The following is a 144,179-nucleotide window of genomic DNA, read 5'->3' on the forward strand; positions in this document are numbered from 1 at the left end:
CAGGTCCTTAGGATATGACCCCCTCCACCCCCAACTAGTGCTGGTGTCATTAAGTTCTATGCTTTTTTAGTGCATGTAGCGATGAAAGAAGGAACACGAGCTAGAAAGAAAGCTCAGTAGTTCGAAGCACTCGTTGCACTTGCAGAGGACTCCGGTTTGCTTCCTGGCAGCCATTTCTAGTGGCTCACAAGCATTTATAATCCAGCTTCACAGGCCGTCTTCTGGCCGACATGGGCAGTGACATGCACGCGTACAAACAGACAAGCAGGCACACACATAAATAAAAATGATATAGTACAAAGAATAAACAGCTTTTCATTAATGTTGTTTTTAATCAGAAATGCTTTATTCATGGGTTTCGGAGGTTAACCTCGGGTCACCGGTCTCGTGCAGCAAGCACTTTTATCCACAAAGCCATCTTGCCAGCCCTACGTTCACCTCTCCTACCTAGTTAGAAACACTGACAATTTTTATGAACCATGAGATAAAACTTAACTGTAGCTCAATATTCATACAGAAGCAGTCACTAGAGGCAGCAGTGACAGGTCAGCAGGTGAGACACGGGGCAAGGCACTCTAAACTCCAGCTCTCTTTGTAAGATGGAAAAGACAAGGTTGGAGGAGACAGCATCTTCCCTCGCAGTCTTTAGATGGGAACTGGGGAAGGACTTTTTAAGTTACTTTCCCTGCTCTTTAGTGGGCAAAGGAAGTACAATTAACTTTTAAATTCGGGCTTCTAAATTCTTAAACCAACAACCATTTATAAGTGTTGAAACATGCATTCTTGGGTCTCAAGATGGCTCCGTGGGTAAAGGCACTTGCCCCAAGTGTGACTGACCTAAGCTTAATCACTGGGACACATATAGTAGAGAAAAAGAATACACACACACACACACAGGAGCACAGGTATTCACACATAGGCACACACACAGATACTCACACATACTTGTAGGCACACACACAGGTAGGCACAGGCACACATTAAAAACACAGACAGATATAAATGAAAAAATATTCAATAATACAAACATCTATAAGGAAAAATAGCTTTATTTTAAAGCAAAGTGAATTCTCTACTTAAAGCACATAATAGATAGATAAGAGCATTTATTTGGCCCTAGGCTTGATTGCATGCGCTCATTATAATACTCTAATGACATTTTGGATATCAAATATATCTCTGTATATGTATTCTTATTGATCAATATCAAATATACTGATAGTAAAGAAATAAGTTCTGTTTCCTTTTTAATTACCCTGAGAAACACATCTTCATAGTACAGTTAGGATTTATCTGAATATTTGGAAATTTTAAGAAAATAAAATTTTCAGTGCACATGTTAATATGCTAAATTCCAAGACAAAAATAATGATAATATTTTCTAATCCCATCCATTTATGTACAGTGAAGTTAACAGGCAAAAGAGGACCCAGGAACTTATAAAACATCAACTGAATCTGAATATCTTATATATACATGATCTGATGCACATGTTAACTTATCAAAACCACACAGAGCACAACATATCCTAACCTGAAGTGTACCTAAGCAACTGTGTCTTCCAGCTCCCTTTCCAAGGACAAAGCTGAATTTAATAGGTATAAATTTAACTCTTCCTAATGTGAGAAATTAATACTAAGGAACGAGGTAATATTATCTTAACAAATCATGTCTCTTTATGTATTTTGGGGGAAAAAAGAAATAGCAAAAAGCCTAATAGCCTGGAACAATAACCTAGACTTTGGTGTTATCAATTCAGATTACACTTTCAATTAAAAGTATGAATACTCAGAACAGGGTTTACTTACTAGGTCTCAAATCATAATAGAGCATTCGATTTACTGGAAGTTTGCTTAAAAGCCATTGCTGGCCCCACTCCCAAAGTTTCTGATTTCGTAGGTTTGGGAGGAAGCACTCAGATTTGCATTTTCAAGTTCTATGCTGCTCTGCTATTAGACTGTGGACAGGCTTGGAAACTGCTGGACCAGGTAGATGCATGTATTTGTCTATCACCTTGGAAGAATCCTCAAAACGGCCAGCATAGAAAAGATCAGTCATGTTCTCTTTTAGTCTAGGGTACTAAAAATATTAATATAATAAGAACTGTTAAACATTAAAAGGATTTATATAAAATTACTTATATTTTAAAAAGACAGACTGACAAGTGTCCATTTGGTCAATTTTCATTGAAAAATTGTTCTTACAAAACATTTGCATTGTTGTGGAAAACTAACATTTTTTAAACAGTATGTCTACTGAACATAGGTTGGTTCATTTTTCAGTAGATATTATTTTGCTGTCTGTGTCTTGAGAACCCAAGGTATGATGGACCAAGGGATAGTAACCAGCCATTTTTGAATTGTTTGTAGAAAATCTTGTAAATTTGTAGTCCAGGGGTAACTCTGTGAGGACGGGAAGGAGAAAAATGATTTGTTTTATAAGCCCTCAAACTCCTTTCATAAATACAAATAGATTAAAATCCAGTGTTTGATAAGCTGAACAAGGACAACAATAACAGTCACATTAAAGTTTGATGATGAAATGACCATGAAGTTCCCACAACACACAAAAAACTAAAGATAACCAAAGCATGCTGGAAGTGGGAGGAATGGGGAAGAGCACACCACTGGTTATCCAGGACCAAACAGTCAGCCTTGAAAACATGTATATAACAAGTAGCATTATACAGATAGAATGGTTTGTATTTACACACACACACACACACACACACACACACACACACACACACACACACACACACACACATTATATATACATGTAATGGCAATTAATGAAAACAGAGGACATGAATTTGAAAGAGCAACGAGGGACATTTGGGAGGGTTTAGAGGAAGGAAAAGGGGGAAATGGTGTAATTATAATGTTAAAGACAAAACAAAAGAGTAAAATAATTCAGTGTTTCTATTTTTCAGAGTTTCATAATTTTGATACTTGTACTATAGATAGGTTGGCACCAAGGATGCAGAGCGTAAAGTATATAAAATTTGCAGTAAGTATATATGCCAAGATACATTTAGACATACTACATGAAGTGCCCAGAACTCTGGCCTAAATTCTATGTTATATTAGGTGACACTGAGAAGCTTTGAGGCTCAAGCAGTTAATCGTTACCAGAAACAACTACTCCTGAGTAGAAAGAGGGAACACTGCTTTCCCAGTGTCAGAGAAAGCTAGGTTTACTGTGAAGAGGAAATCAGTTAGCATTAGTAAACATCATGTATCCTGGCCCCTGGGTATTTAGTTATGATCAGCATAGCTATGAAACATGCAACAGCAATGCTGCTTATGGTAATTGCAACAATTTCTCTTTTTTTTTTTTTAAGATTTATTTATTTATTATATGTAAGTACACTGTAGCTGTCTTCAGACACTCCAGAAGAGGGTGTCAGATCTTGTTACAGATGGTTGTGAACCACCATGTGGTTGCTGGGATTTGAACTCTGGACCTTTGGAAGAGCAGTCGGGTGCTCTTACCCACTGAGCCATCTCACCAGCCCAACAATTTCTTATTAAGAAATATGAGGGCCTGGTAAGTTGGCTCCACAGTTAAAATCACTTGCCGTTCTTCCTGAGGCTCTAAATGTGGTTCCCAGTATCCACATCAAGTGGTCCATAACCACATATGACTCTAGATTCAGGGCTCTGTTGACTTCTACTTGCACCCCTCCCCCCATCACCTTACAAAGCAGGGGTGGTTAGAGAGATAGCTCAGTGGTTAAGAAAATGTACTGCTCTTACAGAGGGCCCAAGTTCGGTTCCCAGAACCCACATCAAGTGGCTCACAAGTGCTTTTAATTGCAAGGGGGATCTGATACCTCTGTGGACAATGCATTCATGTGCACATAACAACAGAGACACAGATATATACAGGCATACATAATTTAATAATAAAAATAAATATAAAAAAGGAAAGAAACAGAAAAGAAAACCAGGGAGCAGAAGAGATGACTCAGTGGTTAAGAACACTTGCTGTTTCATCAAGAGAACCAGACTTTGAATCCCAGCACAAATATTAGGTAGCTCACAAACTCCCATGCCTCCAGGTCGAAGGAATCTGAAGCCCCTTTGTGGCCTCTACACCCCCCCCACACACACACAGTCACACAGACCTCACATATACATACATTAAAAAAAAAAGTGGGACCTGAGAGATGGCTCAGCAGTTAAGAGCACTGACTGCTCTTCCAGAGGTCCTGAGTTCAATTCCCAGTAACCACATGGTGGCTCACAACCATCTATAATGGGGTCTGATGCACTCTTCTGGTGTGTCTAGGGACAGCTGCAGTGTACTCATATAAATATTAATTTTTTTTTAAAAAAAAAGCAATCTGAAGCTGGAGAGATTGCTCAGTTGGTAAAGTACTTGTTACATCCAGCAGGACCTGCGTTGGATCCCAGAACCCACATTAAAGACCTGTGTGCAGTGGTGCACACTTGTAATCCCCTGTTGGGGAAGTGGACATAGGCAGCTCTCTAGTTTGCTGACCAGCTATCTAGTCTACCTTACCTTGGTTACTTGTTAAGTTACAGACCCATGAAAGATTCCATCTCAAGGGAAAGGTGGATGACTGCCTGAAGAAACACACACACACACACTACACAAGAGCACACACATGCAAACTCAGAAAACAAAAATCACAAGCCTAGTGATTCATGAGATGATGAGTCATCAAGAAAAAACCAGTGCAGTAGGGAAGTCACTGATGACAGTTAACTACTTGGAACAAGAGAAACAAGAACTCCCTCCTCCTGATTTCTACTTAAAGTAGCAGTTTTCTCTTAAATTCTGTCATAAATACACTGTATCAGCCATATTATCCCAACTGTGGAACACTTACATGAAGTGTACAAAAATGAATAGATTCCCACATGGTAAAAAGACACAGAGAAAGGGAGTGACTCTTGGAACTTCAACTGCAGGATCTAAGTCATACAAGATTGTATCGTTCGTATGTGTAAAGCCGTGACCATCACACCTTTGCCTAGAGCTACCATTTTTATTCTGACGTAAGTGACACAGCAGTGCCAACCGCTGAGTCTGACTGATATAATTAAGCTACAGTTCTGTAGGAGATGCAACGTAGTCAAACAATGTGATTAATGTGTTACACTTTGAAGAGGTGTCTCCAGCATCAGAACTAATACTCTCTCCACATTTCCCAGCAAGGGAAGGGTTTGCTTCAGGTTTGTTAGACCTGCTTATTAGCTCCTTTGAGAGAAGCTGGCCTCGTCACGTGCTCTCCTAGGGTTCAGGGAGAGAGCTTTGAGAATATGAGAGTGAGAGGCAGGAGGTGCCTCTTGACTATGGGCACTCACTGCTCTTCCAGAGCACCCTCGCTCAGTTCAAGCATCTACATTGGGTGGCTGTCACAGGTGCCTGCATGTATGTGACAGACACAAATACAATTAAACACATATTTACAAAATGAAGAAAAAGAAAGGTGCATGGATGTGACAACTGAGGGCTCATTTTCTAAATATTTTAGAAGTAGGTTTTAGAATGGAAACTCATTTTTCTTTGACTTTCTTACTATTTACAACCACACTTGATAATTTTTTATATCTATCTGGGTATCTTAGAATAATCCAGTGGCTTCTATTACTAAATCACCTCAATAAAATTCTTAATTATTTTGAAAGAAATTGATTTTGCTAACAGTTTTTCAGATTTTTTTTCTTTTGTAAGAAAGATTATTTTAAGGCTACCTTTAGTTTTATGTGTAAGCATTGAACAACAACAAAAAGGAACACTCGAGAACAAAATACCATTTCAGAACAAGGTTATTTTAGAAGATCAAACCTAACTTAGAGCCACCACCACCGTCCTACTGATAATTCCGGTAAGTACCTTGCTTTTTTCTCTAGTATCCATTCTGTAAGGAAGAAAATGTACTCTGATACCATTGGCTCCAACCTAGGAATGTGAAGCTTAAACACATATCCAGGGTTCTGACTTGGAGGAGAAGGAACTAGATAAACACCAGGGTGACACTCAGGAACACAGATTCCAAGGAAGATCAATGAATGAAGAGGGAAGCCACTTTCTGCCACTGATTTCCTTCATGTGTGTGTGTTCAGGCTGAAGGCTAGGCTAGCTACTGGCAGCAGAAAACCCAGGGACTTTAGGCAATCTTCTAGGACAGCAGAGACAGAAGCAGAAGTGATTAGCTAGGAGCCCAGGGCAAAGGAAGGGCAGAAAACTGGTTTCTGCTCTTTTCTCCTCAAGTCCTTTGCCAAATTCAGAAGCGATTTGGACCCTAGGACTCCACACCAAAAGCACCTCTATACAGCAGGGTGGGCTTCTCAAATAAACGAGGACAGATTGTTTCCATCTGAAGAATGAAGCATCCCAGTGAGTGTCTCAGACTTTAAGTTCCTATGTATGTTCCAGAGAACTTATCATTAAGAAGTCACTTTCATGTTAACAAATGTTTCCCAAAGCATCTGGTTGGTTCCACATGACTTTAGTTACTCTTGGAGCCAAATTACAAAAATCTCCATACTTTTATGCCCCCTTAAGCCTGCTTTCAGAGTCTCCTGTGGTTTTACCTGGTGGAGCTCCATTCTGCACCCACCTTCCTTCCTGCTTGGCTCTCTCCCACAGTGTTGGGGAGTGAACCCAGGCTTTGCACATGCCAGGCAGGCCCTATGACATGGGGCTGCAACTGCCGGCCTCCTTTGAGCTCTTTCCCAGTATAGCAATTCACTTCCATGGTGTTTAATCAGCTCATTACTACCTCCATTTTGATCTTGAAAGATTTAATTAAAAATTTCCATCATCTTAGTGTTTACATCTCTACAAAATGTCCCATTCCTTTGTTTTTTGTAGTTGGGTGTTTTGTTATTTTTGTGATCTCCTAGACTCATATTCCTGGCAATTTTTCATTCTGGGTTGTACATTATATGAATTACTTTTAAGAAGTGTTTGTGTCCTGGAATAATATATTTCTCAAAAGAAAATGGACTTTCATTCTCATCAAGTATATGGAGGCTTTAGCCACTGTTGGGGGGGGGGGACTAATAATTTTTGCTGTTCAGCTGTTCGAAGCCGAGTTTCAGGCCCTGTGGAAATGTGGACTCTGCCTTAACTCTCCCTTACAACAGAGACTTGAAGGAGCTCACCAGGCTCATGTTTTTCTGTTCCCATCCTAGAGGTTACATGAAGTTACTGAAAGGTTCACTCAAACCTCTGTGGGGAAAGCAGCCCCAAAGCCAGGTTCATCGCCCTGGTACTTCTCCCAACCTGTATCCTAATTCTTCAAACAGATTTTTAAAATGTCCACCTTTTGTAGTTGACTCCAGAAAGGTGTGTGTCTCAGGGTGGGGTAGGATAGGAAGTGGGGGGTGGGGGAGATCCTGACCCAGGCTACAGTATCTAGAAGCTCTTTCCCTTAAAGAGCAACTCATATATACTGAGCAAGATATATTTAGGAATACACACACACACACACACACACCCACCCACACCCACACACGTAACCATCAGTGAAGAGAGAGGTCATGAATTTGAATGAGAACAGGAGGGGTATATGAGAGGTGTTGAAAAGGAAGTGAAGAATGATGTAATTAAATCATAACCTCTAAAATATAAAGGAAAAAATTAACTCAGTGTCTTAAGAAGACCGCTCCTTTTGAAGACAACAGCTCTCTCTAATGGTTACTATCGTGGACAGGGAGAGGCGTCACAGCTATTTCCCCCTTACCTGCAATAGATTCAATGTTTGGAATTGCAATCGTACTGTAGGTGCTGATTCTCTTAGAGGACCATGTATAAACCACAGAGTCTTCTGCCCTCCCCCGTCCGGAGACTGAGTCAATAAAGTATGAGCCCCACTTATTAGACAAGGTGTTTAGAGGCTTTACCATTGGTGCCTGGAAGAGGAAGGAACAACTATAATTAGAACGGTATCGTAGTGAAGTGTTCCTGCAAGTGTTTTCTACTCACTAAATGAACAGAAGGAGGAAAAGCTACAGGGACCTAAGGGCAGGGTTTGGAAACCTGTTCCATGTTTGCAAAGAAAATAATATCTCCTTACTATGAGTGCACTTTAACATGACCCAGGATTGGCTCCTTAAAAAGTCAGTTTTCATAATCTAAAAACTATATATTCTCTATGATTAAAATAATTCTAATTTACCTACTATCATCATCATTAGTCTTATTATATTGTAGGATAATTAAAAACCCACTCCATTGGAATTTTTTTGGTAGTTTTTGTCTTTTAGAAGAGTGTGAGATATAAAAACTTATTTATTGCTTTCAGTGTTCCTGAAACATGAAGCCAATACATCAATAAAGGTTTAAAACGACTAGTTTCTATTTTATTTTTATTTATTTAATTTATTGACAGCTATAGAGAAATGGCGTGAGGTGACTGCTCCTAGCTTGCTAGTTGCGCGGCAACATGGGATCTTTGTGACTCTCAGCATACTGAGACACCAAGAAGACATACTCTCTCAAGCAGAGAATCCTGGTCTTCTGCCATGTGAGCTGCAAGTCTGAGGAGGTGGCCTTCATGATCCTTTTCTCATGAGAAAGTAACTTTGTTTTTATTTATAAGAAAGAACTAAGAGTTGGACTGCTGAAAGATTTCTCAGTGTGCAAAGAGGCTTGGGTCACCTTAAACCAAGATAAGCTATTGCTAGGGAAACAGCAGTTGGTAAGAATTAGAAGCTGGGGGAAATCTTTATTCTGCCTTCTGTATAAAAGATGCTGGAACTCTGAATAAACTGTGCATCATCTAGCTTTTGTGTTGCATCCATGTGTCCTGATTAATGCAACTCTCACTTGGGATCCCTCAACACATTGGATGTTGACAGACAGGGTCTCATTGTAAATCATTGACTGGTCTGGAACTTGCTATGTAGACCAGGCTGGCCTTGAACTTATAGAGATCTGCCTGCCTCTGCCTCCCAAGTGCTGAGATGAAGTGCACCACCATACCTGGGTTACTGGTTGTTGTTGTTGTTTTTCCTATGAATATTTTCTAGGTCTTCATTGAGAGAACTGCACAATAAGTATGTTCATTTCTAGGTCTAGCCACAAACTCTCCATTATAGATTTTCCAAAGGGTAGGTATACTCCAGGTACTTGTTTACTTCTATGTGTGCACATGTGTGCATACATGTGCATGCACAGGGCAGAGGTGGATAGTGAGTGTTTTTCTCTCTCAATCTTATGTTTTTGAGACAGGCTCTCCCATTGAACCTGGTGCTCACTGCTTTGGTTAGAGTGACAGGCCAGCAAGCCCTTTTGCCCACCCCTATCTCTCGAAGCCATTACAAACATGTGTCACCAGGGAACGTTAAGAAAACGTATGTTCTTGGGACTGAAGTCGGGTCCTTATGATTTCAAGGCAAGCACTTTACTGACTGAGCCATCTCCCTAGCTATATTCGTACTTCTTACTGTCCTTCAAGTTATAACTTGGCAAATCATTCCTTACAATGAGATCACTGTCTCAGCTACTTTTCTACCGCTGTGAAGAGACACCTTGATTATGATAACTTACAGAAGAGTGTATTGAGGGCTCATAGGGTCAGAGTCCAGGATCAGCATGGTGGGGAATATGGCAGCAGGCAGGCAGGCATGGTGGTGCAGCACTAGCTAAGAGATTATATTCTTGCCTATGACTAAGATGTAGAGAGCTCACTGGGAGTGGCTTCCCAGGTACTTATTTACTTAGTGAGAAGGTCACACTTCCTAATCCCTCCTAAACAGTTCCAACAACTGGAGACGGGGTACTCAAATATGTGAGCCTATGGGGCCATTCACATTCAAATCACCACAGTTACAACAACATTTTCAAACTTAATAAACATTACAGGTATGGCTTTATTTCCAGGTCTATAATGCCCCTTCAGAGTTCATTTTTATGTGAAGGATGAGGAAGGGGACCATCATATTTTTCTCCTTTCATTCTTGACTAGAATGCTCTTCTATAGGCAGTTTTGGACTTTTTGAACTGAAAGACAGACTCTATATATTACATGCGTAACATTTGGAAAATCTGCATTTTTCTTAATCACAAGGGACTCTCCAGCTCTTAGCTTTCTCTAGAGAGTGTTTGCTTTCTGCTGGGATTAAAGATGTCTGAGTTCTGTCCCCTCCACAGGGAGGCAGCAACGGGGCTAAACTCTCAGGAGTGCTATTTGTACAGTGCTGCTCAAAGACACAGGATGGAGCTCTATATTGTTCCATCTGGACTTCATTAGTTGGAAGCTCAGGTTTATGGCAAAAGATATTGGTGAAACGCATACAATTGCTTCATTTACTTTTAAACCTAAGCAGGTAGATACATGACAGATAACATTTTTTTTTGGTACTTCCCTTTGATTTCACACATGCATATTATGGATTTGGATTATATTAATTTCCTTACCTTCTTGTCCCCCTCCTCTGAACTATTTCTTCTCATGAGTCTCCCTTCTACTTTCATGTCCTTTCAAAAAATGACCCACTGAGTTTAATTAGGGGTGTTGCATGAACAAAGGTGTGGGCTCATTTATTGGATCATGGGCCACTTATCGCTGGCTACATGATTGAAAAAAATGACTACCCTTCCCTTGCAGTCATTAACTGCCATGCCAATAGCTCCCCAGTTAGAGGGGGAACCTCAGACAGTTCTCCCCATCCATGACAGAATGATGATGACACATACCAGGCTCTTAAAACGAGGTTGACTAGAGTTATCTGCTTTGGTGGAAGTCATTAAATAATAGTGATCTGGACACAGACTATAGAAACATGAAGATATCCCGGCAGACCAGAATACTTTGCTAATTTGAGACAGGATCACATAAAGCCCAGACTGGTGTAAAACTTGCCCCTGAAATTCTGATCCTCTTCTTCCATTTACCATGGAGGGACTACAGGCATATAACACCATTTCCAGTTGATTCTAAAGTCAGGTAGCAAAAGGAGACTTTAGCTTTCAAACACTGCCACCCCCCCATATCTCCTGTCTCAAAAAGGGTAGACAGGATCCTTACCTCATATTTTCCTCTTTTCTCCAGAGGCTCTGCTTCCTCAGGCTTTTCCATTTCTGGCCCCTGAAGCTCCTCGAGAATAAGGACAGTCTCCCAGTTAGTATAGTGATGGGCTGGGAAAATGTCTGAATGCATGCTGTCACCAAAGTAAACGACCTGTGATCAGACAGAATTCTGAATGAGACATGGAGGTGAGAGTGGTGGCCACAGCACAGAAAACAGAAGGAAGGCCCTCCACAGGCAGCAGCCACCCCAAGGGTCTTAAATTCCTACAAATAATTTCACACACATATTATTGGTCCTATATGATTCACAGGTTTGTTGAAGATGGCAGGAAGGTAGAATATGAGAAACAATTTTACTTGATATTCGTCATGAAGAAGTGAGCCTGTGTGTTTTCACATGTTAATAATAAAATTTATTATAGGGAATTACTTGTTACTAAGAACATGCATCATAACCACTGTTTAAGAGTTTATACCCTCTGAGGACTTGCCGTGGATCTGCTGAAACAGAACTCATGAATGTATGGTTCCAGCATACACAGTTTGGAAAGGCCCTCAGATATCCTGAGGCAAAGCCCTACTGATCCAGACCATACCCCTCCATTCAGAGAAGAGGGCCTGAGATTAAGGGCTAAGAACCAAGGTTCCTCATCCAGGCCCTGGTTCTGCTGATCCCTTGAGTAGTTCTCAGACGGCCAAGGAAGTAGGTACCGATGAACCATGGCCAGCTACCCAGTGATTCTTCCTGCTCACCAGGCTTATGGTGAGCATCGTGTAGATCAATGTACAGCATTGACAATGTGACCAAGGGATCAGAAACAAACAATTCTTTGAGGAAAAGCCTGTCAGTGTTGGTAGTCACTCCTTGTTTTATTTATAAAATATTCTTTGGTGTTTTCAGAATGTCACTTCTTAGGCACTGCGTGTATGAACTGTACTTCCTAGACTTGTGGCCTCTCTGGAATCCTTGTTTTTCCCTGTCACAAATAAAGACTGAGTATCTACCAAGAGTGCATCTAGTCAAAGAGGCAGAAGGAGAGAGGCAGCAGGTGCTCAGAGGCAGAATACAACTGTTAACCATTTGCACCCATGACTCTGTTCACACCATTTGTATCGCACGTGGACATCAAGGCCTCTGCTGATTGAGATCAGACATTACCTTGGGTTCAGGCTTGCTGGTCATTTTCTTCAGAAGCTCATAAAGGTGGGCAGCGTTCCCTTGGGAGTACCAGCCCGGTTTATCCAGAGACGGCAGCTCATCCTTCTCTTCATCATTCTCTGCAAGTATGGTTGACAACAATCTTTAGTTGGGCTGCACCTTGGGCCATGGACCATGTATAGAAGGAAAGCATGTGCGCATTCAGTAAGCACATGCTGTAAGCATTGTGTGTGCTTACAGTTATTAGACAGATCTATCTTTCATCTATCTATCTATGTCTGTCTGTCTGTCTATCTGTCTATGTCTGTCTGTCTGTCTATTTATGCATGGGTGTGTGCACGCCATGGCACACAGAGACCAGTCTTAGGAGTTGGTTCTATGGATTAAACAGATTGTTAGGTATTCTGTCTTGGCAGCAAGTGCCATTACCTGCCTCTGCTTTATAAATGGTTTACTAAGTGAACATCATAATGTTTCTTGCCATGGGTAGAATGAAAAATTTCAAACAAAATATCTATTAAATGCTAATTCATGTTGGGGTTGTAATAGAACAATTATCCTACTAATGGCTTTTTCCCCCCCTAGGGTGACACGGTTATTGCCTTTTGAATCCTTAACAACTGTGGCTATCAGTAAGAGACAGAAGACCTGTACAGGGCTGGGCCTATTGACTGTCTCTTTTTCTGGGGGAAGGGCTTCTACTCCTCCCTGAGGACATACAGGTCATCAACCATTTAACTGCTGCCTACAAGTAACCCATGCTCCTGAATGTAACCCCAATTAAACTCACTTGCCCACTAAATCACTGGTGCAATTGTTTCTGTGTTTCTGCTGGTGTCCTGACTAGGGTAAGTAGATTTTTATGTGTGTGTTCTCAGGAAATGTACACAAAACAGGGGCTATAACAGGAAGATTTACCACTAAAGATAAACAACTTGCTAGTAAGGTAGAGCAAATTCAATAGAACAGAAACAGGAACGGAGGTGCTGTGGAGATGGCATAGTGGAAAAAGTAATTCCCGACAGACCTGCGTTTGGATCCCCAGAGCCCATATAAGGTTCGTGGCAAGCACGTACCTGCAACCCCAGTGTGCCTCAGGAATTGTAACTGGTACAATGAAAGATTCTGTCACATTTATTTAGTAATGTTTCACATGTTACTGGCACAGTGCTAAGGACAGCTTTCTAAACATAGCTGCTACCCATGGGAGGCACACCTGAATAGAAGAGAAATCTCAGCAGCCAACTTCACTGTGATACTGAGGGAACCGGAGCCCTTGAGAAGGAACAGATAGGTGAATGCCATCGGGCAAGGATAAGGGGTCTCCAGACAGAGGAGGGGAATGCTTCCCATCTACTTCATTGTCCCTTAAAGTGTCATCTTCTGAGCTTAAACGTGCAGAAGCTAAGGATTCCCCAGGCTGGCTCAGTCAGTCTTCATTTTAACAAAGTGATTGTGTATATACATTACAATCCCAGAAGCAACGACAGCGAGAGCAGCCAGGACAGAGACCTCAATCAGTCTCCATTTTAACAAAGTGATTGTGTATATACATTACAATCCCAGAAGCAACGACAGCGAGAGCAGCCAGGACAGACACCTGGATGAGGAATAAAAGGTCATGTTTTCAGCAGAGATACTGTAACCAGTACACAACAGGGAAGAGAAGAGAACTTACGGGCTATAGGATGCTTATATGGAGTGGGAACTGGCATGATTGTGTGGATGTGATTAAATATATACCATGCTTGCCAATGAATAACTGGAAAGATACTGAACTGCTTAAAAGCAAATAATGAATTGACGTCAGTGTGAATGGAGCACGAGGAGAGAGAGAAGAATTGGGGAGAGAGTCACAGAAGTGAGGGATTACATAAGGTCTGCAGAGCAGGCTGAAGATGATAAGGGTTTCCAGCTCTGGCACTTTCATGGTTAAATTGTCTCCTTGTTCACACAAGCTTGGTGTGAATCAGCATGTTTGGTTGTCTTTGTTTTCTAGATGGAAGGAAAATAAATGTTTAAAACACCAAGTGCTATGCAGGGAAAAAAAATCCCTTGAGATTCAGGACAGGAGGCTGGGCTAGGGAAAGATGAGGCAAGGTGGGGGTGGAGTGGGGGCTGGGAGGATGTTCACGTGTTCACAACAGCTGAGGCCAATGGGGTGGGGAGTGAGTTGGCAGTGAAGTAGCCAGATAGGAGGTAGGTCCCTCTGAATCTTGTATCTTAGCATTGGTAAGGGCTGAGTTCTCCCTTTGCATAGCATAGAAAGGAAGTGGGGGAGGGGCAGACTCTGCCTATGTGATGCTTCTCTCACCCCACACTTTTCTTAGGGTCAGCAGGGGTCAGGCTGACCGAGTTACAGGGCCCTCATTGGCTGCAGTACCATCTGCTCTTCTCTAGTTACCATGGCAACAACTGATGTCAGGCACATGCCACTCATCAAGGACACACTGAACACAGATTGGCTCCTGGGATATTCTATTCCAGCACCGTTACTATCTTAATTTTATTTCTCTGCCTTTGACTGTTTGGAACACAGACTGAATTTACTTCTGGCAGTTATAGCAGAGACCTGATCTGACGAGCATCCTACTTGTTAATATGGAGGATGGCTTGAGGATTACCAGGCTGATGTGGGCTGGAGCTCAGGGACCCAAGCATACTGCAGGGCTGCATTGAGTCACCTGAGAGAAGATGAGGGTAGAGGGAGGAAGACAGGGGTGAGCCTAAGGACAGATGTCAGACATGGGTGACACAGAGGGTGACTGGGTTTTCATCATTTCATTGACATCTGTGGCTGGCAAAATTTCTAAGGGAGTTATGGATTGTGGTAAGGACAGCAGGCTAAGTGGCAGGGGCTGATGAGCTCCTAGGAGCACTCCAAGTTTTCAGACCTATCCCTGGGGTATGGAGAGTACAGAAGACAAACTATGTCTCCGTGGGTCACAGAACGAGCAATTGGAACCTATCAATGTACAAGTGAGAGTAAAACCATCCACAGAAAGCAGAAAGCTGGGATCATTAGCAAGAAAAAGGTAATTGGAGGTGGGTAGGCACAAACTGATAATAGGCAGGCACACACTGGTGAGCTGCACAGAGCACAGCTACAGAAAATAGCGACAGGAAAAGGGCAGGATCCATAGTCTTTCCAGGAAGGACCATGTCACTCTCCGATGACCACAGCTCTGGCTCTCTTGTCTTGTACTCCCAAAGTCATCTATTTGCAATCAGTCCAAAAATTATAGGGTTCTTTGTATTTCCCATTTAAATGTGTTTTAAATATCAGAAAATCAAGGCACCAAAGAACCTTAGAAATTGAGTTAATCACACTCAGACTCTGAGGCTTTCTAAACATCTGTACCATGAGCATGAAGACACATATATTTGAGGTTTCTAGGCATCTTAAAGAAGTCACAACAGGGCAATGATCTACATCAATCTAGACTTTCATCTTTGAAACAACAGGACAGGGTTAAGATTTATAAGACATTTTGGGATTCCAAAGCAGGGGTAATAGAGTAAAAATGGACAGATGGGTTGCATCATTCTACAACGCTGCCATCTGCACAGCAAAAGAGATAGTCGATGGAGTGTGAAGATGTCACATGAAGGGAGAATGTATCTGAGAGCCCCAAATAAGGGGCCAAGATCGAAATGCATAAATGTTGGAACACAGTCAGTGAGGAGAATTCTGAGTGCTCGTGTGAAAGCTCCAAGAAAAAAAAAAAAAAAAGACAAGAATCCTATGATGTCAGTTTCTTCAAAACATGGAATTCCTTTTGGAGTGTGTTTTTGAGGTTCCCCCAGGTGTGGTAGATAGGAGTAAGTTTACTTCAGATTAATCATTATTGCTTGCTGCTGTTATTCAATTACATGTTTAAGCTATCCATTATATGCCTCTATGGAAAAACACAGAGGCATAAGTGTTTTTTGCCATGTGCGGCCTGTCCTTGTGATCATATGCAGCTTGAATGCATGGAAACTTTACTCATGTGATTCATCGTAACCCCAGTAGCTGTTGGAGGTTGAATATTGCATGAGACTTTAGTCCACCTCATTTTTAGACTTTGTTCTCCCAGGTCCCACTGCCAAAGTGGTAAACACATAAGGAACTCAACTCAATAGAAAAGAAACAAAATCCATGAGACAAAGAACCCAAGGGAGCAATTTTTAAAGATACAAATGCCCAATGAATGTATGAAAAACTCCATCATCATTAGTCAAGAGAGAAGGTAAATTAAAGGCTCAAGGATATATCACCTTACTCCTTTGTTTTCTTATTTTAAAAAACCCAAACAACATAGTAAGGACATGAAGAAAAAGAAATTCTTGCATACTATTGAGTAAAATGAAATTAGTATAGTATAGAGATTCCTCCAAAAACTGAATAGGGCTAGGACAACCAGTGAGCTTAGCATGTATGAAGGCTGGCGTCTTACCCTTGGCACTGCAAACACAGAACTACCATAGAATCCAGCACTCATGCATCTGAGTACTCAACAGAATAGGGAGTTAGCATATAGAAGAGATATCCACACCACCATGTTCATTACAGCATTTTCCCAATGGTCAATATACAAAGCCACACCACATCAATTAAGGAATTAAGGAAAACGTCTATGTATATAATTATCCTTCAGCGTTCACAGGAGGCTTGTTTCAGAGTCACTCCTAGGGTCCCTAGCACAAAACAGCATTGCATCTACAAACTTATCAATCTACTCTCCTATCACCTTTCCAGTTACTTACATTATCTAATATAATATAAAAGATACATGAAGAGTTGTTATAATGTGTTACTTAGGGAATGACAAGGAAAAAAAACACACACATGTTGTGTTCAGTGCCTGTGCAATTTCTTTGAATAGTTTAGTCCTGAGGTTGGTTGAATCTGCAGTTGTGGATAACCAATAAAATATACACAATGAAGTATTGTTCAGCCTTAGGAAGAGAGTGATAGTATTTGTAAGAGCATCAGTGAGCCTGGTGGATATAAGGTTCAGTGAGATAAACCAGACACAGACAGACAAGTACTGTATGAACTCATTCATATGCAGAATACATATGTACAGCTGATCTGTAGTCAGACTAAAGTCATGGGTAAGTGAGGCTGGGGGAGGGGGAGAGTGGAGAAATCTCAGCAAAGATGAACTGTAGGAAGGATGAGTGCAGGAGATCTACTACAGTTTCTGGAGACCAGCCTTAGCAGGAACGGAATGTACACTGGAAAAGTGGGTTTTAAGTGGGATAATACATGTGTTAAACGGCTTGAGTTATCCGTTACACAGTGCACACATATGCTATAGTATCATGGTATACATCATAAATATATAATTTCAGCTGTTAATAAAATAGAACTACAGTTAGGGAAAGTAAGATCTTTTAAAAAAGGTTTTCTAGGACTATAAATATGGTAATTTTGAAAAATGTTATGTTTAGGCAGGAAGATCGTTATAAGGTTAGAGACTATCCTGGTCTTCTGCATTAGTTCAGGATCAACCAGGGTTACACAGTGAGTCTCTACTCTGAAAGACAAAATAAAACAATATATGCTATATTTATTTTCTATTATATATATATATATATACATATATATATATAGTTATGGTCTATTTATTTACTTGTGTAAGTGTATGTGTGTACCACCTATACGCTGTACTCGCAGAAGCGAGAAGAGGTGCTAGGTTCCTTGGAACTGGACTTAGCAGCAGCTGGGAGCCTGGGAACTGAGCCTAAGTCCTCATCACGAGCAGCAAGTACTCTTAACCACTGAGCTATCGCTCTAGCTCCAATGTGTGTATATTTTAAGATCTGCAATTCTTTCATAACATATGTTTAATGAACTCTGACGTTCTTTGATAACCATAACTGAAAGGACAGTTTGCATGACATTCTTTATCACACTACGCTGCAAATCCAATGTGGTAACATACATCTAGAACAAATTCTGCAGAGAAGCACTACAAGGGGAACTTTTATAGCAATAGGCTTAGATAGTCCCGTGTTTATCTCTGGATACTCAACAATTAAATAGAGCAATACCAAAAGCCTCCTGAAAGTTAGTATGGCAAGAATTTTATGGTCTTGATCTTAAATGCTACCAACAGCTCTCGTTAAAGGTTCAGTCATAGGTAGCCAATGCTACTGAGAAGGGAGAAGGCTTTTAGAGGTGGGGCTTGAAGGAATCAGGCCCTTGAAAGTTATATTAGGAAACTCCACTCCCCTTTTCCTGGCAGCCACTAAAGGAACAGATTTGTTCTGCCACATGCCATTTGTAGTTGTTTGGCTCTCATAGACTTATGTGTTTGAATGCTTGGTCCACAGGAGTGGCACTATTAGGAGGTGTGGCCTTGTTGGAGTAGGTGTGTGTTTGTTGGAGGAAGTTTGTCACGGTGAAGGTGGGCTTTGAGGTCTCAGATACTTAAGCTAGGCCTAGTGTGGCATTTACTTCTGCTGCCTGTGGATCAAGATGTAGAACTCTCAGCTACTTCCCCAGTACCATGTCTGCCTGCATGCCAGCAAGCTTCCAGTAATGATGACAACAGACTGAACCTTGGAAATTGTAAACCAGCCCCAATTAAAACCAATTAAATGTTTTCCTAGAGCTGTGTCTCTAGTTGCATATGTGGCAGAGGATGTCCTAGTTGGCCATCAAGGGGAGGAGAGGCCCTTGGTCTTTCCAAGATCATACGCCCCAGTAAAGGGGAATGCCAGGGCCAGGAAGTGGGAGTGAGTGGGTTAGGGAGCAGGGTGTGGGGGAGGGTATAGGGGGATTTGGGTATAGCATTTGAAATGTAAATGAAGAAAATATCTAATTATAAAAAAAAAAGAGTAGAGGGGAAAAAAAAAGAAGATTGGCATGGTCATGCTGTTTCTTCACAGCAACAGAAACCCTAACTTAGACTTCCTTCCACAATGGTCTATTTTTTCTTTTTCTTTTTTTCCATACCCTTTCATGTTGGTCTATGTGCCATAAGCCCAAAATAATATGGCCAAGTAACATGGGCTGCAATCTCTAAAACCAACAACAACAAAAAATGACATTTTCTCCTTTTAAGATTCTTCCCAGAGATGGAAATCTCTACAACATATCCTGCTGACTCAAGATCTAGTCACACACAGAGATGACAATTAAACTTTTTGACATTCACCTTGCCCAGTCTTGCCACTCATCTATCCTGATGGCCTTCGTCTTTCAAATGCTCTTCCAGGAAGCTCTAAGAGCACCTGTGAGGAGCAGCTTGCTTCTGATCATTCTTTCTCAACTGCAAAGGGCCTGGTCTTTTCCTGCAACCTTGTTTCTCCATCAGTCTCTTGACAAGTGTGACAATTCTTCCTGGCCTTCTTTGAATGCCTGGATTGTTGCAGAAAAAGCACATGTTGTGTGTGTGTGTGTGTGTGTGTGTGTGTGTGTGTGCATGTGTGCTCACATGTGCACATGGCATGTGCATGCATATGTATGTGTGTATGGACTCATGTTTGTATGTGAGCACGTACACATGTACCTGTGTTGTTTTGCTTTTTTGTTGTTTTGATCTTTGTGGATTCTGTAGAAACTTTTGCTCCCAAAATGGTTGACTCTGACTTACTAATTCATTCCCTCAAGCACATACAGTGTATTACTTAGACCTTAATATTCAGGTGAGATCCATGCCCTTCGTCATTGAAAACAGAGAGAGGCTGACACTTAAACAATATAACATGAGATACAGAGTAAAGTTTAAGGTAAACATAGGTTTACATTTTCCTTCTCTTCTTAAGGGGAAATGATGTCCCCATTACAAAGTGTTTTGCACTTGGGGTTAGTCAAAGATAGAAATAACAAAACACAACTATAGAAATAACTAAACACAACTTACCGAGTGTGTAGAAAGGCCTCTGGCTTGGGAAATGTGAGAAGAATCCAGGCTTTAATGCGTTTGTAATCACAATGTCAAAAAGGTCTGCAAAATCCTCCCTAAAATGCAAAGTAAGTTTACCTTAAGGAATTAGAAAAGTTGCAGAACTTCCTCCCTGCCTAAGCAGTTTATCAGGGTATAACCCTTCAACCCCAGATTAGCTTTCATGTGCTCTATGGTCATCTTACACACTTTAAATTGGAAGCTACACTAGAAGAAGGTGGATGGGTGCTAGCCAGGTTTTCTGAAAATATGAAAATTACTTAAAGCACAAATATAACAAAAGAAAATCAAGTGAAGAAAAAGGGAAAGGAGAAAGAAACAGAGACAGAGAGTGAAAGAGTAAGAGAGAAAGAGACAAAGAGGGAGAGAGGGGGAGAGAGGGGGAGAGGGGGAGGGAGGGGGGGGGAGAGGGAGGTAGAGAGAGAACGAACACAGAAGCTGTACTGACCTAGACTCAGAACTCACTCTCTCCTGAAAACACCATGGTGAGCAAGAATCTCTAATAGCTGGAAATAGCCCATGGTTTCAAATTTGAGGAATTACATGTAAGTCTGAAGACTCAATAGATTTGATACTATACAGGCCCTACAGAAAGCAGCATTGTATTCATCCGAGTGACAATTGCCAGTGTTCAAAATATGAGGAAGGTACTTTATTTTGAAAACTAGTATAGTCCTGTAAGTATTTTTAGATGACAGTATCAGTGTGTACTATGTGCTAAGGACTATCTGATGAAAGTCTCCCTAGGCCTCATCATGACCCCAGAGGAACAGTGGTCCAGAATGTGTTAGTAAATGAAAAGCTCAAAGACTACAACTCAAGAGTAGAAGCAGGATTTTGGTTATCCTGGTGGGAACTGAAAGCCCTGTATGTTCCGATGCAAAGTTCTACACCAGGAGGGCAAATGTCTCAGGAGAGGTGCTCTCCCCAGGTGGCTGACACTGGACTGGCCTTCATTCACTTTAAGGATAACTGCCTATGTATTTTTTAGAAAGCAGAAAACCCATTCCCAGGTAAGTATGCTACAGAACAAACTAAATCAGCACACATGCGAAAGAACATAGAGATCCTTGGGCTAAAGATTGTTAATGGAGGTAAGCTGAGGGGCTACAGCCTGGTGCACACTCAGGCAATTGTGTCTGCTGAGATTTGAAATTTTAGAAGAAATCTAAGAACCCTCTTTGAACTCCTGCTTTGACTGTGGGCCTTCCCTGGTATTGCCAAGAATGACATAAGTTTAACAATCATTAAAGCTCATACTATTCTGTGCACTATGTATAACTACCATGTACTCTACACTATTTATTTAAACATTCCCTCATAGTCACAAGGAATTGTTGTCCTAGTTCTAAGAGAATGAAAGTAAGGCTTTAAAGAAGTTATAAACTATAGCCCAGGGCACACAGGAAGTTGTAAAGAAGGGCCTGAAGATGTCTATCTCTTTTCAAAATCTATTGCCTTGATTTTATGTTAATCCCACCTCTGGCTTTGCTAAACGGCACAGGGCACACATCTGCATTGAAATGGATACAGGGCTGCACCCTACAATCTGTCAGGGACTATATTCTCCGTCAGTCCTAGTGATCACCTAACACCGAACAGTGACATCCATGAAGAATGAATGGCTCCTCACTTACCCAAGGATGTAACTGCCAAGAAGTTTACAGTAATCACTGTGAGAACTAGTTATCAACATAGTAATTTTCCCAGCGTCCTTCAGCTGTCGAAGCCACTTTCTTACAGACTCAGGACAGCGGTGCACATATTTGCCTAGATTTCTTTTTATTTCCGGAAAGAAGAATCCACAATTTTCTGAAAAACATAAAAGGCAATATCTTTAATAAAAATGTTTTAAAACTTAGTCTAATCTCAGACAAGTATATGTCTTCAAAGCTAAACTTTGAAAGCAAAGCTTTCAAAGAAAAACAAAAGGCATAAAGATTAGGTTCAAACAATCTAGCCATTATATTAATAATAACTCCTTTTTTTTTTTAAAAAAAAAAAGGGGGTCCTAGCTACTATGGAACTCACTATATAAACCAGGCTGGCTAGAACTGCTTGTCTCTCTGCCTTCCAGTGCTGGGGTTAAAGGCATGAACCACCACACCTGGTCTAAACACTTTAAAAATACTTTTAACATTTTTATAAACATTGTTTTTAAAACAGTATTTCTAGGACTACAGAGATGTTCAGAGTAGTACTGTTCTCGTGGAAGACTCGTGTTCCCCTTAGGCAGCTCGTAAAGTGCCCGCAATTCCAGCCCCAGAGACCCAGCGTCGTCTGCTCTTAGCACTGTCACTAAGGGGCAGCTACCCCACACAGACACACTGCACACACATAATGGAAAACAAATGTAAATCTTTATCAAATATTATTTGTTGTTTACTTTTAAAATGTCATGACAATTGATCATACTTTTCACAAGAATTGATATGCTATTAAAATAATATAGTGTACTATCATCAGCATGTCAAAAACAGGAAACATTGTATTTGAAGTAAGCTGATTAATAAATACCTAACAAATACTGAGAACAGATAAGAATCAAACATTTAGATATGCACCAGGAGCCCATCTTTGTCATGAAGTAGCTAATCAGCCAACTGTGTCCTTCAGAGGCACAGTAGTGAACGTCAGATGAAATACAGACCTATATAGCTAGGTGACAGCTACTGAGAGGTGCCAGAGCAAAGCTACCAGAGAAGACGAAGGCACTCAGGGATGGCTAAAATGGGGCTGCTGGACCTGGCTCTCACAGCATCAGGCAACTGCAGATCTTGTTGAAAGGCTACCAGTTTTGTAGCACATTTTAGAAAGACTGTTTTCTAAGCACAGTGGTACTAATAATCATGGAAGGAACGCAAAATTCTTAGCTTCTTTAATGCCAGGAGAAGAACAGTGCAAAGACAAAAATAAGAGGTTTTGTAGATAAGGGCTATCCCTGAAATTCTGTCCAATGATGCACATGAAACAGCAGGAAAAAAAAGTTTCATTTTAAGACTATGAAGGCTGGGGCTAGAGAGATGGCTCAGTGGGGAAGAGCAGTGACTGCTCTTCGGAAGGTCCGGAGTTCAAATCTCAGCAACCACATGGTGGCTCATAACCACCAGTGATGAGATCTGATGCCCTCTTCTGGCATGTCTGAAGGCAGCAACAGTGTACTTATTTATAATAATAAATAAATCTTTGAAAAAGACTATGAAGGCTACACTTTAAAGACTATCAGGACAATATGTCAAAAGAGTCTCTACGTGAAGCAAATAAAAACGAAGCCTGAAACAGTAGCAAATACTGCTTCCTGCCTGCCCATGTCCGTTTCCTTCCTCCTCTTTGCTGGAGAATACTACAATACACGTGAAGTTTCATCCTCCTTTCAGGGACCTTGGATACCCAGTAGAATCTTGGTCTCTCTGTCCACACACACTGATAATTTCCTCCATTTATCAGATAGATGCAGAGAAAGCAGGGTAGGAGTCAGGGACCCTGGAAACCACTGAAAACAGGGTTAAGTTTCTCTGTTCAACTTTGCCATGACAACAAACTCTACTTAAATTTGTATCTGGTACCTTCCGCACAGAGAACAAATCAAGGGTTGAGAAGAGAAATATGAGAGACACTTGGACTCCTGATAACATCAGAGGGTCTCAGGGCAATCCATTTAATTAATAAACCTCTAGATGAAATTTTCTTGTGAAATAAAATCATTTTAGTAGTAGACTATACAGTAAGAAGACCTATTATGAGCAGCATTAAGCATCTTGATGCAGAAAACAATATACCACAAGAACATTGCAACTGCACTAGAACACTGCACAAGACAGAATATGCTGTATTGAGAAACCAATCAGATATCGGAACATCAAGTGTGAAGGCAAAGGTTTTGTTTTGTTTTGTTTTTTAGCATAGTTCTCTTTGTATTTGGTCCCTCAATGACATGTGTGCAGTTTTCTGGGTCACTAATATTTCAGAAGCTACTCAATGAACCTTAAAATTAAAATATATTTTCTGTTCTTCAATGACGAGAAGATTCTGTAAATAATACAAGGCTGTTAAGAGAAAACGTCAAATGCAAATGGCCAAGAGCAAGTATTGGCCTCAAGTACTTAAGTAATTTCAGAGAAGCTTTTACATGCAAGAGTGGCATGAACTTTTGTAACAAATAAACTTTACAGCTGGAAAACAAAGATTTATTATGCATCATGCCAAAAACATTTACAATATTCTCTGTGTTCAGAAATTATTTTTCCTGCGCTATGTGTGCCTACTGCCCTCTAGCGATCAACACGCAGATTGCTATTAAAATTAGTGTTAACATTTACAAGGGATAGAAAAAGCATATACATTTAAATAGCACAATTTAAATTCATTATCTAGGGAAACTTTATTACTAACTTTTAGTAGGTCTAACCCAAGAAGGCAAGTTAACCAGGGGAGATCATTAGTATTGGAGTTACCCTTTCGTATGCCATTGAATGGGACAAACTAAAAAAAGAACGCTGTTTAAACAGATGACAATGGTAAACTCCAAGTTGTGTGTGCAACAAAAGATCATGGACTGACACACCTTGCAACCTTAAATGATGTGTGTGTCTGCACGCGTGCGCCTATGTGGATATGGAAGCCAGAAGATATTTTTCAGCAACATTCACTGGCCTGGAGACTTATAAGTAGACTAGGCTGGTGGCCAGTGAGTCCCTGGGACCCACTTGTCTCTACCTTATCAGTACCATGGTGTGTAGGGTTTAAGGTGTGGGGCGTGGGAATTGAACCCAGTTCATAATGTTTGCAAGACTAGGATTTACCAAGCTATCTTCCTAGACCCCTTAAACTACATTATTCAGATTTAAAAAATTTTAAAGTTTTTTATTTTGTGTGTGTGTCTGTGTGTGTGTGTGTGTGTGTGTGTGTGTGTGTGTGTGTATGTGTCTTCACCCTTATCATGGCACACAAGTGGAGGTCAGAGGACCACAGAGGGGAGCACTCTCCTTCCATAGCTGTGAGTCCCAGGGATGAACTCAGATTGTTAGCATCAGTGACAAAAGCCTGTATGTGCCTAGCCCTCTCTACTGTCCTCCAAACATATTCTTACTAAAGGACAATTACAAAATTGTAAGTTTTCTGTTCGGTGATTTCCCCCAAGAGACTAAACTTTGAAGGCATGAAACACACACACACACACACACACACACACACACACACACACACACACACATATTTTGCTTGGCATGAAGCTGACAATCAATGCATGAATGCTAGATGAGTATAGAAGAAAATACAAGAACATTATGTCTTTATATTCAAAGCAATAACATGACTTGTAGCATGCTGCCGAACTGTGCATAACAGATAATGCCTATATTTGCTATGTGCTGTCAACGTCATTTGTATCTAAAATTCTGGTCTGTATCTATCCTTATAAAATCACACTTAATACGACACCAACAGGTTAACAGTAACTGGATAAGACAGGAAATTCAGATCTGAGGTAGAAAACAACAATCTTGTTTGCTCTGACCTTGCAGAGAAATCTGCATTTTCACTTCCATGCTGAAGGAATTCTACTTTACTGTCACTTTATGGAATTCATTCCCCAGACTTCCCCACCACCCCTCTTAGCTGGTATTTTCTGTGTGAAAATGGAATGAAGAGCAAAATTTCAAAAAGCTGACTTGAAAGAATAAAAGTTTAGCTCTTTTATGTTAAAAACTTGGTTGCTATAGCATTCTGGAAAAACCTGCCAGGGTGGAATGCTGGAACAGTCTGCTGTGGAGAAGTGGCCTGCTGGGATTGGAAGGGTTGGGAGACCTCTCGTGGCCAGAGAAAAGTGGTACAACTTAATACTGAAACTGCTTTAGCTCAACAGACACGTGTGCCACATCAGTAATGCTAACATCCCTGGTCAACAAACACCACTCAGCTATCACCATTGTTCCTGTGATGGGGTAAGAGCTGGCAGAGCTGTGAAGGGTCCTGGGGATGCTGGGATGCCAACACCTCCACCACCAGCCTCCAACCTGTTGCTGCTGCCATTGCAGAACAAAACTGAGGACACTGAAGTTACCAACTCTACCAGTATGTTGGTAAAACGCTAAATACGTTACCTGTGGGCTGTTAAAATATATACGCTGTGGAGATGATCCAAGGAATTATTTTCTGGAAAAAAAAAGCTTGTCTATGAAAGACAGAGATATTTACTGGAGAATGAAAGAGGCAAATTTCTTTTGTGTATTTTATATAGAGCAAAGGATATTATACAGTCTCTCTGTAGTTTGGGCTGCTCTAATGACTCATTGTTCAGTAAACACATATGGATGAATGAGAAAAATTAGTATGCTACATAAAATACTAAAAAAAGGACCCCAAAATTGAAGTAAACAATATAATGAAAAACATGAAATATACTTTTTTTGTTGTTTTGGTTTTTTTGTTTTTTCAAGACAGGGTTTCTCTGTTGTAGCCCTGACTGTCATGGAACTCACTCTGTAGACCAGGCTGTCCTCAAACTCAGAAATCCGCCTGCCTCTGCCTCCCAAGTGCTGGGATTAAAGGCGTGCACCACTACTGCCCAGCCTGAAATATACTTTTAACAATTCTTTATTTATATCTCTGTAATATAATTCACATACTTATGCCTCACCCTGAAGATCTGACACAGCTGGGCTGGGCCACAATAGGGGTATGTTTTGAAGATCTTCAAGTATTTATAAGGTGACATTAGGTTAAGAAAAACTGGTCCAAATATTCACATTCAAAAAATTTTTCTGCAATTGAGGGCATCTTAGTTTTAAAGTATCTTTACTGGCTAAAGTATACCTCTGTTCATGATAAAGGAAACTTGCACATACTAACTGCTGTTTTGTCTTAGTTAGGGTTTTACTTCTGTGAACAGACACCATGACCAAGGCAAGTTTTACAAAAACAACATTTAATTGGGGCTGGCTTACAGGTTCAGAGGTTCAGTCCATTATCATCAAGGTAGGAGCATGGCAGCATCCAGGCAGGCATGGCACAGGCAGAGCTAAGAGTTCTAAGTCTTCATCCAAAGGCTGCTAGTGGAAGACAGACTTCCAAGCAACTAGGGTGAGGGTCTTAAGCCCACACCCATAGTGACATACCTACTCCAACCAGGTCACACCTCCAAATGGTGCCACTCCCTGGCCCAAGAATATACAAACCGTCACATGTTTATTATGCTTTGTATATTTCAGTGAGTGTGCGTGCGTGTGTGTGTGTGGTACAAATAAGAAAGTACAACTTATGGAAACTAGTTTTGAGTTCTTGTGGCCAAATTCAGGTTGTCAGGCTTGGCAGCAAGTGTCTACTCTATTAAACATTGAGCCATCTTACTGGCCCAACTTTTGACTATCTGAAATGTTATTGGGAACAATTATCTTTAAAATGTTTACTCTTATGCAAATTAGCATGATATCTTAGTTGTTCCAATTTGTGATCTATAACTAGTGAATTCATGTAGGGAAAAAGGCTGTCACAAGGTTCCTTTAGAAAAATTATTCCTATGGTTCTAATGAACCGCTGATAAGCCAAGAAGCCTCCTTTCCTTTACAGTTCCAAAGCTACTGTCTTAGTTTTCTTTCTATTGTCCTGATTAAACATTAAGACCAGAAGTTACTTGGAGAGGAAAGGGTTTATTTCATCAGCTCATCTCCCCAGAGAGGGAAGTTATGGCAGAAACTCAATGTAAGAACCTAGAGGCAGGAACTGGAACAGAGGTCACACAAGAAAAGCACAGTTCACTGGTTTACTCTCTGAGGTCATTTGTCACCTTCCTTATACCTCCAGGACCACCTGCCCAAGGGTGGCACTGCCCACAGTGCACTTGCCTTCCCACACCAATCATTTTTTTTATTAGATATTTTCTTTATTTGCATTTCAAATGTTATCCCCTTTCCTATTTTCCTCTCCGAAAATCCCCTATTCTCTCCCACCTCACCCTGCTCCCCAACCCACCCACTCCCACTTCTTGGCCCTGGCATTCCCCTATACTGGGGCATAGAACCTTCACAGGACCAAGGGCCTCTCTTCCCATTGATGACCCACTGGGCCATCCTCTGTTACATATGCAGTTAGAGACATAGTCCCACCATGTGTTTTCTTTAATTGTTGATTTAGTCCCAGGGATCTGTTAGTTCATATTGTTGCTCCTCCTATAGGGCTGCAAACCCTTTCAGCTCCTTGGGTACTTTCTCTAGCTCCTTCATTAGGGACCCTGTGCTCTATCCAATGGATGACTGTGAGCATCCATTTCTGTATTTGCCAGGCACTGGCAGAGCCTCTCAGGAGACAGCTAAATCAGGGTCCTGTCAGCAAACTCTTGTTGGCATCTGCAATAGTGTCTGGGTTTGATGATTATTTATGGGATGAATCCCCAGGTGGGGCAGTCTCTGGATGGTCATTCCTTCAGTCTCTGCTCTGAACTTTGTAGCTCCTTCCATGTGTATTTTGTTCCCCCTTCTTAGAAGGATCAAAGTGTCCACACTTTGGTCTTCCTTCTTCTTGACTTTCATGTGTTTTGCTAATTGTATCTTGGGTATTCTGAGCTTCTGGGCTAATATCCACTTATCAGTGAGTGTATATCATGTGTGTTCTTTTGTGATTGTGTTACCTCACTCAGGATGATGTCCTCCAGATTCATCCATTTGTCTAAGAATTTCATAAATTCATTGTTTTTAATAGCTGCGTAGTACGCCATTGTATAAATGTACCACATTTTCTGTATCCATTCCTCTGTTGAGGGACATCTGGGCTCTTTCCAGCTTCTTGCTATCATAAATAAGGCTGTTATGAACATAGTGGAGCATGCGTCCTTATTACAAGTTGGAGCACCTTCTCGGTATATGCCCAGGAGTGGTATTGCTGGATCTTCTGGCAGTTCTATGTCCAATTTTCCAAGGAACCGCCAAACTGATTTCTAGAGTGGTTGTACCAGCTTGCAATCCAACCAGCAATAGAGGAGTGTTCTTCTTTCTCCACATCCTCACCAGCATCTGCTGTCACCTGAGTTTTTGATCTTATCCATTCTGATTGGCCCACACCAATCATTAATCAGGAAAATGCTCCACACACTTGCCTACAAGCCAATCAGAGGGAGGCATTTTCTTAATTCAGGTTCCTTGTGCCCAGGTGACTCCAGATAGTGTCAAGTTGACAAAAGAAACCTAACTGGCCCAGCTACAAAGGGTTAGAAAAGTATACACGTGATTTATAAGCCCTAGGATTTCGGTGTCTAGGTAGGCTTATATATATTCATTTACCACACCCTCTGCAATACCTGTGTGCTCTGTGTGGCCTAAGCAACTCACTGTTAGATCTGGAGTTTATGGCCTGTTTCTCCCACAATGAGTTACTATAGAAGAACAGAGTTTGCTCCTTCTGGTATTGTTACTATGTAGATATTGATATTCTTGGAGAAAAATACAAAATAAGAATTAGATGGTCAAATTCCAAACACACGAGTTCTCTAATGAGGACAGCGACAACTGGAGGCATAGCAGATCTGTAAGATGGCATGGCTCTATGAGATGGCATCTGAACAAGGTGTTAGGTAACTGGGTAAAAGCACCTATGGATAGAGAGTATGGTAGGTAAAAACCTCAGTCACACATGCACACCACTTTTTAGTAGTTTAACTATGTAGAGCCTCCACTTAGCTCAAGTGCTACATAGGAGGTAGACTGTAATCAGCACCTCTGGGGGCTGCTGTTACGATTCATTCATTCTGAGGTTGCCAGTACACTGTTCAGATCCAAGCAGAAGAAATCCCCACTCGCTTTTTTTCTCATTGAAAATACATTTTTTTTCATATAGTATGTTCTAATTACAGTCCTCCCTAACTTCTCCTAGATCCTCTCCACAGTATGTTCTAATTACAGTCCTCCCCAACTCCTCTCAGATCTTTTCCACTTTGCAACCTACCTTAATCTACACCCTTTCTTTATCTCTCATTAGAACACAAAGAGGCATTTAAACAATAATCAAATAAATTAAAAACAAACAAATCAGAGTAGAACAAAACAAATGAAAAAAGAACCAATGCAAAAGATCAAAAAAACATGTACAGACTCTGAGACACACACATCGAAACACAGAAAGCCCACAAAACTAAATTAGAAACCGTAGTACATACACAAAAGATTTGTTTGGTAAAAACAATCAAAATGCCCAGACAAAGCATTATGAGGCAAAAATCCTCTAAAAATGTCACTGAATTAGTTTTGAGTTGGCCATCTACTGCTGGTCTTTAAATGTGGCTTAAAAGTGAGACTCTATTGAAAAAAGTTAAATTTTCCTTGTGAATAGTTATCAGTGAGGCTGGTGTCTTCTTCCTTCTCTGCACTGGAAGCCCACCTGACTTAGACCTGTGCATTCTGTCCCAGGCTGTAAGTTCAGTGTGTGTCAGTCTGTTTGAGGCTAAGAAGCCCTGTTTCCTTGGTGCCTTCTACCCAACTGGCTCTGATAATGTTCCGCCTCCTCTTCCACAGCATTCCCTGAGAGGAGGGAACTGAATGGAAGCATCTCATTTAGGATGCAGTATTCTAATGTATTTCACTCTTTGCAAACTGTCCAGCTGTGGATCTCTGTATTTGTTCCCACTAACATCAGGAGGAAGATTCTCAGATGATGTATGAATAAGGCAGAGAGCTATGAGTATAGAAAAATGTTGTTACCTTGCTACATTCCTTTAATAGAACAGTAGTATTTGGTTTTCTGCTAGGTCCATATCTAACATCAAGTTCTTGGCCACCTGGGCAGTGTTGGGGATGGGCTCAATCTCATGGAGCAGGCCTTAAGTCCAATCAGATAGTGGTTGGCTACTCCCATAACTTTTGTGCCACCATTGCACTAGCATATCTTGTAGACAGGTCAGCATTATAGACTGCAGAGCTTGAAGCTGGGCTAGTGTTTACCTTTCTCCTACAGTACTGTGCAGAGTACTGTGAACATTTTCTCCATGTTCAGTGAGTAATGTGGTGTTGTCTTCAGCAATTGGGCCATACTGTTAGTTTTTGGAGAACAACCAATAGCCTGGTTTGTTTGAGGATTTCCATGGAGCCCCTGTAGCCAGTAACTCAGCAATCTGAGTGTATCCCTGATACACCTGAGTTATGGGTCTGAATTTGGTTAATATTGCTCAGGAAGTAGTAACAGGAGGATTACCATGGCAACACAGGATTAAGAACACTGGATCAGAGAGCCCTTTAGATGATGCTCAGGACAGAAATGAAGAGAAGGAATAGTATATGCTATGTGGCTAGGGCATTCAATATTTGGCACTGTCAGTATTAATGGAGACTAGATTGGCAGATGCCATATAGACCCCAAGAGAGCACAAATGCCCAGACTACTATACCCAGCAAAACTCTCAAGTAGAGATGGAGAAACCAAGGTATTCTATGACAAAACTAAATTTAAACAATATCTTTCCACAAATCCAGCCCTTCAAAGGATAATAAAGGGAAAACTCCAACACAAGAAAGGAAAGTACGCTCTAGAAAAAGCAAGAAAGTAATGTTTCAACAAACCTAAAAGAAGATAGCCACATGAACAAAATTCCAACTCTAACAACAAAAATAACAGGAAACAACAACATATTTTCCTTAATATCTCTTATTATCAATGGACTCAATTCCGCAATAAAAAGGCATGGACTAAGAGACTGGTCACATAAACAGGTCCCATCATTTTGCTGCATACAGGAAACCCACCTCAGTGACAAAGACAGACACTAACTCAGAGTAAAAAGCAGGAAAACAATTTTCCAAGCAAATGGTCCCAAGAAACAAGCTGGAGTAGCCATTCTAATATCAAATAAAATCGACTTTCAAACTAAAGTTATCAAAAAAGATAAGGAGGGACACTTCATACTCATTAAAGGAAAAATCTACCAAGATGAACTCTCAATTCTGAATATATATGCTCCTAAAGCAAGGACACCCACATTCATAAAAGAAACTTTACTAAAGCTCGAAGCACACAAAGCACTGCACACACAATAATAGTGGGAGACTTCAACACCATGCTCTCATCAATGCACAGATCCTGGAAACAGAAACTAAACAGAGACAGAATGAAACTAACAGAAGTTATAAAACAAATGGATTTAATTAATATCTATAAAACATTTTATCCTAAAACAAAAGGATATATCTTTTTCTCAGCATCTCATGGTACCTTCTCCAAAACTGACCATATAATTTGTTACAAAACAGGCCTCAACAGATACAAAAATATTGAAATAATCCCATGCATCCTATCAGATCGCCACGGACTAAGGCTGATCTTCAATAACAACATAAATGACAGAAAACCCACATACATGTAGAAGCTGAACAACACTCTACTCAATGATAACCTGGTCAAGGAAGAAATAAAGAAAACTTTTTAGAGTTTAGTGAAAATGAAGCCACAACATATACAAACTTATGGAACACAATGAAAGCAATCCTAAGAGGAAAACTCATAGCTCTGAGTGCCTCCAAATAGAATCTGGAGAGAGCATACATGAGTAGTTTGAAAACACACCTAAAAGCTCTAGAACAAAAAACCCCAAATACATCCAAGAGGAGTAGATGGCAGGAAATAATCAAAGTCAGGGTTGAAATGAGCCAAATAGAAGCAAAAAGAATTACACAAAGAATCAACTAAACCAAGAACTGGTTCAATCAACAAGATAGATAAACACTTAGACTAACTAGAGGGCACAGGGACAGTATCCTAATTAACAAAATCAGAAATGAAAGAGGAGACATAACAACAGAACCCGAGGAAATCCAAGGAATCATCAGATCCTACTACAAAAGCCTATACTCAACACAACTGGAAAACCTGGATGAAATGGACAATTTTCTAGATAGATACCAGGTACCAAAGTTAAATCAGGATCAGGTTAATGATCTAAATAGTCCCATATCCCCTAGAGAAATAGAAAGAGTCATTAATAGTTTCCCAAACAAAAAAAAAAAAAAAAAAAAAAAAAAAGCCCAGGACCTGATGGGTTTAGTGCAGAGTTCTATCAGACCTTCAAAGAAGACCTAATTCCAATACTCCTCAAACTATTCCACAGAATAGAAACAGAAGGTACTCTACCCAATTAATTCTATGAAACCACAATTACTGTGATACCTAAACCACACAAAGACCCAACAAAGAAAGAGAACTACAGACCAATTCCCCTTATGAATATCGATGTAAAAATACTTAATAAAATTCTGGCAAACCAAATCCAAGAAGACATCAAAACAATCATCCATCATGATCAAGTAGGCTTCATCCTAGGGATGCAGGGATGGTTCAATACATGAAAATCCATCACAGTGTAACCCACTATATAAACAAACTCAAAGACAAAAACCACATGATCATCTCGTTAGATGCTGAGAAAGGATTTGACAAAATCCAACACCCATTCATTAAAAAAGTCTTGCAAAGATCAGGAATTCGAGGCCCATATCTAAACATAATAAAAGCAATATCCAGCAAACCAGTAGACAACATCAAACTAAATGGAGAGAAACTTGAAGCAATCCCACTAAAATCAGGGACTAGACAAGGCTACCCACTCTCCCTACCTAATATAGTACTTGAAGTCCTAGCTATAGCAATTAGACAACAAAAGTAGATCAAGGGGATACAAATTGGAAAGGAAGAAGTCAAAATATCACTACTTGCAGATGATATGATAGTATACTTAAGTGACCCAAAAGTTCCACCAGAGAACTCCTAAACCCAATAAACAACTTCAGTGAAGTAGCTGGATACAAAATTAACTCAAACAAATTAGTGGCCTTTCTCTATACAAAGGATAAACAGGCGGAGAAAGAAATTAGAGAAACGGGGGCTGGTGAGATGGCTCAGTGGTTAAGAGCACTGACTGCTCTTCCAAAGGTCCCAAGTTCAAATGCCAGCAACCACATGGTGGCTCACAACCATCCGTAACAAGATCTGACGCCCTCTTCTGGCGTGTCTGAAGACAGCTACAGTGTACTTACATATAATAAGTAAATAAATCTTAAAAAAAAAAAAGAAATTAGAGAAACAACACCCTTCAAAATAGTCACAAATAATATAAAATACATTGGTGTGACTCTAACTAAGGAAGTGAAAGATCTGTATGGTAAGAACTTCAAGTCTCTGAAGAAAGAAATCGATGAAGTTCTCAGAAGATGGAAAGATGACCGCCCATGCTCATGGATTGGCAGAATTAATATAGTGAAAATGGCTATCTTGCCAAAAGCAATCTACAGATTCAATGCAATCCCCATCAAAATTCCAACTCAACTCTTCACTGAGTTAGAAAGGGCAATTTGCAAATTCATCTGGAATAACAAAAAACCTAGGATAGCAAAAACCATTCTGAACAATCAAAGAACCTCTGGTGGAATCACCATGCCCGACCTCTAGCTGTACTACAGAGCAATTGTGATTAAAAACTTCATGGTATTGGTACAGCGACAGACAAGCAGATCAATGGAATAGCATCCGAAGACCCAGAAATGAACCCACACACCTATGGTCACTTGATCTTTGACAAGGGAGCTGAAACCATCCAATGGAAAAAAGACAACATTTTAAACAAATGGTGCTGGCTCAATTGGCAGTTATCATGTAGAAGAATTCTAATCTTATCTCCTTGTACAAAGCTCAAGTCTAAGTGGATCAAGGAACTCCACATAAAACAAGAGACACTGAAACTTACAGAGGAGAAAGTGGGGAAGAGTCTAGAAGATATGGGTACAGGGGAAAAATTCCTGAACAGAATAGCACTGGCCTGTGCTATAAGATCAAGAATTGACAAATGGGACATCATAAAATTGCAAAGCTTTTGTAAGGCAAAGGACATTGTCAATAAGACAAACAGCAACCAACAGATTGGGAAAAGATCTTTACCAATTGTAAATCTGGTAAGGGGCTAATATCAAATAATGTATAAAGAACTCAAGAAATTGGACTCCAGAAAACCAATTAACCCTATTAAAAAATGGGGTACAGAGCTAAAAAAAAAATTCTCAACTGAGGAATACTGAATGGCTGAGAAGCACCTTAAAAAAATGTTCAACATCCTTAATCATCAGGGGAATGCAAATCAAAACAGCCCTGAGATTTCACCTCACACTAGTTAGAATGGCTAAGATTAAAAACTCAGTTGACAGCAGATGCTGGAGAGGATGTGGAGAAAGAGTATCACTCCTCTATTGCTGGTGGGATTACAAGCTGGTACAACCACTCTGGAAATCAGTCTGGCAGTTCCACAGAAAATTTGACATAGTACTCAGGAAGATCCAGCAATACCACTCCTGGGCATATACCCAGAAGATGCTCCAACTTATAATAAGGACACATGTTCCACTATGTTCATAGCAGCCTTATTTATAATAAATAGCAAGAAGCTGGAAAGAGCCCAGATGTCCCTCAACAGAGGAATGGATACAGAAAATGTGGTACATTTACACAATGGAGTACTGTGCAGCTATTAAAAACAATGAATTCATGAAATTGTTAGACAAATGGATGGATCTGGAAGATATCATCCTTATTGAGGTAATCCAATCACAAAAGAACACACATGGTATGCACTTACTGATAAGTGGATATTAGCCCACAAGCTCAATTAGCAAAACACATGAAAGTCAAGAAGAAGGAAGACCAAAGTGTGGACACTTTGATCCTTCTAAGAAGGGGGAACAAAATACACATGGAAGGAGTTACAAAGTTCAGATCAGAGACTGAAGGACCATCTAGAGACTGCCACACCTGGGGATTCATCCCATAAACAATCACCAAACCCAGACACTATTGCAGATGCCAACAAGAGTTTGCTAACAGAACCCTGCTGTCTCCTGAGAGGCTCTGCCAGTGCCTGGCAAAGACAGAAGTGGATGCTCACAGTCATCCATTGGATGGGGCACAGGATCCTCAATGAAGGAGCTAGAGAAAGTACCCAAGGAGCTGAAGGTGTTTGTCGCCCCCTAGGAGGAACAACAATATGAACTAACCCTGGGACCAAACCTCCAATCAAAGAAAACACATGGAGAGACTCATGGCTCTTTGCTGCATTTGATGGCCTAGTTGGTCATCAATGGGAGGAGAGGCCCTTGGTCCTGTGAAGGTTCTATGCACTAGTGTAGGGAAATGCCTGGGCCAGGGAAGTGGTAATCTGTGGGTTGGGGAGAAGGGGGATGGGGGTGAGGATAGGGGATTTATGGAGGGAAAAACTAGGAAAGGAGATAACATTTGAAATGTAAATAAAGAAATATCTAATAAAAAATACAATAACAACAACAAAAAGAAAACCAAGCAGCTGGCAACATATTTTCCCTTGTTAATGTCAGAGGAAGCAGAAAGCTATAGACAGCATATGTTGGGGTCACTAGAAGAATCTAAGAAACTTGAATGCTATGAATAAAGTCTATCTTGTTTAAACACCACCATAAATAGTACCTGTGTAAGAAATGGGATCTCCACACCATGCCCCCCTCCCAACAATGGTCTAAGGATGACTATAGATAAAAATTGGGTTAGGTTTTAGGGCTGGCTTCAGGAGCTCTATGGGTTTCATGTCAAACAGTTTTGTTTTCTATGTGCCAGACACATAAATTAGCCTGGAGGGTGCTGTTTTCAACAGAAGCTAGTCACTGAATGACTATCCTAATTTGAAACCTACCAGGTCAGAAGAAAGGATCTGGAAGAAAACAGGTGAACTGTATCAGAGTGCCTCCCAGCACAGTGAATTTGAAGGTGCTCATTCTATTCCCTAAAAAAGTTCAAGTTGATTTCTTTGAGCTCCGAGGCACAAAGAAATCAGAAACACCACAGTCTAGATATTATAGTTCACTTAGTATACATTTTAAAGGAAATTTGCCTCTCACTGGGGACTCAAGTGCTCAGTTATTTAACCAGTGAATGTCCTGGAACAGTGTGGTCACTGTGGTTTTTATAACCTGATTTTTCTTTTGTAGTCTGTGGCCTGCCAGGATGCCATAATAGTCTCTTAGTCTCCACATGCAGAGAACTGAAGCTCCCAGAGGACATACATAACAAAGATGGACGCATGAGGGGCAACTAGTCTCCAGTCTCCACCGACCACATGTGAAGCACAGCGTAGAGAACAGTGGGGCATGGAGTGAGCACTTCTCTCCTTTACAAACCCAGTAGTTTTCTTTGCCTTACCATTTACCACAGCGTGGAGTGTCTGTCAGGCTTCAGATAGAAACACTGGAAACTGGAGAGCAGGGCTCACAGGAGACCAGTGGCTGAGTAGGGCCAGCTTCCTAAGAACATCCTGCCCTTGGCAGGGTTTCTGGTTTCAGCCTTTCTTTCCATCCTAGCTGGACCAATTCCTTTTCCTTTTTCCTGTTCTACACTGACTCCTTCCAATTTCCCATCCAACAATACTCCAGGGTTTCTTTATTTAGTTTCCTGTACAATTCATAAACTGAACAACAGATTTTCACCTCTCATTCATGATCCATGAATACATACACACAGAGCACATGTGCACAAGTGAGCATGCATACACACACATACACACACACACACACACACACACACACACACACACACACACACACTGACTGTATGGTGCAGTAATTCCATTTTTAGGTAGAGACTAGAATAACAGGGATAGATATAGAACTACATGCAAATGATGGTCATGAAGTAGCTCAATTATCCTACCGGTCTACTGGGTGGATGGACAGAAAAAATAATGTTGAGAAAATCCCATGTAGACACAAAAACAGGTAAAATTAGCCTGTGGTGTCAGATAGCTCTCCTGGGAAAATCTCTGGAAGGAGCATGAGGGGACTTTGGGGGACAATGAAGATACCACTGTTACCAACAGAGTTTAGCAAGTGCAGTAAGAGAGAGCTGACTCAATAGTTTCATGGTCAGTAAAGTGATTTGAGCACAAGACCAAAACCAATAAACCACTCATGAAAGGTTCAAATGCACAGAATCAATATAAAATAAGCCAAATGAAGTAATCCATGGGGCTGGAGAGATGGCTCAGTGGTTAAGAGCACTGACTGCTCTGAGTTCAATTCCCAACAACCACATGGTGGCTCACAACCACCTGTAATGGGATCCAATGCACTCTTCTGGTGAGTGTCTGAAGACAGCTACAGTGTACTCATATAAATAAAAAAACAAATAAATCTTGAAAAACAAAGAAATAATCCATGCAAGACTGCTAATTTGTTCATATAGATCCATGAACATTCCTGTTTTCAAACCTGAGAAGTGTTTTTGAATTTTATAATCTATGTCAGAAAGTTGTGTATTAAACAATGACAACCATGCATGTGTTAAGAGAGCACAAGCACAAGTCATGTTCAGAGAAACAGGCTCCTTAGCACACAGGTTCCCTTTCCTGTGCCACGTTATCCGTGTGGTACCTGTACCACTACACTGTCCTCAGTCCTGGAGGATGTTCTCAATAAAGGGAGTAAATCATTGGGAACTGCCATCCTTCCTGGCTTCTTCCGCAGAGTTCCTGAATCTATTAATCTAATTTAACCGTCATGGAAACAGCTGTCATTGTTTTAAGAGTTCAATGTTTACCTTTCAAGTGTTTATGAATTCATAAACCACACTTCCCCTTTCCCAGACCATAATCTCAGAATTCCATTCTTAGCCTAATGGAAATATCACGAGGCTGGATTTTTGTCTGGCTCTGTAAATAACTATCAACCTGGATTTAAAGTGTCGTTGAACTTTGTGGGCATTGGATAACAGATATTTATCTGCAAAAGAAAACAGTTCTTTGTGTTTAGAATTAAAGAAATAACCTTTTGCCAATAATAATTTTCTAAAGGTTCATACTCTTGAAGGTAGAATTAAGAACATATGGGCTCTCACCCCTGCCTCCCAAAATAGTGTGAGAACTAAGTTCAGCGAACCACTTTTCAAAAACACATTCTTTCCCAATTTCACATAAATTCATACACAGACACATATTCTAACCATATTCCCTCATTATCATCTTACAGATTTCATTGCTTAGCCATGAGCTCAAGACTTTTTAGCTTCAAATACAAATGGATCAGGTTTAAACCAAACTCTGTTCCTCTAAGTGATACACACACACACACACATTTATGTATACATATATATGAATGAATTAACAATAGGGTCTCAAAAAAAAACCAACAATTTTTTTTTCTAAGAAGATGACTGGCGTGTATAGACTATGCAAAGAACTAATATAAAGGAACCTGCATTATGATGGAAGAGTCCTAAGTTGTCTAGGCCTGGGTTCTAGCAGGCAATTCATCAAAGGTGTCTACTTAAAATTAGGTAAAAGAAAAGAAAATTGAAAGTCAGTTCCTGCAACAGCTTAGCCATATTTCAAGTGCTTGAGAACCACATGTGGTTAATGGCTACCATACTGGGCAGCACAGACATGCACCATTTCATCATGGTAGGAAGTCGTGTGGCTAGCCCACCCCTGGGTGTAAGTTAACTCCAGTTTATGGTTCCTAAAATGACCAGTTGTGGCTGCAAGCAATGACAGTGTGGTATTTGGATCAAAAAATAAATCAGCATGATTTGGTTCAGAAATAGAGTATTTTTAAAAAATAGAAGGGATAATTATAACCCTGAAACTATTTCAATGTTTCAAGACAGCTTTGTCTTCCCACCGGCACCTCAAGCAGCCACATTTACCTTTCCAATCTCAACTCTGCACCTTTTCTAGGAGCAGCCACACTACCTTCTCTACATCAAGTAGAGAAGATTAGATTAGATCAAGGCTGGCTTTCTTATCTTTATACAAGATAACTGCAGGGTTTGTCTTCTAAGGAAAGAGCTTGTTAGCTATATTTCAGCAGTGCTTCTCAATTGTGGGTGGTGTTTGTCTTTCCAGCCCCTACTCCTCAAGGTACATTTGGTAATGCCTGGGGACATTTTTGTTGGGTAAGGTTACTGCTACTGACATCTGGAAGCCAGAAGCCAACCTACTGCTAAATGTCCTACAATATACAGAACATCGCTTACAACAGAGCTAAGCCTACAAAATGTAGATCATTTCTTACAAAGGATTATCTAGTTCCAAATGTTATGTGGTAAGGTAGCCAGAGGAATGACTGCTAGAAATATTTCACCTATTTTATGCAACTTTTATTCTTGCCTCATTATTCTCGTTGTTGGTTGACTGAAAACAAATCTAGAAGACTGTCTCCGTGCTTGACTTCAGGAGTTAGTCTGTCAGAAAGCAAGAAACCACTATGGTTAAACTATGTGGTTCTTAGTTGATGAGGCTCTCTGAGGACTCTTATGTACTAGACAGACAGAAGAAGCAGGAATACTCTTTAAAATGATCTGCCTGAGTCTAGCTGGTCACGAGCAACATGATAACTTCCTTCAGGTATGGACAGTTCCAGTGAATGGTCTTGCAAAGGGGAGGGACCTATACCTGTGCATCACCATCAGTGACTGAGCATGCTTGCCAGCTGTCATTTTGTGGTTTGAGAATGAGTAGGCACACAAGGTAGCTGGAAAATCTGCCAGTGAATGAGTGAATCTTACTAAAGAGATGGATGTTATCCAGAAACTGTTGTTCACTACTTGGTGACCTCAATTTGGAGAGGAAGTCAGTGACCAAATCCCTGTTTATTGATGTAGTCACTGGCCACCCAGAAGTCAGACAGGAGAAAGGGACCCTTCTGTTTACTGGGATCTCTCTTGGAAGCTTTAGAAAAAGCTTGTTCACTCATGGTACTAGTAAGCTAATAAAGGCCATTCTCTGAGCAAAGCTGTTAACTGTCATTGCCTTGTACGAAAAAGTTCAGGGACTGAAAGGCAGCAGTAGTATCTGGGGTGAATCTATTTGTAGAGCTTCTGATGCAGTTGACTAGGGAATGCAGAGAACTCAATGAAGCACAAAGTCCAGCACACAACTGTACATCAGTGTCAGTAATACTAGACAAAGGCTGACTTAGTACTTCTATGTATCCAACTCTGCTAACTGCTTTACATGTTGTCTCATGGGATCTTCATAACTACAAGATAAATACCATTATCAGGTTAGTTTTCAAGGTGGATTCAAAATAATTGTGTCAAGGGTCAATAAGAAGCAATTTTATTTTTTTCCTAAATTTTTTATTACTTAAATGCATCTTATACAACAAAAATATTAATAATATTGAGTATTTTGAGAATCAAATAATACATAAGAAATTTGTTCAACTTTTATATTCATATCCTTTCAATCCTAAAAATATTATAATGAACATTTAATACTATCCATAACTGAGGATCCTATAGTGTTGAATAGTAAATTGTTTCAAAAAACATAAAATATTCTTTGGGAATTGAGCATAGTAAAAGAGCATAAAATATTAGAAATGAATCAATAAGAAATATATTCAAAAGTTCTTATATGAAACCACCTGACATAGTGAGAGAGTATTTAAAATACATTGTATATCTGTATATATTGTCTAACTATAAGTTTACTTAAAAAAGACTATCAGTACTTATAGGAAAGAAATTATTTTATCAGTAAGTATATTTTAAAAATTTCAAAATAGCAAAACCTCTTTGAAGTTAAACATTAAGAAAATGCTAATTTCAAGCACAGTGAGAAAAATTATCAATAATACTTCCATGATGTTTGTAGAACATGATTTTAATATTTTCAAACAGAATAATTAATTTAAGATACATTTTGTTCTTATGTCTGTCTTTTCATTTCTGATTTAATTAGTTTGGATACTGTCTTTGTGCCCTCTGGTTAGTTTGGCTAAGAGTTTATCTATCTTGTTGATTTCTTCAAAGAACCAGCACCTGCTTTTGTTAATTCTTTGTATAGATCTTTTTGTTTCTATTTGGTTGATTTCAGCCCTGAGTTTGATTATTTTCTGCCATCTTCTCCTCTTGAGAGCTTTCAGATGTGCTGTCAAGCTGCTAGTGTATGCTCTCTCCAATTTTGTTTTGTTTTGTTTTTGTTTTGTGAGGCACTCAGAGCTCTGAGCTATGAGTTTTCCTCTTAGCACTGCTTTCATTGAGTTTCATAAGTTTAGCTATGTTGTGCCCTCATTTTCATTAAGTTCTAAAAAGTCTTTAATTTTTTTTTTTTATTTCTTCTTGGACCAAGTTATCGTTGAGCAGAGCGTTGTTCAGCTTCCATGTGTATGTGGGCTTTCCGTTGTTTTTGTTGGTATTTAAGACCAGCCTTAATCCATAGTGATCTGATAGGGTGCATGGGATTATTTCAATCTTCTTGTATCTGTTGAGGCCTGTTTTGTGGACTCATTATAAGATCAGTGTTGGAGAAGGTATCATGAGGTGCTGAGAAGAAGGTAGATTCTTTTCCTTTAAGATGAAATGTTCTATAAATATCTGTTAGATCTATTTGGTTCATAAATTCTGTTAGTTTCACTGTGTCTTTGTTTAGTTTCTGTTTCCATGATCTGTCTGTTGCTGAGAGTGGAGTGTTGAAGTGTCCCAATATTATTGTATGGGATGTGATGTGTGCTTTGAGCTTTAGTAAACTTTCTTTTATGGATGTGGGTGCCCTTGCATTTGGAGTATAGATATTCAGAATTGAGAGTTCATCATGGTAGATTTTTCCTTTGGCCAGTATGAAGTGTTCTTCCTTATCTTTTTTGATAACTTTTGGTTGAAAGTTGACTTTACTCAATATTAGAATGGCTACTCTAGCTTGTTTCTTGGGATCATTTGCTTGGAAAATTGTTTTCCAATGTGATAATGTGCCTGTCTTTGCCACTGAGGTGCGTTTCCTGTATGCAGCAAAATGCTGGGCACTGTTTACGTATCCAGTCTGTCAGTCTACCTGTTTTTATTGGGATTGTGTCCATTGATGTTAAGAGATATTAAGGAAAAGTGATTGTTACTTACTGTTATTTTTGTTGTTAGAGTTGGGATTCTGTTCTTGCGGCTATCTTCTTTTAGGTTTGTTGAAAGGTTACTTTATTTCTGTTTTCTAGGGTGTAGTTTCCCTCCTTGTGTTGGTGTTTTCCATCTATTATCCTTTGTAGGGCTGAATTTATGGGAAGACATTGTATAAATTTGGCTTTGTCATGGAATATTTTGTCTTCTCCATCTATTGTAGTTGAGAGTTTTGCTGAGTATAGTAGCCTGAGCTAGTATTTGTGTTCTCTTAGGGTCTGTTTGACTTCTGCCCAGGATCTTCTATTTTTCATAGTCTCTGGCAAGAAGTCTGGTGTAATTCTGATAGGTTTGCCTTTATATGTTACTTGACCTTTTTCTCTTTTTGCTTTTAATATTCCTTCTTTGTTTAGTACATCTGGTGTCTTGATTATCATGTGTCAGGAGGAATTTCTTTTCTGGTACAGTTTATTTTGAGTTCTGTAGGCTTCTAGTTTGATCATGGGCATCTCTTTCTTTAGGTTAGGGAAGTTTTCCTCTATAATTTTGTTGAAGATATTTACTGGCCCTTTAAGTTGGGAATCTTCACTCCTATACCTAATTATCCTTAGGTTTCATCTTCTCGTTTTGTCCTGGATTTCCTGGATGTTTCGGGTTAGGAGCTTTTTGCATTTTGCATTTTCTTTGACTGTTGTGTCAGTGTTTTCTATGGAATATTCTGCACCTAAGATTCTCTCTTCTATCTCTTGTATTCTGTTGGTGATGCTTGCATCTATGACTCCTGTTCTCTTTCCTAGGTTTTCTAACTCCAGGGTTGTCTCCCTTTGTGATTTCTTTATTGTTTCTATTTCCATTTTTAGATCTTGGATGGTTTTGTTCATTTCCTTCGCCTGTTTGATTGTCTTTTCCTGTAATTCTTTAAGGGATTTTTGTATTTCCTCTTTAAGGGCTCCTACCTGTTTACCTGTGTTCTCCTGTATTTCTTTAAGGGAGTTAGTTATTTATGACCTTCTTAAGGTCCTCTATCACCATCTGATTATCTCTAGTGCTACCTTCCCTTGTTATATCTGACTGGAGACTGTCCTTTCTGTGATCCTGGTTGTGTCTGAACTCCTCAGAGTTCAGCTGTCTATGTGATCCTATGATTCTGGAATCCTGTGATCCTGAGATCCTGGGTGTGTCAGAGCTCCTGAGAGTCAAGCTGCCTCTGGGACCCTGAGATCCTGGTGTGACCAATCTCCTAAGCTTCTAAGATCCTGTGATCCTGGGCGTGTTAGAATACCTGGGAGTGGAGCTTCCTCTGGGCATTGTGGAACTGGCTGTAGAGTTCGTGTCCAAGGTCTTCTCAGGGCACCAGCCTAGACTGGAAGGAACTTGTGCCACCGGTCAGGAGGAGTTCCTGGGTGCCTGGGTCCCCCTGGTCCCAGTTACTCCCTCAGAAGAAATTTTTAAAAGTAGTATTATCTACCAATTTCATTTAATGACTTGGATTATATTTATTACTGTATTAGACTGTTTTAAGACCCTATTAGAGCCTCTAGAGATATTAACCACTAACCTGAAGATATCTGCCTGTTAGTTCTTAAGCCTTGAGTGGTAGAAAGTAAGACACATAACTTAAAGGCTCTTTCACAATAACACAACCCTGCAGCTTTTCAAATCAGACAAGATAATAAGAGATCTAGAAGGAAAGCAAGACCTTGCTTCTAAAATGCTCAGTTGCTTCAAGAATGGATTAATACCAACAAATTGTTACTACTGTCTGATTCAGGAGTCGGGTGACATCTATACTATATCAGTAGCCCAAAGCCCATGAAGTCTGTGTCTACTCCAGCCCCAGTAAGGAAGTAATAGATAATGGAGGTGAGGATGACAGCCCTCCATGACAACAATCTGGAGAGGACAAGACAGGTGTCTTAGTCAGGGTTTCTATTCCTGGACAAACATCATGACCATGAAGCAGTTGAAGAGGAAAGGGTTTATTCAGCTTACACTTCCACATTGCTGTTGATCACCAAAGGATGTAGGACTGGAACTCAAGCAGGTTAGGAAGCAGGAGCTGATGCAGAGGCCATGGACGGATGTTATTTACTGGCTTGCTTCCCCTGGCTTGCTCAGCCTGCTCTCTTATAGATCCCAAGACTACTAGCCCAGGGATGGTACCACCCACAAGGGGCCCTTCCCCCTTGATCACTAATTGAGAAAATGCCTTACAGCTGGATCTCATGGATGCTCCTAACATGAGGCCGCAGCCCTCCCAACAGATTTGAGGCCATCAGTCATGTAAGGGCAATGCCCCAAGCCCCTACACAGGTAGAGGCCATGACAGATCTCCATTAACTGAGGTACCAAAAGGCCTGGAAATTTAGGCAATAAACTCCCCTTCCCTGACACTCCTTCCTTCAAAAGGTATTTAACCTCAAGGCCCGCCCAGAGAACTGGGGTATGGTTTTACTTATCCACTTTCCACCATGGCAATAAATGCCTTAAAACCATAGACTGTCTCCTTTCTCTGGGATCCGCAGTGAGTTGCCATAGAGAGGCCTTCACCTATAGAGCCGTATCTAATCTCCTGTACAAGGCCTCTCTGTGCCTCTACCCATGACCACCAAGCCAAGTCAGCCACCCTCCAATAAGCCAAGGACTATCCCCATGGGACCCAGCTGGAGCTCCTCTCTTTTCCCCTTGGCCCCAGGCCAGATCCAGCCTGTGGGCCCACACTCCATTCTCAGCTCTTCCTCAGCTCCCAGTGGTGCCTGGGTGTCCAAGAGCCTGAGAACCAGACGCCTTGGCCTCTCTGCCGGCCCAGGGACCGCCCCCACCCCAAGCCAGCTCCAGCTGTCACTGGGACCTCAGTCTGTGCTCCCCAACCCCCAGAGTGCTGTCCAGTGGCTTCCCATACCGGACACCTGCCCAGCACAGGTGTGGGGTAAGTGCAGTCAAAACTCCCGCATCCTGCCTCCCCTGGAGTCCTGTGGCGGAGTGGTCTCGAGACCCCATCTAACCCTACACCCATCTCCTGCTGAGGACACAGTTGTATTAAAATCATTTTCTTCACCCGCAGAACACCCTACCGCAGCCAGCTCTAAATATTATCTTCCTCTGATAGGTGAGAGCCTTGTAAAGGAGAGAAAACCGGCCTGCACCTCTGGCTGAGACATCTGAAGTCTACTTCAGCAGCAAGAACTTCAGTGTCAGACAGAACTCCTACTTGTGACTGTTCACTTCTCTTTCATGGACAAAGATCTCAGTTCTAGGTGCAGGATGCTTAGAAATAAGAGAAAAGTGCACGAAGAACATCGGCATGAAATGCTGAAGAAATCAGCATGAAACATTGCTAAGAAACGGAAAAAACAAAACTCAAGCCTATATGACACCATGTGCCTCACAACCTAGACCCTGAGCTCACTAGCACTCAACAAGAGGGACATAGTTACACCTACACAAACTGCATAATTCTAACAGTAAGAGCAAAAAGTTCAAACTAACAGGCAAAGCTGTTACAAGAATATACTCACGTAAGGTATTTCTTAAGAATGGTGATTTTTAAAAACTGTCCAAAGTTCAAAGGGGAAATGTCTCCTGCATGGCCCCTGGTCATGCACTTGAAGAGGACAGGGTTTATTCAGCTTATACTTCCACATTGCTGTTGATCACCAAAGGATGTAGGACTGGAATTCAAGCAGGTCAGGAAGCAGGAGCTGATGCAGAGGCCATGGAGGGATGTTATTTACCGGCTTGCTTCCCCTGGCTTGCTCAGCCTGCTCTCTTATAGAACCCAAGACTACTTGTTTCACCGTGCATTTGGAACAGCACTTGTAGTCAGGCTGGGGGCACAGATCAGCAGGGAAACTTCTGACTAGCACTGTTCATAAGGACCTGAGTTTGAATACTCAAGACCAATGCACATCGTGGCACATGGGTGACCCTACCACTGGTTGATGAGGTTGGGTAGATTGGAACAGGTGGAGACAGTGGATTACTGAAGTTCATTGGTTGGGCAGCACAGCCAAATCAATAAATTCCAGGTTCAGTGAGAACCCCTATCTAAAACACAGGGAGTGGAGAATGACTCTGTAAGACCACCCCTGGCCTCTATATGCATATACGCACAAGAATAAATACACAGCACAGCACAGTGCTCGTGCGCGCGCGCGCGCGCACACACACACACACACACACACACACACACACACTTGTAATGATGTGCAAAATTACTAAGACTACTGTAATTGAGAATATGCAAAGCCACAACTTCCAGGATTTGCAGAATCTGTTCTAATTTTATTAATGTTGTTCTAATCTGTCAAAGGAGGTTTGTGTCTCATTTATCTATCACAACTATATACATAGACACTGTACTTTAAAACTCACCAATTTATACTCTTCTGTCGGTTCAAAGGTTTCCTTTGCTCCATATACTCAACAGACAATGCACTGGGCTCTCTGAGGTGTTGTGAACAAATGAGATGTTAATGAACTGTTTCCTTACCTTTCAGGAGCATAAACTCATGCAGACTTGCCTTTCATGCCTGTCTGACTGACTTACAGATTTCCTTCCCTATTCTACAGTCAATCAGTCAATTCGTCAGTCAGTCAACCAGTCTGTCTATCTATCTATCTATCTATCTATCTATCTATCTATCTATCTATCTATCTATCTATCTAAATCTATCTATCTATCTATCTATCTATCTATCTATCTATCTATCTATCTATCTATCTATCTATCTAAATCTATCCTTCTATTATCTATATTTATTTACATCTATCTTTCTATCATCCATCTATTTATTTTTTTCCAAATAGAGAAACTGAGTTTCACTGTTTCTCAATTTGTCCACTTTTCCTTAAAGATCAATACTCTTTGGCACTAAAGAAAAGAAAAAACGTTTACTACCTTCAACCGTTACGCTTGCTTTTCTTCTTAGCTTTACTGAGTTGTCTTCATGCTTAAGCCTATAATCTGAGGATGCTTTCCTTTTGGTATGAAGAATAGGGATGGAGTTTTGTTGAACTCTCCAGGCACAGTTTACAAAGCTGCCCGCTCACTGATCTGTAATGTCACTCTGGCCTATGCCTCTAGCCCGGACCTCACAGGTTACAGCAAGCTTTCTCTGGGCCCCTTGCCCACCACTCTGTCAAATTCTCCTTGTCTTAATCCCTGTAACTAACAGAGTTCCTCACCTTGAAGAACAGGCTCTTTAACTCGCCTTCTCTTCAGAAGCATCCGGCTCTTCATGTCTCTCCATGTTTTGGCATCAGCTTTAGTGCTATAACGTTTAGGGGTATTGGGAAGCATAGGCTCCCTAAATGTGTACTGTTTCAAAAGTAGCTGAAACTGGTCATGACAGGAGAACTCACGAGCCTCAGAAGCTTAGGCTCTGGGTTCTTTATGAAAGGTATGTCTGGACAGAGCACTGTGGGAGCTGCATGGGAGCATGCTTCACACACACACACACACACACATACACACACACACACACACACATAGGGACATACACACATACAGAGACACATAGACACACACATACACACACACGGACATACACATAGGGACATACACACATACAGAGACACAGACACACACATGGACATACACATAGGGACATACACACATACAGAGACACAGACACACACATGGACATACACATAGGGACATACACACATACAGAGACACAGACACACACACACACAGGGACATACACATAGGGACATACACACATGCAGAGACACAGACACACACATGGACATACACATAGGGACATACATACAGAGACACAGACACACACACACACACAGAGACACAGACACACACATACACACACACACACACACACACACACACACACACAGACATACACATTATATACAGAGATGCACAGACACTTACGGATATACACAGGAACATACACATACAGAGACCCTCAGACACACACAGAGAGAAACACACACACAGACACTAAGACACACAGACACTGAGACACACAGACACACACAGACACACACACACACAAAGACACACAGACACCAACACACAGACACTGAGACACACAGACACACACACACTGAGACACATAGACACACATATATTGAGACATACATACAGACCGCCACACACAGACATACACATTATATACAGAGATGCACAGACACTTATGGATATACACAGGGACATACACATACAGAGACACTCAGACACACAGACAAACACAGACATAGACACACACATACACACTGAGACACAGATACACACATACTGAGGACAGACACATAGACACACATACTGAGACAGACACACACACACACAGGCAGACAGACACAACATACACACACACACACCCCTAAAAAAATTTCAAGCATTCTGACAGTTTAAAGTTGCATCAGAGACAGTTTATGAGGCTAACCATTGATGACTGTGTCAGGACACACTTATTAGCTCAGGACTTGGGAGCTGAAGGTGGGAGAATCATGAGATTTAGGACATTAGTGGCTGCAGAATAACATGAAGAAACCAAAAATGATAAAGAAGCTAATTAACTCACAAATATACTTTATCACTGCCTCACACCTGTAATTCCAGCACTCAGGCTGAGGCAGGAGGATTACTGTGATCTGGAGGTCAGTTTGGGTAGTGTGTTGCAGGCCAACCTTAGTGTCAGGATGGTAACATGTCTCACAACATGAGCTATTTATTTATGTTCACAGTATTTTAAATTTAGCTGTGGAGTTCACATTTGAGCAGAAAGTTCACATGACTAAAAAGGAAACACTTATGACCACTGTCCGACCCACTCAGGAATGAAACAGATGGAAGCCATTTAAAACATTTAGGGCAGTGAACTCCCACTCCAAAACCAATAAAGTCTAGATGTTACAGTAGCGCCTGTCTTTGCATGCATTTTATAATATGCATGAATGAAAACACAATTAATTGAGAAAGTATGCCAGGAATGTGATACACAGTCAAGAAAAGTAGCAAAGGAAGACAACTGAGCTTCGTTATCTGCACTAAAAACTGGTTGAAGTGGGAAGTGGCCTTTAACGAAGGACTTATATTGTTATAGTCTTAAGCGCGAACTCAATTCTGTGAGATAGAGCTGAGTGTTTGTACCTGTGCTGGTTTGGGGTTGTTTTCTTTTTCTATTTTTGGCAGCTTGACACAAGCCAAGGTCATGTCCAACCATGACAAAGACTCTATCAGATTTGCCTGTAGGCAACTCTAGTCTCTGAGGCATTTTCTGATTAATGATAGATGTGTGAGGGTCCAGCCTATCTTGTGCCATGTCACTACTAGGTAGGTGGTCCTGGGTGTACAAGAAGCAAGCAGATTGAGCAAATCATGGATGTTCCTCCGAGGGTTAGTCTCTGCCCTGATTTCCTTCCATGATAGACAGTTAACTGTAAGCTAGAATAAATCCTTTTCTTCTTAAGTTTCTTTGTTCACGTATTTTTTTTTAAATCACAGCAATAGAGAGCAAACTAAGGCAATGTCCAAACCAGTCCCCACACTGTAACAGAAGCTGCACTGAAAATAGAAGTCTCACATTTTATAGTCTGCACGTATGTACACCAGTCTCATTTCAATGAAATAGAGACAAATCAATCACACACACACACACACACACACACACACACACACACACACACACACAATTCTTATAAGCTTTCTAAAATTAAATATGGCAAACAAACAAAACCAAGATTGTACTGTTAACTCTCCACTGAGGTTGCCTCTGGAAGGGAAGTGATCTCTGTTAGTAATTGTGGCTTTCACAATATCCTTTTATTAAACAACAACAACAAAACTTTGTTTACAAAAATATCAGTATCTGAAGTAAAGTTAGAAAAAAGGTTATATTTTTGAGTTAACCTAAAATGATTAGTTGAAAGTAATCTGCATACTGTATAATGAGAGTGTAACTATTCTGGGGTTATTGTTTGTTATTAGAGAGACCTCCACCCCACCAAACTAGCAAATTTATTAAATTCATAGATCCTACCATTTTGTGAGCTGACAGCAAGAAGACAAGTGTATTAGGACCACAGAAGCACACTAGAAGAGAGCCAATGAGACCACGAAGCTCACTTTCCCAAATAATATAAGTGGCTGCAGGCCTCAGTATGATGAGGATATAGCTACTGGTTTGGAAATGGATTTAATGGGTAGAATTTGTACACTCTCTTTTTATACTCCTTTCTGTGCCCTCTTGTACATCTTCAAACCATCTCTCACAGTGTCTTTTTAAAAAATATTTATTTATTTTATGTATGTGACTACACTGTAGCTGTCTTCAGACACATCAGAAGAGGGCATCAGATCCCATTACAGATGGTTTTGAGCCTCCATGTGGTTGCTGGGAATTGAACTCAGGACCTCTGAAAGAGCAGGTGTTGTTCTTAACTGCTGAGCCATCTTTCCAGCCCTCACAGTGTCTTTTAGAAAACCTAATATACAGACTACATTACACATGAGGTAATTAGTAAATTACTGTTTTCAGGAATCATTGTGGTGTTTCCCAAATTTGGGCAAATCACAGGTGACAGATAAGTGTGCAGAATGGCAGGGGTGTGTGAGTGTGCAGAATGGCAGGGGTGTGTGAGTGTGCAGAACGGCAGGGGTGTGTGAGTGTGCAGAATGGCAGGGGTGTGTGTGTGCAGAATGGCAGGGGTGTGTGAGTGTGCAGAATGGCAGGGGTGTGTGAGTGTGCAGAATGGCAGGGGTGTGTGAGTGTGCAGAACGGCAGGGGTGTGTGAGTGTGCAGAACGGCAGGGGTGTGTGAGTGTGCAGAACGGCAGGGGTGTGTGAGTGTGCAGAACGGCAGGGGTGTGTGAGTGTGCAGAATGGCAGGGGTGTGTGAGTGTGCAGAATGGCAGGGGTGTGTGAGTGTGCAGAATGGCAGGGGTGTGTGAGTGTGCAGAATGGCAGGGGTGTGTGAGTGTGCAGAATGGCAGGGGTGTGTGAGTGTGCAGAATGGCAGGGGTGTGTGAGTGTGCAGAATGGCAGGGGTGTGTGAGTGTGCAGAATGGCAGGGGTGTGTGAGTGTGCAGAATGGCAGGGGTGTGAGAGTGTGCAGAATGGCAGGGGTGTGTGAGTGTGCAGAATGGCAGGGGTGTGTGAGTGTGCAGAATGGCAGGGGTGTGTGAGTGTGCAGAATGGCAGGGGTGTGAAATAGAGTGAATACATCATGTGCTCTCAAAAGTAGGAATTTCTAAGATGAGCTGGCAAAAGGCAGCATCTGATATTCCAACTCCTAAACTTTCCATGGAAGGAAAACCATGTGCTTCATTTTGTCAACATCTTTCCTTTTTTTAATTTTGAAAGGATTTATTTATTTTATTTATTTATTTTATTTATTTATTTATTTTATATGAGTGCATTGTAGCTGTCTTCAGACACACCAGAAGAGGGCATCGGATCCCATTACAGATGGTTGTGAGCCACCATGTGGTTGCTGGGAATTGAACTCAGGACCTCTAGAAGAGCAGTCAGTGCTCTTAACTGCTGAGCCATCTCTCCAGCCCCTGTCATAATCTTTTCAATTCATTCTCTTGGTCATACTATTTCTTCTTTCCCAGAAATCTATATACACATGTGGATTTTCTTAGACTGTAAGCCAATGCTGCCTCTTTCATACTTTCAGCTCCTGAATTTTTGACTGCCATACAGATGATTTTCTCCATGACAGTACTAGGTATTAATATTTCAAAGATGTATCAGAATAGATTACTGGTAATCAAAAAGAAATCAAGATCATTAAATCCTACTTCTAAAGCAAGCATGATCACCTCACTTTCTTACATTCCTTCTGCAGTTGAGTGTCATTAGGAGTAGGACACTTGACTAGCATGCATAAGACACTGATTCAATTCTCAGAGCTGCAAATGCACATAGGCAGGCAGGCAGGCAGGCAGGCAGAGAGACAGCCAGCCAGCCAGCCAGCCAGCCAGCCATAAATGGCATGGATTGTATAGAGATAAAGTTTAGCTTTTGCTAGCCCAAATTCACTGTGGTGCTAATGAATTTCTCCAGCATTTAGTATTTTTTGTCTCTCAGTATTACTTGGGATTTCTTTTTTGAAAATACCTACATAGCTGCAAGTATAGGAAACTAATACCTTTTATAGAAATAACTTAGTTCAAGTTTCAGATAGACTATCTAAAGACCATTTGGGACAGGAGGGTTATGATTAACATATGCATGAGTGCTAAGTACACTGTAGAGATTGTAGTTTTGAAATTATTTACATTAACAAGTAGAAATTAGCTGCCATGCATAGTAAACTTGAAAGAAGCCAGTTTCAAACCTTGGACTACTGTCAAGCCTGGAGGAATCAGACTACCATATGACAGTTAGAAAGGCACCAAGAAACTAGGCCGACTTTCAAGGATCTGTCCCCCTAGGGTAGAACACTAAGTCCACGAGCCCAGAAGGCTTCAAGAGAGGTGACCTACTCTTATGCGAAGGTTGAGTAATAAAAGTTTCTGTGGGAGACAGGTACAAATGCCACCTACTTCCTCAGACTCTTCATGATGAAGTAAGATCATTAGTAAGCCAAGGGAAGGGCAGCAAGTATTCATAGGCATGAGAAAGAACAAAGGACAAACTCTGATAGGGTGGAAGATGAAAGTTCTTTTCTGGGTACGAAACAGCTACGGTCCAAACATTATATGTAAATATCAAGTCTAGGTCACTTGCTGCTAGGAGGGGTCAGGAAGCCTCTGCCTATGTCAGCTACAGGCAAAAGGCCAAATTTGGCTTTTCACATGGAGGAAAACCAGGAAGGCTGTAGCAAATGGCCTCCCCACTGAGGCCTAGCTAGCTAGCCCAGAACCACATCATGCCTCCATTGCTAAAAGAAGGGAAATACATGGCTGCAATGTTGTGTGGGGTAAGAACACAAGTGCAGAGAGACATAGCTGTGTTACCCTTGTGCTGATACAGCATACAGCTTGCTACTGAGAGTGGAGCAGCAATGCTGATGGACAGCTATCCAGCACATCAGCATAAAGACCACAGTGACAGCACTGCACCAAGGCCATCTGAGTCCCATGGTCCACTGAAGGGATGAAAACCCCATGGCAGCCTACTCTCAGTGAGACTGACTGAAACTTACATTTCACTCAGCAGTGGCCTAACAAGGTACTGGCTCACTTAACAGTACAAACAGTGTTCACTGTAGTGTCTAATGCCCACACAAGGGCTGGCACTCAACTACAAGTCTTATGAGTGATGCACTAAGCAAACAGCTTCCTCAAGCCTCTCACTGTGAAGGACTCAGGGATGATGCATGCCTTAGACTATCAGGAAGAGACTTAAATGTAATGAGGATTAAAGTGTCAAAGGAGCTAGTAAAAAGTGAACATGAATGAGATGGTTTATTTTAGTGTAGAAACAGGAACTATTAAAAATAAAGACAAATATCAGAGATGAGGACATTTCCTTTAATAGGCTCAACAGCCTCTGATGAAACTAAGGGTTTATCAGCTACTATAAAGAAGAATCAATTAAAATTTCCTGAACTAAAGCACAAAGTGAAGAAAATACCAGAGGGAGAATGAAGAGGTCATTATGATGGTATAGGACTGTCTTAGGGTTTTATTGCTGTGATGAGACACCATTATGAAGGCACTACTTATAAAGAAAAACATGTAATTGGGCCTGGCTTACAGTTTCAGAGGTTTGGTACATTATCATCATGGTGGAAAGCATAAATATTAAGGAAAATAATACAACCCATTAGTATACTTTTCAATGCAATCTTTAACAAAAACACGACCATTTTGTTTAAGCTTAAAACCACTTGTAGAGTACAAAAACTAAGGAAAATAATTTGCAGAATTTTTGTGAATCACTGAAATTTGTGGAACATGTTCACAACTAATAAGTTACAAAATGCTTCACGTCCATTCTGCTGTACAGACAGGAACAACAACAACAAAAACCAGGAGCTCAGATGGGTGGACTGAGGTGACACTGTGAGGGCAGGCGTCAGTATAACCTTCTCAGTATTAGAATACTAGACCGAGAAGTCCCATGTTCATACAATCACTTTCCAAGACGTTTCCATGCCCAGCTGCCAACTAGGGCCCCTGCTCTCACCGTGATAGAAAGCCATAAGCATGCAAGATTTTACACTTATTTTCTAACTTGCATATATACTAGCAACAGTGGAATGAAATGAAGTAGAAGAGTATGTGGGATGTGAGAGAAAATTCAGCAAAATCAAATATGTCCAAAGTAACCTCTGCCTTTCCTGTTGGGACCACCTCTCTGGGTGATGCCAGCCTACTCTCTCCCACCAGGGACCTCTCTGGGTGATGCCAGCCTACTCTCTCCCACCAGGGACCTCCCTGGGCGATGCCAGGCAACTCTCTCCCACCTGGAACCTCACTGGGTGATGCCAGGCTACTCTCTCCCACCAGGGACCTCCCTAGGCGATGCCAGGCTACTCTCTCCCACCTGGGACCTCACTGGGTAATGCCAGAGTATACTCTAACTCCCTGGATTATGCCAGGCTACTGTGCCACCCCAGGGCCTCATCTAAAATCTACTTCTGAATTATTATCATCACAACAGTAACCACTTTTATTAGCACTAACACACAGCATGACTAGTTTTACAAAGCATATTTAAATTTCTGGTAACTAGATTACAAATGACCCTTTGGAACAGTGTTCAATTCCTGAGCTTAGAGTCTTTGCATAAAACAAAGCTCTTCAGAGTTTGAGCAAAAACCACATATTTATTTGATTTCATATTTGTCTTCTTAAAATAATCTTGGTCAGTAACTTCCAAATAAGCCTAGTGATTACAACTTTAAAATATGCAAAGCTGTAACAGTTGTAACAATTATATAACAGGTAATTTGCATTTAAATTAACTTTCATTTAATAATCTCTTAAACTCCTACTGCGGGTCTAGGACTGTGCTGGAGGATAAAAGAAATCCCCCAATCTAAGGCTATTTCAGATTAACGAAAGGAGACAGATACACTGTCCTTAGAGACAATGGCTTGGAAACTTTCAAAGCTACATACGTGCTGCACACACATTTGAGAAGTCCTGAGAATGCCAAGAAAGACAAAGATAATAAGTGATATTAATGTACAGCAGAGTAAAAACCTAAACTACATAAATAAGTAGTCTGAGAAAAACAGATCATGGTTATAAAAATCACAGGCTTTGTCAATAAGCACACAGAACTAGAAGATAGTTTAAAACAGAAATATATTTTTTAAACAAACATTTATCAGGGTGTGTGTGTGTGTGTGTGTGTGTGTGTGTGTGTGTGTTGTGTAATAACAATTAAAAGAAAGAGGCTATGAATTTGATAGAAGGCAAGGATGGTGCATGGGAGAGAGGGTAGAAGGGAGGAAAGAAAAGAAGGAAATGATTATTTTATAATTACAAAATATAAAAATAAGTTAAAAAATAAGTAACCTACATTATAATTTTTCACATTTCAGTTGAGTTAAATATCATCTCCATTTAACACAGCTTGGTAGTTCTGTGAGGTAATTGATCAACAATGGGCTAGCAGGTGTAGTGGCACCTTCCTTCAATGCTAGCACTTGGGGCAGAGGCAAGTAGATCTCTGGAGTTAGAGGCAGCCTGGCTTACATAGCTATTTTTAGCACAGCCAGAATAACACAATAAATCATTGTAAGCCCTTAAATGTAAGTATGGTTTATATTCAAAAGAAAGCCAATGATAGAGTTGGGGACTAGGAAAAAAAGGAGAGATTATTCTAAACTCTTTGAATTTCATCACATGAAATTCTACAATTAAATGAAGCTGACTTTATGTATTTTTAATTTAAAAAAGTTTTCAATGTGTGTTTCATGGTGCTGTTACATGGGTATTTTTATATTAGTATATGATATACATTAAGCTAATTTCCCACATATCCTTGATATTCCTTTCTCTCTGTTCCTCTTCTATTATCCCTTTGTATTTCTATCTTCACATCATCCATTCATGCATGCCAAAGGCCAGCCTCAGCTTGGAGAGGGTCCTGAGGAAGGGGTGTTCAGGAGTAGAGGAAGAACGAGCTGGCAGCCTCTAAAGAGTTCCAGACAGCTCATCCAGATAGTTCAGCTCTAGAAAACCAAGGCTCAGTCTTTTATTTACATATCAATTCAGTCATTTACTCCAGTTTCCTTTTTGATTATCCCATGAGTAAGTATTCCAAGACCCCAATTCCCTGATTCTTAAAAACAAAAACAAAAAACAGCAAGCCAATTTTTTTTAAAACAATGCAAATGAATTCAGAGATTTGCCTGCCTTTGTAAGCATGGAAAATAGGTTTAGTTGGGTGAGATCCTGTCCTGAAATTACCTGGGCCTATAGTCACTCAATTCCAGGCTGACCTTGAACTCAGGAATATGCCAGCCTTTGTAAGCACAAACAATAAACTTAGCTGGGAATGATAGTATCTTTCTGGCAAATTGGCTCAAAGGGAACAATAGGATGAGGATTAAAAGATATGGACAGAGAATGCTTAACAGGTAAAAGGCGTAGCGGGACAGAAGCCATAACTTGTAACACACAGTAAGATGGTAAGTGCCTGATGTGATAGACATTACATCACATGTGATAGACATGTAATGTGAAGAATTTACTTTGACCTTTACACAGTGTATGTGTCTCCAAGTGCTGTGTATGCACATAAATATGTACAATTCTATGAGTCAATTAAAATGACAATTATGTTACCCTTATTGCTTTTGAAGGACAGAAATATTCAAGCTAATTTTACAAATGCTTTGGACACCAAGTCTCTCATTTCTGATGTATGAAAGTCATGGGTCCCAGTACCAGTTTGTCTTTATCAAGTAATGGTTAAATAAGAAAGCAGATCATTTTCTAGCAACATGTTTCTTCTGGACTAGAAGAGAAGTTGGCGTAGGTGATTGGAATGGAAGGAAGCAAGCATTGGTGCAGCTGAGCAAGACTATGAGGAAAGAGCTGTCTGCTCCTCTCAAGATGTTCCCTTCACAGTACTTGAGTATCTGTGTCTACTTTTGGAATTATTGTCTCCCAGTAACAAGAGTTCCATGTACTATGTACCATGAGTTCCAGACCACCTGCAGTAGAGTAATCTGACTATGTTATAAGTATTGAGGCAAAAAGAGTTTGTGCATGTTTAGAATTGCTTCCTTCTGAGTATCAAGTTGTCATCGAGATGTGTTTTTTTATATTTTTTATTATTACGTATTTTCCTCAATTACATTTAGAATGCTATCCCAAAAGTCCCCCATACCCTCCCCCCCACTCCCCTACCCACCCATTCCCATTTTTTGGCCCTGGCGTTCCCCTGTACTAGGGCATATAAAGTTTGCAAGTCCAATGGGCCTCTCTTTCCAGTGATGGCCGACTAGGCCATCTTCTGATACATATGCAGCTAGAGTCAAGAGTTCCGGGGTACTGGTTAGTTCATATTGTTGTTCCACCTATAGGGTTGCAGATCCCTTTAGCTCCTTGGGTACTTTCTCTAGCTCCTCCATTGGGGGCCCTGTGCTCCATCCAATAGCTGACTGTGAGCATCCACTTATGTGTTTGCTAGGCCCCGGCCTAGTCTCACAAGAGACAGCTATATCAGGGTCCTTTCAGCCAACGCTTGCTAGTGTATGCAATGGTGTCATCGTTTGGAGGATAATTATGGGATGGATCCCTGGATATGGCAGTCTCTAGATGGTCCATCAAGAACGAAGACCAAAGTGTGGACACTTTGCCCCTTCTTAGAATTGGAAACAATCACCCATGGAAGGAGTTACAGAGACAAAGTTTGGAGCTGAGATGTGTTTTTCTTAAAAAAAAAAAAAAAAAAAAAAAGTAGGATATGTCAAGAAAAGAGTGGAAATGAAAATCCAAAACTAACCATAGAAACATATACCTTACATTTTTCTGAACCTTCTTTTAATTTGCTGGGGATAGCATAGAATGACAGGAACTGCCTGCAGTAGGCCAGGATGGAGACATCTCAGAAGCCTGCGGGAGCTCCTTGTAGAAAAGGATGGTGTCTGGGACCCTGAGAAGCAGGAGACACATTTCTCAAGGGGACCCGCCATCTGAAGTAAGGGGCTGCCTGCAGTAGGCAGGGATGGAGACATCTCAGTAGTCCGTGGCAGCTCTTTGTAAAAAACAGTTGCTCCCATTTCTCCTAACCTTAGCCCCAGACAACAGCTATATAGATTTCATTTGTGTGTGACTGCTTTTCAGTTGGCCTTAGTGTACATAATTATTCTATTCTATGTGACTTTCTTACTTCTTTCTCTTTCTGCTCTGGTGAATTCTGTGAAACTAGATGTTCCTTGATGTACTGATTATTAATTAAAATTTGAGTCACTGGCCACAGCAGAGCACAGTCCTAATAGCCCAGGTACATGCTGTGGGCTCTCATCTTGGAAACAATGCAATAACTGCACAATGGTAGTTCCGGATTAATGCTTGATTTGCAAAGAAAGTTTGAAGAAATTATTAGAAAATGAAATAGAGCCAACATTGGGACCCCAAGAAAGAAAAAACAAAACTAATGAAGTTATGAAATAAGTTTTTCACATTTGAGAGTGGTTCCTGGATAAACAAGTATAGAATATGTAAAATCTTATATTAGTAAAACTAAGTCAAAACACTGGGACTTTCAGGAGAGTCATTGTGTGCAATGTGCATAAGCAGAAAGCTAGTGGAACTACTGAGTTAAGGCTTAACTTGATTCTGGCTACTGCCTGGCAGCTTTGCCCATGTCATTTGTCATTAGAGCTTCACAAGAAAATGCAAGTAGCTAGCCTGAGCTCTGAAGTGTAATAAGTTAAAGTTTAAATAATGCTAAGCTTGCAATTATTATTATTTTGGCTGTAGGCCTGGGAATAGAGAGAAGCTTGAAACTTTGGGGAACAACTGTAATTCTTGATTCTTTGTGGGACGTGGTTATTCTTTTGAATTTGATATGGCAATGATTGTACAATGTCTTTTTCTTTTTAACCTGCTTTTGGAGTAACATTGACTGGGGCAAGAAAAAGGCAAGTGAGCATAAGAAAAGCATGTGAATAGTGAGAGAAGAGAGAATGTATGGAAATTGTGTGTGTGAGTGAAAGAAGAGTGTATGTGGTGTGTGGGTGAGATGTGTGTGAACACACAGAGGTGTGTGAGGGTGAGAGTTCAAGAAAAGAAAAGTGCACAGGAGAATGCAGAGTGTGTGCAGCCTCAAGCTGTGAGCGAATGAGCGAGAGAGAAAGAGCAGACAGTGAGAGAAAAGAGAAAGAAACTTTAAGCCTTGAAAAATTGCCTGTCAGCTGATACCCAAAAAGTTGTTGGTGTATATTTATTATGTGCCTTCCAGATATCCCTGCTTCCAGCTGAATTCCGATCCTGTGTAGAGGCTGGACCCCGACAGTAACTGATGATGCATTTAGGCTTTGCACTTTAATGCTCTTAGTAATCTAAAAGATGTGAGAGTCATGGATGAACCGCCTTTTGGACAGAGCTTCCGTGGCTGGATCAGGAGAGCTGGCCTCTCCTAGCCCTGTATGATTCAGTTCCTGAGACTGATGTGACTTCTACCTTTCCATCTCTATAACTGCAACACTCTCCTTACACCAGACATTCTTTCTGTCTCCTTTATTGACTTGTTTATTTGGTTGAAAGAAAGAATTCCAAATTCTGGGAGGGTGGGAGATGCTCTCCCTTTGTGTACTTTCTCCTTAGTCTCCTGAAAACGAATAACTTTTTTATAAAAAAGCAAGTTCACACATACTTGATCCCTCATTGGACCCCAATTCTTTCAACAATGCACACTTTTGAATTTAAAAGCTATTTGGTTTTGATACTTCAATATTAGATTTTTGGCAGACATCCCTCTCAACGGTTTCCACTCTTTGAACTTGTTACACACTTTTATTTTCCTATTGACCGAGCTTCCAAGCCAGCAGCAGCTGAACAACGGGCTCCATGATACACGTTACTTTCACAAAGGATTGTTCTGACATAGCTGGACATTTTAAATACTGGTTGTTGGGTAACAGTTAGTTCAAAAGAAACTTGAATTTGTTCCTAAACAAATTATTCAAGAAAGCAGGTGAAGAGAATGGGGTGGGGTTGGGAGCTGAGGGTAGGGGCAAGGCAAAAGCTATGGGGCCTATAGATTAGTCAACGGTTAGTTAGCTTTGTTCTTGTCTTCCACAGTCTCCCAAACAATCTAGGTAACTGAGTGCAAGACTAGTACACCTCGTCCCCACACACAGACCCCACAATTTCCCTGTTTAGTGGTAGGTAGGTGGTACTGTACCATGAGTATACCAGGGACAAAAAGAAACAAAGTAAAACCCAGAATGAGGTTTGTGACAAGGAAGACACAGCAGGCCTTCCTGCTGCAGAGGCAGTGGCTCAGCCCTGCTCTTGCTGTTACACACAGACTATAGTCTGGGAAGGGTACCAGGGTCTCTGAAGAAGTGTGCTGGGAGGGGCCCCTCACAGGGTAGAGGGAAGATGGAAAGCCCAGCTTTACTGCATTTGATCTACACCTTCTTCTATTTATAGGTATGTTTGATATCACTCTGAAATGAAATTCTTATTTAGGGTACAATGATATTTAAAAGCAAACTGAGGAAGCAAAAGGTGATCTTTAGTGTTGTCCCATCTGACTTATCTCCTGTCTCTTTCACGATCATATTCATCTTTCTGGGCATTGCTAAATCCCAATTATCTTCATGAAGACCTGCTCCACCTATGATCAGTTAACACTTCAGTTCCCCCTCTCTGGAGTACTAATGCCTCGTTTATAGCACACCCCTTTCTACTTTGTACTAAACACACCATACAATTCTATAATAAGTACACTATAGAGAATAAGATAATCTCAAAAGCATGGATCATATAATATAGCACCAAATCTTAAAATATCAATGTATTTTAAAAAAACAAGCAAATAAAAACCAACCAACCAACCAAAAAACACCCTAACCAGTTAAATGAGAAAGTTTTGACAGAACATCAGATAGAGTAAAAAGGAAAAAACAAACAACCCCAAACAAACAAACAAACAAACCAAAAAGCTACATGAATTGGAGAGCTAAACAAGGGCTAAAAGAGAAAATACTTCATTATTTTCCTGAACAAGAAATGGCAATGAGCAGGCTATCAATGATACTATACTTTTCCAAGTATAGACATAGTCATCTTCAAACCAGTTCAAGAACTTTAAGCTACTCTGTAATAAGTAGATTGGTTACTATGAATTACATTTCATTCCAGGAGGTAAAAGCTACTCTTGAACTTCATTGGAATGAATGAAATTTCTTTCTAGTACATTCTCATCCCTGAGACCTTTCAATCTCTTGTATGTGCTTCCAGCACTTCTTTGTATATGTACCCATCCTTACTCCATTTTTATAAAAGAGCATCAGTGCATATATTTGGGCACCCTAAGGCTTTAAAACTTACACAGCCGGGAAATCCTTAAATTCTAGTACATATAGAAAAAGCTGCTTTTATTTAGCATTTGAGAACCATAGATTCCCTTTGCATAGGCACAGGTGGTTTATTTACCTAGCACTTCCTAGAAGAGCATGTATCTTGCTTTAACGCAATGGACCCATGTAGTAATAAGTAATAATTCATATGTTATTCCTTTGATGAATTAGATTATTGATAGGCAAATAAATGCATGTGGGTTTTTTATTGATTCAAAATTATTTTAAATGGTTTCTAATGCTACTTTATTTTTTAAGGAACATTTCAAGTTTCTAAAATTGGCTTTGGAATAGCGTTTATTTTTAGGAGATGCTTTTGCACAGATGACCATCCAGCCTGGTCATTCAGAGGATCTTCTAAAAGCGCCTGGTGTTAGTGAGTGAGGAGAACCACCCATGGAAAGTGCTGAAGGAGCTCATCACGCAGAGTAAGAGAGAGAGATGTCTCTCACATTATCCTAGTTTTAGAGCAGTTCAAAAAATTAAGGAAATTGTACGATATATGCTTGTCCTTTAAGCTCTAAAGTGGTGATTCTCAACCTGTGCGTCACAACACTTTTGGCAAACCTCTATCTCCAAAAATATTTATACTATAATTCATAACAGTAGCAGAATTATAATTATAAAATAGCAACAAAAATAATTTTGTGGTTGGAAGGGTCACCATAACATGAAGAAACATGTATTAAAGAGCCACAACATTAGGAAGGTTGAGAACCACTGTTTTAAAGACAAAAAAATACTGTGCACCCCCAAAAAGACCCTCCAGTGCCACATCACAGAGAGCTACCAACACAGGGAATTTATACATACCTGGTCAAGGATGAAACTAAGGTCTATCCTGTAAGCCCCACTCAGGGAGTAAAAGAAAAACAAATGAACAATATAGTTGCTAAAGATTGCTTTCAGGCTTGAAAAATTCTGTTGTTTTGTGTTTATATTGCTTACTCAAGAAAAACCATTTTATTTTCTAAATCATTATTTTTCCTCATCTCCAATGTATTACCACTAAGCTAAGGAACAGAATGGTATCTCTGGTAAGAGAAGTATGTTTTAAGAAATATTCCTGAGGCATAAACAAGTCAAATGTGGCTTTATTTTTAGACTGATGGATAAAATAAAACAGAGCAAATAATGAATTATTTCTCAGGGAGAACCTCTCCCTTCCATAATTAAATCAACCTGTAAATTTACCAAACAAACACATGAATGGTCAACTTTCAAACCAGTTACACTGCCTCACTCTGTTAGCATCTTTTAAGCAAATACAAAGTTCTGTGTATTTTTCTAATTAGCATTTTGCTAGGAGACTTAAGGTTGCATGAGCACTCCAAACTATGAACAGGCTCACCTGTAGCAAACAGACTAGGTGTTAGGTGAATCTGCTGTCAGAGTTCAAGGAAGGAAACAAGCCAAGGCCCTGTCTGCTCTGGAGAAGAAAGTGGGTCACTTGGGCAGTGCTAGGGATGGAATGGAAGGAGATCAAGGCTCAATGACCACACTTTAGTTTAGTAAAAAATATTACTTGTTTTTTTTTTCAATATTAAACATGTTTACCACACATGTAATTTCAAAATCTTACATGTTTTCATTAAATATCAACACTACCAGCACATAGTCAAATATAACTGCTGAGCATAGGAGATGAAGTAGCTAGTAAAACGCTTACTACACAAACGGGGATGTGAATTTGGATTCCAAAACCGACAGAAGGCCCCAGCGCAGTGCCACGTCCCTGTGACTGGCTCCCCACCTAGCCCCGCTGAACCAGTGAGCTCCAACACAGAGACCCTATCTCAAAATACATGGGAGAGAATAATTAAGGAAGATATCTGAGGTTAACTTCTGACTCCTACACATGCATGTAGACAGGTATGTGAGCATGCGTGTGCGCACACACACACCTATGCAAACATAATGTGGATGTGGATGTAAACACACACACAGATGTATACACACATCACATGGACATAAATACAAGAAAGATATTAAACAAAAATGCTGGCCTGGGAAAAGACACGGCATATTGTCTTGCTGAATTAGAAGCTATGCTTTAGTATCACCTTGCTCTATTATTTCAAAGTAAGTCTAGAAATAACCCCTGAAGATATAACCATATTATGTCCAGTGATGCATCCTGTATTTCCAAAACTCTCTCTCTCTCTCTCTCTCTCTCTCTCTCTCTCTCTCTCTCTCTCTGTGTGTGTGTGTATGTGACTTTTCATAAAAAGGTAGCTGAAAAAATCTGGTATGTCTTATGGCCTAACCCCATTCCCAAACTTATTTTTCTAAATTAATTTCTGTGTTTATATCACTCACAAAATTCCACAGAGAAGACAGAGGAACAAGTCTCACTGTCAAGTCAAAAGGCTTCCCCACGACACTACCCAGGTTCTCTGAAGAGAATGCAGAAATGACAATCACTACTAATATGGAAGTTTTGACACCAAGTCACACAAAACTGCTCTTGTTTGGGTGTTTCTGACACCTGGAGGGTAAATGGTGATTTTACATGGGGTAACCCAACAAGAACCTGAACAAAAGTGGGGCACTTCTTTAGATCTGACGATTTGCCTAAAGGAGACTTTTAAAAGATGATTAAAGTAAGTGAATCGTCTCATCTGACAACTAAAGTTAGGTCTGCAATAGGCCTACATTCACTCAAGCTGTTGGTGAAAATTTTACAGCTTAAGGTTATGGATACCCTGCAAGGACATGTTTTAAAATGCACTGGGGCTGGCGAGATGGCTCAGCGGCAAGAGCACTGACTGCTCTTCCGAAGGTCCTGAGTTCAAATTCCAGCAACCACATGGTGGCTCACAATCACCTGTAATGAGATCTAATGCCCTCTTCTGGTGCGTTTGAAGTCAGCTACAATGTACTTATGTATAATAATAAATAAATCTTTGGGCCGGAGAAAGCAGGGACTGAGCGAGCAGGGTTGACTGGAGTGAGCAGAGGTCCTAAAAATTCAATTCCCAACAACTAACATGAAGGCTCACAACCATCTATACAGTTACAGTCTACTCATATACATAAAATAAATAAATAAATCTTTTAAAAATGTACTAATCTTTGTATATAATATATCTCATAAATGAAGCTGAAAGCATGCCAGGTCATAATTTGGATGACTTTTAAAGAAATGATTCTTAATTTTATAACTCTGCTACTCAAAACTACACACGCATGTTTTTATGGATGTGTGCATGCACAAGCATGTAAGTTTATGTGTATACAAAGATACAGTCATTGTTTGCAAGTGAAACATATATTGCTAGATGCTGTGCACCGAATTACTTCTAGTGATCAACTTTCCTTTTCCAAAGCGATGCAGCTCAGCCACCTAGTGGTAAAGCGCAAGGCAACACGTTTGCTACTTTTCTTTCCTTGATAAAGATGAGTAGTGCAGAGTGGTACAGTTGGCTTTAAATTACTTTTTTCCTTTGCCAAACTCACAGAATACAACAACAACAAAAATCCTGATGGACTTTCTTAGCAGTCATTTTAAAAATCATGTTTAATATGAAGTACTAGGTTCAAACTAATTTTTCATTACACTTTAGTGAGCTGTATGTTTATAAAGCAACTCACCAAAATTCCAATTACCTTGACAAGGAAGTAGATAGATTTGACCCCAAACTTGCCAGCACAAGCTCTACGTCTGCAGGGAATACTGCCTACGGGAATGGGGCTAGACATACAAAAGCCAGGGAACTAAATGGTGCCATGGAGATCTGGGAAACCCAAAAAGACTGGGAAATCCATCAGTAACCTGAGGAGGAGCGATCTAAGCCCTTCTTGCCTGTCATGCTATGCCTTTGCATGCCTATCTCCATGGTGTTCCAAGTTTCAAGTCCATTATGTCCATGCAAGCCCTCTCTGGATTTCACACATGCAAATGAATACCTAAAGACCAACAGACACTTCCAACTCGGCACATTCAAAGATATAACTGTAATCTCTGAAAGGTCCACTCATTGCTCATTCTCTACATTGGCAATCGCCAAATGATCCAACTGCAAATCTCCATGTCACTCCCTCAGTCTCCCCCATCAATCAGAACACAGTACAGTCTACTTTCCTTACTCTATTCTGGAAAGGCCTAACTTCTCTCGACTCTCCCTGACTCTGGAGGGTAGCTATAGAGTATCTTTCATCAGGTTAACTGTAATAGTGTTCTGACTGCCAACTCCCTGCATCAACTCAGTTCAAACAGTAAACCTGGAAAGAAGGCTCGGGAACAGAGGTAAGAGGTCCCAGGAATGGGCTAAAGGAGAAGAAAGCAAGAAAGTATGTGGTGAAAGAACTTGAGCAAGGATGGGAAGGAAGAACTGTAGATGTATGACTTTTCGGAATCCCAACACTCGTGAAATGAACAAATTAGAAGTCAGGATATCAGAGGAAGAGGATGTTCAAGGCTGACAGGAAGCAGAGAAGAAAGGGATTGGTGACAGGAGGATTCATAAAGTTAGTTTTTTTTTTTTTTTTTTTTTTTTAAATGGCAGCATAACCAAAGGAAATGGAGGAGCACAGGGCAATCTGTGCAGACCGGCTATAAAGGGAGGGAGTCCAGAAGGAAGAGAAGGAACTGTGGGACTGTAGGCATTCAAAGCTCAAATAAAGATCTAGTAAAGAAAGAACAGAGACTGAAGAAGGTCTCAAGTGAGTTTCAGGGGGATGAACATAGGCACAGGCACCAAACTAGCTGATGTTTCTTTCCTTCCCTGGATTTTGAAACAAAGAGGCAAAGAGAGGCATATCAGGAAGTGGAGGACAGTGTAAAAGTGATGGAGGTTAAATGGTAAAGGAAACTGAACACTCGGGGGCAGGGGAGAGCTCAGCTGGGAGAGTGTTGCCAGGAAAGCATGAGGACCGGTGTTCGAACCCGGAATGAACAAGCCAAGTATGGAGGTGCACACTTACAATCCCAGTGCTGGGGAATCAGAGATACTGCTTGTCTCAACAACCAACATGAATGACTCTTGAGTAATGATGCCTGCCACTGACTTCTAGCCTCCAAGCCTGTACACACACACACACACACACACACACACACACACACAGCAAAAAAAAAAAAAAAAAAAAAAATCAACGAACCACTACTGTCACCCAAACACCCAAACTAACAAATTACTATGTCCACATTTAAAGTATTAAGACCCTACTCAGGGGGCCGAGGAGATGGCTCAGTGGATAGACTGTTTCTTCTGCAAGCCTGAGGACCCATGTTCCAAACCCCATTATCCACATAAAAATACCATCTATGACGTTGCTGCACATGCATGCAAATCCAACATAGGAAGTGGAAAAAGGTGGATCAGCTGGCCAGCCAGCCTAGCAGAAATGGCAAGCATCCAGCGAGAGACCCTACCTCAAGGCATTAAGGTAGGCACTGACAGAAGAAGACATCTTGCTGTGGCCTCCAATTGAACATGCATACACACAGGTTTTCATGTGCATACACTGCCTCCTTTACACAAAGATCTTAATTGTTATTAAATAAAGGAAACACAAGCAGCTCCTATAATTCTCAACCCTCTACATTTACTGCCAATACTGAAGCTTCCATGACTTAACACTTGCATTTCTGGTGTCAACGGCAAAGTAAAATAAGAAGGAAGACAGTATGTCTTTTGAAAGCAGACTCTGAAAGACGAAGAGTTCTACCATCTCAAAACTTTCCATGTCTCTCCTTTGGAAGGAGAAGTGTACCAAAATCAAGCAGGTTACTGTAACCCTGCACCTTAGTCAAGGGAAGTGCCTTAGCAAAATAAAGTAGCTGTTTTTAATAAAGTTGGCACCAACTAGTCGCCTAATAACACGTCTTTATAAAGGTTTACAAGCCAAAATAAGCACTGTGGTGTTCCAGGAACAAAAGAATTTTTGATGATACAAAACTATCAGTTCATAAACCTCCTAACAATTGAGAAAAGAGTTGCTGTTCTTCACCCACTATGGAGAATTGTTTCATCGCTGCTTGTGTTTGTATTTAAAGTGTATTTGTTGTGGGAATGCAAGTTGGTATTTTGATATGGATGAATTAAAATGAATGCATAACCTATAACATAATTGGGAAGTTAAGAACATAAAGTAAGTTTTCAACCATACTGCCTATAAACCTAACTCTAAAGTTAGTGAAAAATAATTGCATTTTTACATATTGCATGTTCTTCCTTTACAAAGCAACACAGAATTTTAAAAGCATACAACAGATAACATACAGATTACTAATACTGAATAACACTATGTTAATGAACTTAAATACGAATAGTATGTACATGCCCAATATACTTGAATAAATAATGAAATAAATGGAATAAAATTTTTGTCTATAAATGCTTTTAACCATATGATCACTTAATGCAGTTGTTCTTAACTTCTTAATGCTGTGACCCTTTAATATAGTTCCTCATGTCACAGTGCCCCCCCACCCATAAAATTCTCTTTGCTACTTTATAACTGTAATTTTGCTACTGTCATGCACAGTAATGCAAATATTTGTGTTTTCTGATGATCTTAGGCAACCTAGATGAAAAAGTCACTTGACCCCTATATGGGTCATGGCCTACAGGTTAAGAACTTCAGACTTAGTGTGTATCAATCAAAACCAGTGGTTAAAAAAAAAAAAGGAAATACTTCCTCTGTAATCTATTTTGATAAGAAATTACCTAAGAAAAGCATGGACTGAATTTGCATATCCATATGTGGTCCAGGAAGAATGCCGTGCTCATGAGAAAGCCACAGAGTTTTTGAAGATGAGGCACAGGTGGAGGAACGGGCCATACAGGTGATGATGCAGACACCAAAGCTGGGATGCCCATCTATGTTTGAGGCTAATAGGGGGCTAATAAGGGTGAAAATATTGTAATTAGGAACTGTAAATTTTAATCCCTGAGCAAATTCAGAAAGTTATATGAACGTGGAGATGTTAAGAATTCAACCTTAACACTTTTAAATGCTAAATGCCATTTTATCATTCTCTCATTTATTAAGCCATAACACCACATAGCATGAAATATTTCTGATTATAAATCTACACACACACCTAAATCAATGTAGGTAATGTTCAAAATGAATATTGTAAATATTACACAGAAATTTAAGTATCATTCCCAAGCAGAACTTGCCAATTGCTAGACATACAATATACAGAGTCTCTCCAGATTCACAACAGATAATCTGTTAAAGGAATAATGTCAGACAGCAACAAGAGCAAACAGCATGAAATCAAAATACCCTTACCCGATACTGTTCTAGTAATGCTTCAATCTGTGAAGACAAGGAAAGGACCTAAGCGCAACCCCTCCCCTTTTGGCCTCATCTTCCAGCCTTTTCCACTGCACACATCTCTTCTAGGATACCATCCTCCTCTCAACTCAGGGCTTCCCTCAGTATGTTCTCCATACTGTAGCCAGGAGATTTAAAACAAACAAACAAACAAACAAAACCTAGACCCATTTACTTGGGTCACTCATGTGAGTAACTCACTACAGTTCAGCCTGATAGTGCTTTTAAAAAGAGTAGTCTCTTTACCAGGCCTCTTTACAGTCTCATTACAAAACTGGTAACTTGTACTGTCTGGGCTTCAATGCACAAGACCCACAAGCTTTCTTTCCAAGTTCTCTACAACAGCTTAGAGGCAATCACTGAGGAGAGCTATCAGAGGGAATAAAGGAATAACAATGGTCCAATTCCTTCAGCTATACCTGGGAGTGGAACAGGAAAGGGACACGGGACACTAGGTAAAAGCCAGGAGTCTTAAATCCTGAATCTCTGTGCGAGTCAAACACCATCGGAGTTTTCATCTTTATAAAAAAAGGCCTCTGTTTGACCCTTTGGTCTGATTGCAAGGCTCTTTCATGGATAATTTTACACGCAGACGTCACACCCGCAACCCTTCCTCAGTCTCTGTTCTGATTTGGCAAATCAACAGTTTCAACTTGTTCCTTTTCAATTCTGCTTCAGCACCAAGCATTTAGACTCTTGTGGAAAATAACTCATTCTCCAAAGTCTAGAATCTTATGACAGTTGTCCTTTGGGTCACCTTGGTTAAAACCAGCAGTGATATGCTCCCCACTCTTCAGACACCATAGTGGTTTTGAGAGCTCCACCTCAGACTCCACTTATTTATCCTATTAAAGGAGCCTTGACAAGGTCAGTGTTCTGTTAACACTGGCGTGGAAATAATTTAGAAGACTCTAATCCTAAAAATGCAGAGTCAACCCAGTGTCTACTTGACTTCCTGTCCCACACAGTGGGAAGAAGCATAAGTCAGTGCATTAAAATAGCTGGAAAACTGCAATGATGAAAAGATACTTACACTATTAATTATAGAAAAGCTCTTCATTTAAAATCTAAAATTCTCTTGAAATCGCTAATAATATCATCTACACCTTCAAATTGTGAACCAAATGTATAATTACCCTAAATGTCCTGCCAGGTAAAATATACTTCTGAGAACCGTCTTTACTTAACGTCCACAGTGTTTGTCTATGGATTACACACCTGCCCTAAAGAAAGAAAAAAAATCTGAGAAACGTGAAAGGTGAGTTAAGAATCCAAAGGTCAAGTAAAGTCTGAGAAGTACAGCTGCTGCCTAGCCCTGAGATAGATGTTCAGTGTCTTCAGGAGCAGAAACTATGAGTTGGCTACTTAAGTGGAAGCTGTAACCGAAACACCCGGCTCACATACTACGTGTTTACTGACTGTTTTACTGGATGTATTTCTTTGGCTACATCCTTATTTTTTTCCCTTCCTTTTGATTTACTTAGGTGAATAAATGTTAATGAAGCAAATCACTCGAGATGTAGTTTTAAAACAGTCAGTGGTCTTAAGTAAATTTCATTCTTAAGCAAATATTAAACATCACTGTGCTCAACTCCTTTCCCACAGGTCAAAAAGGAAACCAAACCATCTCTCAAAAAAAATCAATTTAGGCTGGGCGTTGGTCGTGCACAAGGCCAGTCTGGTCTACATAGTGAGTTCTAGGACAGCCAAGGCTACAAAAAGCCAATAAAATAAAATAAAGTAAAAATTAAAAACAATAAAGTACATAAAATTGATTTAGTTACTGATCAGTTTAATACACGGACAACTTAATTTTCAGTTATTTCTCCCCTACCTAAAGTCAATGCACTGAAAACAGATGCATCAGAAACTGTTGCATTAATACTTGTTAATATGGCCACACAGAGAGGAAAATGAAAGCAAGGATTCATAACAACAGTCCAAGACAATGCAAAATGGAGCTGGATTAGTGTGAAAATACATAGTAAATAGAATTATAGGAACACTGTCAATTATTGTATTCAAATGACATAAAAGAAGGAAATATTTGAATGGCATGTATGTTAAATGCCAATAAAAACATTATTTTCTTTATTTTTTTGGTTTATTTTCATAGAATTTTTAAAAATATGTTTGTGGGCATAGATTATATTTGTACTTAATACAATACTTACATGATAAAGACTGGTATACGACAAAGAATATGAACCCCTCCCTTTGCCTGCCTCAATTCACCAAAGTGCCCTTCTAAAAGGAAGGGTTAAAAGGAGATGTGTTCCCTGTATCTTATAGTTATGCTACAACTTAACATATTCCTTAAATTTTGGTATGACAGCTTGTCCAGGAATGATGATGTGACAATCTCTTTTCTTAATGTAGCAACAGAGAAAGCTCTGCATTTTGAAAGTCATTTCTTTTTCCACCAACAATTTAATGTTACTAATTTTATTTTTAGCCACCAACAGATTGGGAAAGGATCTTTACCTATCCCAAATCGGATAGGAGACTAATATCCAATATATATAAAGAACTCAAGAAGGTGGACTCCAGAAAATCAAATAACCCCATTAAAAAATGGGGCTCAGAGCTGAACAAAGAATTCTCACCTGAGGAATACCGAATGGCAGAGAAACACCTGAAAAAATGTTCAACATCCTTAATCATCAGGGAAATGCAAATCAAAACAACCCTGAGATTCCACTTCACTCCAATCAGAATGGCTAAGATCAAAAACTCAGGTGACAGCAGATGTTGGCGAGGATGTGGAGAAAGGGGAACACTCCTCCATTGTTGGTGGGATTGCAAGCTTGTACAACCACTCTGGAAATCAGTCTGGCGGTTCCTCAGAAAATTGGACATAGTACTACCGGAGGATCCCGCAATACCTCTCCTGGGCATATATCCAGAAGATGTCCCAACCGGTAAGAAGAACACATGCTCCACTATGTTCATAGCAGCCTTGTTTATAATAGCCAGAAGCTGGAAAGAACCCAGATGCCCCTCAACAGAGGAATGGATACAGAAAATGTGGTACATTTACACAATGGAATACTACTCAGCTATTAAAAAAATGAATTTATGAAATTCCTAGGTAAATGGATGGACCTGGAGGGTATCATCCTGAGTGAAGTAACCCAATCACAAAGGAACTCGCACAATATGTACTCACTGATAAGTGGATAATAGCCCAAAAACTTAGGATACCCAAGATATAAGATACAACTTGCCAAACGCATGAAATTCAAGAAGAATGAAGACCAAAGTGTGGACACTTTACCCTTTCTTGGAAATGGGAACAAAACACCCATAGAAGGAGTTACTGAGACAAAATTTGGAGCTGTGACGAAAGGATGGACCATCTAGTGACTGCCATATGCAGGGATCCATCCCATAATCAGCTTCCAAATGCTGACACCATTGCATACACTAGCAAGATTTCGCTGAAAGGACCCAGTTATAGCTCTCTCTTGTGAGACTATGCCGGGGCCTAGCAAACACAGAAGTGGATGATCACAGTCAGCTATTGGATGGGTCACACGGCCTCTAATGGAGGAGCTAGAGAAATTACCCAAGGAGCTAAAGGGAACTGCAACCCTATAGGTGGAACAACAATATGAACTAACCAGTACCCGGGAGCTCTTGTCTTTAGCTGCATATGTATCAAAAGATGGCCTAGTCGGCCATCACTGCAAAGAGAGGCCCATTGGACTTGCAAACTTTATATGCCCCAGTACAGGGGAACGCCAGTGCCAAAAAGGGGGAGTGGGTGGGTAGGGGATTGGGGGGGTGGGTATGGGGGACCTTTGGGATAGCATTGAAAATGTAAATGAGGAAAATACCTAATTAAAAAAAAAAAGAATTTCACAGTGAAGAATACTACACTGATTGGGTGATGCTGAAAAGCCAACTCCTTTATCATAGCCACACCTTCACATTGTGAACCAAATGTATTCAAATTGAGAACCCTAAATGCCCTGACAGGTAAAACAGACTTTTGAGAACCTTCTTTACTTAACGTCATGTTTCTGAACAAATGCACTTGATAGCATTAGTGCTCAGCAGTTATTTGTCCTCTAGAATATAATATTTGCAGAGGATGAAATTTTAAATAATAAGAGGGATAGTTCTTTTTTAATTAGATATTTTCCTCATTAAGAGGGATAGTTTTTATGTATTACAGTATTTATAATCTAGTGTAATGTTTCAAGCCTGTATATTGCATAATTTCCCTATTGTATTAAACTTAAAGGGTACCGTATGTCCTCCTTGTCAATCAAACCTCTACTTGCCATATTCACTGACCCTAAAAAGATTTCAGCAGCACATCCTGGATGAGTTCTTTTCCTCTGCACCTCTCCACTGGCAATGAGCATATTTAAAAACAAATACAATGATGGTAACAAGAAGTGGCATGCAGTACAGTAAAAAACCATTTTGAGGATTCACACCTCTGTCACATGTTTTTAACTGAGACAAGGAGAAAGAGCTGTAAGTTATCAATGGACGACGACACTGGATCACCATTCCTGGCATGCAGTCTTAAAAATAGTTGCTCCAAGGTCTGGCTGTGGACTACAAATAAAATTCTAACAACCTAGTTAATACTTTATTGGAAGTCAAGGTTAATATAAATACACACAAATATTTGAGTTCTAAACTTGGTGTCTTATTTTGGTACTATAGAAAACCAGAACAAACAAGCTCAATAAACAAATTAATATATTTAGCAGCTTGGTATATATGAAGAAAAGTTGATGCCCTCCTTAAAGTTCACATGCTAATAGTACAAAAATCTATTTGTTTATGTATTTTATATTATGAAAAGGATTGAAGTTACATAAGGCCAAGTATTTATAGGAAAATGTCTGACTGAACTAATATACAAGTATTATGTATTACTGACATAACAAATGACCATATGTATCTAGCAATGAACATAGAAAGTCATGATAAAAAGTATCCTAATGATAATAATTAATAATAATAATAAATAATAAAGGTTCTAATCTCTGTTTACATTTTTGATCAAACTGTAAAAAGACTTGAGACATTCCATGCAGACTTCCATTTTTACAGGTTACAAGAGGTCAATTAACAATAGCAGGTTAAATTGTTAGAGAAAAAATGTCAACTGGCACTACTGGCTGCTGCAATTAATAACACTTAGGATTCACCTCTTTTATATGATTATATAATGGCAAAATTTCTGTAATGAATTTTATTGAGTAACTGATTTTCTAAACTTATCCCTAAAGTGATCAGTTGTTTTAATATTATATACCCAACACCAAAATATGCAGCTTCTCAAGATGCTGAATTGCCAGCAAGAAAAACTGATGATGGTTCAATTCAAGTTCTTTCAAGTCCATGATGGTGAGAAGGCAAAGGCATTGAGTAGGAAATGCAACTTGAACTCTTTACCTAGGCTAGGGATATACGATACAGGGCTGTTGGGAGATGCTGGGCAATGGTAGAGAGCATCAGTGTACAGTCAGGAGATCCAAAGGGGGAACTACTATGTAACCTGTAAAAACCACCATTTTTGGTGACACTACGCTGTCTAGGAGACTAGGAATACTAAATGCATTTGGATGCTAAAAGATGGCTCAGTGGGTAAAAATATTTCCCAGGAAAGCCTGGTGGCCCGGACTTGATGCTCCAAATCCACATGAAAATGCAAACTACAGTGGTGCACATTGGTCATCCAGGCACTTGAGGATTGTTGCTCTGAAAGCTTGAAGGCCAGCTTAGATAGAACCTACCTAAAAACAAGGTGGAAACAAAGAAACAACTCAGGAAAGTAGTCCTCTAATGTTCACCCATGTGTCATGGTGTGTGTGTGTGTGTGTGTGCGTGCACACGCACACACACACACACACAAATAATAATAATAATGATAATAATAATAACGATAATAATATTGTAAAGCATACTTGAGGCTTATGATATTTTCAACTTTTGCTAAGTTTATTGGGTTGAGTTGTAATCCTTTTATAAGTTGAAAAGCATCTATGTATTCAATAGAATATTCTTGACTTTCTTAAAAAGGAAGAAAAATCTATCATCTTTGTTAACATAGTCAAACCTGAAGGACATTATGTTGAGTAACATAAACCAAGGGACATAAAGACAGAGATTGCATGTCACTTAGAGACGGAATTTAAGGAAGTCAACCTCAAGATGTCAAACAAGAGAAAGAGACAGCAGTGGAGGCTTGTGCCTCCACTTCCATGTGCAAGGTCCTGGGTTCAGTCCTAGCACTGAAGAAAGAAAACACAAGAACAGGTCTTTGTCCATATGCTCTGCTCACTAAACTTTTTTTAAAGCTAGAATTATATGGACCTATGGGGAAAGTCATTCATGTTTCGAAAAAATATTTAAAGGAACATTAAAGCCAGAGCTTAATTTGTATAAAGTTTGATTTTTAAAAAAATATCTGAATTACTGCCTGCCCTGGCTACTTTTATGTCAACTTGATACAAGCTAGAGTCATTTGGGAAGAGGGAATCTGAACTGAGAAAATCCCTCCATCAGATTGGCTTATGAGCAAACCTGTAGTACATTTTTCTTAATCCATGATTGATGTGGGAGGGTTCAGCTCATTGTGGATGGTGTCACCTCTAAGGAGGTGATCCTGGGTTCAGTAAGAAAGACTGAGCAAGCCATGGGGAGCAAGTCACTAAGTAGCACTCCTCTGTGGCCTCTGCATTAGCTTCTGCCCTGATTTCTCTCAGTGACCAACTGTGATGTTGAACTGTAAGCTGAAATAAATCCTCTTCCTCACCCCCCCCCCCACTCAAAAAAAAAAAACTATAGAGATGACTAAACAGCACTATGAGAAAGAGATGTGGCTCCATGGTAGAATGTGTGTTTGGAATACATAAGACCCGGGCTTTGATATCTAGCAATAGCCTCTACTCCTATGTATGGACACACATATATACTCCCTGGAAGTACACGGAAGGGCACTCACACATCATAATCTAAGAGACCCAAACATCTGCAGATTTTGGCATGGGGGAAGTGGCTACTAAGAGAAGAGTATATATTTTAAAATACAGTGAAACATTTTAAACTATACTAACAAAGTCAACTTGATGTGTTCTCACCATATTCCCAGACATAACAGTAACTATATAATATATATATAGGTTTGATGTCTCAATTGTGCTGGATTTAAAAAAAAATCATACTGCAAGTATGATCAGGTGTAGGTATACTGATCGACTGACTAAATGCTCTAATGCATTTCAATAGAAGAATTTTTTTCCCACTTGAAATAAAGTATAGGAAAGTTAAGAATCTGCCAGGCATGGTGGCACCTGTTGTTAATCTCAGCACTTGGGAGGCAGAGTCTAGAGGAGCTCTGAATTTGAGACCGGGTAGTCTACAGAGTGAGTTCCAGGCCACCTAAGGCTTCATAGAAAAGCCCTGTCGCAAAAACCAAAACTAATCAACTAACCAAACAATTCCTCCAAGAAAGACAAAAATCATATTTGAGTCATAAAATGGGTGCTCTCAGGAGGTTTATGAATAATGTTAGTGCTGTTACATCAGTGTTGCCATCAAAAGCATTCCTACATACTGAGCCCTCAAAGCAACAGCTTCACTACTTGATACACAAACAGCATTAACTGAAGATCTTTGGTTCTCAGGATTTGCACTTTAATATTTATTTTTCAGTGACTCTTAAGTTTTTCATTTTTAAAAGACTTTTTCTAAACCATCTACTGGATACTCACTTCTCAACTAATATCTTCTGCTTTTAAAGGTCATGCACTTCCCACAGATAAGGAGCTCTGAGGCCAGAAGTTTCAAATACTGCTGGGAATCTTAGCTTACTGCACCAAGACACGGAATGGCTCAGTGCCCCAAGTAAATGAGATTAAGGATAGATGAAAAAAGGGGGGGGGGATGAAATATAGCCACAACTAAAAGTTATTTGTTAATCTTTATTGGTAGTTAGGTTTCTGAGACATTTAAAGAAATTCCTTTAAGCACCAAAGACTTGGGTTTCATACTTCGTGTGCACGCGTGTGTATACATGCGCATGTGGAAGCCAGAGGTCCACATTGCCTTTCCCCCCCCCACCTTAATCACCTTCCACCTTAGTTCTTTGAGATACCATCTTTGACTGGACAGCCAGATTAGCCAACATGGCAAAGGCAGGCAAAATGACATCAGGTCCATGAAGACCACTGCAGGCTTTTACGTGAGTGCTGGGAATCAGACTTTATCAGGCCTTGTCTGAGCCTCTGAGTTCCTTCCTTTCCTTGTCTTTATTCTTGTCGATTCTATTTTAGCTCCCAACAACCCTCTTACATCTAAGTCCCCATCATGATTAGCTGATTGTGAACTACCATCAGAAAACTGAACTCTGAAACTATAACCTAGTAGCTAACAGAGGAATCTGAGGGGCAGTCACTTGAACAGCTATAACTTATTTGTGAAAATGGCTCTCCAAGCTGTTGTTGACACTTATAATCCTACTATTTTAGGGTCGGACATCGTTGAATAGACTCTAATACAAAACAGCACTGTGCAAATGACTCCACCTTTGAATGCCCACAAGTGTGAGAGAGACTGCGTACACCCAGTAAATACTGAAGTCTGGTCTAAAACTCAGTTTCTCCCTTGGAGCATCATGCCAGCATCACTCCTCAGCTGAGAACTTGTGGAGAAGACTGTTCCATCAATGGTCGGTCTTCCTTGAGTCACATTCAGCAGAGGATATGTGTGATGAGGAAGCATTATCTCATGGTCTGGAAAGTGGGTTCTCATGGGCAAGGTCTGTGCAGAGTCCACAGAGGTCGTAGTGGGTGTGACCTCTGAGAGACTACTGTGGATAGCTGGAGGCATTCTGGAGCTATCTCAGGAGTTGAATGTAGCAGAAAGTCAAAGATCAACTGGCAAAGAGGAAACTGATCCTACCATTTATTCATATTTCACTTCACATTTCTAGGTATCTTATCAGTAAAAGTATGAGAAGACATGATTAGGTCACACCCTGTCCACTTGTCTCTGTCTTGTTATCAAAGGTGGTGTGCGATTTCAACTTTCAAGGGATTAGAGATAATTGATAGAATGTCTAAAGAGTTCACCAAGGTAAAGTCACAATTATCTCTGCGGCAGAAGAACTTTATTTTCTTGGCTCTTTTCTCTAAGTAGGGATTACCTTTAAAATGTGAATTAAAGCAAGCAGGTGTTTATGGATTTGCCAGTGAGGAAATCAGATGCAGCAAGACTAGGTGATCTCGGAGTTAATAATGGGGCAGAGACTGCAGGAAAGGTTTTCAGCTGAAGCAATGGCTGTTACCCTTCCAGATGCTAAGACCCTTTAACACAGTTTAAGTTGTGGTGACCCAAAAGCATAAAATTATTTTCATTGCTACTTCATGAGTGCAATTTTGTTACTGTCATGAATCACCATGTAAATATCTGATGTGCAGGAGGGTCTGAGACTCACAGGTGAAGAACCACTGGCCTTCAGTTGCTCACATTCAGGAAGAGAGGTGTGTTACCCAGGCAACAAAGTTGTTTGGCCAAGAGACGAACAGAGAAGACCCCAGCATTAATGAAGCAGAGATTTCTGAGAAGACTCTGCACTCAGGAGTAAGTTGAGGAATTATACCTGAGTGTCCAGGCAGTATTTCTTGGTGGTGTGTTGTCATGCAAAGCCTATAGGTATGAGGGACCAACAGATACTTTGTGACCTACCAGTCATGCATTTTGTTCCCTATAGTCTGTGACTACAGAGTGGTTCTGAAGCATAACAAACACAGGGCACAGAGAGTCTATTAAGTGCCACCCCATGACCCCATAACAACGCAAGTTGGTAGACATTGTGTGAGGAGAGTCTGGGTGGCTGTGAAGCCACTGGGTAGCCTGAGGATTTGAGGTGAGGGGCCAGTAAGCTCTGTATTTTTAATTCAATCAAATCACCATGGAAAGAAACTGATGTCACTAAGTGGCAGGTACAAAACCATGAGGGGCTTACCACAAATAACGGAGCTATTTAAGTGTAACAGAAAATAAAATAAAACATAAGGCCTTTGTTTGTCCAAACTTCTAAGATGATGCTCAGTGCCTTTTGACCTGACCTGAAGTTCCAGGAGGTTTTCATAAACACCTGTCTTTATTTATGAGTGTCTCTTTCCAAGCCCTCAGCAGCTATCTAACCACAAAACCACATTGGACTATTTACACAAATAGATCATTCCGAGCTTCTGACTCCATCACAGCACCAACAAGTGTCCCTTCACATTTTTTTTTTTAAAGAGGAATGTGGCATAGCTCGGCGACAGTGAAAGCGGTCGGTCGCACAGGTCCCTAACTGAACTTCTGGGTGCATCTACCATTTCCACTGGGAAAAAAGATGATGTAAGAGGGAACAGAACACCAGTATCCTGTTGAGTAAGGGAGTGAGGCACAGGCTGTCACCAACACTGTTCCCTTCAGACACTAAACCCATACAAGAGGAACAGGCAAGCTAGTCTCTCCACCTAGTGAAGGGAATACCTGTTCCCCATGGCCTTCGCTCCTCATGCCCTTCACAGCTATAGTCTGTAAGGGAATCATAATGTTTGGAATCAAGATGCTATACGCCTTAAAAATAAGCTCTGAACTTCAAGGGAACGTCCTAAGGATGCATTACAGAGGAGCAAAAACCATGTAAGCTCTCATCACTGAACAGGTGTTCCCATTTCTAAGTACAGGGAAACTGACCCAGAGACATGGCCCAAACCATGTGCTCTGCTTGTGAGATGTATAAAGCTACATAGATCAAATTGTAGTTTTTAGCCCTAAGTGCTTCAAAACCCAAATAGTCAATAATAACTAGCACATTGTGTTTGTAAGGCCCTGAGTAAGCAGAAATAGCACTTGAGGGAATATGCATAATGGTGTACTATTGATGGAGTGGATCTTGATGCTGTCTGAGAAGGCTGTGTACCTGTGTTTACTTTCTGACACATGAATCCAAATTTTAAGAGTCTCTTCCAAAGATATCCAGACAAAAAGTATTTACATACACAAAGTTGTTCACTGTAGAAATAGTTGTTTTAACAAGAAAAATGTAAATGACAAGAGGTAACAAGCTAGACAATGGTAGAAAGCACACTGGTACATCTACACAGTGGAGTACTATAAAACTGTAAAAAGAGTCAAGATCATCACTGTATGTAATGGGTTTCCTGATAAACAATTACATAAGAACAGATACAGTATAAGAAAGCGAAGATCAAGGACTGAGTTGTTTACCAGAGGACACATTTGTTTTGGACAGGGCCTGCAGAGGGTTCAGCTGATAGAACTTCTGCCTCTCGAGCCTGAGGACCTGAGTGTGGGTCCCCCACACCCGTATAAAACTCCAAGTGGGAGACACGGGTCTGTAACTCTAGCGCCTGAGTGTGTGGGGGGTGGGTTGGGAGGCAGGTCATTTAGGCTTAAACACCAGGGAGCCGCAGGCTCAGTGGAAGACCTTTGCTCAAAAAATAAGATGGAGTAGCAGAAGAAGACATCTGATGTGTACTTCTGGCGTCTGCATGTGCACTTGGGTGAGACACCACCACCACCACCACCACACACACACACATACACACACACACACACACACACACACACACACACACACCTCCCTACAAAAGCAAAGTGAGAAACACTAGGTGGCTAGGTTGGCCACTGGGGTTAGAATGCAATATAGCAATCTTTGTTTTACAGATCTGGGCTGGGAAATCAGCAATAAGTGCCTGAGCTGAGCCCATTCTGGCTCCTGAAAGACAAGTCAGGGCGTCTGTGCGTCATCTGTCTTTACCTTGGTTGCTAGAAAATGGTGATGGTTGGCAGTGTTGGGGCTGACGTTAGGAGTCAGCCAACACAGAACTGCTGCCCTCATGTTGGATTTTCACAGCATTCCACAAGAAATGGAGAGATTGTAGGAAAGTTCAAAGCAATCGTAAAACAGGGCTAAACCAAAACAAACCTAACAGTGAACTGAGAGGGCAGACTGCTCGCTCTAAATGAACTACTGCAAGAGAAGTTTTAACATAGTCAGTTGCCTTTACAGATCTTTTGGAAAATGTAAAAAGAGTTGAAAAATTAATCAGTTTATCAGCTTAACTGTTTTCAGTATCAGAGTGTGAGTACTGGCACTCTATTATGAGAAAACTATCAGTATTGCAGATATAAATCAAATGAATCACTGCATCGCTGCAGGAGAGCTAGGGTGCTCAGGGTATGAGAAAAGAGTTAGAGATGCGCGCTTGAGTTCATTCAACAAACATACCATGGTCCTGAATGTGAATGGCATAAGTACTATAAAGTTATGATATTGTTCATATTAAGCTGACAGTGCATGTATGAAGCTTTTAGCTTTGTTCACTGAAAAAGCTGGAAATAACAAAATAATGACCAATCTAGGAAGAGTGGGCATCTGTAGCACCCAGACATCTGTACCCAAACGTCTATTTCTAATTTCTACTTCTCAATAAGGCGACAACTTTATACGAACTGCCTTATTCCAGATCTGGGTCAAGGAAAGCATAGAATGTTGGAAGGGAGAGAGTAGGAAAGGGAACCGAGATGATGCCAAAGGGATTCGGAAGCCTATTTGAGGATGTTCTCATTGTCCAAAGACAGAGGAAAATCGTGAGCAATAATAAAACTGTCATGAAATGCATTTAAATCCCCAAGTTTATGATGAAGCTTGCATCTACACAGACACTGGCCAGGCCCTTAGCACTGGAGGATACTAAGAAGAAAACTTGCTGCTGTACACACTGGTGAGCGCACGCCCCTGTTGCTGTTTTCTGCAGTAATCTATTATGATACGAATCGATGTGCTGGCACCATGCATGTGATTTGTTTTAAAATCTGGAGAGATTGGGGTAGGTAGAAGGAACACTGGCTGACTGTGAGTTAAAACTAGATGATAGGCACCTAAGTATTTACTGTAGCTATCTCCTGGTTATAGAGAAGTTCAAATTTTTCTATAATAAAGTTTGAAGTATGAGCACAAATATAACAAAAAATTAGGTAGCTAATATTAGAAAATTATTGAAAACACTATCAGACCACACTTTTCATCTCAGAGTCTATCATGGCCAATGCTAGGCTTTTGGCACCTTAATAAACTCCAAACACTAAGCAAACTGTGTCATATCCCGCAGGACTGCAGCAGTGGGCAGAGGCTGAGGACCACTGTGCAAACACCGAAAGGACAGGAAGGTGCATTATTCACGCGGTGTTTACCCAGTGTCTAAAATTTAAGAGGAATTCAAGAAATCTTTGGGAAATGAATGAATGGATGACCCAGGGTACGTAATGGCAGCTAATTGCTACATGTGCAAAACCAGCGATTCATATTTGATATTGAAAGCTCTTTGGGCTTACTGGCTTGAGAGGGTTGGGCCTCCTGTTTCACGTAGAATAAGCTCCTTCATAAAGTCACAGACCAGTCAGGCTGAACAGCTCCGAGGAAACACCCAGAATAAAAATAGTTTAATACACACAATTAGGTGTGGGTGTGGCCAGCAAATACTCTGATTCTACAATCTGTTTTGGACAGGGCAGTGCTTCGTAGGTGACTAACAAAGCAAACGGTAAACAGAGCCTGTATGCTGAAGTAAGGAGTTATTTGCCAAAAGGGCTGAATATCCAGTCTGCTAGTAAGACATCATGCTTCCCAAAGCTCGAGAATATTGACTGAGATATGAACATTATTTAATCATATCCTCCAAAGAAGGCACACAACTCCTAAGCATGGACCTCACTTTTCCTTTTCTCTAGAGTATGAAATGAACTCTGAGAATGGGCAGTAAGGTATCTCAAAAAAAAAAAAAAAAAAAGAGTGAATTAGAAATCTCCTAGTCCAAATGTTCTGTCCTGTTGATGAAAAGCCAGATGGGTAGGAATTCTAAGGAGGAAGTTCTGAAAATAGGAGGAATGGTTATAGCTGGAGAAACTGCCCTGGGTCACACTGCTGAGTCTACAGAACTGAGAACGAGTCCCCTGGGCATCCACAGGAATAACACCTAACTGGATACCAGCACCAGTATCAAGTGTAGGCAGAGGTGTGGATGCAGCTATATACTGAATTACTCACGATGTATTTCTACAAAGCCTTCATTCTAGCACTGAGGAGCAGCCATGTTACCTCCTGCTTCAGAACGGTCTCCAAGGAGCCAGGTGTAAAAGAAGGCAGCCTCTCTCACCTTCTGTGGTTTCTCAGATGCAGTGCACTTTACAGTGCTATAAAAACTGATTTTCAAAATATGATTTATAAAAGATAAAATACAGACTAGACTATCAGCTCTCTGGTTCTCCTTATAGTCTAAACTGATATAAAAGCTATATTTAAAACCAGGTATGACGGTACACTTCTGTAGTCTCAGTATTTGTGAGACTGAGGCAGGAGGACTGCTGTGAGTTGAGAGGCACTTGGACTACATGGAAGCATCAGGCTAGCTAGGTAGATAGGGTTATATACTAAGACCTTGACAAGCAAAAGCAAAACTTTTTTAAAAAGCTATAATATATCATGTGTGTTCTTTTGTGATTGGGTTACCTCACTCAGGATGATATCCTCCAGATCCATTCAGTTGTCTAAGAATTTCATAAACTCATTGTTTTTAATAGCTGAGTAGTATTCCATTGTGTGAATATACCACATTTTCTGTATCCATTCCTCTGTTGAGGGGCATCTGGGTTCTTTCCAGCTTCTGTCTATTATAAATATGGCTGCTATGAACATAATGCACTCACTGATAAGTGGATAGTAGCCCAGAAACTCAAAATAACCAAGATACAATTTGCAAAACACATGAAGCTCAATAAGGAAGACCCTCCTTCCCTGAGTGTCTAATGAAAGAAAATAAAACTTGAGACCTGCGATTCATGTAATTTATGTGAAATAGCCCAAAGAGTTGTTTGTGAGGTTTGAAACCTGGGGCTGAGAACATAGCAGAACAGGCCAGGACATGCCCAAGCAGGCCCATCGTTAAGACATTCCTGAGGCTACTAGGCCATAAAGAGAAAGACGTGGTGGACTGGCCCTATGCCTCCCTATCTCCCACCCTTCTTACCTAAGTTAGATGTTATCTGCATATACAGTCTGCTGATGTTTAAATGAACCAATCATGTGAAACTGTGCCAATTTCTCCCCCAGCCCCAGCCCCTTTTCTATAAAAATCCCTAGCTTCCAAGCATCGGGGTAGAATCCACCTCGTGTTTTTACAGAAGGAGTTACAGAGACAAAGTTCAGAACTGAGACTGAAGGAAGGATCATCCAGAGACTGCCCCACCTGGGGATCCATCCCATAAACAACCACCAAACCCAGACACTATTGCAGATGCCAAGAAGATTTTGCTGACAGGACCCTGATATAGCTGTCTCTTGTGAGGCTATGCCAGTGCCTGGCAAATACAGAAGTGGATGCTCACAGTCATCTATTGGATGAAGCACAGGGTCCCCAATGAAGGAGCTAGAGAAAGTACCCAAGGAGCTGAAGGGGTCTGCAGCCCTATAGGAGGAGCAACAATATGAACTAACCAGTATCTCCAGAGCTCCCTGGGACTAAGCCAACAATCAAAGAAAACACATGGTGGGACTCATGTCTCTAGCTGCATATATAGCAGAGGATGGCCTAGTCAGTCATCAATGGGAGGAGAGGCCCTTGGTCTTGCAAAGATTCTATGCCCCAGTATAGGGGAATGCCAGGGCCAGGAAGTGGGAGTGGGTGGGTTTGGGAGCAGGGGGAGGAGGGAGGGGATAGGGAATTTTCGGAAAGGAAACTAGGAAAGGGGATAGCGTTTGAAATGTAAATGAAGAAAATATCTAATAAAAAACATATTTAAAAAGCTGTATATTACACGTATCTGAACATTACATAGAAACATACATGATAATGTAGTTTTAAAAGTATTTATTTATGTGTAAGTGTGTATTCTAGAGAGCATGTATGTGTACCTCATGCACACAATGCCAAAAGCGGTCAGAAAAAGGGGTCAGATCCCTGAGAACTGGCTGTGAGACACCAAGGACCCACTGAGAGCCAAACCTAGGTCTTCTGGAAGAGCAGCCAGAGTTCTTAACTGCTAAGCTATCTGTCCAGTATCATGATAATGTAGACTGCTAAATATGGCAGCCAGCAAAACATTTAAAAGAAGGGAAAGGGCCAGGTGTGGTGGCACACACCTTTAATCCCAGCTTTTGGGAGGCAGGCGGAGTTCAAGGCCAGCCTGGTCTACAAAGTGAGTTCCAGGACAGCTGGGGCTTTACAGAGAAACCCTGTCTCGAAAAAGCAAAAAAAAAAAAAAAGAAAAAAAAAAGAAAAAAAGAAGAAGGGAAAGGAGGAATAAATTATGCATATATATTTCAACAAAGTGCTGTATAAGGTTTTGTTCAAACATACACAAGAAAAAACCTGTAACAGGGACAGGAAGATGAAAAAGACAAACTTTTTGTCCTCTATTCAAGAGTCAATATTCTAATTACCAATCAATCATGAGCCCTTATTTCTCTAATTCTAACTAGATGTAAAAAAAAAAAAAAAAAAAAAAAAAAAAAGATGTCTTTGTACTGTGCACTGAGTTTGCTCCAAGCATGGCCACCTGCACAGCTGATGCGACTCAGAGCCAGAAAGATGGCATTAACAGGGATACAGAACTTGGTCTCTCAGGTCCTCGCTACTGAATTTCTTAGGATCCTAAAACACTTAAGGATATTTCTGTAAGGCTGTGAAAGAGAAAACCAACTACTTACACGGATGGAGACCATGTTTATTTCTTTGGGAGAAAAGCCTAATTGGGACGCTTCGAGATCCCTATAGGAAATTGCACCAGTAGTCAACTGGATTTTTAAAAGGCAAAGCTTGAGGATTTTTTTTCCCTTTGAAATGAATGTAGCAAACTTATGTAAGCACGGAATAGGATTATTAGTTAACAGTCTTTTCAATTATATGGGAAAATGAAAACTAGGGGAGCGTCTAAGGCCACTTGCTGACCTTTGTGCAGCTGTTAAGTAAAGAAAGTAAACCCTCCAGGGATACTGAACAGCCAACTGTCATAAGTCCAGGGTGTCTTGCACTTGCTGTGACAAGTTTAAAATATTTAATATGACTATACCTGAAATATTTAATGCTATCTTTTTCATGCACCAGCTTCTAAGAGCTTTCCCTAAAATCCTGATATGCAAAAGAATATACCAACATTTTCCCCCTTTCCCCTGGAGCTTGTCTCCCAAGTTAGCAAACACTTAGGTAAGCGATTTTTACAGAACTTTTTTCCCTAATAACTGAAGGACTAACATGATGATTTAGATCTATATTCTCCCCAAAAGGCGTCTCATATTTTTGTATATTACCAAATATTTTCAGTCAAATAACACAAGAATGTATTTTAAAAATAAAAAGGGTGAATCATCATTCCATCATGAACCAACATTGGAGTCAGAACTCCTAAAAGGAAAACAGAAAAAAAAAAAAAATCATGCACAGCCGAAGCTATTAATATATAATGGAGACAAAGAGTTTATTTTTCAATGAGAATAACAAGGAAAAAAGCCTGATTTTGTACGCCTGCCCGTTAGGACTTCCCACCATAATTAGTGCTTCTTGCCCCTGAGAGGAGGAGCTTCGGCTCAGGGGAACTTCATGCAATAAGGGAAGAAAACAGTATAAATACTCCAGGGCAGCCGTGGGGAAGGCATTATCCACTGCTCCTGGGCAGAGGAAGCCAGGAAAGCTGCCCCACGCATCTCCCAGCACCAGGTAAGCCTCGTCTGAGGGTCAATGGGCGACATCCCTGCCAGCAGGCTTGGAAACAGGCTTCATTTAGCCATTATATATCTTTGTGTGTGTGCATGATTTTTAAAATTGACTTTCTACCAAAAGGTACCCAGACAGGTTCATTTGTATTGATCTATTTAAGACATTCTTAACGAAAATGACTGTACAAACTTGCCTTAATGTAAATTTCAATTTATCTCGAAAGTTCTAGCTATTTCAAGTCATGTCAAAGACTCTGGATTATTTAATATAGTCATCTAGTAATGAGGCTATTTAATATAGTCATCTAGTAATGAGGCTATTTGGTGGGGGTCATTTTATTTTTAGAGCATTATTTCAAGGCAGTTTCCAAACACTAGTAAGACATATATACTCATACAACAAAAACTTTCCTCCTATAATTTTATAGAATATATTCTAAGTATAAAAGGTCAGTCATTTAAAAAACCATGAGATAACTACATAAATAATCAGTCTGTAGAACATCGTAGAAATGAAACAGATCAGTGATGGGCTATGTGTAATGATTCTCTTCTGCTTTTCAGAATCTATCTGAAAATATGCTGCCTCAAATACCCTTTCTGCTGCTAATGTTCTTGACCCTGGTTCATGGGATGTTTTATGCTGAACGGTACCAAACGCCCACAGGCATAAAGGGCCCACTTGCTAGCCCCAAGACACAATACTTCATCCCATACGCCATAAAGAGTAAAGGTAAGCTCAACTGTACATTTTGCTCTATTTCCCAGACAGCTGGCCTTTTTAATAATGTTAATAATGAGCCCCTTAACAAAATAATTTCCAGACTGTTCTTATTTTACGTTTAAGTTTGATTGGCTTGAGCTAGTACAGCGGAATGATGCATGGAAACGACAGGTCAGTATAGGAACATAATACCCTGGAGAAGCAGGATTAAGAGACTTTTATATATAGGGCCACACTTTTTCCCTCTCAAATGATGGTTTCATACAATTAACTAATTACCCAGACTCTAGATTATTAATTCAATAAAATTAAGTTAATTTAAGCTAAAAACAATTGCATAGGCTAGAAATTTTATGTATCTAATTACTTAAACATTTGCTTTAAAAACCCTAGTCCTTAGATATTAAAGAAAACTGGTATCAAATAAAAGCAGCCCTCAATAAACCTAAGGGGCCAGGGAAGCAGCAACTCTCATAATTACTCACACATTCATAGTGCAGAGGGCCAACGCACAGACGTAGCTGCCAAGAGCTAGCTGTGTGCGCTCAGTTCCAAGGGCTGCTGTGAAGTTTAAATGTGTCTACATCTGCAGAGTGTGTATGTCTACCTATTGCTGTATTCATGCATGGTTGCTTCCCCCTGCTTCTCTCTCAGGGATAGCTTGAGACATTTTATCTTTCTCTGGAATTTATCACTCACCTATCTGGCTTTGTTACTATAAAGGATGTCATGAAGGAGACAGTACAGGTGCAATAACAAGAGACTGTCAAAGAGGGCAACAATCATGCCTTATCTTTGCCAATTTCATCTAAAACATCATGCATGATAAGTACTGATAATATAATATAAACCATCTTCAGATTTTCTTGTCCACAGTATTTTTCAATTTGGCCATATACTTTGTCCTGCATTGAGCGAAGGCTTCAAATGGCAGAGTTTTGGAGACAAGCATTTTGAAAAAAAAAAGCAAATGTTTAAGTATGCCTTTTTAGAAGAAAATTTAGTGTTGCACGAAAGGCAGCTTAATATTTAAAAAGTATGGGAGATACTCTTGACTGCCTCATAATATAGATAAGCTGAAGGAAAGATAAAAGGTAGAAGGAATGAATAGAAGACACACTTAACCCACCTTAGAGCAGTGAGTGTGGGTGGAAGTGCCAACAGGGAGCGATGGGTTCAGCACTCTGACCAAATCTAGACTTTTTTAGTACCTTACACATTTAGTATCACAAAAACTGTCGAGTTAAATAAAACCCAAATGCACCGCTGTTAGAAGGTTATAAGTATTTCTGTCTTCCCACCTAAAACAGTGCTTCTCATCCTACTGTTCCTACAGAACAAATGGAAGTATCTTCTTAACAGACACAAAGCCAAAAAACTCTATTTTAACTATTAAATCTACCTTGGTCTCCTTCTCATAATGAACAGAAATTGTATGCACTGCTTCTCCACTGCCAGGCACCAGTGCCCTGTAACAAACATACATGCTCACATTGAGGTGACAGTAGGAACCCAGAAAGTTCCTATGCAATCCCTGGGGAAATCTGCTCAGCACATGCTAACACACACACACACACACACACACACACACACACACACACACACACACACAGAGAGAGAGAGAGAGAGAGAGAGAGAGAGAGAGAGAGAGAGAGAGAGAGATCAGCCAAAGCCCATTCAATTGTAGGGAGGCTACCTGGCCACGTGCACAGTTGGGCATGTGAGAACCTTAAGAGAAGGAAGCTTCTAATCTTGAAGGTGGCTGCTGCCCTGGTCTTACTCTTCTAGACGACAAGCAACAAGCTGATGGCTCTCCCCATAAACACTCACAGACGCCATTCTTACTTGAACTAGGAGGTTTAGGATCCCAAGGCAACAACAGTGCAGGCTACAGCTCACCCTGTCACTGGAGGTCAAGTGGTGCTAGCCTTTCCTGTAACATGTGTTTCCCCTTTGTTTTAACAAACAAACAAACAAACAAACAAATCTTCATAATTACGTGACAATTATTTTTGTATAACTAGAAACCTTATAATTTGTTGCTGAAGCAAATTCTGCATTTGAAAACTATGCCATTTTACTTTAAGCCATTAAAAATCATATATTTACTGATCAATTTTAAGTGTGTCAATATTACACATACCTAGCATGAAAGTTAATCTCAGGTGTTATCTTTGAGAATTTTAGTAACTATTGTTGTCTGACTACTCTTAAGTGCCAGCTATTTAATTTAATAGGAGAGAGTTAAAGAGAATAATGTTCTTGCATATCAACAGCTAACAGCTAAAGCAAATGATATTCTTAAAAGCATTATCAAAGATAATTTAGAATTGTTAATAACTATTCTTTAGTCTTCAGTTTGACTTTTTTAAGTCATTAAAGTCTTAAGAGTTTATCATATTAAAAAAGTTTATCTAAAAGTGATAGGTATGTTAAGTGTTTAGCTCAGTGGTAAATGCTCACCTAGCATTTATAAGGACCTGGTTTTGAGGTCTAGAACACGCATGAACACACACACACACACACACACACACACACACACACACACACCATAAGATATAATAAATAAGCAGATCATAGTTACACATCATAGTTACAGTTTTGAGCTATCTACTGTCCCATCTGATAAATCAGCATGACTTTGTACTTTGTACTGCTTTCCAACAGTACAAAAAAAAATCTAAATGTTTCTGAAAACTTACTAAATTAGATAATTTAAATAAAGATTGCATGAGTAAATGTTAAAACTCATCTGCAACTTTACTGTCAACGTTACTAGTTAAATGTGATTTCTATGAGAAATAAACAGTTTGTGTGGTGTTTACAATGACTACAGTCAATAGACAGAAACAAGCATCATCGTCATCACAGTATATGGTAATGCCTAGTAGACTGTAGGCACCACTGAGGTGCATTTTAAAGTAAGCATTGCATGTTACATCTGAGGCTTCTACATCACGTTCTGTGCTTTTCTCATCTCAGTGGTCAGTGTGTTCTGTCACAGGCACTCAATAAGGGGTTACTACAGTTAGGTTAAGCACACGGGGACAGTGCTTTGGTTAAATGAATCCACAGCTTTATAAGATTAAGTACTTCCTGCGTTTTGATCATCAGTTTGAAACTATTCTATGTGCCTCATCAATGCATTATGTATAAATCCTGTCTTCCTTTGCCTCCGTCGTAAGTCAATAAAGGAGAACAAAAGCCCAAGTACATATCAAGGGTGAACAATAACAAGACTAATTCTAAGCTGTTCGATAGGTGGACAAATACACTCCCCAGAGCACCCTGCCCCACGTAGGACTGTTGTGTGAGTGGACGTTACCTGGAACACAGAGCACTACCACACTCTGTCCTCGTGCTTTGAGAATCCCTAGTTTAATGTTGGTGACGCTAGGTGGCATGTTGGTGTGTCTTACAGGGATTCCAGTAAGAGGAGAACAAGGCATTCCTGGTCCACCAGGCCCAACCGGACCTCGAGGACACCCAGGTCCCTCAGGACCGCCAGGCAAGCCAGGCTATGGAAGTCCTGGACTCCAAGGAGAGCCAGGGTTGCCAGGACCACCAGGAATATCAGCCACGGGGAAGCCAGGCCTGCCAGGCCCGCCAGGCAAACCAGGGGAGAGAGGACCATATGGACACAAAGGAGATATTGGCCCAGCTGGCTTACCCGGACCTCGGGGCCCTCCAGGGCCCCCTGGAATTCCTGGCCCAGCTGGAATTTCTGTGCCAGGAAAACCTGGACAGCAGGGACTTACAGGTGCCCCAGGACCTAGGGGCTTTCCTGGAGAGAAGGGTGCACAAGGAGCCCCTGGTGTGAATGGGCGGAAAGGGGAAACAGGATATGGCTCTCCTGGCCGTCCAGGTGAGAGGGGTCTTCCAGGCCCTCAAGGTCCCATAGGACCCCCTGGCCCCTCTGGAGTGGGAAGAAGAGGTGAAAACGGCTTTCCAGGACAGCCGGGCATCAAAGGTGACCGGGGTTTCCCAGGAGAAATGGGACCATCAGGTCCACCAGGTCCCCAAGGTCCTCCCGGGAAGCAAGGACGAGAAGGTATTGGGAAGCCAGGAGCCATTGGATCCCCTGGTCAGCCAGGTATCCCAGGAGAAAAAGGCCACCCAGGGGCTCCAGGAATAGCTGGTCCTCCAGGAGCTCCTGGCTTTGGAAAACAAGGCTTGCCAGGTTTGAGGGGACAAAGGGGACCTGCTGGTCTTCCTGGGGCTCCAGGTGCCAAAGGGGAACGAGGGCCAGCAGGTCATCCTGGAGAACCGGGTCTGCCTGGATCCCCTGGGAATATGGGACCCCAAGGACCTAAAGGAATCCCAGGGAACCATGGCATTCCAGGCGCTAAAGGTGAGATAGGTCTAGTTGGGCCTGCAGGCCCCCCTGGGGCTAGAGGAGCAAGGGGTCCACCTGGGTTAGATGGAAAAACAGGGTATCCTGGGGAGCCAGGTCTCAATGGTCCTAAGGGTAACCCAGGGTTACCAGGACAAAAAGGTGATCCTGGAGTGGGAGGAACCCCTGGTCTTCGAGGTCCTGTTGGCCCTGTAGGAGCTAAAGGAGTGCCTGGACACAATGGTGAGGCAGGTCCAAGAGGTGAACCTGGAATACCAGGTACCAGGGGCCCCACTGGGCCACCAGGTGTCCCAGGATTCCCTGGATCTAAGGGTGACCCTGGAAACCCAGGTGCTCCAGGCCCAGCTGGCATAGCAACTAAGGGCCTCAATGGGCCCACTGGTCCTCCAGGCCCTCCTGGTCCAAGAGGCCACAGTGGAGAACCTGGTCTCCCAGGTCCTCCGGGTCCCCCAGGACCCCCCGGCCAAGCAGTCATGCCTGATGGCTTCATAAAGGCAGGCCAGAGGCCCAGGCTTTCTGGGATGCCGCTTGTCAGTGCTAACCACGGGGTAACAGGTATGCCCGTGTCTGCTTTTACTGTCATTCTCTCTAAAGCTTACCCAGCAGTAGGTGCCCCCATCCCATTTGATGAGATTCTGTACAATAGGCAGCAGCATTACGACCCAAGATCTGGTATCTTTACCTGTAAGATCCCAGGCATATACTATTTCTCCTACCACGTGCATGTGAAAGGGACTCACGTTTGGGTAGGCCTGTATAAGAACGGCACGCCTACGATGTACACGTATGATGAGTACAGCAAAGGCTACCTGGATCAGGCTTCAGGGAGTGCAATCATGGAGCTCACAGAAAATGACCAGGTATGGCTCCAATTGCCCAATGCAGAATCAAACGGCCTCTACTCCTCTGAGTACGTCCACTCGTCCTTCTCAGGATTCCTAGTGGCTCCCATGTGAGCACTTCCTGTCAAGCTCATCCTATTCTCCGCTTAGAAAGGCTTTCCACCCAATTCCATCGCGCCCTCCCTGGAGATGCATTTGGAGGTAGGCTAAAAGTAATGTGAACAACTTACACTTTCTAAAGTGCACTCTGGGACCAAGTTTCCTCACTTCTAAAGTGAACAGTAACAGTGGGTATGTGAGGATCCTCCGGAGCACTCAGCAATCCTAAAGCCCTGGGGGGTGGTGAGGGGGTGGTGTCTGTTATTCCATCAATACTTACATTTTTTTAACAGAAGCTTTAAAAAAAAGCCTCACAAAAACAGAAATAAGACTCTAACTCACCATAAATCTCATTTCAAAAACTCAACATTCTCCTTTCAAAAAAGTCCATTTTTAATAATATGAAAACATCTAGGAAACATGCAGGAATTATCATGCAACTTTATATTCTTTAAATACTTGAATATTCAAATTGAAATGACACTGTATACCCTAGGATATTTCTGATGGTGCATCACTCAATGGCTCATACAACCCCTTTCATCAAGATAAATTCAAATGCACAGGTACACACATGGTTTTTGAAGTGCGCATAAGAAACCAAAATACTGTATTAAAATTAATTTCGATTATAAGGTGCTTTGTCACAGCTGTTTCAAGCTTTTCTGCAATTGCAGAAAGTCCACATACCTGGTGTAACTTGGAAACAAGTGTCTGACTTATGTCAGTAACACAGTGCACAGTGTGATTACTCTGATTTAATTCCTTGCATCTTTGTAAAATGATTTTATGGGCTTATACAATATTAGAATAGACACTTTGTGTGCCTTTCAATCGAGTGGAAGAATAAACATTAAGGGTTTGAACATCAGACTAGAAACGAAAAGACATTATTTATTTATGCTCTGTACTGTATTTTTACATTATTGTTTAAAACTGGTAGGCTGTACCTCACTTATTAAAGCCCGGAGTATTTAATCTACTTGGTATTACGAAGCAATAAAATGACATGAATAGACCTTTATTCTGTGCTGAGTTCTTTCATAGTGACAACAGGCTGTTCACAGCTTTACAGCTTCGCACTGGCTGAAGCTAATAAGAAAAGCAGTGAAGCGGGGGTGACTCTACAGTTGTCATGGGCTTGTCTCTCTGTCATGGTGGGAAGGGCACATGCCAGGTTCTGCAAGGATGTAAAAAAACAGCCTCTATGAGCCTGGACCAAAGCTGATGAGTAGACACAGGGAAATAAAAATATATAAATATCACTTCAAAACTCTGGTTTGTCTTAGAGGGAGGGAAGACGGTATCACACAAATATCAAATTGGAACCAATATCCTGCAATTATTATTTATTGCCTTAGCACATTTTAGTCATAATATTTAAAATTATTTTGGTGGCTTGATTTACTGAAAAGGAGGGATGGATTGTGTGTGTGTGTGTGTGTGTGTGTCAATCAAAAGGCAACATATTTCAAAACTTAAAATCCTGCTGATTAGCATCGATCAGCCCACTTGTTAATCAAGCCTGTCTGACTCAATCACTAGGGCAGCGTAATATACAGGCTATTCACTCCCTGAAATAAGATTCTCTGTAACCCTGCAGCAAAGGAAAACTCAAAGTGCTACCTTGTGGGTGGCAGTAACTCTGCTCTCATTCTGGGCCAACCACTCCTGTTCCGTATACAATGAGATAGAATGGAGGCAGGCACTTTATATGTCCTCCACCACTACCACACTGAGGGTCACAGGTGTCACTAGCTCCCACTCCTAAGCCAGAAAGCAAGGACTGGGACTTTCAGTCTAGAAAACGCCCTCCTGCCCAGGAGAACTGCACTAGGAGACTTCTGGAAGTAGCTGGATAAACTGGCTTAGACTCCTGACAGCTATAACCACAGAACAGAGATAAATATAGGTATCAGGACTAATTTTAGAGCAAACATTTTTACCAGATTAAATACCAAGTAAGAAACAAAAGAGGTAGACTCTACCTAATTCAGTAGACACGGGCAGTTAACAAACCTCTACCAGGAGGCCTCTCTTCATGTTACTCACCCTTAAAGGCTGACATTTTAAAATTGTGTTGTATACCAGCAACTACATCCTTCCAAAAATCAAATGTTTTTTGACCTCTGTTCTGCTAAAAAAAGAAATTTCCAAATGTAACAAGTGCAGTAATTCTGCTTCTAAACATAGTGGTAAGCTACAGCAAATCGTTACATGTATCTACTTTAAGGTAAGAATTCCGGTTTTAGAAAACATGACAGATTAATACAGAAATATTCCTCACAATTCACTGCTATAAGTCAACACACAGATAAACATCACTAAATATTACCGCAGTTCACGTAGCCCAGCTAAGGGGAAATGTCCACTCATACAGCCTGAAGCTACAAAATATCTAACTACACAAGAAATTTACACAGTTCTATAGTTTCTGAAATAACAGAACACACTTCTTACTGCACGACGGCAATACAGGGCCCAAAGCAACTTAGCTCAGAATTCAGGGTCCACTTAACCTGCATTTCTACATAAAAATCAGTGTTACTGCAGGGGGATGACTGAACTGCTGAATCCAAAATGGAAATCATTTTATGAAAAATTTTTTCCAAGCTAGCCAAAAAAAAAGAAAGAAAGAAAAAAATTTATACCCAACTATATAGCTCTCCAGCTCTTTGCTTCATAGAAACATTAACAGTGTTTTCTCTTTAAACAGAAAGAGCACTGCACATTTATATATCGTTACGCACATTACAACATACAAAAGACTGATGATCTGGGCTGAAGTTCAGCAGCAGAGTCCTTGGCTGGAGGCTGAGGAACTTGGGCTTGACCCCAGGCTTGGAGGGAGAGGAAGACTCGGTACCCCTAACCCCCATTCGTGTCACATAAGGAACAGACTCCATTTTATGCTAATAAGAATTACAATGCTGAGAATATACCTCAGTGGAGATACGCACAAAGGCTCTAGGCCCCTGAGGAAAATCCCCAGCGTCAAACCACACCAAAAATCTTTCTTGCTCAATGAAAATATTCATAAATGTCTGACTGTGATTCTCATTTTCATAATAAGTCAGTTATACACCTAACTGTGATTTTAAAATACAATGTATGCAAAAAGCAAAGAAATACTGACATGCAAACCCAGTTACATTCATAGATCTTAAGTCTACATATAAATTGTCAAATTATTAGATTGATTTCATCTGGGCAGGCACAAAGCAAAAGATTAATTAAAAAATTTTGTCTCATGTTTCTGGTTTGAATTTTAGAATACATAGGACATATGGAATTCTTCTTAATTAACTGTACTGCTTGTTTAAAAATCTGCTAATGAAAGCAAGAAAATATTTTTTAGAGCATATTCTGTTGCCTTTTTCTAGAGTTTTATGCCCCCTACTGGAGAAGAGGGTGTCCTTTTCTTGACCAAACTTCTTTTTTTAAAAGGGTACCATTATTTAATTTTCCAAAAATATTTTCAACCAATTTCACCATGTTTTGTTTACTTGGTCACCTCTGAAACCACCCAAAGAAAACAGAGTGAAATCACAACCCAAGAGTTACACATAACTAACTCTTCTTACTTATGACTAAATACAGGTTTTTTTTGTTTTTTGTTTTTGTTTGGTTTTTTTTTGGTCAAAAAAAAAAAAAAAAAACCTGAGCGCCCACTCACCTTTGTTAAAGAGTCCACCACTCTGGCACACAGAAGAGCCCCCGGCAGGTCAAAGTAGTTATCATAGAAATAACACTTTCCTAAAACAAACAAACAAACAAACAAAATCAGTGCCCCCTGCTTGTGGAAAACAGAGAAACACGTCTGAGCAGAGTCTGGATGCTCATTTAACTATCTGCAAAGCCTCCACTTTATGCCATTCTGTATGGGAGGCAGGGGAAGAGGTGCGAGTGTATAGTGTGCATCTGCAAGTGGAGGCCAGATGACAACGGGTGCGGGCATCCACCATTCCTCAGGCACCGCGAACCATTTATGTTTAAGGACACGGGGTTTCCATGCGCGCCCACTCCCAGGCACGGGGATCACACGTGCACTCGGCTCCACGCCAGGGTTTCTGAAGGTTTCTGAAGGTTTCTGGAGCCTCAACTCAGGTCCTCCCTAGCCTTTTCAATTCAAACTGGTATTGCTGCAGCCTATCCTTTTTATTTCATATTTCAAACATTTATCGTTTTTAATGGAGTGTGATTGAGTACTGTCTCTGCATGTATGTATGCACTACATGGGTGCCTGGTACCTGTGGAGGGTAAAAGAGGGTGTAAGAGTCCCTGAACTAGAGTTATAGACAGCTGTGACCTGAGACCTGAACCCAGGTCTTTGGCTAGAATGAGTGCTCTTAACCGCTGAGCCATTTCCCCAGTCCCCATCCTCATCTTTTAAGGAATGTTTAAGTTCCAATTGCACTAAAAGAAAGCTGAAACATGACATCTGTAAGTTAAACATTTTATTAAAACACATTTCAGTGGCAAAATAGATCTCAGAAAAAGTATATTATCACTATAAAATGCAGTATGAAGAAGCCATAATCTATTACTAGTCATCAAATTTCACAACAGTCAAATCTAACAGTAGAGTCCCATGAAATGTTCTCCACAAACTGCTCTAAAACCCGTGTTGATTAGCCCATGCAAACACTGCATTCACGTTTCATGTTATTTCAGACAGATCGGGAAACCTGAGAACATCCATGGTAATGACAGGGAAAAAAAGTCATGCCACATGAGTAGACTGTATCGGAAAAACTCAAGAGTATGGGACACTCCAGGGTCTCTCCTGAGAAGAGGTATAAGTTTATTCTGTGTGGCCTTGGAGTAAATCAAACCCAAGGCCTTCTTTGGCACATCTGGCACCTTAGGACTTCCATGTCCCAGGCAACTCTTCTGATGGTCCACATTGCATCCCTGTGGCCCAACATGTGACTGCAACTGTGCTGCTGAGCAAAATCACACAACAGATACAGCAGTGTCCAGTCACATGCTTTCCCCTAAAGGCCCTGGAACCACATAGCCCAGATGGCCAACTCAACTAACTCACCTCAACCTCCCTGAAATCTCAGTGAAATTTAGAACCAATCGTTCCCTATTTCTATAAGACTATAAGACTATGTAAGCATAGTCTAATTGCATTGTGCAACCATTAGACCTTTTTTCTTCATACTTCTCTACACTTAAAAAAATTTTATTCGTGGGATGGGAGAAGGCTCAGTGGTTAAGAGCATGCACTATTCTTCCAGAACCTGAGTTTAGATCCCAGTACTCATGATTCCAAACACCTGCAACTCAGTTCCAGGGTGTCTTGACATTCTCTTCTGGCCATTAAACTTAAAAAGTTTTATTTTTAAAAGAGGCAGTGCTTTATTATGTATCACAGTCTGATACCCATGTGGAGTACCAGAGAGAAGAACTGGTAAGGTTGTTGCAAGTTTAGAATCCCAGTAAATCAGTAAATCTCAAAATTGAGAATGGCAGGCATTCAAACTAGCTCCGACCGGGTTTCTGTCCTGGGCCACGTGACTATAGCACCCCACCCCCACCCCCACTAACAAGACCATGACAACAGGTCACATAGTACAGAGCCTAGAGTTCTCCATGCTAATGAGGTATCTAGATGGTCCCCAAATGTTTAGCCAATGAGCTCCCCTTCCTGGGCATCCTTTCCTGCAAAAAAGTATTTATCAAGCAGTGGTGGCGCACGCCTTTAATCCCAGCACTTGGGAGGCAGAGGCAGGCAGATTTCTGAGTTCGAGGTCAGCCTGGTCTACAGAGTGAGTTCCAGGACAGCCAGGGCTACACTGAGAAACCCTGTCTTGGAAAAAAAAAAAAAAAAAAAAAAAAAAAGGATTTATCTCTGGTACACCTTGAGTAAGACATATATATCTGCCATGAATAAAAAAAAACAGTTTGGACAAGCAAAGACAGTCTCCTTCAAGATGCTGCAGGGGTTGGGGGAGTCCTTCCTTATACAGAATGGCATCCAAGTCTCCTTGCAAACTCCTCGCACTCACTTGGAGCCACCTGGACATACCCCCATCTCACCCATGCCTCACAGTCCCCAGCAGTGTATACGCTGACAGGAATTTGAGAAACACAGCATGTGTCCCAGCCCGTCGTTTCTCACTCAGAGAAACATAAATTGGGACCCCCATCTTAGACTTCATTTCCCCTCCCCTGAGACACATATTGGTGGCCACCCCTCCAGCCAAGTTAGAAACACAGCCTAATGCCCCTGCCCCTGCATTTCCCCTCCGCTGAGCGGCAGGCACATCCATGGTGTTCAGACACCCCAGTGGTGAGGCAGAAACACAGAATGACAATCCTAGGCTCTGCACATCTGGATGACAATTCTGCCTAACAAACCAAATAATATTTGACTAATTCAAAATCACCAAGATGAGCATGGGGAAATGAAGCAGAAGGGGCTGTCAATTCAGAGAGAGAGCGCCCTTGGGTGGGCACACAGTGAGCAAATGAGCCTGTCATAACTGGGTACTTGCTTTTTCATAGCTGTGGAATCTTTTGCTTAAAAAAATATTCAAGATTTTGAATAGCTTCTGAAGCAAAACACTTAGCTATGTGCTTAGCTTTCCTTGGAAACGGGAAGAAATTACTTACTAGGGCTTTCTGCTCTTGGGAATTGAACATACAACTTCACACATAGGCATATTCTACTAGTGGGGGTTGTTCCCAGCCAAAGCCAACAATTCACTATCATTGCTTGAGAAGGAAATTTGACTGAGATGTGCAAAAGCATCCAATATTGAACTCTAAGGCAAAATCTCATTTCCTTACCCATTGGTTTTGTCAAACTCATCCATAAACAAAAAATCTCAAAAGAAGGCAAATCTAAGAAGGTCACACAACAGTAACAAACAAATGTTAGCTATTCTCAGGTTATCACAGGTCTGAAAGGGAAAGGGTGAGCTTTAACACTCTAGAGTGGCAGGAAGAGCAGAAGGTTAAAGCAGAGAGAACAGAGAAACAGACTAATTTTAATGAGGACTCCCTGTCCATAAAAAGATCTTAACCACTTCAAATCAATCCATGCATACCAACGTCAGTAAATAATTTCTAAAATATTGCTTGTTTAGCTTTGGTAAAGCTCTTCACAGACTTGAGAAGAACATGTGGAGTCATTTTAGAATAAAAATCAGAGGCAGGAGATAGGGCTGTATGAAAGGAATCTAAGGGGCAGGAGTACCAGGCAGTGGAGCTATGAAGACATGGGAGACAGGGAAACTGAGGACAGAGCATGTTACTAACTGCTGCCTAAAGAACCCAGTCCAGCTGAGGGATGCACCATCTTCAGGGTGGTCCTTTTACTTCAGAACAAACACGAGTAAAAGGAGATTCAAGGAAAGCCCCATTAACACCAGTGGAAATGTGGCTGGAACTAATGCTGAACTAATGCCGAACAGAAACCAGACACACCTGAAAAATGATACATCCTAGTGCTAGAAAGTTAAATCCATTCCTTTGGACATCTTGCTTGGCCAGAGGGGACAGAGGTGTTTCTTTGTGTCCTCACACTGCAGGAACAGGCTAAAAGTGAAGCAGTGTGAGTGAGGGATGAGCCCTACCTGAGCAGCAAGGAATGTCGGACACACCGGGCTTGTCTGATGTACAGCGTTTGTCTGACACACAGTGCCTCCACTCCTTCTTGCCAAAGGCTTCAGTCAGTGCCTCTGGAGTCATCATCTTGGTGCCGTGGCTTGCCCTGTTGACGAGAGAAGACTGCAGAGTGCTACAGTTCTCTTGATGACATCTGTGATGACACTGAAACTACCGGACCTCAATCCCACTAGGCTTAACATGTGATCCTCCTGCCTCAGCCTCCTGAGTGTTACGGAGGGGCCACCATGTTCAACTATTGCTTTTGTTTTTATGTATCTGGTTTTCAGCTGGGTTGATTTCAACCAGTCTGGGATTCTATAAGCCCTTCACTGTCATAGCATAACCACCAACATAATATACACTTAAGGCAGGAAACACTTGCCTAAGTAACACAAGTCAAAGTAGATCAGTTCAAAGCTCACTGTCCAGATGCTCTGGGATTTCTACCACAGCCCTGACTCTTCTACTTTTAGTCTATCCACTAGCAAATGAGGAGGAGATTTCCCTATGCAAGGGTACTGCTGCAGAAGGTCCCGTCATTTTGCAGAGACACTGTGGTGTCATCCAAAGATGAGACAAAGCCAGTGAGGCAGCACATGCTTTGAATCCAAGCTCCTCTAGAGGGTAAGGTCAGAGGTCCACAGCTTTAAAGCCCTTTTGGAAACCTTAAGAGAGACGTTGTCTAAGACATAAAAGGAAAAAGAAAGCATTGGGAATGTATACTAGTGGTAGGAAACTAGTCTAGGGTATGCGTGGTCCTGGATTCTAACCCTAGTAACATGCACATGTGTACACACACACACACACACACACACACACACAGCAAGAGCAAAACACATATCCAACTGGAACAATTAGGAGACAACAAAGTAGACTGGGTGGAAAGGGTGACTTTGGTAGCAGGTTGGAATATGAGCCACATCTGCTCCAGAGGATGGTAAGCGCCCAGCACCAAGGGCCTGTGGAAACAAGAGTGGACAATCTATACACACAAGGACACATACATAAGATCAACAAACACTGGAATCACACTGGCAAGCAGCAGCCAGCGGAATGTACCAAACAGAACAGGATGCAGAAAGAGCTAGGTTCTATGCTCAGAATATTGCTTCTGCTTCACTAGGGCCGTGTTAGGGGACTCTCACTCTTCACCGTGTGAAAGTTGATACTTTATAGTTCTTTATGAGAACATAGAGTGTATTTAATTTTGATTGGAAAATAATCTGAAGGGGAAAATGAAGAAACGAAGGAGACCAAAGGAAGATGAAAACACAGAGTTCTCCTCTTTAGAGGCTGACACTTCAGAAGACTGGGCCAAGATGGAGGAAGTCTACAGGCAAACACAACCAGACAAATATCTACAGTATAGGATCAAAGACATCATCAAGCAGATAAAGTGTGCTAGAGAATCTTCAGGTTATTCAGAAGTTAAATTGGGAGAGACATAGACTGGGCAGACAGACAGAAATGAACAACTAGATAATGACTGAAGATTCCCAGAAAATGACCAACTTGACTACAGACTTAAAGGGCATGGGCACTGTATTTGCATACAGATAGACACATCCCCTAACTGGCTGAAAAAAAAATGGCAAATAAAAAACAAAATAATCAGAGATAAGGCCACACATGTTTCTTTTAGACTCACCTCAGGGGAGAGTCTGGGGAAAATATGAAAGCAACTTGACTACAAAATAAATGATCGTTCAAAAGTATCCAAAAAGGGAGAAGTGCTTGCAGGGGCCCCATATTGAGTCTTCTTTGACACTGAGCAAGTGCATATAAACAACAACAGAGCACTGTATGGTGTTGGCATGACAACACTCTGAGTACATGCTGGGAAATAGGTCCTTACTCCATGGTGCTCTCCCTAAGACTCAGTAGTGATGGCAGCTTCTAATTAGCTGCTTTTCATACCCTGATCAACCTGAGAGGTCTGCGTGCACTCAGAGAAGAGGGAACCAGAGCGTGGGGCTGATTTGGTCCTTAAGGAACCCTGCATGATGGAAGCAAGTATGGCCTAAAGTGTTATACACAGACCACCAACCCCTACCCAGTACCCATCAGCATCTTCTTTAATCAAAGGATCCCTGATGGTATTCTAAGCACCCAGTGAAAACCAAAAGAGTGATATCCATGATCTTTTGAAGATGTGGATCAAGCAGAACACTCCTATACTGTACATCGGAGTCAAACTTGTACAGCCATTCTGGAAATCAATTTGGTGGCTTTTCAGAAAGTGGGAATAGATCTACCTCAGGAACAAGCTATACCACTCCTGGGCATATACCCAAAAGATGCTCCACCATCCCACAAGGGATCTTGCTCAACTATGTTCATAGTAGCCTCATTTGCAATAGCCAGAAACTGGAAACAACCCAGATGTTCCTCAACTGAAGAATGGATAAAGAAAATGTGGCCTACTTACACAATGGAATACTACTACTCAGCTATCAAAAAACGAGGACATAAGAAATTTTGCAGGCAAATGGATGAAACTTGAGAATATCATCCTAAGTGAAGTAACCCAAACCCAAAATACATGGATGGTATGTACTCACTTATAAGTGGATAATAGCCATTAATTACAGGAAAACCATGCTATAATCCACAGACCCAAACAAGCCAAATAACAAGGAGGGGCTGAGGGAGAATGGTTGAATCTTTCTCAGAAGGCAAAATAAATACATATAAGAGATGGATAGAGGGAGGGAATTGAGTGGGAAATAGGAGAGGGAGGGGAGGGCATCAGGTGTAGGGAGACTAGAGATGAGAGAATGGAAATTGGCTGGGGGGCATCTCTAGGATGTACCAGAGACCTGGGAAAGAGGTGAGGGCAGAGAGGCCCCTGGGTGTCTTACATGGGAGGCTCTAGCTGAGAATCCTGTAAGTGTGGATGTGGATCCTAAAGTGGCCACTTCCTGTAGCCAGGCAGGACTCCCAGTGGAAGGATAAAGACAGCAACTGATCCATAAAACATTTGACCCAACACGTGTCCTGCCTGTAAGATATGTAGGGACAAAGATAGAGCAGAGATAGAGAGAATGGCTGTCCCCCAACCAATGACTGGCCCCAAACTGAGACCCATCCCATGGGCAAGAACCAATCCCTGACAATATTAATGATAACTCTGACAGGAGCCTAGCATAACTGTCTCTGAGAGGCTCCACCCAACAGATACAGAGACCCAGGTCAAAACATTAGATGGAGCTCCAGGAGTCTTGTAGAAGAGTTAGGGGAATGATTGAGGAACCAGAAGAGAATAGGGATTCCACAGAAAGACAATCAGAGTAAACTAACCTGAACGCTTGGGGGCTTTCAGAGTCTGAACCACCAACCAAAGAGCATATAAGGGCTAGACCTACTATGTCTCCCAACATGTATGTAGCAAATATGCAGCTTGGTCTTCATGTGAGTCCTCCAACAACTGGAGTGGGGGATGTCCCTGACTCTGTTGCCTGCCCATAGATTCTGTTCCCCTAACCTGGCCACCTTGTCTGGCCACTGTAGGAGAGGATGTGCATAGTCATGCAGTGACTTGATGTGCCTGGGGTGGTGGTGGAATGGTGGTGGGGTGGTAATATGGGGGAGGGTCCCTCTTATTAGAGGGACGGGGAGTGGGGGTACTGAAATATAAGGTGAATAAATAAATTTTTTAAAAAAGGGTAGGCGATGACCAAAGCATGTTATTTTCTACTATATTTCCTGCAAATATTTCTAAGGACTTAAAAGGAATATGGTGCTATTTGTCATATGATTGACTAAAATAATAACCCCATTTTGTAGCTTAAGGATTGTACACTAGTAATAAGGTATCTTGGAGACTCTGATCAAAATAATATTGCATTACCTGAGCACAGTGCCATCAGCTGCAAGTTTAATGAAGGTCCCATCTTCCAGATCCAATGCCAAACCCTTGCAACTAAAATGGAAACATTTGATTATCAATCAGCTCATACACTGAATTCACCTCTGAGGAAAAAAAATCTGCATTATTAAATGTTACAATGTTAAAGAGATTTTCTCACCTGAACAAAGGATATGTTAATCAATGAGGGTAAGCATCCAGGAACAGTAAGTCTCAAAAACAGGAAGTCTTTAGACTTTTGTAAAAAAATAAATAAAAAGACATAACTCAAAAGAAAAAATAGTAAATGAAGATTATCCTGTATCTTGTTAAAATATATTAATGTTTTTCATTATACATGGGCAGTTGAGATGGTTCAGTGGGTAAAAGTGATTGTTGAGCAAAGGTGACAACCAAAGTTCAGGCCCCAGATACATGGCAGAAGAGAAAACAGACTCCTAAAGTTGACCCCTGACCTTCTCACGCGTACTGTAGCACATGTATGCCTGTACCTGCACACACACACAAGCATGCATGTGCATACATATGCACACACAAATCAAATTAAAACATATATAAACCGAAAGATGCTCATGAATATACACAGCCACATACACTTACAATGCACAAGCTAACCCCTTTGCCAGGGTGTTTTCTTTTCTACATTGTTTCTAATGTACCTCCATATAGTTTTACTTTTAAAAAACTTATCCTCTGGTCAAGGAGGATTATTGAAAACTGGAAAAAAAAAAGCAGCACATGGCTGGCAAAGAGCAAGGTCAAATACACACGGAAGGGTGCTTGGGGGTCATTACTTACTTTCCTTCACAGTAAAGTTTCTAGGAACAATAATTTGACACGGTAAGAGCTTTGTGTTACCTCTTAGGACAGAAAGGATGTACCGAAAGACAAACAAATCTCAGAGGGATGCTCAATGCATGATCATTCTGCATGTATTTTTTATGATTATTAGTTATAACCTAACAAGAATTCTCTTATTTTTAATTAATTTGTGTGTTTTTATGTGTGTTCACATGTGTACACACAAGTGTATGTGTGAGCCAGAAGCTGACATCAGGTACCCTCCCTACTTTTTTTTTTTTTAGTTTTTTCTTTTATTATTAGATATTTTCTTCATTTATATTTCAAATGCTATCCCGAAAGTCCCCTATACCCTCACCCCTCCCCCTGCTCCCCAACCCACCCACTCCTGCTTCCTGGCCCTGGCATTTCTCTGTATTGGGGCATGTAATCTTCACAAGACCAAGGGCCTCTCCTACCAATGATGGCGGACTAGGCCATCTTCTGCTACATATGCAGCTAGAGACACGAGCTCTGGGGGTACTGGTTAGTTCATACTGTTGTTTCTACTATAGGGTTGCAGACCCCTTTGGCTCCTTGGGTACTTTCTCTAGTCCCTCCATTGGGGGCCCTGTATTCCATCCAACAGATGACTGTGAGCATCTACTTCTGTATTTGCCAGGCACTGGTATAGCCTCGCCTTACTTTTTAACACAGCATCGCTCACTGAACCTGGAGCACACCAGTTGCCTAAGCTGACCAGCCATCAAGGCCCTGTGATCCTGCTGCCTCTGCCTCCCTAAGGCTGGGATGGGGGAGCAGTTACTGCACTCATCACTCTTCCATCCCTCCTCCCCACTTTCTTACCTTTGACAATTCTGTGCACATATTCAGTGTGCTTTAACCCCACTCTCCTGTCCATGCTCCAAGTCTTCCCATCTTCCCTACTACCTCTTCCTAGTTCTCTCTCTCTCTCTCTCTCTCTCTCTCTCTCTCTCTCTCTCTCTCTCTGTGTGTGTGTGTGTGTGTGTGTCTGTGTGTGTGTGTGTGTCTGTGTGTGTTAAAACCAGAGTCCACTTGGGGCCACTGGTTTCACCAAGTGAAATGTGAAATTTGTTAAAAGACAAAGTAACTTTTATTCTGAAAGTTTTGTGCTTACTGTACTTTGAACATGTTTAGACTTTATTTAGTATGAAAATGAACTTTCAGCTTGTGACCACTTGTACATGGCTAGCCTCTCAGAAGCCCCATCCTTGAAGAAAACTAATGTTTCCTCCTCTTAGAAGCCCTTGACTGTCAATAGCTCATCAGCTAAGGGTGGGATTTGGGCCCATCTTCCTGCTCCAAGCTTGGGTTTTATCTGGCTGAGCTTACTTACCCAGGGCCGGTGCATGTTGTTGTTCCTCTGCTAGTTCCTATGTGCAACTATCCTGTTGGTTCCTGAGAATGGCCCCTTTGCTGTCACTCACCACCTTTACCTTTTATGATCTTTCCACTCTCTGTTTCTACAATGATCCTTGGGCCTTGGGAGGCACTCAGCTCCTTTTGTTTCAGTGGTCTCTGGAAGTCTGAACAAACCTCTTGCTTGGAGATTGCTAACTGAGCTATCTTTCCAACCTTAACTGAAGAGACAGGGACTTCTATGCTGCTCAGCTAACCCTGAACAGCATCCTTCAACCTCAGGCCTTGGGTAGCTGGAATTATATTCATACTTGCCTGTATATGCTACCATACCTATCTAAACTGAATAACTTAAATTAAGCAATTTAAATTAACTTGCTTTTTGTTTGTTTGTTTGTTTGTTTGTTTGTTTAAATGAGAGCGAAAGACCAAGAATGCCCTTTGTGAAGTTGAAAATCATAAATCAGGGAGGAATTGAACAGTAAGAATCATAAATGAATATTTATTCAAATGCTGTAAAGTAGTCACTTATTTAAAAGTGATGACTGCTCTTCCAGGGTTCTTAACAACAAAACAAACCTGTCTGCGATGATGTAAATTACAGTTCTTAGTAACCTGTCAACCTTCTGGCTAAGACTGACTGAAACTATATAAAAATATCCTCCAATTGTTGTGCCGATGTTCTCTATGGAAAAGAACTCCCATGATATGTACTCACTGATAAGTGGATATTAGCCCAGAAACTTAGAATACTCAAGATACAAGATACAATCTGCAAAACACATGAAACTCAAGAAGAACGAAGACCAAAATGTGGACACTTTGCCCCTTCTTAGAATTGGGAACAAAACACCCATGGAAGGAGTTACAGAGACAAAGTTTGGAGCTGAGACGAAAGGATGGACCATTTAGAGACTGCCATATCTGGGGATCCATCCCATAATCAGCTTCTAAATGCTGACACCATTGCATACACTAGCAAGATTTTGCTGAAAGGACTCAGATATAGCTGTCTCTTGTGAGGCTATGCTGGGGCCTAGCAAACACAGAAGTGGATGCGCACAGTTAGCTATTGGATGGAACACAGGGCCCCCAATGGAGGAGCTAGAGAAAGTGCCCAAGGAGCTAAAGGGCAACCCTATAGGTGGAACAACATTATGAACTAACCAGTACCCCCCAGAGCTCGTGTTTCTAGCTGCATATGTATCAGAAGATGGCCTAGTCGGCCATCATTGGAAAGAGAGGCCCCTTGGTCTTGCAAACTTAAATGCTTCAGTACAGGAGAATGCCAGGGCCAAGAAGAGGGAGTGGGTGGGTAGGGGAGTTGGGGGGGGAGGGTATGGGGGACTTTTGGGATAGCATTGGAAATGTAAATGAGGAAAATATCTAATTAAAAAAAATCCTCCAAGTAGTCACAAGCCGAAAGTTCACTTTCATATTAAATAAAGTCTAAACATGCTCAAAGTACAATATTTCAATTCATTAAACACAAAACTTTTAGAATAGAGGTTATTTTGTTTTTGATTAACTTCACATTTCACTGTTCTCATTCACAGAAGAGTATGAAGTAAGATTTTATCAGTGGCAATTAGGAGCCACAGGGGATGCAGGTGAACAAGGGGTTGGAGACTTACCAGAAATCCCAGTCCTCTGGAGTCAGAGTGAGCAGCCCCTCATCATATCCTTTCTCCTTGACTAAGAACTGAGCAAAGCTGTTATAAATGAGCTGCAAATAAGGGAAGCAAAAGAGAGATTAACCAGAAAGTTTACTGTTCTTTCTTAATTTCATAGACCTAAAATCCTAGCAGAATCACTAATGGGGTTAGGCGGGAGGAGAATATCCATAACTGAAGCTCTGCACTTATCCCCCTTCCCAGGTGAATGGTCAGCCCAAAATTCTCACCAGCACACAGCTACACAACTAAGACAGGTATTAATTTTACACCCAGGTCCTAAAGGACTGGAAATCCTTGTTAAGACCTGACTACAGCTACCAGACAAGTGACAGTCAACCTGTGTGGGTCATGACTCCTTTCGCAAACCTCTATCTCCAAAAGTACTTACTTTACATTCATAACAGTAGCAAAAAGAAGCAGCAACAAAAATGATTTTATGGTTGGTAGTCCCCACAACATAAGGAACTGTATTAAAGGTTGTAGCTTTAGGAAGGTTGAGGACCACTGCACTAGGACTGTCACCAGGACAATAAGCATTGCTGACCACTCTGCCGTTATATCTATCTATGGTCCGTCAGTGCTGGAAAGGCCCGGGCTGAGGAAATTCAGTGAGATACACCTGACCAGGCAGATGAGTTAGGAGGAAACATGAGGTGTCTAGCAGACACAAGACTTATTTCTCTACACAAAGAGAACAACTAAGCACAAAGGAGGGATGAAGTCTTTGGATGCAAGCAGAAGATGAACCAAAGCTCTGACTGTTGACAGACCTTATTTCTCCACAGTTTTTTTTTTAATTAAAATACCCATTTTTAATAAGTAGATGACGGTGGAGAGCTGACTTAGTGAGTGAAGTGGCTACAAGCATGAGAACTTGGGGTCAGAACCCCAGCACCCATGCAAACTCTGGGCCTGACAGCCATCTGTAACCCTAGCACTGAGAATCAGAGAAAGAGTGGCTCTCCAGAGCTTGCTGGTCAGCTAGTCTGACTGAATCTGTGAGTCAAGTTCTGTAAAACACCAACCATGGGACACCTGGCAGAGCTGGGTGAACCCAGGGACATGGAGACCAGCCAGGTGTAGACACCAAGGGCCTGCACTCTGCTGTACTTGGGTAGTGGGAGCTGAGTGCCGGGAAATGAGAATGGAGAAAGCAAAGACTCCCACCAAACAGAGCTGCTCTCTGCTCAAGAGTCAACTAAAAACACTTAGTATGACTTGTATCTAGTGCAGTATAACCCTCGCCTGGACTAACGGAGCCATTTATCAATAGTTCAAAACCATGAAGGTGATTCAGAACAGGTGCAGCTTCTTAAAGGCACCTGAATTTAAGGGACGAGAGTGGCCTGGTGGGCTCCTAGAAGATTTTTTTCTCTCTTTTAAGACAGGATCTTACTATGTACCCTAGCTAACCCGGAACAAAGAGAGGTCCCTCTGCTTCTGCCTCTGTCTCTCCAGTGCTGGGATTACAGCTCCTATGGGATTCCTTAACCTTAGGAACCATAGACCCACATGTTGAAAAAACATTTAAGTACCATGAACAGATATATATATATATATATATATATATACACACACATATATATATGTGTATATATATATATATATATACACATATATATATGCATACACACATATATCTGTCGGGATCCTGCCTGCAAGGCCTATTGGCAGAATGGGGTTAACAGATGTAAAGCTCAGAGAGGTACCTGGCATGTAGGCAAATCCAACCCAAGCATTTGCTTTTATCACCAGCCCTGTGCTAGTCATAAACCAAAACAGAACTGACTGCAACACCTGCCCGTTGCCACTCTATAAACATTCCCAACTGACTAGTCCACAACACAGGTTTGGTTTCTACTGGAATTTGCCAAATAAAGAATGATGAGGTAAAAATAAATGTTAGATTAATAGCAAGTATTTTATTTTGTTTTTTTTTTTTGTTTTGTTTTGTTTTTGTTTTTTTTTCCCGATAAGCATGTTCCATTTAATAGTTTGGGTGTTCACAGAAACTGGAATTTGAAATTCAAGTTGAACTATGTACATGCCCTGTGTTTTAATTTGCTGAGTCTAGCAACCCTATAATCCTGCTGTGTTGGAAAATGAAGTGATGCCCCAATGGAAAAGTTTCAAGTTACTTTAGATTTCCAGCTTACAAAACTGAATTACAAGAGCTGGCAGGGCCTTCGTTAAGGTTGGAAAGACTGGTGGGTGGCTCCTCCTTCAGATGGTACACATATTCTCAGTGTCAGATGCCCCATTCTCCCAACCAGAGATAAGAGGTGAGTGGGTGTTTTCTGACCTTTCAGTCTGCAAGCCCAGGGAACACAAATGTCAAGTCCTCTGAGATGCTGCCACCCCTGAGGCCCTGGGAGAAGTGACACACAGGGGTCCATGTTTGCATGACACCATGCACTTGTTAAATCCCTTCATTGAAAACATCCTTGATTTCTCCACAAGTGTCTGCAGTTCCCAGCATCTGAACATCTACCTCTGCTATGCTGTACCTTCCCATCCATCACCTTCCAATTGCAATGCCACGTGGACACTCTGCTGTGGGGATGAGAGCCTGGGTGTGAGAAATGGGAACTCAGGCCTCAGCACCCTACAGGTTGTTCCAAAGATATCAGGATCTACTAAGGACTTAACTTTCCCGACCCCAGCCCCATGGTTAGCATCTCTTATGATTAACAATGACCTCTAGAAATCCCCCAGCGGGCTTGTAAAGCTGCTTATCAACTTGGCTGGAGATGGAACTACCTAGGAAACACACTTTAGGTCAGTCTTTGAGGGTGTTTCCAGAGAGATTTAACTGGGGAGGTATGACCTACCTTGAAAGAATGAGTACCATCCCAAGGGCTAAGGGCCCAGACTGAATGAAAGTGGAATTAAAAGTCATTAGAAGGGGCTGGAGAGATGGCTCACTGGTTAAGAGCACAGACTGCTCTTCTGGAGGTCCTGAGTTCAAATCCCAACAACCACATGATGGCTCACAACCATCTGTATAGCTACAGTGTACTCATATACATAAAATAAACAAATAAATCTTTAAAAAAATTTTTTTAAAGCCAGTAGAAGAATCAGGAAGATGGTTCAGTGGATACAATACTTGGAAAACTGTAACCTTAGCATAGGGAGGCAGAGACAGCATTCCCCAAAGTTTGCTGGCCAGCCAGCATAGCTGAAACAATGAGTTAGAACTGGCCAGGTTCAGTGAAGAAACTCACTTATAAAAAATAAACTGGAGGGGTTGAAGGGAAGGCTCAGTGGGTACAGGTGCTTGCAACAACCTGAGTTCAATTCCCAGAACCCACACAATGGAAGGAGATAACCAACTCATATAAACTGTCCTCTGACTCCACATGTGCACTCATCATGTGTGCACACACATTCACAGTCAGCGGAGCACCAACATTTATCTCTCTCCTTCCTGATTGTTGATCTGATGTGACCATCTGCCTCATGTTCCTGCTGTTAATTCTGTTAGCATTTTGTTTAAGCTCCGCCCCACAGTTACCTGGCAACAGCCAGGTGTGCTTGATTCACTATAAAAGGGGCTGCTTACCCCTCCTCTCTCTTGCTCTTCCCTTCTTGCTCCAGCTCTGTCCCCTTCTCCACTCTCTGCAGATGCCTTTCTGCCCTCTCTCTCCACATGCTCATGGCTGCCCCCCCCTCTCTCCCACCCTACTGTCAGGTGGCTATTCCCTCAGGGGGAAGAGATGACTCAGCATGGGCCTGTGGAGGCACCCCCTTTCCCATACCTGACTACACATCCACCAAACATATTCCTTCTCTCCTTTATCTTTTTATAAACACAACAATGTCTGCGTTGCCAGGATGGACTAAAACCCTAGGAACAAAGGGCCAAATTAAATCCCTTCTTAAATTGTTTCTTGTATGGTATTAGGTCACAGCAATGAGAAAAATAACTAATACAAATCAACTGATTCACATAAGCAGAGAGCGTAGTAGAATAGTGGCTATATAGTGCAGTACTATGCATCCATAATCCCAGAGTGGGAAAGGAGTGCAGGAGATAAACACATGCAGTGGGCTTTCTGACACCCAGTCCAACTGAAATGGGAAAACTAGCTTCACTGAGAGATGCTGTCTACAAAACAAAACAAAACAAAACAAAACAGGTGGAGTGCAGGAGAAGACATCTGATACAGCCCTCTGACCTTCACATGTGAAGCACACCCACACATACATATACATATATATATATACACATGTTGCAAGATATTTGGTCACACTGTGAACCCGAGAATGTGGTATTTCCTGAAAACAAAACAAACAAACAAACTAACAAAAAAACCAAAAAACCTGTTTCTTTTTTTATTAAGACATTTTTTATTAGATATTTTCTTCATTTAGATTTCAAATGCTATCCCCAAAGCCTCCTATACCCTCCCCCACCCCTGCCCTGCTCCCCAACCCACCCACTCCTGCTTCCTGGCCCTGGCATTCCTCTGTTTCTAATTGTGGTGTTGCTCAGTCTTAGCACAAACCTTTAATCCCTCTGGCTGGAATTCAGATACACCCTAAATACACCCCTTTAATCCCAACAATGAAGGTAAAGTTAGTTTCTAGAAGGAAACATCCAAGTTTGAAAGTGATATCTAATTGAGTGGCAGATAAAGTGATGAATCAACAGAATAGGATATGCCCAACTCGCAGAAGAGAGAGGAAAGGGAAGCTACTTGAAGGGCTGTGCAAAGAGAGAAAGAGAACTGGGAGAGTTTTACAGAGACAGGTTGCAGAGAGAGAACAAGCTAGACACAGGTGAACACAGAACACGTTAGAGAATGAGAAGGAGCCAGCTAAGAACATACTGCCAAAGTTAGTCTGAGGCCAGGCAGGGCATTCAGTTAGAGGCCTAGAGAAAGGCCAGATGGAAGCAGTCGGTTTGGAGAGGAGTTTTGAGCCAGAACAGTTAAGTTGAACCAGCCAGCTAAAGCTCAGAAAGAGCTAGAAAGCAGTAAGTCTCAGAGACTAAACCTTCTAGGCCTCGATAAGATTGTACATAGGCTAGAACCTTCCAAGACTAGGCCTAGACTAGCAGATGAAGCCAACAATGACGTGAGGGGAGCAAAAGCTACTTTTACATACATACACCATACCAAAAAGGGGGAAAAAAAGTGACTGTGTCATCATATTCAGTTAATTCCAACCACATCGTAAATCACTAAGCCCAGTATGCTCAAGACATAGAAAACACTGTTTTCTGTAACTCAGAAGACAGAGGCTCTCGGGGGCTGGGGGTGGGGGAGTCCAAAGAGTAACTAGAATATATAAAGCTTCTGCTGAGCATTTGGAGAAGTAAGGTTTAAAGAAATTGTAAGTGGTGACACAAAAGGCTTCCTAGGAGGGAAGAGAAGGACGGCGGTGGGAGGGTGATTTCATAATTTAAGTACTTAAGATGAGACCCCACATGATGAAGAGACACTGAATGGAAGGGAAGAGACCCTCCCTCCGGGACAGGCAATAGCAAGCCTTGGCAAATACTCCTCTCCCCCATAAGAATGCAAAAGAACTTTACATCGTCTTTCTGGTAACAGGTTGCTAACCACAGAGAGGCTCCTACTTGTGTGTGGTTGATGTGTGTCCCTAACTATGTCCTGGTGTTCAGCACTCGGTGAGACTTAGGATTTCTATACCAAGCATAACCAAGATTCACCAGGGTATCGTTTTCAGCCTTTAATCAGCACTGCGATTCAAAACTTGCAGTAGAGTATCTTCTGAATCTTCTATCCTAAAATGTGTATGCTCACACACGCACAAAACTGGCTTTTTAACATGACAGAGGTTAAACAACATTCTCCATGAACGACAGTGAATACAGATGAAGGGCATAAGATGAACCAGACTGGAATCTGAACGCCGTGGAAGGAAAGAAATTAGCACCCAGAGAACACTCTGAAAGAGTAGCCAAAGGACCAAGACTTAAATGTCTTTAAACTATGAGAAAGGAAATGAGATCTGTGCAACTGGCAAGCAAAACAGAGCCCCAGCAGGGACACACACCTTTTTTTTTTTTTAAAGCATCTGTATGCTTGAAAACACACCGGAGTGATTCAGGAGCCTCATTTTTGATTTTGGAGAATCTGACCAACTGGGGCACTGACAGGACTACACTGACTGTGGTCTGCACTAGTGATGTGGTGGGTGCTAACCGTAATAGCAAACAATCGGCTGCACACTTAATCCTCGAAAGGTTAATTGAGAAGGAACCCAGATTATTTGCCCAGTGTCACAGGGCTAGGCACTTGGTGCCAGGGTCCCGAACCAGGGACTTTGACTGCAGAGTCCTGCTTAGACTTCTCACTGTGATATTCTTAATTCTTTAGTTTCTTGTGAACCCAAAGGGTCAGAGAAAGCAGGGCGATTAAGATGAGGGTATAAGCCTACAAATAAAGCAATCTAATCCCCTCATATTCTGGGTAGATTCTGTTGAGATTACAACTTTATTTAAAACGCACAGATCAAGTAGTACGTGCACAATAAATGCTTGTTTTCTTCTCTTGGTAAAGACAAAAGGAGGTCTAAGATGTTAACGACTTCTCCCAGTGTTTCTCACAATACTATTTATTATACAGTCTCTCCCTGTATGAAATACTTAAACTCTGACAGGTGATTACTTGGGTGTGCAAAAGGAAAGATGCAGCCATGTTTTCTTGAAGTTCAAAACAAGTGGCTGTACCCACTCAGCTGGTGCCCAGAGGAGTTGGAAAAAATAATAGGGCCTGGGATCAACAAATGACACACAAAGCCCCTGACCCCGCTTTTTCAGGGTTCTACAAGTCGGCTTCCCGGCTCGGTCTTGCGCTATCTTCTGCCCCTGGCTTCCTCCTCAAGACCGCAGAACCCCTGAAAGTACACTTCCGCCCAGCGGCCGGGGACCTACGACACTCTACACAGCCGCCTTTAGAGGCTGTCCGTGCCACTCACCCGGGCGCTCTCGGGCAGGTTGTAGCGGCACAGCGTGTGGTCGAGATCGAAGCCGACCACGTCGCAGGCGCCCAGGGAGAAGTGCTGAGCCATGGCAGGGCAGCGGCGGGTAACGCAGACCGGAAGGCCGGTAGAGCATGCGAGAAGTTGCCGGGACTCTACAAGCGTAACTCGCAGGCAGGACGCGGAGCGGGGCGGGGCTTGACGGGGCGGGGCTTGACGGGGCGGAGCTTGGCGGGGCGGAGGCTTATATAAGACAGACGGGCGGGGCGTGGTCTGGTCGGGAGGAGCTAGTCAAGTAGGGCGGGTTCTGAGCACACTCCCGCGTCTCCAAGTCAGTGGCCTGTCTGCCTCCTGGATCGCCCCAGTTTTGCTGGCTGGTTCAGGCCAGTTCCACGGCTTGCTTCCAGCTAGTACAGTGCAGCAGGAGCTAAAATGCTCAACTAGGACCCTGCTAGCCAATGTCCTTAATGTAGCTTAAGGTTTCACAGAATTAGTGGGAATTCTCGTTCATTTTTCAGGCGCCACACTACTAAATGATACCAGTGAAACCTCATCCCTTGAGGCTTGAGTGTGGGAGCAGTGTGTGAGAAAATTATGAGCACAAATAACTGTTGGACCCTGTGATGGTTTGTATATTCTTGGACTAGGGAGTGACACCATTTGGAGGTGTGGCCTTGTTGGAATAGGTGTGACCAGGTTGGAATAGGTGTGTCACTGTGGGCGTGGGCATAAGATCCTCACCCTAGTTGCCTGGAAGTCAGTCTTCCACTAGCAGCCTTTGGATGAAGACATAGAACGCTCAGCTCTGCCTGCACCATGCCTGCCTGGATGCTGCCATGCTCCCACCTTGATGATAATGGACTGAACCTCTGTACCTGTAAGCCAGCCCCAATTAAATGTTGTTTTTTATAAGACTTGCCTTGGTCATGGTGTCTGTTCACAGCAGTAAAACTCTGACTAATACAGACCCCTTTAGCATACAGTTTGGTAAGTGGACTTTGAAAGTTGAATCAACAGCTTTATTACTCTATAGTTTGGTAATAAGACATGAAAGACATTCCTGGCATCATTTCAGCCATTGGAATGCATTAAAAAATATATTACGTATTATGGAAGACCACCTTACCAAAAACACCAAGGCTGGTTGTATTAGTCAGGGTTCTCTAAAGACACAGAACTTATGGAATGAGTTCTCTATATATTAAAGGAATGTATTGTGATGACTTATAGTCTGTAGTTCAACTCACCGAGCATTGGTCAACTGTTAATAGGAATTCGAAGAGTTTGGTAGTTGCTCCGTCCCGTGAGGCTAGTTGTTTGAACTGGTCTTCTGTAGAAGTAGGTCTTGTGAGACTAGGCTGGGGCCTAGCAAACACAGAAGTGGATGCTCACAGTCAGCTATTGGATGGATCACAAAGCCCCCAATGGAGGAGCTAGAGAACATATCCAAGGAGCTAAAGGGATCTACAACCCTATAGGTGGAACAACAATATGAACTAACCAGTACCCCGGAGCTCTTGACTCTAGCTGCATATGTATCAAAAGATGGCCTAGTCGGCCATCACTGGAAAGAGAGGCCTATTGGACACGCAAACTTTATATGCCCCAGTACAGGGGAATGCCAGGGCCCAAAAATGGGAATGGGTGGGTAGGGAAGTGTGTGTGTGTGGGGGGTATGGGGGATAGCATTCTAAATGTAATTGAGGAAAATACGTAGTAATAAAAAATATTAATAAAAAAGAAAAAGAAAAAGAGTGAATCTTCCTTCTTCCAATGTCCCTGGGTAGGCTTCTATGAGAAAGTGTGGCTCAGATTAAAGGTGCATACCACCATGCCTGGATCTAGGACTTGCTTTGTCCCAGGCTGACCTTGAATCCAGATATCACCTTGCCTCAGTCTCCTGGGATTAAAGGCCTGTACTACCTTGCCTGAGCCTAAGCTTTTCACGGTCATCATGTCTCAAGATCTCCATGACAAGAGCCAGATCAGAAACTTGTGTCTTCCAGCCTCAAAATCTGGATCACAGGTGAGCCCTCCAGTTCTGGATTGTAGTTCATTTCGGATATAGTCAAGCTAACAACCAGGAAATAGCCCATTACACTGGTGGTTATTTGATTATCCTGCTTTTAATTGAGTTTTTCTATGAAGACATCAAAAATGTCATTGATGAATGGAATTCATCAAAAAAAAAAAAAAAGTTTTGTACCCAGAACTTTTGTGAGCAGGCAGTACAGAGTGGTAGGAGTGATGATTTGCCTGATTCAGGATTACACTATTTTAGATTCAGAAAACTCAATACAGTTGGGACAAAGGATGTCAGAACCATTTAACTTTCAGCCTCTGCATGTGAAAAAACAAGTATATTAAGTCTTTTTTTGTCTCATACTTCTCCATTTAAATGAGAAAATACAAATCTTCATACTGTTACTCTAAATTAAAAAAAAAACTTTTCTCTAGTGAGAAAGAGCAATTGAAATGGCATAATGATATAAATAGTTGAGAATTTCACTTAACCCTTACAGATACTAACTCTTAGAAGGTAAATAGACCAAATTAGTTCTGTTAATTATAGTTCAATGGATAGTGCAATTAGTTAGGGTGCTTGCTTATAATACCTAATGGACTCATTTGAAATCACATTGACAACTTTTCTGTTATAATGAGCCTCAAACAAATCTGGAATAGGAACAGGAGAAAGTCCTCTAGAAAATTGAGCGTGTCAGTAATCAGAGATTAAAGACCACTGAGATCCTCCATTCTTTACTGTCTGTGAAGAGAAAAGGCAGGCTTTTTTGTAGCTCACACTGATGTAGGAAACTGGGGTCCATGAGTGTAAAAGTAGGGTCCTTGAAGAGGTCAGGGCATCCTAGCTTCAGAAGGGCTTGAACTCAAGAATTATGGTGTCACAAAGTCACAGGTAAACAAAACTTTCACAGAATTAGTAGCTCTGGGTTCTTGACTCTCAAATTCAGAGAAAGAAGATAGGAGGGTGAGTTGAGAAAGGAGTTTTAGTCCAGAAATGTAGATGGGAGCTTAAAATAGAAGAAGAAAGAGAAGAAGGAGGAGGAGGAGGACGAGGAGGAGAAGGAGAAGGAGAAGGAGAAGGAGGAGAAGGAGAAGGAAGAAGAAGAAGAAGAAGAAGAAGAAGAAGAAGAAGAAGAAGAAGAAGAAGAAGAAGAAGAAGAAGAAGAAGAAGAAGAAGAAGGTGGCAGAGTCCCTGTGTAACTGGAGCAAGTCCCAGGATGGAGAATCAACAAGGGAATTCCTACAGTTCTGATGGCAGAAGCTGGATCTGGCCTGGGAAGGCCATTGCTTGGTCCATTTGCCTCGCCCCCTTGACCTATCCAGGAACTGCTCAGTTCTAGCTACACCATCATTTACAGTGTCCAGGCAGTGGTGCTCATCCACATAGTACAGAGACGAGACAGAAAAGGAACCAGAGGTCCCTTGTGCATTCCTAGCCTCTGTGTGAAGAGAATCAAAGACATTTTTACACCTGGCTAGGGACAAAAGTCTTTTGAAGTCCTTGCTTGACTAGCTTTTGTCCCTTGTTCTTATCAACGAACATTCCCTTATTAGTTTTAGTGGAAGCACTGACCTCCATAATGCTTTTGTGAATCTAAAGTAAAAGGCCTTCCAAATCTGACTTCCATTTTAGTTTAAACTTGAAGGTCACAGGTCTCCCTAGAAGAGACTATGTGTGTGTGAGTCTCTCTCTCTCTCTCTCTCTCTCTCTCTCTCTCTCTCTCTCTCTGTGTGTGTGTGTGTGTGTGTGTGTGTGTGTGAGTGATGGGGGGTATTTGTGTTAATAGACACTTTAAGGATTCTCTTACTGTGGTCAGTAATCATAGACAGGAGTATTAGAAGGTTTGTTTCTTGATTATGTAGCAGAAACTTCCCTTTACAAACCTCTCTGGGTGTTTTGAACCAGGGCTAAAAAGTTTTCGGGGGAGGAGGGAAAATAAGTCATTGTTCTCAAAAAGGGGGTGGGGGTCAGCCCCATCTGTAAACAGGTGGCTTTTGAGGTCTGGAGTTGGCCATTAGACCTGTTCAACAATCGTCTCATTCTTAGTGATCAACCAGCATTTTATTTGTTATTGTCCAGAGAGCCTTTATGCTCTTATGGACATCATTTCACTGGGGAGTTATTTTCCAGTTATTCAGTTTCTTGAGCCCCACCCACCTTTTGCTGTCCATTGTCTCAAACCTCATCCCAGCTCTTCTGTAGGAACTTGTCTCCTCTCTTTTGTTCCATTACCTGCAGAACACTGGGGTTAAATACAACTGCTCTGGTTCATAAAGCATATTGTTTTTAAATAAAGATGTTTCCTCTTCTTACACATCAAGTTTCTATACAAATAACACAGACACCCTGTTAACAACTAAAAGTTAAATCCCTTGCTTAATCTGCACCACGAGCTGATCCTGTGCTACAGCTCTCCCTGCCCAAATACCTCCAGGAGAGAGCTGGTCTCCCAGGAGTGCTAGCACAATTGTGAGCACAGGTAAGACCACTACTTCTGTTTTGAGGGAGCTGCCCAGAGCCCTCAGGACACAGGAATCAAGAAACAGCCAGGGGCAGGATCCTTTTGGTTTTGGTCTGTGCCCTGGAATTGACCCTTTGCCACAGCTCTCTATTCCCAAATTCCTCTGGGAGAGAACTGGTCTCTGAGGAGTATTGACACACAGGCTTGCAGGAGGGAAGAGCCACAGTCAGAGACAACAAGACCAGCTAACACCAGAGATAACCAGGTGGCAAGAGGCAAGGGCAAGAACATAAGCAGCAGAAACCAAGGCTACATGATGTCATCAGAATCCAGTTCTGCCACCAGAGCAAGCTCTGGATACCCCCAACACACCAGAAAAATAAGACTCTGATTTAAAATCACATCTTATGATGATAGGGGACGGTAAGAAGGACATAAATAAATAAATAAATAAATAAATAAATAAATAAATTTCTTCCTTAAAGAAATACAGGAGAACATCTTAGAATTAGGAACAAAACACCCATGGAAGGAGTTACAGAGACAAAGTTTGGAGCTGAGATGAAGGGATGGACCATCTAGAGACTGCCATATCCAGGGATCCATCCCATAATCAGCTTCCAAACGCTGACACCATTGCATACACCAGCAAGATTTTGCCGAAAGGACCCTGATATAGCTGACTCTTGTGAGGCTATCGGGGCCTGGCAAACACAGAAGTGGATGATAACAGTCAGCTATTGGGTGGAACACAGGGCCCCCAATGGAGGAGCTAGAGAAAGCACCCAAGGAGCTAAAGGGGTCGGCAATCCTATAGGTGGAACAACAATATGAACTAACCAGTACTCTCAGTGCTCGTGTCTCTAGCTGCATATGTATCAGAAGATGGCCTAGTCGACCATCATTGGGAAGAGAGTTCCCTTGGTCTTGCAAACTTTATATGCCTCAGTACGGGGGAACGCCAGGGTCAAGAAGTGAGAGTGTGGGGGGGAGGGGAGTGGGGGGGAGGGTCTGGGGGGACTTTTGGGATAGCATTTGAAATGTAAATGAAGAAAATACCTAATGAAAAAAATAAATTAAAAAAAAAAAGAAATACAGGAGAACAAAGGTAAACACTCTGAAGCCCTTAAAGAGGACATACAAAAACCCCTTAAAGAATTACAGGAAAAGACAAACAGGTAAAAGAATTGAACAAAACCACCTAGGATCTAAAATTGGAAATAGAAAGAATAAAGAAATCAAAAGGGAGACAATCCTGGAGCTGGAAAACCTAGGGAAGAGATCAGAAACCATAGATCCAAGCATCACCAACAGAATATAAGAGACATAAGCAAGAATCTCAGGTGCAGAAGATATGATAGAAAGCATTGATAGAACAACAACAACAAAAAAGGCAAAAGGCAAAAAGTTCCTAACCCAAAACATCCAGGAAATCCAGGAAAAATGAGAAGACCAAACCTAAGGATAATAGGTATAGAAGAGAGTGAAGATTCCCAACTTAAAGGGCCAGTAAATATCTTCAACAAAGTTATAGAAGAAATTTTCCCTAACCTAAAGAAAGAGATGCCCATGAACATACAAGAAGCCTACAGAACTCCAAATAGACTGGACCAGAAAAGAAATTCCTTCTAACACATAATAATCAGAACAACAAATGCACTAAATAACGATAGAATATTAAAAGCAGTAAGGGAAAAAAGTCAAGTAACATATAAAGGCAGACCTATTATAATTACACCAGACTTTTCACCAGAGACTATGAAAGCCAGAAGATACTGGATAGATGTTATACAAACCCTAAGAGAACACAAATGCCCAGGCTACTATACCCAGCAAAACTCTCAATTACCATAGATAGAGAAACCAAGATATTTCATGACAAACCAAATCTACACAATATCTTTCCACAAATACAGCCCTACAAAGGATAATAGATAGAAAATGCCAACACAAGGAGGGAAACTACACCCTAGAAAAAGCAAGAAAATAATCTTCTTTCAACAAACCCAAGAGAAGATAGCCACACAGCTATAAAAATAACATAAAAAATAACAAGAAGCAACAATCACTGTCCCTTAATATCTCTTAACATCAATGGACTCAACTCCCCAATAAACAGACATAGACTAACAGACTGGATATATAAACAGGACCTAGCATATTGCTACATACAAGAAATAGACCTCAGTGTCAAATATAGTCACTACCTCAGAGTAAAGGCCTAGCAAACAATTTTTCAAACAAATACCGAATAAAATCAACATTCAACCAAAGTTATCAAGAAAGATAATGAAGGACACTTCATACTCATCAAAGGAAAAAATCTACCAAGCAAATCTCTCAATTCTTAAAATCTATGCTCCAAATGCACTGTCACCCACATTCACAAAAGAAACTTTACTAAACCTCAAAGCACACATTGCAACTCAAGCAATAATAGTGGGAGACTTCAACACTGCACTCTTATCAATGGCTAGATCATGGAAACAGAAATTAAACAGAGACACATTGAAATTAACAGAAGTTATGGACCTGCTCTGGACGAGCCCCAGTCAGCCTCTCTCAATCCTCGGAAAAAATTTCAGGGTTTCCGTTACAGGTGGGTATGGAGAAGATGAAAAATGTGACAAATGGACACAGACACAAGAGAGTGCTGTATTTGGATGTAATGTTTTTCAAGCAAACACCAGGCTTTTAATACAGAAGAAAAACAAGAAGGCTAGGTGAATACATCCATCAAGGTACTTTGGTTCTTAACACAAAACAAAGAAAATGTATACATAAAAAGATGGCTGGAGCCAGGCCTTGTTTACAACTGAGAATAGGAACAACTCTAATTAAGATCAGCTAAACACAGGAGCCAGGTGAATGCTCTGATACAATGCTAGTCCATTGTTAAACCCACCACCAGGGGTTCTTTAGTCAATACATGATTATGCTATTCCTCTTGGCCTAGTGAAAAAACCTGCACCAGGGGAATTCCATTCTACTAACCCTTTCATGAATAATACTACAACCCACCTATTTCCTAGGCCATTGTGTATTCCTGTGTTTGGGTATGACTCGGCTATTGTGCTAAGTAATTACTATGTAGACTAGCCCTGAGCTTTCTAGCTCTATTCAACTAAATTGTATTGCCTGATTATTTTTACTGTCCCCACTAGAAGTAAATTTGAGTGTTACTGAATAGGTAATATTCTTACTGAATTCCAAGCTCATGGTCGGCTTCAAGGACTTTCTAGAAACCATTGGAATACTGGTGGAGGCTTAGCTATATGTCAAATCAATCCTTAAAGGCACTTATAATGAAACAATACTGAAATACATGGATCTATACACCAGACTAATGCAGGGACAGGTTTTGAGTATATGGGCTATGGGAATGCCAAGGTTCTAGGAGGCTAAGTTTCCATGAAACTCTGCCTCAGGACTGCTTCCAGGTTTTTAAACCTGTAATGCGAGTCACTACTATAGTGGATTTAGCATGGACCAAATGGATTTAACAGATATCTATAGAACATTTCATCCTAAAACAAAAGAATATAGCTTCTTCTCAGCACCTCATGGTACCTTCTCCAGAATTGACCATATAATCAGTCACAAAATAAGCCTCAACACATACAGGAAGACTGAAATAACCCCATGAATTCTATCAGATCACCACAGACAAAGGCTTGTATTCAATACCAACAAAAACAACAGAAAGCCCACATACACATGGAAGCCGAGCAATGCCCTACTCGGTGATAACTTGGTCAAGGAAGAAATAAAGAAATTAAAGACTTTTTAGAATTTAATGAAAATGAAGGTACAACATAGCCAAACTTATGGGACACAATGAAAGCAGTACTAAAAAGAAATTGCATAACTCTGAGTGGCTCCAAAAAGAGAACATTCACTAGCAGCTTATAGCACACCTGAAAGCTCTAGTACAAAAAGAAGCAAATTCATTAAAGAGGACAACAGGAAATAATCAAACTAAGGGCTGAAATCAACCAAGTAGGAACAAAAAGAACTATATAAAGAATCAACAAAACTAGGAACTGGTTATTTTAGAAAATCAACAAGATAAATAAACCCTTAGCCAGACCAACCAGAGGGCACAGAGATAGTATACAAATGAACAAAATCAGAAATGAAAAGGGAGATATAACAATAGAAACCGAGGAAATTCAAAAAAATCATCAGATCCTACTACAAAAACCTATAATCAACAAAATTGGAAAATCTGGATGAAATGGACAATTTTCTAGACAGATACCAAATACAAAAGTTAAATCAGGATCAGATAAATTATCTAAACAGTCCCATAACCCCTAAACAAATAGAAGCAGTCATTAAGTCTCCCAACCCAAAAAAGCCCAGGACCAGATGAGTTTAGGGTAGAATTCTATCAGACCTTCAAAGAAGACCTAATACCAATACTCTTCAAACTACTCCACAAAACATAAAAAGAAGGAACACTACCCAATTTGTTCTGTGAAGCCACAGTCATGCTGATACAAAGCCACAAAAACCCCCAACAAAGAAAGAGAACTTGAGACCAGTTTCCCTTATGAATATTGATGCAAAAATACTCAATAAAATTCTCATAAATCAAATTCAAGACCACATCAAAATTATTATCCACCATGATCAAGTAGGATTCATTCTGGGGATGTAAGAAAGGTTTACTATTCGGAAATCCATCAATGTAATTCACTACATAAAGAAACTCAAAAAAACCTACATGATCATTTCATTAGATGCTGAAAAAGTATGTGACAAAATTCAACATACTTCATATTAAAAGTCTTGGAAAGATCAGGAATTCAAGGCCCATACATAAACATAGTAAAAGCAATATATGGCATACCAGTAGCTAACATCAAACTAAATGGAGAGAAACTTGAAGCAATCCCACTAAAATCAAGGACTATAAAAGGCTGTCCACTACCTCCCTACCTATTCAATATAGTACTTGAAGTCCTAGCTAGAGCAATTAGACAACAAAAGGAGGAAAGGTGATGAAAGTGATACAAATTGAGAAAAAGGAAGTAAAAATATCCCTATTTGCAGATGATATGATAGTATATTTAAATGACCTCAAAAATGCTGCCAGAGATCTCCTAAACCCAATAAACAACTTCAGTAAAGTGGCTGGATATAAAATTAATGCAAACAAATCAGTAGCCTTCCTACACTAAAAGGACTGAGAAAGAAATTAGAAATGACACCCTTCACAACAGTCACAAATAATATAAAGTACCTTGGTGTGTGTCTAACTAAACAAGTGAAAGATCTGTATGACAAGAACTTCAAGTCTCTGAAGAAAGAAATTGAAGAAGATCTCAGAAGATGGAAAGATCTCCTATGCTCATGGATTGGCAGGGTTAATATAATAAAAATAGCCAACTTATCAAAAGCAATCTACAGATTCAATGCAATCCCCATCAAAATTCCAACTCAATTCTTCAATGAATTGGAAAGGGCAATCTCCAAATTCATCTGGAATAACAAAAAACCTAGGATAGCAAAAACTCTTCTCAAGGATAAAAGAACCTTTGATGGAATCACCATGTCTGACCTAAAGCTGTACTACAGAGCCATTGTGATAAAAACTGCATTGTACTGGTATAGCGACAGACAAGTAGACCAATGGAATAGAATTGAAGACCCGGAAATGATCTCTCACACCTATGGTCACTTGATCTTTGACAAAGGAGCTAAAACCATCCAGTGGAAACAAAGACAGCATTTTCAACAAATGGTGCTGGTTCAAGTGGCTGTCAACATGTAGAAGAATACAAATTAATCCATTCTTATCTCCCTGTATGAAGCTCAAGTCTAAGTGGATCAAGCACCTCCACTTAAAACTACTCAGGTACACTGAAACTAATAGAAGAGAACATGGGGAAGAGCCTTGAGCAGGTGGTCACAGGGGAAAATTTCCTGAACAGAACACCAATGGTTTATGTGCTAAGATCGAGAATTGACAAATGGGGGCCTCATAAAATTAAAAAGCTTCCATAAGGCAAAGGGCACTGTCAATAGGACATAATGGCAACCAAGTGTTTGGGAGAATATTTTTACCAATCCTACATCTGATAGAGGGCTAATATGCAATGTCTGTAGGATGAACTCAATAAGTTAGACTCCAGAAATCAAGTAACCCTATTAAAAAAATGGGGACAGAGCTAAACAGAGAATTCTCAACTGAGGAAACTCAAATGGCCGAGATGCACCTAAAGAAATGTTCAACATCCTTAATCATCAGGGTAATGTAAATCAAAACAACCCTGAGATTCTACCTCACACAGTCAGAATGGCTAAGATAAAAAACTCCGGTGACAGCAGATGCTGGCAAGGATGTGGAAGAAGAGGAACACTCCTCCATTGATGGTGGGACTGCAGGCTGGTACAACCACTCTGGAAATCAGTCTGGCAGCTCTTCAGAAAATTGGACATAGTACTACCTGAAGACCCAGCTATAGCACTCCTGGGAATATACCCAAAAGATGCTCCAACATGTAATAAGGACACATGCTCCACTCTATGTTCATAACAGCCTTATTTATAATAGCCAGAAACTGGAAACAACCTAGCTGTCCCTCAACAGAGGAATGGATACAGAAAATGTGATACATTTACACAATGGAATACTACTCGGCTATTAAAAACAAGACTTCATGAAATTCTCAGGCAAATGGGTGGAACTTGAAAAATATCATCTTGAGTGAGGTAACACAATTACAGAAGAACACACACACGGTAAGTGGATATTATGACAAAGTTCGGAATACCCAAGATACAATCCACAGACCATATGATGCTCAAGAAGAAGGAAGACCAAAGTGTGGGTGCTTCAGTGCTTCTGAGAAAGGTGTTCACAGCACAGGAGAAAATACAGAGACAAAGTATGGAGCAGAGACTGAAGGAAAGGCCATCCAGAGACTGCCCCACATGGGGATCCATCCCATATACAGTTGCCAAACCAGGATACTATTGTGGATGTGGGGAAGTGCTTGCTGACAGGTGCCTGATATGGCTGTCTCCTGAGAAGCTCTACCAGAGCCTGACAAACACAGAGGTGGATGCTCGCTGCCAACCATTGGACTGAGCTTGCGGTCCCTGATGGATGAGTTGGAGAAGGGACTGAAGTAGCTGAGGCGGTTTGCAGCCCCATGGGTGGGCAACAGTGTCAATTGGCCAGACCTCTTGGAGCTCCTTGGGGACTGGACCACCAACCAGAGTACACACAGAGGAACCCATGGTTCCGGCTGCATATGTGGCAGAGGATATCCTTGTTGGACACCAGTGAGGAATGGCCCTTTGTCCTGAGGGGGTTTGATGCCCCAGTGTAGGGAAATGCCAGGGTGGGAAGGCAGAAGTGGGTGAGTCGAGGAGTACCCTCATATAGGTAGTGGATGGGGGGAATTTATAGGGGGCTTCCAGAGTAGAGACCGGGAAAGGAGATAACATTTGAAATGTAAATAAATAAAATATCCAGTAAAAGGGGGGAAAGGGGGGAAAATCCCTCGCTTAAATATTGTAATAGTTACTTCTCCCCATTGCTGTAATAAAAGCAAGTTATTACCAAAGCCCACAGTTTGAGTATACAGTATATCACAGGGGTGGTTGCATGGTGGCAGAGCAGATAGGTACAGCCTGGATGGCAGAAGTAGCTAGTCACATTGCATCTACAGTGTGGAAGCAGTAAGAGCTAATTGCTGGTGTGCAGCTCTTCTTTTTCTTCTCTTCAGGACCGTAGCTGATAACATGTATGATCAGGGAGGAGTTTTCTATCTCATTTAAACCTCTCTGGAAACACCCTGAAGACAAGCTCAGAGGTTTGTTTCCTACGAAACACCTGGTACTACCACAGTGACAATCAAGATTAACCATCACATAACTGAATTGTTGCCCTGAATAACATGTTGAATATCAGTGTTATAGAATGAATTCAGTCTCTTCCAAGTCATATGTTGGAGCCCTGTCATGTAACATGACTGCATTTAGAAAGTGTCTTATGGGGAGGTGATTTTGTTTAATAAGCTCATAAGGTCATGAGAGTAGGTTCCTTGTCAGATAGGTTTATTGTCCTGTAAGAATATGAAGTGGCATCAGAGGTCTCAAGCACAGAGTAAAGGCCATGTTAGAATCTGATCAGAGCCAGCACAAGCGAAGGGGATAGGTTCCCGTGGGAAACGACTCTGACGGCTCCTTGGTCTTAAAGGTCACCTATAGAACTACGAAAACATACTCTGTTGTTAGGAGTGGCCTAGCCTGTGGGTTTCTGAAGACAGCCTAACCAGACTAAGACAGTCAATAATCAGATTAGTCTCTAGTCAATATTGATGTTTTAAGTATACATTATACTAACTGGCATTGTTTGCCATTTCCAAGACCCGCAAAGAAAAGGAACTTGGTCATTTATCAATTTTTACAAATCTAGATATTTTAAAGAGTATTCTATTTACTGTGTTTTGTTACTACAGTTACATAATAATGTAGAAATTGTTAGAAATAGGTTGTGATATTGCTGATACTCTAAAGTTTAATTTTATCATTAAAACTCGTTCCTCTCCTCTCTCCTTCTGACACTGTCTTGCTATGTAGCAAATGGATATTTTCCTACCTGGTTCTTAGTGCTGGAATTATGGGCCTTGAATTAAAGCCCCACGCCCCATCTAGCCTTTTAGAAAGATTATTACTTGGGCACTGTGAAGTATGGCTTTTACTTATTCGTTATTTTCCTAAATACTAACTCTGATTAACTAGCTTGTTTGGGATTATGAAGCAACTCATTAAATGACCATTTATGACTTTACTACTTTCTCTTAGCATATAAATTGCAAACATAATTTGTCTAAGTATGATTTTATACAGAAAGGTACATGGCCTCTCTTTTATTAGTTTAAAATGTACTTTTTCTTGGCACTCCACTGGAACATTCAACATTCTATCCACCCTAAGCTAGCCCACATATTCTCTGGCACACATATCTTGATTAAACTGTAACAACAATCTTTATATAGAAAGAATGATAAAATATACAATTACTTCTGAATATGACATCTAAATACTAGCTATTCAGCTAAGAAAAGAAAGCACTCTTCTAATACTGTACAAAGCCATTAGGTGGCACTAGCTCTGCATGGGACTGTTTTTCATTTATTTTCTTTTATGAGCTTTAGATCTTTACATTTCTTAATTAAAAAACATTTCATCCTGGGGACTCTGGTTCTGATATTGCAACAGAAAGAGAAACTTAGAAATTTCACTGAGGTTTTCATGTTTGTACTTACTTTTGATGGTGGTTTAAAATATGAAATGAGCCTATTTTGAAGAGAGAGATAAAACATTAAAAGACAGAACTGTGGTTCAAAAGGATTCCAAAGAATGTGCCAATCGGTCAAAAGGTAAATATTAAGTTTTACTTGTAGGTTCAAGTGACCAACTTATACAGCGTTGTGCAGAATCTTGATTCACTAGCAGTAATGTTCAAAGAGACATGCCAATAAAACTCAAGGTGAATTTCATTCCGTTCAAACCCCTTTGAACTGACAGCAATTTCACAATACTTTACTTCTGGCTTCGTTGTCAGATATGAAGCTTCTGGATCGCATGAGAGCTAATGAGATTTCTTCATTGAGTCTGGACATCTGATGGCATCCATGCACATGGCTTTTACTGAACAATACATGTCCTGGGTATATTTCGTTACTGTTGGCCAGGCTGACCATCAGTAGCAATCCCTGCTGTGTAAACTGCAAACCACCTCTTGTTATGGTATTATCAGAAAAGAAAAGAAAAAAAGCAAAGCAAAGCAAAGCAAAGCAAAGCAAAGCAAAGCAAAGCAAAGGAAAGGAAAGGAAAAAAGAAAAGAAAAGAAAAGAAAAGAAAAGAAAAGAAAAGAAAAGAAAAGAAAAGAAAAGAAAAATCTCGTCCAGTTTGCTCTCAAGAGAACACGTTAGGCATGCCATACTATCCTCAGCCAACCTCTGAACAGAGCTCTTTATTGCATAGTTAAAGCAAACTATCTGCTTTGAAAACGTGGAAGTAGAAAAAAATAAAGGAAAGGCTATGGTAGAGTGGCTACAGCAGGCAACCTCATTCTCAGACCCTGGGTTCATATTCTAGTCACATTCCTCATTGTCACAGGACTCTGTGGAAGGCCACCTCCTCTTAGATTTCCCAAGCTAATAACGATCAAATTCTTCCTGCTCTGGGCTCCCCAATTCACATGTAAGGCACTGTAGTTTCTCATGTGGGGGAAGCATTGCATGGGTAGGGCGTAGCACTTACCAGAAAGCTCACTAAGGGTCTCTCTCTCTAGCCTGTTTCCCCGAGACTATACTACTAGATAAAATATATCATACCTAATTATATTTGTCTTAATCAAACATTCCATAGGGTATATTAATATTAAAAAGCTATTGTATTCTTGAAGTTTCAATTAAAATAATTGTTTTGTGCTATTAGTTAAAGAATTTGGCAGCTCTAGTCCATTTTATGATCAAGTTTTGGTCTGAAAAGTTGTGTTTTTTAATTTTTTTTTAAGATTTATTTTTAATTACGTGTCTGTGCATATGTCTGCAAGTGAGTATGTATATGTAAGTACAGGCACCCTTGAAGATTAGAAAAGGACATCAGATGCCTGGAGCTGGAGTTATATAGATGTTTGTGAGCTGTTAAATATAGGTGCTAAGAACTGAACTTGAGTTCTCTGGAAGAGCTCTTAACCTGTCCTCCCATGAACCATCTCTCCAGACCCTATGTTTTTTGGTTTGGTGTGTGTGTGTGTGTGTGTGTGTGTGTGTGTGTGTGTGTGTGTGTGATGCATGTGGAGGTTTGGGACAACTTCATAACGTGGTTCTCTTCTACCTTTGCTAAGGAATGGAGGCTTGAACTCAATTCACTAGGCTTTAATGGTAAGTGATGGGTCATCTTATCAGTCCGAAAAAAGTTTTTAAAATTTAATTTCTTTTAGAAAGTGTAGAATTTAAAGTCAGATGGGCTTTAGTGTTGGCTAGGAGCTAAATTGTTTTGCGTATTGAAACCCTAACTTTTATGGATTCATCCATGTAACTATAGTTGGCGATAAAGCCATTGAGGAGGTGGCTAGGCTAAAATGAGGGTTTAGGGTAGTTTCAAATCTACACTGGCTAGTATCCTTATAAGATGAAATTTAGACCTATAAACACACGCTGAGCATGCACAGGGAAAGATCACATGAAGACACAGAAGGAAAGGAAGACAAAGTTAGATCAGGAGACACAGGCAAATGACATTTGTCAGTTAGGTGGACCTCAGAAGAAACAGAACAGATGGACACTTTGACTCCCCATTTCTAGAAGCATTAGAAATGTGTTTTGTTTTTAAACACATTTTTAAATGTTGCCTCATCTGTGGTATTTTGTTATTAAAGCCTAGCTAACCAATACAGCCTTTGAGACTCATTGTCTACTGTGAGTTGAACCCATTCTCTCCACTTATCAAAAATCATCGCTCTTTTTGTTACAGGAATTCTCCCTATGAGAACCAGGCTGAGAAGATACTATTGCTGTTTGCTGTGTGATACAAAGAGCCCACTGGCTTCTGGGCGGCGCCATCTTCAGCTCCAGACAGCCGGCCACCTTCCCGGTGAGAGCACGGGGGTCTACCTGGCCTGAGAGGTTTGTGGCACAGGCGCCGGCGGGAGCCTTCTTGGCTCCGGGACTCCGCGGAGGGCAGGCTGCACGGGTGACCGTGTGGAATACAGAGTGCCAGCTGTTTCTGGGACGGGCGAGAGAGTCGCAGAGCTTCTGGGCGGCGCCATCTTCAGCTCCAGACAGCCGGCCACCTTCCTGGTGAGAGCACGGGGGTCTGCCTGGCCTGAGAGGTTTGTGGCACAGGCGCCGGCGGGAGCCTTCTTGGCTCCGGGACTCCGCGGAGGGCAGGCTGCACGGGTGACCGTGTGGAATACAGAGTGCCAGCTGTTTCTGGGACGGGCGAGAGAGTCGCAGAGCTTCTGGGCGGCGCCATCTTTAGCTCCAGACAGCCGGCCACCTTCCTGGTGAGAGCACGGGGTCTGCCTGGCCTGAGAGGTTTGTGGCACAGGCGCCGGCGGGAGCCTTCTTGGCTCCGGGACTCCGCGGAGGGCAGGCTGCACGGGTGACCGTGTGGAATACAGAGTGCCAGCTGTTTCTGGGACGGGCGAGAGAGTCGCAGAGCTTCTGGGCGGCGCCATCTTCAGCTCCAGACAGCCGGCCACCTTCCTGGTGAGAGCACGGGGGTCTGCCTGGCCTGAGAGGTTTGTGGCACAGGCGCCGGCGGGAGCCTTCTTGGCTCCGGGACTCCGCGGAGGGCAGGCTGCACGGGTGACCGTGTGGAATACAGAGTGCCAGCTGTTTCTGGGACGGGCGAGAGAGTCGCAGAGCTTCTGGGCGGCGCCATCTTCAGCTCCAGACAGCCGGCCACCTTCCTGGTGAGAGCACGGGGGTCTGCCTGGCCTGAGAGGTTTGTGGCACAGGCGCCGGCGGGAGCCTTCTTGGCTCCGGGACTCCGCGGAGGGCAGGCTGCACGGGTGACCGTGTGGAATACAGAGTGCCAGCCGTTTCTGGGACGGGCGAGAGAGTCGCAGAGATTCTGGGGCGGCACCATCCTCAGCTCCAGACAACCAGCCACCTTCCCGGCAAGAGCCACAGAGCTTCTGAGGCTGCGACATCTTCGACTCCAGACAACTGGCCACCTTCCTGGCCAAAGCAACACAGCTTCTGGGAAAGATTCTGTTTTGGGCCTTCACCTTCAGCCAGGAGGAGGTCCAAACACCAGATAACTGTACACCTTCCCTGAGAGAGGAGAGCTTGCCTACAGAGACTGCTCTGACCACTGAAACTCAGAGAAGAGAGCTTGTCTCCCACGCCTGCTGATAGAGGGTAACAAAATCAACAGAGGAACAATCTTTTAACAAAGACAACTATAACAACTAACTCCAGAGATTGCCAGATGGCGAAAGGTAAACGTAAGAATCCTACTAACAGAAGCCAGGACCACTCACCATCATCAGAACCCAGAACGCCCACTTCGCCCAATCCAGGACACCCTAACACACCTGAAAAGGTAGACCTGGATTTAAAAGCATATCTCATGATGATGGTAGAGGACATAAAGAAGGAATTCAACAACTCACTTAAAGAAATACAGGAGAACACTGCTAAAGAGTTACAAGTCCTTAAAGAAAAACAGGAAAACACTGCTAAAGAGTTACAAGTCCTTAAAGAAAAACAGGAAAACACAACCAAACAGGTAGAAGTCCTTATAGAAAAACAGGAAAACACATCCAAACAGGTGATGGAAATGAACAAAACCATACTAGACCTAAAAAGGGAAGTAGACACAATAAAGAAAACCCAAAGTGAGGCGACGCTGGAGATAGAAACCCTAGGAAAGAAATCTGGAACCATAGATGCCAGCATCAGCAACAGAATACAAGAGATGGAAGAGAGAATCTCAGGTGCAGAAGACTCCATAGAGAACATCGGCACAACAATCAAAGAAAATGGAAAATGCAAAAAGATCCTAACTCAAAACATCCAGGAAATCCAGGACACAATGAGAAGACCAAACCTACGGATAATAGGAGTGGATGAGAATGAAGATTTTCAACTCAAAGGACCAGCAAACATCTTCAACAAAATTATTGAAGAAAACTTCCCAAATCTAAAGAAAGAGATGCCCATGAACATACAAGAAGCCTACAGAACTCCAAATAGACTGGACCAGAAAAGAAATTCCTCCCGACACATAATAATCAGAACACCAAATGCACTAAATAAAGATAGAATACTAAAAGCAGTAAGGGAAAAAGGTCAAGTAACATATAAAGGCAAGCCTATCAGAATTACACCAGATTTTTCACCAGAGACTATGAAAGCCAGAAGAGCCTGGTCAGATGTTATACAGACACTAAGAGAACATAAATGCCAGCCCAGGCTACTATACCCAGCCAAACTCTCAATTACCATAGATGGAGAAACCAAAGTATTCCACGACAAAACTAAATTCACCCATTATCTCTCCACGAATCCAGCCCTTCAAAGGATAATAACAGAAAAAAAACAATACAAGGACGGGAACCATGCCCTAGAAAAAACAAGAAGATAATTCATCAACAAACCTAAAAGAAGACAACCACAAGAACAGAATGCCAACTTTAACAACAAAAATAACAGGAAGCAACAATTACCTTTCCTTAATATCTCTTAATATCAATGGACTCAATTCCCCAATAAAAAGACATAGACTAACAGACTGGCTACACAAACAGGACCCAACATTCTGCTGCTTACAGGAAACCCATCTCAGGGAAAAAGACAGACACTACCTCAGAGTGAAAGGCTGGAAAACAATTTTCCAAGCAAATGGTCTGAAGAAACAGGCTGGAGTAGCCATTCTAATATCGGATAAAATCGACTTCCAACCCAAAGTTATCAAAAAAGACAAGGAGGGACACTTCATACTCATCAAAGGTAAAATCCTCCAAGAGGAACTCTCAATTCTGAATATCTACGCTCCAAATGCAAGGGCAGCCACATTCATTAAAGACACTTTAGTAAAGCTCAAAGCACACATTGCACCTCACACAATAATAGTGGGAGACCTCAACACACCACTTTCATCAATGGACAGATCGTGGAAACAGAAACTAAACAGGGACACAGTGAAACTAACAGAAGTTATGAAACAAATGGACCTGACAGATATCTACAGAATATTTAATCCTAAAACAAAAGGATATACCTTCTTCTCAGCACCTCACGGGACCTGCTCCAAAATTGACCATATAATTGGTCACAAAATAAGCCTCAACAGATACAAAAATATTGAAATTGTCCCATGTATCCTATCAGACCACCATGGCCTAAGACTGATCTTCAATAACAACATTAAGAATGGAAAGCCAACATTCACGTGGAAACTGAACAACACTCTTCTCAATGATACCTTGGTCAAGGAAGGAATAAAGAAAGAAATTAAAGACTTTTTAGAGTTTAATGAAAATGAAGCCACAACGTACCCAAACCTTTGGGACACAATGAAAGCATTTCTAAGAGGGAAACTCATAGCTCTGAGTACCTCCAAGAAGAAACGGGAGAGAGCACATACTAGCAGCTTGACAACACATCTAAAAGCTCTAGAAAAAAAGGAAGCAAATTCACCCAAGAGGAGTAGACGGCAGGAAATAATCAAACTCAGGGGTGAAATTAACCAAGTGGAAACAAGAAGAACTATTCAAAGAATTAACCAAACGAGGAGTTGGTTCTTTGAGAAAATCAACAAGATAGATAAACCCTTAGCTAGACTCACTAGAGGGCAAAGGGACAAAATCCTAATCAACAAAATCAGAAATGAAAAGGGAGACATAACAACAGATCCTGAAGAAATCCAAAACACCATCAGATCCTTCTACAAAAGCTTATACTCAACAAAACTGGAAAACCTGGATGAAATGGACAAATTTCTGGACAGATACCAGGTACCAAAGTTGAATCAGGATCAAGTTGACCTTCTAAACAGTCCCATATCCCCTAAAGAAATAGAAGCAGTTATTAATAGTCTCCCAACCAAAAAAAGCCCAGGACCAGATGGGTTTAGTGCAGAGTTCTATCAGACCTTCAAAGAAGATCTAATTCCAGTTCTGCACAAACTATTTCACAAGATAGAAGTAGAAGGTACTCTACCCAACTCATGTTATGAAGCCACTATTACTCTGATACCTAAACCACAGAAAGATCCAACAAAGATAGAGAACTTCAGACCAATTTCTCTTATGAATATCGATGCAAAAATCCTTAATAAAATTCTCGCTAACCGAATCCAAGAACACATTAAAGAAATCATCCATCCTGACCAAGTAGGTTTTATTCCAGGGATGCAGGGATGGTTTAATATACGAAAATCCATCAATGTAATCCATTATATAAACAAACTCAAAGACAAAAACCACATGATCATCTCGTTAGATGCAGAAAAAGCATTTGACAAGATCCAACACCCATTCATGATAAAAGTTTTGGAAAGATCAGGAATTCAAGGCCCATACCTAAACATAATAAAAGCAATCTACAGCAAACCAGTAGCCAACATCAAAGTAAATGGAGAGAAGCTGGAAGCAATCCCACTAAAATCAGGGACTAGACAAGGCTGCCCACTTTCTCCCTACCTTTTCAACACAGTACTTGAAGTATTAGCCAGAGCAATTCGACAACAAAAGGAGATCAAGGGGATACAAATTGGAAAAGAGGAAGTCAAAATATCACTTTTTGCAGATGATATGATAGTATATATAAGTGACCCTAAAAATTCCACCAGAGAACTCCTAAACCTGATAAACAGCTTTGGTGAAGTAGCTGGATATAAAATTAACTCAAACAAGTCAATGGCCTTTCTCTACACAAAGAATAAACAGGCTGAGAAAGAAATTAGGGAAACAACACCGTTCTCAATAGTCACAAATAATATAAAATATCTCGGCGTGACTCTAACTAAGGAAGTAAAAGATCTGTATGATAAAAACTTCAAGTCTCTGAAGAAAGAAATTAAAGAAGATCTCAGAAGATGGAAAGATCTCCCATGCTCATGGATTGGCAGGATCAACATTGTAAAAATGGCTATCTTGCCAAAAGCAATCTACAGATTCAATGCAATCCCCATCAAAATTCCAACTCAATTCTTCAACGAATTAGAAGGAGCAATTTGCAAATTCATCTGGAATAACAAAAAACCTAGGATAGCAAAAACTCTTCTCAAGGATAAAAGAACCTCTGGTGGAATCACCATGCCTGACCTAAAGCTTTACTACAGGGCAATTGTGATAAAAACTGCATGGTACTGGTATAGAGACAGACAAGTAGACCAATGGAATAGAATTGAAGACCCAGAAATGAACCCACACACCTATGGTCACTTGATCTTCGACAAGGGAGCTAAAACCATCCAGTGGAAGAAAGACAGCATTTTCAACAATTGGTGCTGGCACAACTGGTTGTTATCATGTAGAAGAATGCGAATCGATCCATACTTATCTCCTTGTACTAAGGTCAAATCTAAGTGGATCAAGGAACTTCACATAAAACCAGAGACACTGAAACTTATAGAGGAGAAAGTGGGGAAAAGCCTTGAAGATATGGGTACAGGGGAAAGATTCCTGAACAGAACAGCAATGGCTTGCTCTGTAAGATCGAGAATTGACAAATGGGACCTAATGAAACTCCAAAGTTTCTGCAAGGCAAAAGACACCGTCAATAGGACAAAAAGACCACCAACAGATTGGGAAAGGATCTTTACCTATCCTAAATCAGATAGGGGACTAATATCCAACATATATAAAGAACTCAAGAAGGTGGACTTCAGAAAATCAAATCACCCCATTAAAAAATGGGGCTCAGAACTGAACAAAGAATTCTCACCTGAGGAATACCGAATGGCAGAGAAGCACCTGAAAAAATGCTCAACATCCTTAATCATCAGAGAAATGCAAATCAAAACAACCCTGAGATTCCACCTCACACCAGTCAGAATGGCTAAGATCAAAAATTCAGGTGACAGCAGATGCTGGCGTGGATGTGGAGAAAGAGGAACACTCCTCCATTGTTGGTGGGATTGCAGGCTTGTACAACCACTCTGGAGATCAGTCTGGCGGTTCCTCAGAAAACTGGATATAGTACTACCGGAGGATCCAGCAATACCTCTCCTGGGCATATATCCAGAAGATGCCCCAACTGGTAAGAAGGACACATGCTCCACTATGTTCATAGCAGCCTTATTTATAATAGCCAGAAGCTGGAAGGAACCCAGATGCCCCTCAACAGAGGAATGGATACAGAAGATGTGGTACATCTACACAATGGAGTACTACTCAGCTATTAAAAAGAATGAATTTATGAAATTCCTGGCCAAATGGATGGACCTGGAGGGCATCATCCTGAGTGAGGTAACACATTCACAAAGGAACTCACACAATATGTACTCACTGATAAGTGGATATTAGCCCAAAACCTAAGATACCCAAGATATAAGATACAATTTCCTAAACACATGAAACTCAAGAAAAATGAAGACTGAAGTGTGAACACTATGCCCCTCCTTAGAAGTGGGAGCAAAACACCCTTGGAAGGAGTTACAGAGACAAAGTTTGGAGTTGAGATAAAAGGATGGACCATGTAGACACTACCATATCCGGGGATCCATCCCATAATCAGCTTCCAAATGCTGACACCATTGCATACACTAGCAAGATTATGCTGAAAGGACCCTGATATAGCTGTCTCTTGTCAGAGTATGCCTGGGCCTAGCAAACATAGAAGTGGATGCTCACAGTCGGCTATTGGATGGATCACATGGCCCCCAATGAAGGAGCTAGAGAAAGTACCAAAGAAGCTAAAGGGATCTGCAACCCTATAGGTGGAACAACATTATGAACTAACCAGTACCCCGGAGCTCTTGACTCTAGCTGCATATGCATCAAAAGATGGCCTAGTCGGCCATCACTGGAAAGAGAGGCCCATTGGACACGCAAACTTTATATGCCCCAGTACAGGGGAACGCCAGGGCCATAAAAGGGGAGTGGGTGGGTAGGGGAGAGGGGGTGGGTGGCTATGGGGGACTTTTGGTATAGCATTGCAAATGTAAATGAGCGAAATACCTAATAAAAAATGGAAAAAAAAAAACCAAAAAAAAAAAAAAAAAAAATGAAACAAACAAACAAACAAAAAAAAAAAAAAAAAAAACAAAGAGCCCACTGAATTATTCCATAATATATACCGTGGAAGCAATCTATAAACAAAAACATGATCGAAACACACCAGAACTTTCTATGTAAGACTGGCACTCCTAAGGGGTTTTGGGAGATTTCTTAGATGGTTTTGGAGTCTGATGAGAATTCTGGTGATAACAGTAGCAAATAAAATGTCAGAAACTAAGATGGCTCTTACATTGTTTTGTTGAGCTTAACTTGGGGTAACGATGCCATTGAGAGAAACTCACCCAAGAACTGCTGGTGAGGTTCTTGCAGCAGCTTACCACTTTAGTGCCTTGCCTCAGGCAGGTTGGTGAGCCTGGCAGTTTCTTTAGGATTCAACTACTGCTGGTTCATGCATGGTGTCTGCCTGCTGCGTCGTATTTGGTGTTTGCTATGGGATTGAACTGCTGCCAAAGAAGATCAGGCTTGTCCCCAAAGAACTATTGCTGAATAGGTCCACTTCCCCCATATCCTAATAACTTTTCTCTTCTAGCACCTTTGGTGGGTGATGGGCTAGAGGAGAGGTTGAACCCTTATTAAAAGTTGGTTGCAAAAAATTTATGCTTATAAGAGTCTTCAAAGAGTCACTCAAAATGATATTTAAAAAAATCAGCTATAAAGTGGTTTCTTGTGACTTGGTCTTGAGTCTGTACTTTCTTGATTCCAGACCTCTCAAGTTGGAAGTCAAATCTCATAACTTAAGTGATCTGAAGGCATGATAGAGAGCGAGTCACATTAAAGGATCCATCGGTCATTCCCTTAAAGGATTATTCATTCATTAAAGGACCCATCAATCATTTATTCATAAACTTTTCTTAAATTGTCAAGCATTACCCCTGGCTTTGCCTACCTGAGCACACAGATCCTACTCACCCTGTTAGCTAGAGCTGAGAATTGAGCTCTTCTTAGAGCTGCCTTGTCTGGGAGGAGAGCTGAACTATAGTCTGGAGGATGTTACTAAACATCAGGTCGGAAATGTTCTAACCTAATGTTGAATGCTTATGGCACACATGCAATGTGCATGGTCTACTGAAACAAAACAGGAATGCTGTGTGATGGGTTATAACATTTGTTTCTAATTCCTTTGTCCTTCAGTAACTGGTGGAGAGTTTATGTTAGGGAAAAGGAAGCTTATGGTGGTTTGAATAAGCTTGTTCCATGGGAAGTGGCACTATTGGGAGGCCTGGCCTTTCTGGAATAGATGTGGCCTTGTTAGATGAAGTGTGTCACTGTGCGGTGGACTTTGAGGTCCTATGCTTAAGCTCCTTCTAGCTGCTTGCAGATATCAGTCTTCTCCTGGCTGCCTTTGGATCAAGATGTAGAACACTCAGCACCTTCTTCAGCACCATTTCTGCTGCACACTGCCATGCTTTCTGCCATGATGGAAGTGGACTGAATATCTGAAACTTTAAGCCAGCCCCAATTAAATATTTCCTTTTTATAAAAGAGTTACTTTGGTTATGTTGTCTGGAACCCCTAACTAAGACAAAGCTCTTAGATACAACTCTTCTTCTAGAGTTAGCTGATTTTAAGACTTTTGTCCCATCATCATGAATCAAAGTGCTCAGTTCTCAAGTCTCCTTTATACAGATTTCCATAATGTTTATACTTAAAAGTTTCTCTGACGTTTGCTTCATTTTTATTATTACATCTTGGAAAGAAGATATGGATATGGGTGATGTATTTGGAAATGATCCCAGAACTTAGCAACAATTAGAAGGAAAGAGAAAAATGGCAGCAAACACAGTGTAAGATATATATCAAGGTCACTCTAGATAGCAGTGGTTCTGTACTGCCAGGATATCCCACAAAGTACAGAAAAGCCTCAGAGCAGTTGCTGGTAGGGGAAAGACTGGGTATTTCTCTACTGGTTCCTTTTCTGTCTTGACTGAGAGTTACAGCTTTTCAGGCTGTATGTAACCTTGGGTTCCTTTGGCCTCAAAGTTAGCCCCTGGGCACCAAGACTAAGAATCAGAGATCCACTGAGGTGGGCTTACTGCTAGTGTGCTCTGAACTGGCTGAAATCAGAACTGGGCTCAAAGGTTGAGTATGGGGCCCTAATGCCATCTGCTATAGCAGCCATTCTTGTAAATCTTAACCACGTTAACATAGTTTACAAAAAATCATTTCACTAAGAATTTATCTGAGATTGGTGTCTCCATCTGTTGGTCAGTCTTTGCAACCCACTGTTCATCCTGTCCTCTCTTTCTGTCCATCTGTGGTCCCCTCTGTGTTTTCTCTCCAAATAGAAAGTAATCAAACTTAATGGGAAAGACCACAAATGTTTCAGCTCACTGCTTTCCAAATACATTCATGTCATGTGTACCTAGAAACTCATAGTGTTGATTTAATATGGTAGGGCAAAGAGGAAACCTGGTCCAGCTAGGAGGAGCAACCAAGGCTCATGGAATTCAGGTTATCCTGTTTAGACCCCAGGAAATGGTCAATAAGTATCTTATCATAAATATAACTGAGTATTGACAGGACATCCTGGCTGAAATACTTTATGAAACCCATGGTTGATCTTTCTGTTCTTTTTATTTTATTTAAATTTTTAACTTTTTTATTGATTCTTTGTGAGATTCACATCATGTACTCCAAATCCACTCTTCTCCCTGTCTCTTCAAATCTACTTTCCACCTTTGCAACCTCCCTCCCTACAAAAGAAAAAAAAAAGATAAAACAAAATAAGCATAAAAAATTAAGAAAAAAATCTCATTGTGGAAGTTATAAGGTGTCATGGGTGCTTCCCATAGTATATACTTTAGTCCACTCATTGTAATTTGCAAACATTCATTGCAATGAGTCATTGGCCTAATTCCAGGCCTCTGGTTTCTGCTACACCGTCAGTACTTGATCCTCATTGGGACTCCTCTCATATATCTTCTTGTTGCCCTATGTCCTGTGCATGCCCTATGCATGGAGACCCTGCATATTTGGATCTGTAGGACTCCTTCACAGGCTCCAGCAGTTCTTAGATGAGGTAGATATTGCAGTGGGCCAACTCAAAGCTCTGGGCCTTGCCTGGATACTAGCTGAATTGGGCAGCCTGCCAGCTCTCCTACACCCATACCACCAGGGGAAGCTCTCCTGCACTGTCTGGTTAGCTCACACAATGTTGCAGCTGACAAGGAGCAGAGCCAGGTCTCCCACTTTCACACCCTCAGGGATGGTTCCCCATACCTTCACCATCAGAATCAGTTTAACTGTGCCACCCAGAGGAGGCATAGGTCTGCTCTCCTGAGTGCTGAAGCTGGTGAGGGGCAGGACTAGCTCTCTAGCTATCATAACCCTAGGGCAGCTCTCCCACTTGATGAAGGTGGCAATGGGTAAGGGGAGGAAGGCATCTCACCCATGCCCATGCCACTTCACAGCAACTGTCAGGGGCAGCTCTCCCAAGCTCACACACCAGGAACAGCTCTACTATTCTGTCCAGGAGAGAGTCAGGGCCCACACTCCCTAGTGCTGCAGCTGGTGGAGGGGTGGACAAGCCTCGCTCTCTAGTATGCTGTAACCAGTGAGGGTCAGAACCAGCTCTGTACAGCCCTTAGGCAGCAACATGGTTCTAGACAGTGGTCCAGACCAGGGATGTCTGCCACAGACATCCACACAGGCTTCTTCTGCTACATGGTCACATACCCAGACATGGCCTTTAGTTGGAGCACAAGATGGGACTTCACCATTGCCTCAGGTGGCAGAACAGGCTTCTCACATTAAGCTATTCCTCTCCACCCTTGAGTCTCCAGTTCCACCTCTCTTCATAATACTCAAACTCTTTGTTTCTCCTTCTGTCCTATCTGACCACCACATGCATGTGGTGACAGGTGGGCTTCTCTTCTTTATAAGAACTAGTAAATTCCTGAGTTATAACTTTTTAACTCAAATAAGCAAATATTTACTGTATCCCCATTATGTGCTAGCCACATGGGAACTACTAGAATATAACAGCAGGTAGCATGGCAACGTCCATAGAAGAGCCTGTAGGTCAAGGAGAAAGTGATACATGATTTGACAGACCTATTAAAATATTGCACAGAAAATATAGAGAAAAAGAGGCTATGAAGCTGGCTCAATGGATGAAATGTCAGCCAATCAAACATGAGAACCCACATTCAGATCCCAAGCACCCACATAAAAAGCCAAGTGTGCTGCCTGCAATCCAGATACTAGGGAGACAAAGACAGGGAGGTCCCTGACACTTACTAGCTAGCTAGTCTGGTCAGTCAGTGAACTCCAAGTTCAGTGAATGATAGAACGAGAGGAAGACACTAGACATTGATCTTTGGCCTCCACATACAGGTTTACACATGTGAATATGAATAAATGGATTCTTATATTCAAATTAATAACATAGAAGAACCAACCAGCCTGGCCAGTCATCTATGCTTAATGTTATGTGGTCTTCACAGCCGATCCCATCTTGTTTTTATTCCTTTATTTTCATCTCTCTTGTCATTCTTAGACTTAAGAGTCAGGTCTAGCTGTGAGAACCTGAAGATGTCACAACTTCTTTGTTGTTACATTAGCATATACTTTTATGATAGCTTTCTCTATCAACTGTAAGTTATTTTGAACTAGGTATTTTGCATCACTCATCTTTGTACTTCAGTGACTAGCTGTACAGCCTGGTTCATGCTGCTTTTTGGATGAAATAATGGCCATTTCTTCATTTCTGTCTTATCCATTGTGAGTCTAGAATGGCTGCAGAAAAAGCTATTACTTAGGGTAAGAGAAACCATATTTTGCAGAAGCTCCAAGATCTATGCTTCTAGTAATCAATTGAGGATTACCTGTCACAAACAACAAGGGTTTTAATTGCTTAGAGCCATAAAGCAGGGAGTGTTTTGACAACCGTTAAGTTTTCATTCTGTTAAGTACTAGTATAAGTGCAGCAGCTACTAACTATTCATTTAACTTCAAGAACTCACATAGATAATATTAAAATGGCTGGTGTTAACATATTTGGAACACAATAATCCTTTAATTTAAAAATTGTACATATCATAGGAAAATATTTTATGAACTTAGGTTTATGTATTTAATCATGTCTCATAGTATTCCATTAGTTTCTTTGAATGCATTTGCCCCTGTGTGGATGATACAACCTGGTTAAACTGGCTTTACTGCTACAAAGAATCTTCCT

At 41.1% G+C, this 144,179-nt stretch overlaps 2 protein-coding genes across 4 annotated transcripts; one reads left to right on the top strand and one right to left on the bottom strand.

Moving 5' to 3' along the window:
* Window positions 1–1,031: 1,031 nt before the first annotated feature.
* On the bottom strand, window positions 1,032–116,012 carry Nt5dc1 (5'-nucleotidase domain containing 1). Of its 3 annotated transcripts, NM_176968.5 has the most exons (12): window positions 115,784–115,974; window positions 108,791–108,882; window positions 104,958–105,029; window positions 101,074–101,210; window positions 97,161–97,240; window positions 95,537–95,621; window positions 21,711–21,885; window positions 20,032–20,129; window positions 12,173–12,291; window positions 11,012–11,164; window positions 7,724–7,892; window positions 1,032–2,402 (listed from the first exon to the last, which is right to left on the bottom strand). In NM_176968.5, the coding sequence occupies exons 1-12, from the start codon at window positions 115,874–115,876 to the stop codon at window positions 2,272–2,274; spliced, it is 1,404 nt and encodes a 467-aa protein (NP_795942.2). In that variant the 5' UTR covers window positions 115,877–115,974; the 3' UTR covers window positions 1,032–2,271. The 3 variants fall into 3 exon arrangements, with proteins under 3 accessions (NP_795942.2, NP_001334392.1, XP_006512827.1); NM_001347463.1 differs by lacking the exon at window positions 95,537–95,621; XM_006512764.3 differs by lacking the exons at window positions 1,032–2,402; window positions 7,724–7,892; window positions 11,012–11,164; ... (1 more) ...; window positions 20,032–20,129; window positions 21,711–21,885 and adding an exon at window positions 94,496–94,664 and having other exon boundaries at window positions 115,784–116,012.
* Col10a1 (collagen, type X, alpha 1) lies at window positions 87,404–94,508 on the top strand. Its single transcript, NM_009925.4, has 3 exons — window positions 87,404–87,466; window positions 88,030–88,198; window positions 91,611–94,508. Exons 2-3 carry the CDS (start codon window positions 88,045–88,047, stop codon window positions 93,497–93,499), a joined length of 2,043 nt encoding a protein of 680 aa, NP_034055.1. The 5' UTR covers window positions 87,404–87,466; window positions 88,030–88,044; the 3' UTR covers window positions 93,500–94,508.
* Window positions 116,013–144,179: the final 28,167 nt, after the last annotated feature.

The sequence above is a fragment of the Mus musculus genome, chromosome 10, assembly GCF_000001635.26.
Source record: "Mus musculus strain C57BL/6J chromosome 10, GRCm38.p6 C57BL/6J".
Classification (NCBI taxonomy): domain Eukaryota; kingdom Metazoa; phylum Chordata; class Mammalia; order Rodentia; family Muridae; genus Mus; species Mus musculus.

Bases quoted from the DNA above. Each gene is read 5' to 3' on its own strand.
- Col10a1 (NM_009925.4), top strand. From the start codon at position 88,045: ATGCTGCCTCAAATACCCTTTCTGCTGCTAATGTTCTTGACCCTGGTT. The intron at 88,199-91,610 runs GTAAGCTCAACT...TGTGTCTTACAG, and splicing joins ATACGCCATAAAGAGTAAAG to GGATTCCAGTAAGAGGAGAA.
- Nt5dc1 (NM_176968.5), bottom strand. From the start codon at position 115,876: ATGGCTCAGCACTTCTCCCTGGGCGCCTGCGACGTGGTCGGCTTCGAT. The intron at 95,622-97,160 runs GTGAGTGGGCGC...TTCTTTTTTTAG, and splicing joins TGGTGGACTCTTTAACAAAG to CAGAACAGAGGTCAAAAAAC. The intron at 12,292-20,031 runs GTAAGTTGTGTT...CCATACTTGCAG, and splicing joins GAGGCCTTTCTACACACTCG to AGAATGATGAAGAGAAGGAT.